The sequence below is a fragment of the Oncorhynchus keta genome, chromosome 20, assembly GCF_023373465.1.
Source record: "Oncorhynchus keta strain PuntledgeMale-10-30-2019 chromosome 20, Oket_V2, whole genome shotgun sequence".
NCBI classification, from domain to species: Eukaryota; Metazoa; Chordata; class Actinopteri; order Salmoniformes; family Salmonidae; genus Oncorhynchus; species Oncorhynchus keta.
The window spans coordinates 28,750,384-28,872,279 of NC_068440.1; the positions used below are offsets into that span (position 1 = coordinate 28,750,384).

At 45.7% G+C, this 121,896-nt stretch overlaps 5 protein-coding genes and 1 long non-coding RNA gene across 15 annotated transcripts in view; 1 reads left to right on the forward strand and 5 right to left on the reverse strand.

Moving 5' to 3' along the window:
- The window catches only part of LOC118372220 (histone acetyltransferase KAT2B), a 19,933-nt gene extending 18,867 nt beyond the window's left edge, over positions 1-1,066 (forward strand). For both annotated transcript variants that reach the window (XM_052472564.1, XM_052472563.1), the window contains exon 18: positions 1-1,066. This exon is cut by the window's left edge and continues 983 nt beyond it. The gene's annotated coding sequence lies outside the window, so the exon portion shown is untranslated.
- A 678-nt stretch (positions 1,067-1,744) lies between these two features.
- On the reverse strand, positions 1,745-10,334 carry sgo1 (shugoshin 1). 4 transcript variants are annotated; one of them, XM_035758015.2, is made up of 11 exons: positions 10,191-10,334; positions 9,781-9,937; positions 9,364-9,569; positions 7,975-8,027; positions 7,756-7,826; positions 6,657-7,562; positions 6,116-6,415; positions 5,893-6,021; positions 4,727-4,912; positions 2,645-2,828; positions 1,745-2,338 (listed from the first exon to the last, which is right to left on the reverse strand). In XM_035758015.2, exons 2-11 carry the CDS (start codon positions 9,923-9,925, stop codon positions 2,203-2,205), a joined length of 2,316 nt encoding a protein of 771 aa, XP_035613908.1. In that variant the 5' UTR covers positions 9,926-9,937; positions 10,191-10,334; the 3' UTR covers positions 1,745-2,202. The 4 variants fall into 4 exon arrangements, with proteins under 4 accessions (XP_035613908.1, XP_035613906.1, XP_035613905.1 ...); XM_035758013.2 differs by having other exon boundaries at positions 2,645-2,762; positions 10,195-10,307; XM_035758012.2 differs by having other exon boundaries at positions 10,195-10,305.
- A 39,584-nt stretch (positions 10,335-49,918) lies between these two features.
- On the reverse strand, positions 49,919-93,494 carry LOC118372214 (zinc finger protein 385D-like). Of its 2 annotated transcripts, XM_035758007.2 has the most exons (8): positions 93,305-93,494; positions 88,821-88,942; positions 67,651-67,761; positions 65,503-65,629; positions 58,877-59,131; positions 58,329-58,510; positions 51,582-51,677; positions 49,919-50,373 (listed from the first exon to the last, which is right to left on the reverse strand). In XM_035758007.2, the coding sequence occupies exons 1-8, from the start codon at positions 93,312-93,314 to the stop codon at positions 50,134-50,136; spliced, it is 1,143 nt and encodes a 380-aa protein (XP_035613900.2). In that variant the 5' UTR covers positions 93,315-93,494; the 3' UTR covers positions 49,919-50,133. The 2 variants fall into 2 exon arrangements, with proteins under 2 accessions (XP_035613900.2, XP_035613901.1); XM_035758008.2 differs by lacking the exon at positions 88,821-88,942.
- An 8,240-nt stretch (positions 93,495-101,734) lies between these two features.
- On the reverse strand, positions 101,735-105,434 carry LOC118372213 (ras-related protein Rab-25-like). Its single transcript, XM_052472565.1, has 5 exons — positions 105,124-105,434; positions 104,136-104,331; positions 103,323-103,516; positions 102,921-103,001; positions 101,735-102,775 (listed from the first exon to the last, which is right to left on the reverse strand). Exons 1-5 carry the CDS (start codon positions 105,155-105,157, stop codon positions 102,648-102,650), a joined length of 633 nt encoding a protein of 210 aa, XP_052328525.1. The 5' UTR covers positions 105,158-105,434; the 3' UTR covers positions 101,735-102,647.
- A 737-nt stretch (positions 105,435-106,171) lies between these two features.
- Positions 106,172-119,797, reverse strand: LOC118372212 (ubiquilin-4-like). The gene is made up of 11 exons (XM_035758006.2): positions 119,617-119,797; positions 118,234-118,385; positions 116,382-116,536; positions 115,987-116,249; positions 115,480-115,638; positions 114,974-115,190; positions 114,586-114,725; positions 112,404-112,487; positions 112,136-112,251; positions 110,016-110,229; positions 106,172-109,513 (listed from the first exon to the last, which is right to left on the reverse strand). Exons 1-11 carry the CDS (start codon positions 119,758-119,760, stop codon positions 109,361-109,363), a joined length of 1,797 nt encoding a protein of 598 aa, XP_035613899.1. The 5' UTR covers positions 119,761-119,797; the 3' UTR covers positions 106,172-109,360.
- On the reverse strand, positions 112,494-114,571 carry LOC127909942 (uncharacterized). 5 transcript variants are annotated; one of them, XR_008073083.1, is made up of 4 exons: positions 113,458-114,571; positions 113,298-113,417; positions 112,738-113,217; positions 112,494-112,698 (listed from the first exon to the last, which is right to left on the reverse strand). It is a non-coding gene; the product is annotated as an uncharacterized LOC127909942 (long non-coding RNA). The 5 variants fall into 5 exon arrangements; XR_008073081.1 differs by having other exon boundaries at positions 113,338-114,571; XR_008073080.1 differs by having other exon boundaries at positions 112,738-113,177; positions 113,298-114,571.
- Positions 119,798-121,896: the final 2,099 nt, after the last annotated feature.

Genomic DNA, 121,896 nt, shown 5'->3' on the forward strand with positions numbered 1-121,896 from the left:
CTAACCCTACATCTGTTCAGAGTCCTACTACATGCAGAAACTCCACCTGTACAGCTAACCTAACCCTACATCTGTTCAGAGTCCTACTACATGTAGACGTCACATCTGTAAACAACTGGACTGTCTGGGAGAAACAGGAAGGGATAATCAGCCAGTCAGTTACTCAGTCTGTCGTTCTCCAGATTGGTGTTACTGGATCGTAATGGTGCAGGGTGAAGTTGCCCCCAGAGTCAGTTTTGCATTTTCCCTACTAATGGTAACCGTTATGATTGTGGGATAGGAAGCTGATCCTTGATCTGTACCTAGAAGAAACCTCTCCTCAGGAGCCATAGTAATAAGTCATTAGTTCTAATGTGTATGTGTGTGTTACCTAAAGCGCGTGTGAGTGTACGCAAGACGTCATGCGAGGTCTGTGTCTCAGAATGTATGAGGTCAAAGTTTCTATGTATGTTAGAGTTCATCCTGCCAAAAAAAGGAAAATTATATTTCAAATCCACATGTATACATTAAGTAATTCAAGAGGTTAAACCTCTTGAATTATTTAATGTATATTTTCAATGTACTGTATATAAGTTACCCGTCTTGCTTGTCCATGTAAAAAGTCCCATAAGGCAAAAGGTGACCATGGAAATGCCCTTATTTATTTTTCAAGCAACTATTCAGCACCACATGGTGAATAACAACATTTTTGTTTTCCATCGAGCTGTTTTGTGTTTTTAGGGAAATGCACGCTATGGCTTATTTAACTATGTATAGTTCATCCTTATTTATGTACTATAATTTAAAGGAATAATGCTTAACAAAAGGTCTTAATTTATTTTGCCTAATTATTTCTGTCTAGCAAATGGAGATTGCTACCTTTGTACTTTGAAGATAAAAGAAAAGAGATTGTGCAGTACTATCTTGTTTTTCTGTTTTGTATAAAGATGTTTGTACTTTTTAAACTATAGGATACATCTGGATTTTGTGATATGTCTGGAAGAGTTATTACATGGCCTTTGTACTATTGCTTTTAATGCCGTAGTTATAACTGATTTTATAGACTGATTAAAATAGAAGTGAAAATAATGAATTTGAGTTATTTCTGCTACTGCAAATTACACTGACTGAGAAGTTCAGATCTTTGCAAATCTATGTAGAGCAAAAGCCCTGTTTCTTCATGGCACTAATGTAACCGATGTGAAATGGCTAGCTGGTTAGCGGTGGTGCGCGCTAATAGCGTTTCAATCGGTTATGTCACTCGCTCTGAGACCTTGAAGTAGTGGTTCCCCTTGCTCTGCAAGGGCTGCGGCTTTTGTGGCGCGATGGCTAACGATGCTTCGTGAGTAACTGTGGTTGATGTGTGCAGAGGGTCCCAGGTTGGGGCGAGGAGAGGGGCGGAAGCTATACTGTTACATTGATGCTGTTGACCCGGATCACTGGTTGCTGCGGAAAAGGAGGTCAAAAGGGGAGTGAGTGTAACTGATGTGGTGCGGCAAGCTAGTTAGCGGTTACAGCTATTACAACGAGCCCATCCTATAGCTCCTTCCACCATTCTCCTACGAGACGACAGGAGCTCTGGAAAGTAGAAATCCACATCCTTACAAGGGACCTGTTCACATTCCACTTGGAGAACACACTTGTCACTATGGTTGTGACTTGTGACAGAATTTGCATGCAGACAAACGCTCTGTCTTATCACGACCATTGAGTCAAATGTGTTGTATAACCCGAGTGTGTACATGACAATAACGACTCAGCTGAATAGGAATTATGGACTGAAAGTTTATTATAAAATCAAAACATGTTACACATGAAAACAGGGTTATGTAGAGAATACATATTCAAAGATCTTGAAAAGGCAAGCTAAATATATATACTGCATTTACAACAGGGAACTGAATACAACCAGATGAAGGTACATGTTGTGGTCTTCCCAGAATATTGATCCAATGTTGCCCTCTTATGGGTGGCTAACAACAATCCATACAGTCATCAAGATAGAGAACACATTTTGGGGTGATTTGATTGAATGTCACCAATGCCCATGATGATTTGGCCAAATTCAGCATATGAACAACAAAGAATAGACACAAAAAAGCTGTCCTCCATTTCATTGGACAAAAACAATTAACATGTAGGACACAGACGTAAGTATTCACAACAAAAAATCCTCTCAAACTAACTTGAATGGGTAAAACGTGTGTTCAATGTGAAGACATGTCAGCGACATCCCACAAATGACTCGTTGTATTTCTCCAACGACAGCCGAGTCTTCACGGACTTCCTGGGTTTCTGTTTGAAGACGGGAGAGAGGAGGAACTTGGTGTCTGTGAACCTGTCTCCACGTCTCAGTTTCCTGGCGGACAGCAAATAGGAGCGAGATAAGAGATGGTGGTAAAGAGAGAGATTCTCTTCAAAAATGACTGGCATGAGCAACACTGGGGCATTACAGAAACAATAGGTTATTTATCGGTTTCCACATTGTGTACTGTTGCTTTTGCCAGCGCAAGTTAGTTGCTGCTGCTTTCACTCGTTCATTTCAATTAATGGGAGAGTGTTACGTGCTGTAAGAGTTACGTGTTGTCATTTTCAAAAACCATTTGAGCAGGAAACCAAGAAAGAATCCCACACATTTAAAAAAAAAATTCACTTTAATACTCACGCTTGCAGCGATGGCTCTTTGTAGTCCACTGTCATCGTGGACCGCCTCTTGCGGCCGGGGACAGGGGTAGAACATCGGTCTGAAGGGCGGGAGCTCTTTAAAGAGAACTTCCGATAGGCTGCAGGGGTAAGATTGGTCACATCACTAAGACTGAAGCCCCGCCCAGTCCTGACACTAAGCCCACCTGTGGTGAGAGGACAAAGTGAGTTGTCAGTGCAGAAACGTTGGGAAGAAAGTATCAAGTTTAGGTAGATATTGACAGTAGTGGAACAGTGGTTCAGACAGAGGTGGAGGAATGAGATAAGAGATTAAGATACCGCCAAATATTGTTCACTGCTCATGTTTAACATATACAGTACCAGTTTTAATAAAAACAACAACTATTTTCTACATTGTAGAATAATAGTAAAGACCTCAAAACTATGAAAAAAACACATGGAATTATGTAGTAACCAAAAACAAAGTGTTAAACCAATCAAAATATATTTTATATTTGAGATTCTTCAAAGTAGCCACACTTTGCCTTTGATGACTGCGTTGCACACTTTTGGTATTCTCTCAACCAGCTTCACGAGGTAGTCACCTGGAATGCATTTCAATTAACAGGTGTGACTTGTTAAAAGTTCATTTGTGGACAACAGTTGTGCTGTGACAAGGTAGGGGTGGTGTACATAAGATTGCCCTATTTGGTAAAAGACAGCTCATTTTATGGCAAGAACAGCTCAAATAAGCAAAGAGAAATGACAGTCCATCATTACTTTAAGACATGAAGGTCTTATGTTTCTTCAAGTGTAGTCGCAAAAACCATCAAGCGCTATGAAGAAACTGGCTGTCATGAGGACCGCCACAGGAAAGGAAGACCCAGAGTTACCTCTGCTGTAGAGGATAAGTTCATTAGAGTTACCTGGCTGTCATGAGGACCATCACAGGAAAGGAAGACCCAGAGTTACCTCTGCTGCAGAGGATAAGTTCATTAGAGTTACCAGCCTCAGAAATTGCAGCCCAAATAAATGCTTCACAGAGTTCAAGTAACAGACACATCCCAACATCAACTGTTCAGAGGAGACTGTGTGAATCAGGCCTTCATGGTCAAATTGCTGCAAAGAAACCTCTACTAAAGGACACCAATAAGAAGAGACTTGCTTGGGACAAGAAAAACGAGCAATGGACATTAGACTGGTGGAAATCTGTCCTTTGGTCAGATGAGTCCAAATGTGAGATTTTTGGTTCCAACCACTGTGTCTTTGTGAGCTGCAGAGTAGGTGAACGGATGATCTCTACCTGTGTAGTTCCCACCATGATGCATGGAGGTGTGTGGTGCTTTGCTGGTGACACTGTCAGTGATTTATTTAGAATTCAAGGCACACTTAACCAGCATGGCTACCACAGCATTCTGCAGCGATACACCATTCCATCTGGTTTGCGCTTAGTGGGACTATCATTTGTTTTTCAACAGGACATTGACCCAATACACACCTCCATTCTGTGACAGGGCTATTTTACCAAGGGGTGTGATGGAGTGCTGCATCAGATGACCTGGCCTCCACAATCACCCGACCTCAACCCAATTGAGATGGTTTGGAGCACAGAGTGAAGGAAAAGTAGCCAACAAGTGCTCAGCATATGTGGGAACTCATTTAAGACTGTTGGAAAAGCATTCCTCATGAAGCTGGTTGAGAGTGTGCAAAGCTGTTATCAAGGCAAATGGTGGCTCCTTTGAAGACTATAAAATAAATCTGGATTTGTTTAACACTTTTTTTGGATACTACACGATTCCATGTTTTAAGTCTTAGTTTTGATATCGTCACTATAATTCTACAATGTGCGGTAAGTAGCCTAGCGGTTAGAGCCTCGTTTAATAAAGATTACATTTTAAAAATTAACAATAAACTAAAAAGAAAATAGATAAAAATAAACAAAAAATAAAATAAATGTTGAAAACAGTATAAATAAATAAAAACCCTTGAATGAGTAGACGTGTCCAAACTTTTAACTGGTACTGTAAGTGTAGTGTGAAAGAATAAGAGAACACTGATTTAGCATCATTCATTAACATTCCCTAAGCAGCTAACCGGGCTGTACCTGTCCTCTTGCATGTTTTGGGGATGTGTGAGATGTGGTTCTGGGGGGTGCTGCTGGTCGGTATCCCAGGAGACTCACAGGGGGAGTCCCTGAAACCAGACAGGACATTGCCGATCCTCATCATCTCCTCCTCCACTCCTGGAGTGACAGGAAGCAGAGCCTCCTCTTTATTTTGTCCGTGTTGCTCTGGAACACAACCACCATCATCATTTACAACTTTTCACTTGTGTCCCAAATGGCACCCTAATCCCTATATACAGTTCAAGTCAGAAGTTCGCATACACCTTAATACATGTAAACTCAGTTTTCACAATTCCTGACATTTAATCCTAGTAGAAATTCCCTGTTTTAGGTCAGTTAGGATCACCACTTTATTTTAAGAATGTGAAAATGTCAGAATAATAGTAGGGAGAATTATTTATTTCAGCTTTTATTTTTCATCACATCCTTTACTGTTGTTCTGGGATTGATTTGCACTTTTCGCACCAAAGTACGTTCATCTCTAGGAGACAGAACGCATCACCCTTCCTGAGCGGTATGACGGCTGCGTGGTCTCATGGTATTTATACTTGCGTACTGTTGTTTGTACAGATGAACGTGGTACCTTCAGGCATTTGGAAATTGCTCCCAAGGATGATCCACACTTGGAGGTATATATTTTTTTTTCTGAGGTCTTGGCTGATTTCTTTTGATTTTCCCATGATGTCAAGCAAAGAGCACTGAGTTTGAAAGTAGGCCTTGAAATACATCCACAGGTATACCTCCAATTGACTCAAATTATGTCAATTAGCCTATCAGAAGCTTCTAAAGCCATGACATAATTTTCTGGAACTTTCCAAGCTGTTTAAAGGCAGTCAACTTAGTGTATTTAAACTTCTGACCCACTGGAATTGTGATACAGTGAATTATAAGTGAAATAATCTGTCTGTAAACAATTGTTGGAAAAACGTTGTGTCAAGCACAAAGTAGATGTCCTAATCGATTTGCCAAAACTTGTTTGTTAACAAGACATTTGTGGAGTGGTTGAAAAATGAGTTTTAATAAAGTGTATGTAAACTTCCGACTTCAACTGCATATAGTGCACTACATAGGGAATAAGGTGCCATTTGTGATGACGCCTCAGTCATGGCAATAGAGTATCTACCATTCCTAGCATGTCCACTTACCTGGGTGGCCCTCAAGACCCTGCTCTGCCATTGGTCGAGGACTGTCAACAAAGACACTCCCAGGTGTTTCTGGGAATTGGACTTCTGTCTCAGGGACCTCAGCTGTGGGACTGGCCTCTACTCTGGTGACTGGATAAACACAGGTGATAAGCAGCAGATAAAACACATGACCTATCCTTTCCTATAACTGCACGTATAAATCTGTACGTTGTTCATTGCTCACCACATGACAACTGTCGTTTAGGAGGGGGGACGTTCTCCTTGTCTCTGGCTGCTTTATAGGGCCGTCCCCTGCGAGTGGGGGTGGGCTTGGCCTGCTCTGGGTTGCCCTGTGTCTTTCGTACGCCACGGCTTTTAGGAACGTAGGGACTACCCTCTGACTCAGACAAGCTGGCCTCTAAGGCAACATCCATGGCAACCAGAGACAACGGCTGTATCCAAATCGAGCTCTGGCTCCTTTCTGGTTCCTCCTTGAATTGTTTGTCAAGGACCACAGGGGTGGAACAGACCTCCATTCTGGTTGCTAGACACAGGAGATGAACAACTATTTAAACAGATACAATAGCTTATCATCTTCTATATTAGAATATGTGGAAACCTATAGAAAAATCCCTCATATCTACATCTGTGCCTACTATAATTTTATGCTACCTGGACACAAGGTGAAGATTTACAGCAATGTTTCAGAGCAACCATCAAGGTACCTGATTAGTAATTGCAAAGACAGTCATCCTAATTGTCTACGTTAACAGTTAAATGCTCACCATGTAACAACTCTGGTTTGGATGGGGGGCCGTTCTCCTTGTCTGTAGCTGCTTTGCAGGGTCGACCTCTGGCTCTAAGAGCGAGGGCAGGCTTGGCCCGGGCCCGGGGGCTCTGTCTCCTCCGTTTCTGAGGAACGTAGGGGCTGTCATCTGACTCAGAAGACGAAGATGAACTAGACTCAGATGACGACAGAGTCCTCTTCGGGTTCTGTTTCTGTCCCCTCTCCACCTCCTGTATGGGTGTGTCTCGGGGGTTATCCTTGGGTCCACTAGCCTTGAAGGGGGTGAGGTGTACCCCGTCCTCGCAGTCGAAGTCAAAAGTGTCATTGAATCCCTGAGATGTGTTGAGGGAGGTGTTGAGAGGTGCAGCAGAGGCCACCCCGGTTCTGGACCGTGTGGCTGAGCGGTCCCGGCTCTTGGACCGGGCTCTGGGTTTAGAGGTCTCCCAGGGTTTCTTCAGAGGGGGGCGGTCCGGTTTGAGGCCCCTCTCTTGCTTGCGTGCAGCCAGTTCGGGCTTAGGCCACGGTGGATGGGCCTGTTTTGGTTTGTTCCGGGGTTGCTGTTGTTGATATGCTGGTTTAGCCGGGGGCTCTGGGGTGAAGTGCTGCTGGAACTCCTCTGAGCCAATCGGATTGCCTCTCTCCATCTTCACTTCCTGTATGTGGTTCTGGCCTCTCCTGGCGTTTAGAACCAGGCTCTCCACTACGACCTCAGTCTTTTTCTGTATGAGAGATTCTGGAGGGGCGCTGTGGTTCTGCTCATAGAACGAGGAACGGCGCCCTTTCCGCACATGCTCAGATCGCCTCCCTCTGCCTTCCACCCGGCGACGTCTCACAGCCACTGTCTTTGGCAACGCCACTTGCCCGTCACTTTCGCTTTGTCCCATGCCTTCAGGCAACTGAGGCTCTGAGAGAGGGGAATGAATGTCTTTGTCAACAACATGGATGGTTCATTAAAAGTGACACATCCTAACAGACATGCACATTGTTGTTGTGATTTTCTGTCTAATTATCCAAAGTAATGTCACAATTCTGGAGTGAAAGCCCTAACAGTTCAAATCTGTAAGAATGCTTTGTCTGGTAAATGTCATTTCATATACCTGAGCTGATGGGTGAGAGTGGAGCTTCGTCCTTCACAGGATCTTCCAGAGCAGCTTGGCTTTGAATTCTCCTGCACAAAAGGAACACATTTCAGGGAGGAATTGATGACATTCACAAGGTGACAGGAGATGGGATGAAGCACACTGGACATTAAACAGTGGCTCTTTGACTGTGAGAAATATGATGCATTCAGTTGATATGATATTTGAATAGCTCACCTGGAGGTGTCCACTGGATTTGGTGGTTCAGCAAGGAGCTGTGCAGGTCCAGTCTACGCCGCACGTGCACGCACACACGAGGGCAGAGGAAAGGAAGTGAACAACTTTGTGATGAAAAGCACCCATAGCAGTTACTCAGTTTGACCCAATTATTTATTCAGGCTAAAGGTCGACCAGTTAAGCCACCCTCGAAGCAGCGTTACCCATACAGAGCAAGGGGAACAATCACTCCAAGTCTCAGAGTGAGTGATGTTTGAAACGCTATTAGTGCGCACCCCGCTAACTAGCTAGCCATTTCACATCGGTTACACCAGCCTAATCTCGGGAGTTGATAGGCTTTAAGTCATAAACAGCATTGCGAAGAGCTGCTGGCAAAACGATGGTAGTGTCTACCATCGCTCAGTCAGACTGCTCTATCAAATCATAGACTTAATTATAACATAATAACACACAGAAATACGAGCCGTAGGTCATTAATATGGTCGAATCAGAAACTATCATCGAGAAAACAAGACATTTATTCTTTCAGTGAAATACGGAACCGTTCCGTATTTTATCTAAGGGGTGGCATCCATAAGTCTAAATATTCCTGTTACATTGCACAACCTTCAATGTTATGTCATAATCACGTAAAATTCTGGCAAATTAGGCGGCCCAACCTGTTGCATATACCCTGACTCTGCATGCAATGAACGCAAGAGAAGTGACACAATTTCACCTGGTTAATATTGTCTGCTAACTCGGATTTCTTTTAGCTAAATATGCAGGTTTAAAAATATATACTTCTGTGTATTGATTTTAAGAAAGGCATTGGTGTTTATGGTTAGGTACAGTCGTCCAACGATTGTGCTTTTTTCGCAAATGCGCTTTTGTTAAATCATCCCCCAGTGTTGCATCGATTATATGCAACGCAGGACACGCTAGATAAACTAGTAATATCATCAACCATTTGTAGTTATAACTAGTGATTATGATTGATTGTTTATAAGATACGTTTAATGCTAGCTAGCAACTTACCTTGGCTTCTACTGCATTCGCGTAACAGGCAGTCTCCTCGTGGAGTGCAATGACAGGCAGGTGGTTAGAGCGTTGGACTAGTTAACTGTAAGGTTGCAAGTTTGCATCCCACGAGCTGACAAAGTGAAAATCTGTCGTTCTGCCCCTGAATGAGGCAGTTAACCCACCGTTACTAGGCCGTCATTGAAAATAAGTGTGTTCTTAACTGACTTGCCTAGTTAAATAAAGGTATAAAAATATATATATATTTAAATCGACAAAATCGGCGCCCAAAAATACCGATTTCCGATTGTTATGAAAACTTGAAATCGGCCCTAATTAAATCGGCCATTCCGATTAATTGGTCAACCTCTAATTCAGGCTGCTTTGTACCTGTACATTACTGGCCTGCGCCTCCTGATCTTTGAGCCTCTTCTTGAGCATGAGGAGGTGGAGGAAGAGGGCCTGCTGCTCCCTCTTCATCTGTAGGATGATACCGTTGGCCTGCCTCACCTTCTCCTTCTCTGCCTGCAGGGCCAGAGCCAGGGCTTTGTTATTGATCTGCACGTTCTTCAGGATAATTGGCTTCACGTTGGCCGCTGTAGAGAGAAGAGGGAGCAAGCTGAGATATACTCCTCTTCAAAGGTTAACCACCATGAGTTGTGAAATTACTATAGTAGCTAGCTAGATAACTAGTAGGTATAGCTACGTCCAATTGACCAGATTTTAGGTTGTTAACTACCATGATGCTTAAGTTTACATTACCATCTTCAACATGATACTGGTTGGCATATTATGTGAATATTTTACCACTGGTTCTGTTGATCCTTTTGGACCGTCCCCTGTTGCCTGCAGAGGCGCTTGCCAGGCGTTTGTTCCTCTTCTCAATCATCTTTTCCTTGATGTCACCCAGGCTTTGCTGGAAAGACTTCTTCTGGCCCCGTTCCCTCACCATGGCTGTACGTAACTGGCAGAACACAAGAGAGTATGACATGTCTACGTTACACCCGTCCTCAGGGTTGAGTGTTGCTGTTGATCTGCTACGCTAGCTACTCCGCTAGCAGCGTCTCCATTGCTAATACGTGGAATAAACTGCGTAAAATCACATATACCGACGTTTTAAATGTTGACTTACCTCCTCAGTTATAAACAGTACGGTGAAATGTAAGTAGAATCAGTATATTTCACAAGGAATTCTCATAACATAGTCAAATAACTACCCACAAATCCGTTCTCTACTGGTTGATTTTCGAATTCTGCGCTGCGAGTGCTGATTGGTGGGAACTGGGACGCGTCATTTCCTATCATCTGAAATTCCACTAGGTGACACCAAAGCCATGTTTCTCTCTCTATACTCTTTCAATGTCTGTATATTTGTGGGTGTGTGTGAATGCATGCGTTTGTATACAGGAAGAAGGGGAAATACAAATAACTGATGGAACATATTTACCAAGGACAGAAAAATATACAATGATCCAATTACAGTGTAATACTACTTTGACAGATAATTTCAGAGCACCACAATGATTATTTAAAAGTCGACATTGGTAATTGCCTGTTGAAATAATAATGATATGTGAATATTGAAAGGTAATGAGTTTACAGGGGCGGGATGAAGTTGATTGTTATGTTTCTCAGTATAAATCTATCAATAGATAATATGTAATTCAGTTATTTACTTATTTGATATTCATCAAGTTTTTGGTTGAATATTTGTTACTTATTCCAGCCCACCTGAATGAGTGGATAAAGAACCACAAGCAGGCCATGTGGGCGGACCATAAACTTACATTTGACCATGTAAATCTTTGACATAGGCAAATTCTCTCTGTGGATCTGTGTAATCTGAGGGAAATGTGTGTCTCTAATATGGTCATACATTTGCCAGGAGGTTAGGAAGTTTCCACCTCATTTTGTGGGCAGTGTGCACATAGCCTGTCTTCTTTTGAGAGCCAGGTCTCCCTACAGCAGCCTCTCTCAATAGCAAGGCTATGCTCACTGAGTCTGTACATAGTCAAATCTTTCCTTAAGTTTGGGTCAGTCACAGTGGTCAGGTATTATGCCACTGTGTACTCTCTGTTTAGGGCCAAATAGCATTGTAGTTTGCTCTGTTTTTTTGTTAGTTTGTCAAGTAATTATCTTTTTGTTTTCTCAGGATTTGGTTAGGTCTAATCTCTCCCTCTCTTTGTCCCCATGTTCCGCCCATTTCTCTCCCCTTTCCCTCTCTCATCGCTCTGTTTCTTTCTCTCCCTCCCACTCTCCATCTCTCTCTGCTCCCCTGTTCCGTTGTTCCATTCTCTCTCTGCTCCCAGTGCCGTAAATAGTAATTCCTTACTGCTCGTGTTCTGCTCAATAAACCTTCCAGAAATAATACTTTCAATGAAATACCAAGTCGTGATCTCATTTACTTTCCCCCGAATGAGTCAAATGGAGCAATTGTATCTTGACACACAGAGAAGCACTCCTTGTTCTGCATGGCAGCAGGGAACCTAAACAGACCCACCTATGGTGAGGCAGGAGGAGCTTGGCATCAATCAGGTCAGAGTAATAATAATAATAATAAATTTGCTTTTATCAAAGACTTACAATCATGTGTGCATACAACGTAGGACCCTGTTACAGCGCCATGCTCTACCAACTGAGCTACAGAAGGGTAAATTCAAAGACATTGAAAGGACTGACAAGAGAGTGGTTCAATGCTAGGGTGGGTTAGGAATAAAGGTGTTGTAAGGGACACACCAACCCTGCCAGTTTCACCATGACCTCAGTCAGCGCTCACAAAGCTGTGTAGCATCCAGAGATGCATGTTCTGGGCTACAAGTCGGATGTCTGCCTCACAGATTTTCAATGATAATGCTGCACTTAGGGTACATTGTGGTGCAAGGGAGAGAAGGCAATGCTGTGAGGACGGATATGGATATGAATGTTCACCACATTGGGCAACAGTGACTCCACGTACTGTAACTACTTTCACAACATTGTGTCTCTTCACAGATCATACATTATCTTCATGACATTGCTTAACCACCATTTACACAAGAAACTCACAATACAACCAACGGTACACATTCCATTAGACATCATCTCATTGCAGAGGAGACATTGCTGTAATTTTCCAGAAAGGCCATGTAAATGTTATGGTTGCCACATTCACTGTCACAGCGGGAGACCACATTCACTGTCACAGCGGGAGACCACATTCACTGTCACAGTGGGAGACCACATTCACTGTCACAGCGGGAGACCACATTCACTGTCACAGCGGGAGACCACATTCACTGTCACAGTGGGAGACCACATTCACTGTCACAGCGGGAGACCACATTCACTGTCACAGCGGGAGACCACATTCACTGTCACAGCGGGAGACCACATTCACTGTCACAGCGGGAGACCACATTCACTGTCACAGCGGGAGACCACATTCACTGTCACAGCGGGAGACCACATTCACTGTCACAGCGGGAGACCACATTCACTGTCACAGCGGGAGACCACATTCACTGTCACAGCAGGAGACCACATTCACTGTCACATTGGGAGACCACATTCACTGTCACAGTGGGAGACCACATTTACTGTCACATTGGGAGACCACATTCACTGTCACAGAGGAAGACCACATTCACTGTCACAGCGGGAGACCACATTCACTGTCACAGCGGGAGACCACATTCACTGTCACAGCGGGAGACCACATTCACTGTCACAGGGGGAGACCACATTCACTGTCACAGCGGGAGACCAAATTCACTGTCACAGCGGGAGACCAAATTCACTGTCACAGCGGGAGACCACATTCACTGTCACATTGGGAGACCACATTCACTGTCACAGCGGGAGACCACATTCACTGTCACAGCGGGAGACCACATTCACTGTCACAGTGGGAGACCACATTCACTGTCACATTGAGAGACCACATTCACTGTCACAGCGGGAGACCACATTCACTGTCACAGCGGGAGACCACATTCACTGTCACAGCGGGAGACCACATTCACTGTCACAGCGGGAGACCACATTCACTGTCACAGCGGGAGACCACATTCACTGTCACAGTGGGAGACCACATTCACTGTCACAGAGGGAGACCACATTCACTGTCACAGTGGGAGACCACATTCACTGTCACATTGGGAGACCACATTCACTGTCACATTGGGAGACCACATTCACTGTCACATTGGGAGACCACATTCACTGTCACATTGGGAGACCACATTCACTGTCACATTGGGAGACCACATTCACTGTCACAGCAGGAGACCACATTCACTGTCACAGCGGGAGACCACATTCACTGTCACAGCAGGAGACCACATTCACTGTCACAGCGGGAGACCACATTCACTGTCACAGCGGGAGACCACATTCACTGTCACAGCGGGAGACCACATTCACTGTCACAGCGGGAGACCACATTCACTGTCACAGCGGGAGACCACATTCACTGTCACATTGGGAGACCACATTCACTGTCACAGCGGGAGACCACATTCACTGTCACAGTGGGAGACCACATTCACTGTCACATTGGGAGACCACATTCACTGTCACAGCGGGAGACCACATTCACTGTCACAGCGGGAGACTACATTCACTGTCACAGTGGGAGACCACATTCACTGTCACATTGAGAGACCACATTCACTGTCACAGCGGGAGACCACATTCACTGTCACAGTGGGAGACCACATTCACTGTCACATGGGTCCAGGTTTGGGTACGCAGCTGTGTTTACTGCTATCAGTCTTCTCCTCAATGCCACTCCTGATTATTATAATGACAGTTGACTGGAGATGTTGATTATCATAAAAACAGAGGAGAGGAGTAAACAAACTGATTGATTGGCCCTGCCTAAATGATTGACTGACTGATGACTGGTTGACTGGCTGACTGAGTGACTGAGTGACTGACTGGTTGACTGACTGACTGACTGACTGACTGGTTGACTGACTGACGTGAGCGAGTTCTGACATGGTGTTTCAGACATCAGAGAGTGGAAACAATCAATCAGTCGATCCATCCATCCCTCCATCCATCCATCACTGTTTAGTGGAAGACAACACCAATGAAGACAAGTCATAACACCAGACAGGTCCATCTCAGAAAATCAGAGCACAGCGTTGCTCTACAGTCTAGCCAGTGATCAGGCCAGTTTGGAGCTCTCCCTCCCACCAGATGAAATTCATTAGCTGTAATCTCTGTTCTCCCTCCCAAGGGCAAAAAACGTAACACAACATTTAATGTGGAAAATGTGGAGAGCCAAGCACAAAATTTCGGATAGTTAAATCATAACACAGGGAGGGCATTCAGCCCCAAAGCAAACACTTAAAGAGAAACAACCCAGAAAATCTGGGATTACGGTTTGTTTAAGGGAGTCCATTTGAGACAGACGCCTTTCTCTGTTGAGCTGTCTGTTGCTCCTTTATACTGAAGAACAATGTTCAATCTGACATCACTACATCACAAAAGCATTGCTTTACTGACATCATAATAGAGCAACACTAACAATCTAAGATTATAAAAAGAGGCTCTGTAACCTAATCTCAGAGCTACAGTATCAACATTTTGAAATAATTGTGACATCATACATGGCTAGACCCTTTTTCTAGCAGCATTGTGACAAAACAACATCATCATTGTTACATTATATATGCATGCCATGGCTACACCAACCTTACAACACCATTGTGACATCATATCAGTGCTACACCAACCTTACAACACCATTGTGACATCATATCAGTGCTACACCAACTTTACAACACCATTGTGACATCATATCAGTGCTACACCAACTTTACAACACCATTGTGACATCATATCAGTGCTACACCAACTTTACAACACCATTGTGACATCATATCAGTGCTACACCAACTTTAGAACACCATTGTGACATCATAGCAGTGCTACACCAAACTTATAACATCATTCATATCAAATCAAATTTAATTTGTCACATGCGCTGAATACAACAGGTGTAGACAGGTGGGGCAATGTAAATAGTCTGGGTAAACATTTGATTAGCTGTTCAGGAGTCTTATGGCTTGGGTGTCACGATCATTATAAGGAGTGGACCAAGATGCAGCGTGGTATGTTTCCATCCTTTATTTTTGAATAGAAAACTTTAAAGAACAAAAATTACAAAACGAACAAACGAAACATGCCGCTAATATAATGCTCACAGGCAACTATACATAGACAAGATCCCACAAAGTGGCAAAATGGCTACCGAAATATGATCCCCAATCAGAGACAATGATAAACAGCTGCCTCTGATTGGGAACCATTCATGGATAGAAATATAATTCACCTAGATAACCCACCCTTAAATCACACCCTGACCTAACCAACATAGAGAATAAAAGCTCTCTAAGGTCCAGGCATGACATTGGGGGAAGAAGCTGTTTAGAAGCCTCTTGGACCTAGACTTGGAGCTCCGGTATTGCTTGCCCTGCGGTAGCAGAGAGAGCAGTCTGTGACTAGGGTGGCTGGAGTCTTTACGGCTTTCCTCTGACACCTCCTGGTATAGAGGTCCTGGATGGCTGGAAGCTTGGCCCCAGTGATGTACTGGGCGGTAAGCACAATCCTCTGTAGTGCCTTGTGGTCAGAGGCCGAGCAGTTGCCATACCAGGCAGTGATGCAACCAGTCAGGATGCTCTCGATGTTGCAGCTGTAGAACCTTTTGAGAATCTCAGGACACCTTGCCAAATCATTTTAGTTCCTTGAGGGGGAATAGGCTTTGTCGTGCCCTCTTCACGACTGTCTTGGTGTGTTTGGACCATTCTAGTTTGGTGGTGATGTGGACACCAAGGAACTTGAAGCTCTCAACCTGCTCCACTACAGCCCCGTCAATGGGAATGGGGGCCTGATCTAGAGGTCGGCATGGACAATTAATTAGGGCCGATTTCAAGTTTTCATAACAATCGATAATCAGCCTTTTTGGACGCTGATTACATTGCAATCCACGAAGAGACTGCGTAGCAGGCTGACCACTTGTTACACGAGTGCAGCATCAAAAGGACCTTGTGGCTGCAAGGAGCCAAGGTAAGTTGCTAGCTAGCATTAAACTTATCGTATAAAAAATTATCTATCTTCACATAATCTCTAGTTAACTACACATGGTTGATATTTTCGTCTTGTCGTGTCCTGTATATATATATATTTACAACTTTTTCTCACATACATTTTATTTTTATTTTCCATCAACTCATCTTCAAAACACTCTCCTGCAACCCGCCTCACCAATTTATATTTATAAATAAGTATTATTTACCTCAAATCTGCAATCCTCCAAGAAGCTAGCCAGAAACTCCAAGAAGCTAGCCAGAAACTAACCAGAAGCTAGCCAGGAGCTAGCCAGAAGCTAATCAGAAGCTAGTTCAGAAGCTAGTTAGCTTCTTTACTGGCAAATCGTTAGTATTCAGCTAACCACGGTTTGTGGTCATCAGCTATCCTTTAGCTCGAAAATCTATCGCCAGTTTTGTACGGCGCAGCGCGGCTCGGAACGGAACATACCAGACCAATTTTTCTCTCCATGTCCTTGGATTTCAACTGCTCTCTGGACATTCATTCCCGGATCTCACAGCTAGCTAGCTGCTGTGTGTCTATCTGCTCTCGTCGATTCCGGAGCAAACATCAATTACTCCGGAGCTAGCCAGCTCCGTCAATCACTCCTGAGCTCCGTCAATCACTCCTGGGCTGCAGTCTCCTATCCGGACCCGTTTTACTGCCTACGCGGAGCCCCACTGGGCCTTCACAACTGGACTGCCGACGTTATCTACCCGAAGGAGATCCGGCTGGCTCCTCCGTCGCGACGTTACCTGAACGCCCATCTGCGGCCTGCTAACCGTTAGCTGTCTTACCGGCTGCTCTCAGAATAGACAATCGGACAATTTATTTATTTTTATTATTATTATGTTTCTTCTTGGGCCTCTATAACTATATCTATTGTTTATTTTTTTATTTTTTTGTTGTTGTGTGATTTGGACTAATCCCCTCTACCACACGGAACCCCACTAATCTACTGACGGAACGCAAGAGGTGGCTAACAACAGACCTCCATCCTATGCTTGCTTGCTACCGATGTCCTGGCTAGCTGTCTAAATCGCCGTGACCCCCAAACCAACCACTCCACTCACTGGACCCTTTTGATCACTCGACTAAGGATGCCTCTCCTTAATGTCAATATGTCTTGTCCATTGCTGTTCTGGTTAGTGTTTCTTGGCTTATTTCACTGTAGAGCCTCTAGTCCTGCTCACTATACCTTATCCAATTTATTAGTTCCACCACCCACACATGCAATGACATCTCCTGGTTTCAATGATGTTTCTAGAGACAATATCTCTCTCTTCATCACTCAATACCTAGGTTTACCTCCACTGTATTCACATCCTACCATACCTTTGTCTGTACATTATACCTTGATGCTATTTTATCGCCCCCAGAAACCTCCTTTTACTCTCTGTTCCAGACGTTCTAGACGACCAATTCTTATTGCTTTTAGCCGTACCCTTATTCTTCTCCTCCTATGTTCCTCTGGCGATGTAGAGGTGAATCCAGGCCCTGCAGTGCCTCGCTCCACTCCTATTCCCCAGGCGCTCTCTTTTAATGACTTCTGTAACCGTAATAGCCTTGGTTTCATGCATGTTAACATTAGAAGCCTCCTCCCTAAGTTTGTTCTATTCACTGCTTTAGCACACTCTGCCAACCCGGATGTTCTAGCTGTGTCTGAATCCTGGCTTAGAAAGACCACCAAAAATTCTGAAATTTTAATTCCAAATTACAACATTTTCAGACAAGATAGAACTGCCAAATGGGGCGGTGTTGCAATCTACTGCAAAGATAGCCTGCAGAGTTCTGTCCTACTATCCATGTCTGTACCCAAACAATTTGAACTTCTACTTTTAAAAATCCACCTCTCTCTAAACAAGTCTCTCACCGTTGCCTCCTGCTATAGACCACCCTCTGCCCCCAGCTGTGCTCTGGACACCATATGTGAACTGATTGCCCCCCATCTATCTTCAGAGCTCGTACTGCTAGGCGACCTAAACTGGAACATGCTTAACACCCCAGCCATCCTACAATCTAAACTTGATGCCCTCAATCTCACACAAATTATCAATGAACCTACCAGGTACCCCCCCAAAGCCTTAAACACGGGCACCCTCATAGATATCATCCTTAACCAACTTCCCCTCTAAATACACCTCTGCTGTCTTCAACCAAGATCTCAGCGATCACTGCCTCATTGCCTGCATCCGTAATGGGTCAGCGGTCAAACGACCTCCACTCATCACTGTAAAACGCTCCCTGAAACACTTCAGCGAGCAGGCCTTTCTAATCGACCTGGCCGGGGTATCCTGGAAGGATATTGATCTCATCCCGTCAGTAGAGGATGCCTGGATATTTTTTTTAAATGCCTTCCTAACCATCTTAAATAAACATGCCCCATTCAAGAAATTTAGAACCAGGAACAGATATAGCCCTTGGTTCTCCCCAGACCTGACTGCCCTTAACCAACACAAAAACATCCTATGGCGTTCTGCATTAGCATCGAACAGCCCCGTGATATGGAGCTGTTCAGGGAAGCTAGAAACCGTTATACACAGGCAGTTAGAAAAGCCAAGGCTAGCTTTTTCAAGCAGAAATTTGCTTCCTGCAACACTAACTCAAAAAAGTTCTGGGACACTGTAAAGTCCATGGAGAATAAGAACACCTCCTCCCAGCTGCCCACTGCACTGAAGATAGGAAACACTGTCACCACTGATAAATCCACCATAATTGAGAATTTCAATAAGCATTTTTCTACGGCTGGCCATGCTTTCCACCTGGCTACTCAACAGCACTGCACCCCCAACAGCAACTCGCCCAAGCCTTCCCCATTTCTCCTTCTCCCAAATCCATTCAGCTGATGTTCTGAAAGAGCTGAAAAATCTGGACCCCTACAAATCAGCCGGGCTAGACAATCTGGACCCTTTCTTTCTAAAATTATCTGCCGAAATTGTTGCCACCCCTATTACTAGCCTGTTCAACCTCTCTTTCGTGTCGTCTGTGATTCCCAAAGATTGGAAAGCAGCTGCGGTCATCCCCCTCTTCAAAGGGGGGGACACTCTTGACCCAAACTGCTACAGACCTATATCTATCCTACCATGCCTTTCTAAGGTCTTCGAAAGCCAAGTCAACAAACAGATTACCGACCATTTCGAATCTCACCATACCTTCTCTGCTATGCAATCTGGTTTCAGAGCTGGTCATGGGTGCACCTCAGCCACGCTCAAGGTCCTAAACGATATCTTAACCGCCATCGATAAGAAACATTACTGTGCAGCCGTATTCATTGATCTGGCCAAGGCTTTCGACTCTGTCAACCACCACATCCTCATCGGCAGACTCGACAGCCTTGGTTTCTCAAATGATTGCCTCGCCTGGTTCACCAACTACTTCTCCGATAGAGTTCAGTGTGTCAAATCGGAGGTTCTGCTGTCCGGACCTCTGGCAGTCTCTATGGGGGTGCCACAGGGTTCAATTCTTGGACCGACTCTCTTCTCTGTATACATCAATGAGGTCGCTCTTGCTGCTGGTGAGTCCCTGATCCACCTCTACACAGACGACACCATTCTGTATACTTCCGGCCCTTCTTTGGACACTGTGTTAACAACCCTCCAGGCAAGCTTCAATGCCATACAACTCTCCTTCCGTGGCCTCCAATTGCTCTTAAATACAAGTAAAACTAAATGCATGCTCTTCAACCGATCGCTACCTGCACCTACCCGCCTGTCCAACATCACTACTCTGGACGGCTCTGACAACTACAAACACTTAGGTGTCTGGTTAGACTGTAAACTCTCCTTCCAGACCCATATCAAACATCTCCAATCCAAAGTTAAATCTAGAATTGGCTTCCTATTTCGCAACAAAGCATCTATCACAGTGCAATCCGTTTTGTCACCAAAGCCCCATATACTACCCACCATTGCGACCTGTACGCTCTCGTTGGCTGGCCCTCGCTTCATACTCGTCGCCAAACCCACTGGCTCCATGTCATCTACAAGACCCTGCTCGGTAAAGTCCCCACCTTATCTCAGCTCGCTGGTCACCATAGCATCTCCCACCTGTAGCACACGCTCCAGCAGGTATATCTCTCTAGTCACCCCCAAAACCAATTCTTTCTTTGGCCGCCTCTCCTTCCAGTTCTCTGCTGCCAATGACTGGAACGAACTACAAAAATCTCTGAAACTGGAAACACTTATCTCCCTCACTAGCTTTAAGCACCAACTGTCAGAGCATCTTACAGATTACTGCACCTGTACATAGCCCACCTATAATTTAGCCCAAACAACTACCTCTTTCCCAACTGTATTTAATTTATTTATTTATTTTGCTCCTTTGCACCCCATTATTTTTATTTCTACTTTGCACATTCTTCCATTGCAAAACTACCATTCCAGTGTTTTACTTGCTATATTGTATTTACTTTGCCACCATGGCCTTTTTTGCCTTTACCTCCCTTCTCACCTAATTTGCTCACATTGTATATAGACTTGTTTATACTGTATTATTGACTGTATGTTTGTTTTACTCCATGTGTAACTCTGTGTCGTTGTATCTATCGAACTGCTTTGCTTTATCTTGGCCAGGTCGCAATTGTAAATGAGAACTTGTTCTCAACTTGCCTACCTGGTTAAATAAAGGTGAAATAAAAATAAATAAAATAAATATTAACTAGCTTGTTCTGCATTGCATATAATCAATGCGGTGGCTGTTAATTTATCATCGAATCACAGCCTACTTCAACTTTGCCAAACGGGTGATCATTTAACAAAAGCGCATTCACGAAAAAAGCACAATTGTTGCACAATCAATACACAAGTATATTTTTTAAAACCTGCATATGTAGTTAAAAGAAATTAATGTTAGCAGGCAATATTAACTAGGGAAATTGTGTCACTTCTCTTGCATTCAGTGCAAGCAGAGTCAGGGTATATGCAGCAGTTTGGGCCACCTGGCTCGTTGCGAACTGTGTGAAGACTATTTCTCCCTAACAAAGACCGTAATTAATTTGCCAGAATTTTACATAATTATGACATAACGTTGAAGGTTGTGCAATGTAACAGCAATATTTAGACTTAGGGTTGCCACCCGTTCGATAAAACGATTCTGTAATTCACTGAAAGAATAAACATTTTGTTTTCGAAATGATAGTTTCCGGATTTGACCATATTAATGACCAAAGGCTCGTATTTCTGTGTGTTTATTATATTAGAATTAAGTATATGATTTGTTATTTCATAGAGCAGTCTGACTGAGCGGTGGTAGGCAGCAGCAGGCTTCTAAGCATTCATTCAAACAGCACTTTACTGTGTTTGCCAGCAGCTCTTAGCAATGCTTTCATGCACAGCTCTGTTTATAACTTCAAGCCTATCAACTCCAAAGATTAGGCCGGCAATACTAAAATGCCTATTAGAACATCCAATAATCAAAGGTATATGAAATACAAATGGTATAGAGAGAAATAGTCCTATATTTCCGAAAACAACTACAACCTAAAACTTCTTAACTGGGAATATTGAAGACTCATGTTAAAAGGAACCACCAGCTTTCATATGTTCTCATGTTCTGAGCAAGGAACTTAAACGTTAGCTTTTTTACATGGCACACATTGCACTTTTACTTTCTTCTCCAACACTGTTTTTGCATTATTTAAACTAAATTGAACATGTTTCATTATTTATTTGAGACTAACTAGATTTTATTGATGTATTATATTAAGTTAAAATTAAATTGTTCATTGTTCATTCAGTATTGTTGTAATTGTCATTATTACAAATATATATATAAAAATCATCCGATTAATCGGTATTGGCTTTTTTTGGTCCTCCAATAATCAGTGTTGGTATCGGCGTTGAAAAATCATAATCGGTCGACCTCTAGTGTGCTCGGTCCTCCTTTTCCTGTAGTCCACAATCATCTCCTTTGTCTTGATCACGTTGAGGGAGAGGTTGTTGTCCTGGCACCACACGATCAGGTTTCTGACCTCCTCCCTATAGGCTGTCTCAGGCTTACCACTGTTGTGTAATGATGGTGTTGGAGTCGTGCCTTGCCGTGCAGTCATGAGTGAACAGGTGCGGTATGCAAATTAGGGTGGGTCTAGGGTTTCTGGGATAATGGTGTTGATGTGAGCCATGACCAGCCTTTCAAAGCATTTCATGGCTACAGACTTGAGTGCTACGGGTCGGTAGTCATTTAGATAGGTTACCTTAGTGTTCTTGGGCACAGCGACTATGGTAGTCTGCTTGAAACATTTTGGTATTACAGACTCAGACAGGGAGGTTGAAAATGTCAGTGAAAACATTGTGACATCATCTCAGTGCTACAACCTTGTAACATCATCATAAAGTCCTTGCAGTGCTTGTGAAGGGAGGCTTTCATGGGGTGCCTGCCATCTCTATCTAGAATGGGGGGCTGAGTATGAGAGAGTGGATGTATGATTGTTTATCCTTGATTCTACTGATCAGTATCATAATCCATATTTCATATTTCTTAAAAACCCCTCCTCCTCTCCCCTGTAACTATTCACCACGTCGCTGCTGTAAATGAAAATGTGTAATCAGTCAACCTGGTCAAATAAGGGTTAAATAAATACAAAATAAAAAGTAGTTGAATGAATGAGAGTTAGGTGATGTCATTATTTTGTGTTATTATTTAGTTCCCTCTTTGTTCCCTCTCTCTATCTCCTCCCTTTCTCTCCTTTCTATATCTCCTCTCTCTATCCTCTCTCTCTCTCCTCCCTCTCTCTCCTTCCTCTATCTCTTCCCTTTCTCTCCTTTCTATATCTCCTCTCTTTATCCCCCCTCTCTCCTCCCTCTCTCTCCTCCCTCTCTCTTCGCTCTGTCTCATCCCTCTCTGTCTCCTCCCTCTCTCCTCCCTCTACCTCTTCCCTCTGTCTCATCCCTCTCTCTCCTCCCTCTATCCCTGATCACAGGTGATGAGCTGCACTTGTGACCAGTGGGAATTGTACACTGAATATACAAAATATCAGGAACACATTCCTAATATTGAGTTGGACCCCACTTCCCTCAGAACAGCCTCAATTTGTCGGGGCATGGACTCAACAAGGTGTTGAAAGCGTTCCACAGGGATGTTGGCCCATGTTGACTCCAATGGTTCCCACAGTTGTGTCAAGTTGGCTGTATGTCCATTGGGTGTTGGACCATTCTTGATACACAGAAAAAACTGTTGAGAGTGAAAAACCCAGCAGCGGTGCAGTTCTTGACATACTCAAACCGTTGTGCCTGGCACCTACTACCATACCCTGTTCAAAGGCACTTAAATATTTTGTCTTGTCCATTCACCCTCTGAATGGCTCACATACAATTCATTTCTCAATTGTCTGAAGGCTTAAAAAAACGTATTTAGCCTGTCTCCTTCCCTTCATCTACACTGATTGAATTGGATTTAACAAGTAACATCAATAAGGGATCATAGCTTTCATTCTGGATTCACCTGGTCAGTCTATGTCATGGAAAAAGTTACTAATGTTCTGTCCACTCATTGTGTATAGTGGAGTACTATGGTGTGAGGGTTCAGGTCTCCTGTGCTCCAGGGAGAACATGTATGAAGGTTTCTCCGTGAGGAGACCTTCTTATTGCCACCCACACCATGTGTGTGTTATTTATAAGAAATATCCCTTAACTTTCATTGACACGGTCTAGGCTATGACCTATGACGGTGCTACGGTAACTGTCTGACCCAGTATGGAATCTGTGTGGAATTGAGTTTGCTGCGGTATTTACAGTAGAAGTAGGGCGTATTTCACAATTCCTGACATTTAATCCTAGTAAAATTCCCTGTCTTGGGTCAGGACAGATCACCAGATTATTTTAAGAATGTGAAATGTCAGAATAATAGTAGAGAGAATGATTTATTTCAGATTTAATTTCTTTCATCACATTCCCAGTGGGTCAGAAGTTTACATACCCTCAATTCGTATTTGTTAGCATCGCAGTTAAATTGTTTAACTTGGATCAAATGTTTTGGGTAGCCTTCCACAAGCTTCCTACAATAAGTTGGGGCAATTTTGGCCCATTCCTCCTGACAGGGCTGGTGTAACTGAGTCAGGTTTGTAGGCCTCCTTGCTCTCACACGCTTATTCAGTTCTGCCCCCAACTTTTATATAGGATTGAGGTCAGGGCTTTGTGATGGCCACTCCAACACCTTGACTTTGCTGTCCTTAATCCATTTTGCCACAACTTTGGAAGCATGCTTGGGGTCATTGTCCATTTGGAAGACCAATTTGCAACCAAGCTTTAACTTCCTGACTGATGTCTTGAGATGTTGCTTCAATATATCTACATAATTTTCCTACCTCATGATGCCATCTATTTTGTGAAGTGCACCAGTTCCTCCTACAGCAAAGCACCACACAACATGATGCTGCCACCCCCGTGCTTCATGGTTGGGATGGTGTTCTTCGGCTTACAAGCCTCCCCCTTTTCCCTCCAAACATAACGATGGTCATTATGGCCAAACAGTTCTATTTTCGTTTCATCAGACCAGAGGACATTTCTCCAAAAAGTACGATCTTTGTCCCCATGTGCAGTTGCAAACTGTATTCTGGCTTTATTTGCCGGTTTTGGCTTCTTCCTTGCTGAGCGGCCTTTCAGGTTATGTAGATATAGGACTCGTTTTACTGTGGATATAAACACGTTTGTACCTGTTTCCTCCAGCACATTCACAAGGTCCTTTACTGTTGTTCTGTGATTGATTTGCACTTTTCACACCAAAGTACGCTCATCTCTAGGAGACAGAACGCGTGTCCTTCCTGAGTGGTATGACGGCAGCGTGGTCCCATGGTGTTTATACTTGAGTATTATTGTTTGTACAGATGAACATGTTACCTTCAGGCGTTTGAAAATTGCTCAAGGATGAACCAGACTTTTAGAGGTCGACAACTTTTTTTCTGAGGTCTTGGCTGATTTCTTTTTATTTTCCCATAATGTCAAGCAAAGAGGCACTGAGTTTGAAGGTAGGCCTTGAAATACATCCACAGGTACACCTCCAATTGACTCAAATTAGGTCAATTAGTCTATCAGAAGCTTCTAAAGCCATGACATCATTTTCTGGAATTTTCCAAGCTGTTTAAAAGCATAGTCAACTTAGAGTGTGTAAACTTCTGACCCACTGGAATTTTGATACTGTGAATTATAAGTGAAATAATCTGTCTGTAAACAATTGTTGGAAAAATTACTTGTTTCATGCACAAAGTAGATGTCCTAACCGATTTGCCAAAACGATAGTTTTTAAAAATACATTTGTGGAGTGGTTGAAAAACGAGTTTTAATGATGCCAACCTAATTGTATGTAAACTTCAAACTTCAACTGTACATAGTTCTGACAGATGATTATCAAAAGTTAGCTGCTCAAACTGACCGTTGTTTTCAGGCATGTGTCTGGAGGAGTGATTAGGACCAGGTGAGGTTAGGTGGGAGAAACAGCAGGTGTTTAGAGGAGTGATTGGGACTAGGTGAGGTTAGGTGGGAGAAACAGCAGGTGTCTAGAGGAGTGATTAGGACTAGGTGAGGTTAGGTGGGAGAAACAGCAGGTGTCTAGAGGAGTGATTAGGACTAGGTGAGGTGGGAGAAACAGCAGGTGTCTGGAGGAGTGATTGGGACTAGGTGAGGTTAGATGGGAGAAACAGCAGATAAATAATATAATATATGCCATTTAGCAGACGCTTTTATCCAAAGCGACTTACAGTCATGTGTGCATACATTCTACGTATGGGTGGTCCCGGGGATCGAACCCACTACCCTGGCGTTACAAGCGCCATGCTCTACCAACTGAGCTACAGAAGGACCTCCAGATGTCTGGAGGAGTGATTGGGACTAGGTGAGGTTAGATGGGAGAAACAGCAGATAAATAATATAATATATGCCATTTAGCAGACGCTTTTATCCAAAGCGACTTACAGTCATGTGTGCATACATTCTACGTATGGGTGGTCCCGGGGATCGAACCCACTACCCTGGCGTTACAAGCGCCATGCTCTACCAACTGAGCTACAGAAGGACCTCCAGATGTCTGGAGGAGTGATTGGGACTAGGTGAGGTTAGATGGGAGAAACAGCAGGTGTCTGGAGGAGTGATTAGGACTAGGTGAGATTAGATGGCAGAAACAGCAGATGTCTGGAGAAGTGATTGGGACTAGGTGAGATTAGATGGGAGAAACAGCAGGTGTCTAGAGGAGTGATTGGGACTAGGTGAGATTAGATGGGAGAAACAGCAGGTGTCTGGAGGAGTGATTAGGACTAGGTGAGATTAGATGGGAGAAACAGCAGATGTCTGGAGGAGTGATTGGGACTAGGTGAGGTTAGGTTAGATGGGAGAAACAGCAGGTGTCTGGAGGAGTGATTAGGACTAGGTGAGATTAGATGGGAGAAACAGCAGGTGTCTAGAGGAGTGATTAGGACTAGGTAAGGTTAGGTGGGAGAAACAGCAGGTGTCTGGAGGAGTGATTAGGACTAGGTGAGGTTAGATGGGAGAAACAGCAGGTGTCTGGAGGAGTGATTGGGACTAGGTGAGATTAGATGGGAGAAACAGCAGATGTCTGGAGGAGTGATTGGGACTAGGTGAGGTTAGATGGGAGAAACAGCAGGTGTCTGGAGGAGTGATTAGGACTAGGTGAGATTAGATGGGAGAAACAGCAGATGTCTGGAGGAGTGATTGGGACTAGGTGAGGCTAGATGGGAGAAACAGCAGGTGTCTGGAGGAGTGATTAGGACTAGGTGAGATTAGATGGGAGAAACAGCAGATGTCTGGAGGAGTGATTGGGACTAGGTGAAATTAGATGGGAGAAACAGCAGGTGTCTGGAGGAGTGATTAGGACTAGGTGAGATTAGATGGGAGAAACAGCAGGTGTCTAGAGGAGTGATTGGGACTAGGTGAGATTAGATGGGAGAAACAGCAGATGTATGGAGGAGTGATTGGGACTAGGTGAGGCTAGATGGGAGAAACAGCAGGTGTCTGGAGGAGTGATTAGGACTAGGTGAGATTAGATGGGAGAAACAGCAGATGTCTGGAGGAGTGATTGGGACTAGGTGAGATTAGATGGGAGAAACAGCAGGTGTCTGGAGGAGTGATTGGGAATAGGTGAGATTAGGTGGGAGAAACAGAAGCTGTCTAGAGGAGTGATTGGGACGAGGTGAGGTTAGGTGGGAGAAACAGCAGGTGTCTGGAGGAGTGATTGGGACTAGGTGAGGTTAGATGGGAGAAACAGCAGGTGTCTGGAGGAGTGATTGGGACTAGGTGAGGCTAGATGGGAGAAACAGCAGGTGTCTGGAGGAGTGATTAGGACTAGGTGAGATTAGATGGGAGAAACAGCAGGTGTCTGGAGGAGTGATTGGGACTAGGTGAGGTTAGATGGGAGAAACAGCAGATGTCTGGAGGAGTGATTGGGACTAGGTGAGGTTAGATGGGAGAAACAGCAGGTGTCTGGAGGAGTGATTGGGACTAGGTGAGATTAGATGGGAGAAACAGCAGATGTCTGGAGGAGTGATTGGGACTAGGTGAGATTAGATGGGAGAAACAGCAGATGTCTGGAGGAGTGATTGGGACTAGGTGAGATTAGATGGGAGAAACAGCAGGTGTCTGGAGGAGTGATTAGGACTAGGTGAGATTAGATGGGAGAAACAGCAGATGTCTGGAGGAGTGATTGGGACTAGGTGAGATTAGATGGGAGAAACAGCAGGTGTCTGGAGGAGTGATTAGGACTAGGTGAGATTAGATGGGAGAAACAGCAGGTGTCTAGAGGAGTGATTGGGACTAGGTGAGGTTAGATGGGAGAAACAGCAGGTGTCTAGAGGAGTGATTGGGACTAGGTGAGGTTAGGTGGGAGAAACAGCAGGTGTCTGGAGGAGTGATTGGGAATAGGTGAGGTTAGGTGGGAGAAACAGAAGCTGTCTAGAGGAGTGATTGGGACGAGGTGAGGTTAGGTGGGAGAAACAGCAGGTGTCTGGAGGAGTGATTGGGACTAGGTGAGGTTGGATGGGAGAAACAGCAGGTGTCTAGAGGAGTGATTGGGACTAGGTGAGGTTAGTTGGGAGAAACAACAGGTGTCTGGAGGAGTGATTGGGACTAGGTGAGGTTAGATGGGAGAAACAGCAGGTGTCTGGAGGAGTGATTGGGACTAGGTGAGGTTAGATGGGAGAAACAGCAGGTGTCTGAAGGAGTGATTGGGACTTGGTGAGGTTAGATGGGAGAAACAGCAGGTGTCTAGAGGAGTGATTGGGACTAGGTGAGGTTAGTTGGGAGAAACAACAGGTGTCTAGAGGAGTGATTGGGACTAGGTGAGGTTAGATGGGAGAAACAGCAGGTGTCTGGAGGAGTGATTGGGACTAGGTGAGGTTAGGTGGGAGAAACAGCAGGTGTCTGGAGGAGTGATTGGGACTAGGTGAGGTTAGGTGGGAGAAACAGCAGGTGTCTGGAGGAGTGATTGGGACTAGGTGAGGTTAGGTGGGAGAAACAGCAGGTGTCTGGAGGAGTGATTGGGACTAGGTGAGGTTAGATGGGAGAAACAGCAGGTGTCTGAAGGAGTGATTGGGACTTGGTGAGGTTAGATGGGAGAAACAGCAGGTGTCTAGAGGAGTGATTGGGACTAGGTGAGGTTAGTTGGGAGAAACAACAGGTGTCTAGAGGAGTGATTGGGACTAGGTGAGGTTAGATGGGAGAAACAGCAGGTGTCTAGAGGAGTGATTGGGACTAGGTGAGGTTAGGTGGGAGAAACAGCAGGTGTCTAGAGGAGTGATTGGGACTAGGTGAGGTTAGATGGGAGAAACAGCAGGTGTCTGGAGGAGTGATTGGGACTAGGTGAGGTTAGGTGGGAGAAACAGAAGGTGTCTGGAGGAGTGATTGGGACTAGGTGAAGTTAGATGGGAGAAACAGCAGGTGTCTGGAGGAGAGATTGGGACTTGGTGAGGTTAGGTGGGAGAAACAGCAGGTGTCTAGAGGAGTGATTGGGACTTGGTGAGGTTAGGTGGGAGAAACAGCAGGTGTCTAGAGGAGTGATTGGGACTTGGTGAGGTTAGGTGGGAGAAACAGCAGGTGTCTAGAGGAGTGATTGGGACTAGGTGAGATTAGGTGGGAGAAACAGCAGGTTTCTGGAGGAGTGATTGGGACTAGGTGAGGTTAGATGGGAGAAACAGCAGGTGTCTGGAGGAGTGATTGGGACTAGGTGAGATTAGGTGGGAGAAACAGCAGGTGTCTGGAGGAGTGATTGGGACTAGGTGAGGTTAGATGGGAGAAACAGAAGGTGTCTGGAGGAGTGATTGGGACGAGGTGAGGTTCAGTGGGAGAAACAGCAGGTGTCTAGAGGAGTGATTGGGACTAGGTGAGGTTAGGTGGGAGAAACAGCAGGTGTCTGGAGGAGTGATTGGGACTAGGTGAGGTTCGATGGGAGAAACAGCAGGTGTCTAGAGGAGTGATTGGGACTAGGTGAGGTTAGGTGGGAGAAACAGCAGGTGTCTGGAGGAGTGATTGGGACTAGGTGAGGTTAGGTGGGAGAAACAGAAGGTGTCTCGAGGAGTGATTGGGACTAGGTGAGGTTAGGTGGGAGAAACAGCAGGTGTCTGGAGGAGTGATTGGGACTAGGTGAGATTAAGGGAGAAACAGCAGGTGTCTGGAGGAGAGATTGGGACTTGGTGAGGTTAGGTGGGAGAAACAGCAGGTGTCTAGAGGAGTGATTGGGACTAGGTGAGGTTAGGTGGGAGAAACAGCAGGTGTCTAGAGGAGTGATTGGGACTAGGTGAGGTTAGATGGGAGAAACAGCAGGTGTCTGGAGGAGTGATTGGGACTAGGTGAGGTTAGATGGGAGAAACAGCAGGTGTCTAGAGGAGTGATTGGGACTAGGTGAGGTTAGGTGGGAGAAACAGCAGGTGTCTAGAGGAGTGATTGGGACTAGGTGAGATTAGGTGGGAGAAACAGCAGGTTTCTGGAGGAGTGATTGGGACTAGGTGAGGTTAGATGGGAGAAACAGCAGGTGTCTGAAGGAGTGATTGGGACTCGGTGAGATTAGGTGGGAGAAACAGCAGGTGTCTGGAGGAGTGATTGGGACTAGGTGAGGTTAGATGGGAGAAACAGAAGGTGTCTGGAGGAGTGATTGGAACGAGGTGAGGTTCAGTGGGAGAAACAGCAGGTGTCTAGAGGAGTGATTGGGACTAGGTGAGGTTAGGTGGGAGAAACAGCAGGTGTCTGGAGGAGTGATTGGGACTAGGTGAGGTTAGATGGGAGAAACAGCAGGTGTCTAGAGGAGTGATTGGGACTAGGTGAGGTTAGGTGGGAGAAACAGCAGGTGTCTGGAGGAGTGATTGGGACTAGGTGAGGTTAGGTGGGAGAAACAGCAGGTGTCTAGAGGAGTGATTGGGACGAGGTGAGGTTAGGTGGGAGGAACAGAAGGTGTCTGGAGGAGTGATTGGGACTAGGTGAGGTTAGATGGGAGAAACTGCAGGTGTCTGGAGGAGTGATTGGGACTAGGTGAGGTTAGGTGGGAGAAACAGAAGGTGTCTCGAGGAGTGATTGGGACTTGGTGACGTTAGGTGGGAGAAACAGCAGGTGTCTCGAGGAGTGATTGGGACTAGGTGAGGTTAGGTGGTAGTAACAGCAGGTGTCTAGAGGAGTGATTGGGACTAGGTGAGATAGGTGGGAGAAACAGCAGGTGTCTAGAGGAGTGATTGGGACTAGGTAAGGTGGGAGAAACAGCAGGCGTCTGGAGGAGTGATTGGGACTAGGTGAGGTTAGATGGGAGAAACAGCAGGTGTCTAGAGGAGTGATTGGGACAAGGTGAGATTAGGAGGGAGAAAGAGCAGGTGTCTGGAGGAGTGATTGGGACTTGGTGAGGTTAGATGGGAGAAACAGCAGGTGTCTAGAGGAGTGATTGGGACAAGGTGAGATTAGGAGGGAGAAAGAGCAGGTGTCTGGAGGAGTGATTGGGACTAGGTGAGGTTAGATGGGAGAAACAGCAGGTGTCTAGAGGAGTGATTGGGACAAGGTGAGGTTAGGTGGGAGAAACAGCAGGTGTCTAGAGGAGTGATTGGGACTAGGTGAGGTTAGATGGGAGAAACAGCAGGTGTCTAGAGGAGTGATTGGGACTAGGTGAGGTAAGGTGGAAGAAACAGCAGGTGTCTGGAGGAGTGATTGGGACTAGGTGAGGTTAGGTGGGAGAAACAGCAGGTGTCTAGAGGAGTGATTGGGACTAGGTGAGGTAAGGTGGGAGAAACAGCAGGTGTCTGGAGGAGTGATTGGGACTAGGTGAGGTTAGATGGGAGAAACAGCAGGTGTCTGGAGGAGTGATTGGGACTTGGTGAGGTTAGATGGGAGAAACAGCAGGTGTCTAGAGGAGTGATTGGGACTAGGTGAGGTTAGTTGGGAGAAACAACAGGTGTCTGGAGGAGTGATTGGGACTAGGTGAGGTTAGATGGGAGAAACAGCAGGTGTCTAGAGGAGTGATTGGGACGAGGTGAGGTTAGGTGGGAGAAACAGCAGGTGTCTAGAGGAGTGATTGGGACGAGGTGAGGTTAGGTGGCAGAAACAGCAGGTGTCTGGAGGAGTGATTGGGACTAGGTGAGGTTAGGTGGGAGAAACAGCAGGTGTCTAGAGGAGTGATTGGGACGAGGTGAGGTTAGGTGGGAGGAACAGAAGGTGTCTAGAGGAGTGATTGGGACTAGAGGTGAGGTTAGGTGGGAGAAACAGCAGGTGTCAGAGGAGTGATTGGGACGAGGTGAGGTTAGGTGGGAGAAACAGCAGGTGTCTAGAGGAGTGATTGGGACTAGGTGAGGTTAGGTGGGAGAAACAGCAGGTGTCTAGAGGAGTGATTGGGACGAGGTGAGGTTAGGTGGGAGGAACAGAAGGTGTCTCGAGGAGTGATTGGGACTTGGTGAGGTTAGATGGGAGAAACAGCAGGTGTCTAGAGGAGTGATTGGGACTAGGTAAGGTGGGAGAAAGAGCAGGTGTCTGGAGGAGTGATTGGGACTAGGTGAGGTTAGGTGGGAGAAACAGAAGGTGTCTCGAGGAGTTATTGGGACTTGGTGAGGTTAGGTGGGAGAAACAGCAGGTGTCTGGAGGAGTGATTGGGACTAGGTGAGGTTAGGTGGGAGAAACAGAAGGTGTCTCGAGGAGTTATTGGGATTTGGTGAGGTTAGGTGGGAGAAACAGCAAGTGTCTAGAGGAGTGATTGGGACTAGGTGAGATTAGATGGCAGAAACAGCAGATGTCTGGAGAAGTGATTGGGACTAGGTGAGATTAGATGGGAGAAACAGCAGGTGTCTAGAGGAGTGATTGGGACTAGGTGAGATTAGATGGGAGAAACAGCAGGTGTCTGGAGGAGTGATTAGGACTAGGTGAGATTAGATGGGAGAAACAGCAGATGTCTGGAGGAGTGATTGGGACTAGGTGAGGAGGTTAGATGGGAGAAACTGCAGGTGTCTGGAGGAGTGATTAGGACTAGGTGAGATTAGATGGGAGAAACAGCAGGTGTCTAGAGGAGTGATTGGGACTATGTGAGATTAGATGGGAGAAACAGCAGGTGTCTGGAGGAGTGATTAGGACTAGGTGAGATTAGATGGGAGAAACAGCAGGTGTCTAGAGGAGTGATTGGGACTAGGTGAGGTTAGGTGGGAGAAACAGCAGGTGTCTGGAGGAGTGATTGGGACTAGGTGAGGTTAGGTGGGAGAAACAGCAGGTGTCTGGAGGAGTGATTGGGACTAGGTGAGGTTAGGTGGGAGAAACAGCAGGTGTCTGGAGGAGTGATTAGGACTAGGTGAGGTTAGGTGGGAGAAACAGCAGGTGTCTGGAGGAGTGATTAGGACTAGGTGAGGTTAGATGGGAGAAACAGCAGGTGTCTGGAGGAGTGATTGGGACTAGGTGAGATTAGATGGGAGAAACAGCAGATGTCTGGAGGAGTGATTGGGACTAGGTGAGGTTAGATGGGAGAAACAGCAGGTGTCTGGAGGAGTGATTGGGACTAGGTGAGATTAGATGGGAGAAACAGCAGGTGTCTGGAGGAGTGATTGGGACTAGGTGAGGTTAGATGGGAGAAACAGCAGGTGTCTGGAGGAGTGATTAGGACTAGGTGAGATTAGATGGGAGAAACAGCAGGTGTCTAGAGGAGTGATTGGGACTAGGTGAGATTAGATGGGAGAAACAGCAGATGTATGGAGGAGTGATTGGGACTAGGTGAGGCTAGATGGGAGAAACAGCAGGTGTCTGGAGGAGTGATTAGGACTAGGTGAGATTAGATGGGAGAAACAGCAGATGTCTGGAGGAGTGATTGGGACTAGGTGAGATTAGATGGGAGAAACAGCAGGTGTCTGGAGGAGTGATTGGGACTAGGTGAGATTAGATGGGAGAAACAGCAGGTGTATGGAGGAGTGATTGGGACTAGGTGAGATTAGATGGGAGAAACAGCAGATGTCTGGAGGAGTGATTGGGACTAGGTGAGATTAGATGGGAGAAACAGCAGGTGTCTAGAGGAGTGATTGGGACTAGGTGAGGTTAGATGGGAGAAACAGCAGGTGTCTAGAGGAGTGATTGGGACTAGGTGAGGTTAGGTGGGAGAAACAGCAGGTGTCTGGAGGAGTGATTGGGAATAGGTGAGGTTAGGTGGGAGAAACAGCAGGTGTCTGGAGGAGTGATTGGGACTAGGTGAGGTTAGATGGGAGAAACAGCAGGTGTCTGGAGGAGTGATTGGGACTAGGTGAGGTTAGATGGGAGAAACAGCAGGTGTCTGGAGGAGTGATTGGGACTAGGTGAGGTTAGATGGGAGAAACAGCAGGTGTCTAGAGGAGTGATTGGGACTAGGTGAGGTTAGATGGGAGAAACAGCAGGTGTCTAGAGGAGTGATTGGGACTAGGTGAGGTTAGATGGGAGAAACAGCAGATGTCTGGAGGAGTGATTAGGACTAGGTGAGGCTAGATGGGAGAAACAGCAGGTGTCTGGAGGAGTGATTAGGACTAGGTGAGATTAGATGGGAGAAACAGCAGATGTCTGGAGGAGTGATTGGGACTAGGTGAGATTAGATGGGAGAAACAGCAGGTGTCTGGAGGAGTGATTGGGACTAGGTGAGGTTAGGTGGGAGAAACAGCAGGTGTCTAGAGGAGTGATTAGGACTAGGTGAGATTAGATGGGAGAAACAGCAGGTGTCTAGAGGAGTGATTGGGACTAGGTGAGGTTAGATGGGAGAAACAGCAGGTGTCTAGAGGAGTGATTGGGACTAGGTGAGGTTAGGTGGGAGAAACAGCAGGTGTCTGGAGGAGTGATTGGGACTAGGTGAGGTTAGGTGGGAGAAACAGAAGGTGTCTAGAGGAGTGATTGGGACTAGGTGAGGTTAGGTGGGAGAAACAGCAGGTGTCTGGAGGAGTGATTGGGACTAGGTGAGGTTAGATGGGAGAAACAGCAGGTGTCTGGAGGAGTGATTGGGACTAGGTGAGGTTAGATGGGAGAAACAGCAGGTGTCTGGAGGAGTGATTGGGACTAGGTGAGGTTAGGTGGGAGAAACAGCAGGTGTCTGGAGGAGTGATTGGGACTAGGTGAGGTTAGGTGGGAGAAACAGAAGGTGTCTAGAGGAGTGATTGGGACTAGGTGAGGTTAGATGGGAGAAACAACAGGTGTCTGGAGGAGTGATTGGGACTAGGTGAGGTTAGGTGGGGGAAACAGAAGGTGTCTAGAGGAGTGATTGGGACGAGGTGAGGTTAAGTGGGAGAAACAGCAGGTGTCTAGAGGAGTGATTGGGACTAGGTGAGGTTAGGTGGGAGAAACAGCAGGTGTCTAGAGGAGTGATTGGGACTAGGTGAGGTTAGATGGGAGAAACAGCAGGTGTCTGGAGGAGTGATTGGGACTAGGTGAAGTTAGGTGGGAGAAACAGCAGGTGTCTAGAGGAGTGATTGGGACTAGGTGAGGTTAGATGGGAGAAACAGCAGGTGTCTGGAGGAGTGATTGGGACTAGGTGAGGTTAGGTGGGAGAAACAGCAGGTGTCTGGAGGAGTGATTGGGACTAGGTGAGGTTAGATGGGAGAAACTGCAGGTGTCTAGAGGAGTGATTGGGACTAGGTGAGGTTAGGTGGGAGAAACAGCAGGTGTCTCGAGGAGTGATTGGGACTAGGTGAGGTTAGATGGGAGAAACAGCAGGTGTCTAGAGGAGTGATTGGGACTAGGTGAGGTAAGGTGGAAGAAACAGCAGGTGTCTGGAGGAGTGATTGGGACTAGGTGAGGTTAGGTGGTAGAAACAGCAGGTGTCTAGAGGAGTGATTGGGACTAGGTGAGGTTAGGTGGGAGAAACAGCAGGTGTCTAGAGGAGTGATTGGGACTAGGTGAGGTTAGGTGGGAGAAACAGCAGGTGTCTGGAGGAGTGATTGGGACTAGGTGAGGTTAGGTGGGAGAAACAGCAGGTGTCTGGAGGAGTGATTGGGACTAGGTGAGGTTAGATGGGAGAAACAGCAGGTGTCTGGAGGAGTGATTGGGACTAGGTGAGGTTAGATGGGAGAAACAGCAGGTGTCTGGAGGAGTGATTGGGACGAGGTGAGGTAGTGGGAGAAACAACAGGTGTCTGGAGGAGTGATTGGGACTAGGTGAGGTTAGATGGGAGAAACAGCAGGTGTCTAGAGGAGTGATTGGGACGAGGTGAGGTTAGGTGGGAGAAACAGAAGGTGTCTGGAGGAGTGATTGGGACTAGGTGAGGTTAGATGGGAGAAACAGCAGGTGTCTGGAGGAGTGATTGGGACTAGGTGAGGTTAGGTGGGAGAAACAGAAGGTGTCTCGAGGAGTGATTGGGACTTGGTGACGTTAGGTGGGAGAAACAGCAGGTGTCTCGAGGAGTGATTGGGACTAGGTGAGGTTAGATGGGAGAAACAGCAGGTGTCTAGAGGAGTGATTGGGACTAGGTGAGGTAAGGTGGAAGAAACAGCAGGTGTCTGGAGGAGTGATTGGGACTAGGTGAGGTTAGGTGGTAGTAACAGCAGGTGTCTAGAGGAGTGATTGGGACGAGGTGAGGTTAGGTGGGAGAAACAGCAGGTGTCTAGAGGAGTGATTGGGACAAGGTGAGATTAGGAGGGAGAAAGAGCAGGTGTCTGGAGGAGTGATTGGGACTAGGTGAGGTTAGGTGGTAGTAACAGCAGGTGTCTAGAGGAGTGATTGGGACTAGGTGAGGTTAGGTGGGAGAAACAGCAGGTGTCTAGAGGAGTGATTGGGACTAGGTGAGGTAAGGTGGGAGAAACAGCAGGCGTCTGGAGGAGTGATTGGGACTAGGTGAGGTTAGATGGGAGAAACAGCAGGTGTCTGGAGGAGTGATTGGGACTTGGTGAGGTTAGATGGGAGAAACAGCAGGTGTCTAGAGGAGTGATTGGGACTAGGTGAGGTTAGTTGGGAGAAACAGCAGGTGTCTGGAGGAGTGATTGGGACTAGGTGAGGTTAGATGGGAGAAACAGCAGGTGTCTAGAGGAGTGATTGGGACGAGGTGAGGTTAGGTGGGAGAAACAGCAGGTGTCTAGAGGAGTGATTGGGACAAGGTGAGGTTAGATGGGAGAAACAGCAGGTGTCTAGAGGAGTGATTGGGACGAGGTGAGGTTAGGTGGGAGAAACAGCAGGTGTCTAGAGGAGTGATTGGGACAAGGTGAGGTTAGATGGGAGAAACAGCAGGTGTCTAGAGGAGTGATTGGGACTAGGTGAGGTTAGATGGGAGAAACAACAGGTGTCTAGAGGAGTGATTGGGACTAGGTGAGGTTAGTTGGGAGAAACAACAGGTGTCTGGAGGAGTGATTGGGACTAGGTGAGGTTAGATGGGAGAAACAGCAGGTGTCTAGAGGAGTGATTGGGACGAGGTGAGGTTAGGTGGGAGAAACAGCAGGTGTCTAGAGGAGTGATTGGGACTAGGTGAGGTTTAGATGGGAGAAACAGCAGGTGTCTAGAGGAGTGATTGGGACTAGGTGAGGTTAGATGGGAGAAACAGCAGGTGTCTAGAGGAGTGATTGGGACTTGGTGAGGTTAGATGGGAGAAACAGCAGGTGTCTAGAGGAGTGATTGGGACTAGGTGAGGTTAGATGGGAGAAACAGCAGGTGTCTAGAGGAGTGATTGGGACTAGGTGAGGTTAGTTGGGAGAAACAACAGGTGTCTGGAGGAGTGATTGGGACTAGGTGAGGTTAGATGGGAGAAACAGCAGGTGTCTAGAGGAGTGATTGGGACTAGGTGAGGTTAGTTGGGAGAAACAACAGGTGTCTGGAGGAGTGATTGGGACTAGGTGAGGTTAGATGGGAGAAACAGCAGGTGTCTAGAGGAGTGATTGGGACGAGGTGAGGTTAGGTGGGAGAAACAGAAGGTGTCTGGAGGAGTGATTGGGACTAGGTGAGGTTAGATGGGAGAAACAGCAGGTGTCTAGAGGAGTGATTGGGACTAGGTGAGGTTAGGTGGGAGGAACAGAAGGTGTCTGGAGGAGTGATTGGGACTAGGTGAGGTTAGGTGGGAGAAACAGCAGGTGTCTAGAGGAGTGATTGGGACTAGGTGAGGTTAGGTGGGAGGAACAGAAGGTGTCTGGAGGAGTGATTGGGACTAGGTGAGGTTAGATGGGAGAAACTGCAGGTGTCTGGAGGAGTGATTGGGACTAGGTGAGGTTAGGTGGGAGAAACAGAAGGTGTCTCGAGGAGTGATTGGGACTTGGTGACGTTAGGTGGGAGAAACAGCAGGTGTCTCGAGGAGTGATTGGGACTAGGTGAGGTTAGATGGGAGAAACAGCAGGTGTCTAGAGGAGTGATTGGGACTAGGTGAGGTAAGGTGGAAGAAACAGCAGGTGTCTGGAGGAGTGATTGGGACTAGGTCAGGTTAGGTGGTAGTAACAGCAGGTGTCTAGAGGAGTGATTGGGACTAGGTAAGGTGGGAGAAACAGCAGGCGTCTGGAGGAGTGATTGGGACTAGGTGAGGTTAGATGGGAGAAACAGCAGGTGTCTGGAGGAGTGATTGGGACTAGGTGAGGTTAGTTGGGAGAAACAACAGGTGTCTGGAGGAGTGATTGGGACTAGGTGAGGTTAGATGGGAGAAACAGCAGGTGTCTGGAGGAGTGATTGGGACTTGGTGAGGTTAGATGGGAGAAACAGCAGGTGTCTAGAGGAGTGATTGGGACTAGGTGAGGTTAGTTGGGAGAAACAACAGGTGTCTGGAGGAGTGATTGGGACTAGGTGAGGTTAGATGGGAGAAACAGCAGGTGTCTAGAGGAGTGATTGGGACGAGGTGAGGTTAGGTGGGAGAAACAGCAGGTGTCTAGAGGAGTGATTGGGACAAGGTGAGATTAGGAGGGAGAAAGAGCAGGTGTCTGGAGGAGTGATTGGGACTAGGTGAGGTTAGATGGGAGAAACAGCAGGTGTCTAGAGGAGTGATTGGGACAAGGTGAGGTTAGGTGGGAGAAACAGCAGGTGTCTAGAGGAGTGATTGGGACTAGGTGAGGTTAGATGGGAGAAACAGCAGGTGTCTAGAGGAGTGATTGGGACTAGGTGAGGTAAGGTGGAAGAAACAGCAGGTGTCTGGAGGAGTGATTGGGACTAGGTGAGGTTAGGTGGGAGAAACAGAAGGTGTCTGGAGGAGTGATTGGGACTAGGTGAGGTTAGATGGGAGAAACAGCAGGTGTCTGGAGGAGTGATTGGGACTAGGTGAGGTTAGGTGGGAGAAACAGAAGGTGTCTCGAGGAGTGATTGGGACTTGGTGAGGTTAGGTGGGAGAAACAGCAGGTGTCTAGAGGAGTGATTGGGACTAGGTGAGGTTAGATGGGAGAAACAGCAGGTGTCTAGAGGAGTGATTGGGACTAGGTGAGGTAAGGTGGAAGAAACAGCAGGTGTCTGGAGGAGTGATTGGGACTAGGTGAGATTAAGTGGGAGAAACAGCAGGTGTCTAGAGGAGTGATTGGGACTAGGTGAGGTTAGGTGGGAGGAACAGAAGGTGTCTGGAGGAGTGATTGGGACTAGGTGAGGTTAGATGGGAGAAACAGAAGGTGTCTCGAGGAGTGATTGGGACTAGGTGAGGTTAGGTGGGAGAAACAGCAGGTGTCTCGAGGAGTGATTGGGACTAGGTGAGGTTAGATGGGAGAAACAGCAGGTGTCTAGAGGAGTGATTGGGACTAGGTGAGGTAAGGTGGAAGAAACAGCAGGTGTCTAGAGGAGTGATTGGGACTAGGTGAGGTTAGGTGGTAGTAACAGCAGGTGTCTAGAGGAGTGATTGGGACTAGGTAAGGTGGGAGAAACAGCAGGTGTCTAGAGGAGTGATTGGGACTAGGTAAGGTGGGAGAAACAGCAGGTGTCTGGAGGAGTGATTGGGACTAGGTGAGGTTAGATGGGAGAAACAGCAGGTGTCTAGAGGAGTGATTGGGACTAGGTGAGGTTAGGTGGTAGAAACAGCAGGTGTCTAGAGGAGTGATTGGGACTAGGTGAGGTTAGGTGGGAGGAACAGAAGGTGTCTGGAGGAGTGATTGGGACTAGGTGAGGTTAGATGGGAGAAACTGCAGGTGTCTGGAGGAGTGATTGGGACTAGGTGAGGTTAGGTGGGAGAAACAGAAGGTGTCTCGAGGAGTGATTGGGACTTGGTGACGTTAGGTGGGAGAAACAGCAGGTGTCTCGAGGAGTGATTGGGACTAGGTGAGGTTAGATGGGAGAAACAGCAGGTGTCTAGAGGAGTGATTGGGACTAGGTGAGGTAAGGTGGAAGAAACAGCAGGTGTCTGGAGGAGTGATTGGGACTAGGTGAGGTTAGGTGGTAGAAACAGCAGGTGTCTAGAGGAGTGATTGGGACTAGGTGAGGTTAGGTGGGAGAAACAGCAGGTGTCTGGAGGAGTGATTGGGACTAGGTGAGGTTAGATGGGAGAAACAGCAGGTGTCTAGAGGAGTGATTGGGACTAGGTGAGGTAGGTGGGAGAAACAGCAGGTGTCTGGAGGAGTGATTGGGACTAGGTGAGGTTAGATGGGAGAAACAGCAGGTGTCTAGAGGAGTGATTGGGACTAGGTGAGGTTAGGTGGAAGAACAGCAGGTGTCTGGAGGAGTGATTGGGACTAGGTGAGGTTAGGTGGCAGAAACAGCAGGTGTCTAGAGGAGTGATTGGGACTAGGTGAGGTAAGGTGGGAGAAACAGCAGGTGTCTGGAGGAGTGATTGGGACTAGGTGAGGTTAGATGGGAGAAACAGCAGGTGTCTGGAGGAGTGATTGGGACTTGGTGAGGTTAGATGGGAGAAACAGCAGGTGTCTAGAGGAGTGATTGGGACTAGGTGAGGTTAGTTGGGAGAAACAACAGGTGTCTGGAGGAGTGATTGGGACTAGGTGAGGTTAGATGGGAGAAACAGCAGGTGTCTGGAGGAGTGATTGGGACTTGGTGAGGTTAGATGGGAGAAACAGCAGGTGTCTAGAGGAGTGATTGGGACTAGGTGAGGTTAGTTGGGAGAAACAGCAGGTGTCTGGAGGAGTGATTGGGACTAGGTGAGGTTAGATGGGAGAAACAGCAGGTGTCTAGAGGAGTGATTGGGACTAGGTGAGGTTAGATGGGAGAAACAGCAGGTGTCTAGAGGAGTGATTGGGACTAGGTGAGGTTAGATGGGAGAAACAGCAGGTGTCTAGAGGAGTGATTGGGACTAGGTGAGGTAAGGTGGAAGAAACAGCAGGTGTCTGGAGGAGTGATTGGGACTAGGTGAGGTTAGGTGGTAGAAACAGCAGGTGTCTAGAGGAGTGATTGGGACTAGGTGAGGTTCGATGGGAGAAACAGCAGGTGTCTAGAGGAGTGATTGGGACTAGGTGAGGTTAGGTGGGAGAAACAGCAGGTGTCTGGAGGAGTGATTGGGACTAGGTGAGGTTAGGTGGGAGAAACAGAAGGTGTCTCGAGGAGTTATTGGGACTTGGTGAGGTTAGGTGGGAGAAACAGCAGGTGTCTGGAGGAGTGATTGGGACTAGGTGAGGTTAGGTGGGAGAAACAGAAGGTGTCTCGAGGAGTTATTGGGACTTGGTGAGGTTAGGTGGGAGAAACAGCAGGTGTCTAGAGGAGTGATTGGGACTAGGTGAGATTAAGTGGGAGAAACAGCAGGTGTCTAGAGGAGTGATTGGGACTAGGTGAGGTTAGGTGGGAGGAACAGAAGGTGTCTGGAGGAGTGATTGGGACTAGGTGAGGTTAGATGGGAGAAACTGCAGGTGTCTGGAGGAGTGATTGGGACTAGGTGAGGTTAGATGGGAGAAACAGCAGGTGTCTAGAGGAGTGATTGGGACTAGGTGAGGTAAGGTGGAAGAAACAGCAGGTGTCTGGAGGAGTGATTGGGACTAGGTGAGGTTAGGTGGTAGTAACAGCAGGTGTCTAGAGGAGTGATTGGGACTAGGTAAGGTGGGAGAAACAGCAGGCGTCTGGAGGAGTGATTGGGACTAGGTGAGGTTAGATGGGAGAAACAGCAGGTGTCTAGAGGAGTGATTGGGACTAGGTAAGGTGGGAGAAACAGCAGGCGTCTGGAGGAGTGATTGGGACTAGGTGAGGTTAGATGGGAGAAACAGCAGGTGTCTAGAGGAGTGATTGGGACTAGGTGAGGTTAGATGGGAGAAACAGCAGGTGTCTAGAGGAGTGATTGGGACTTGGTGAGGTTAGATGGGAGAAACAGCAGGTGTCTAGAGGAGTGATTGGGACTAGGTGAGGTTAGGTGGTAGAAACAGCAGGTGTCTAGAGGAGTGATTGGGACTAGGTGAGGTTAGATGGGAGAAACAGCAGGTGTCTAGAGGAGTGATTGGGACTAGGTGAGGTAAGGTGGAAGAAACAGCAGGTGTCTGGAGGAGTGATTGGGACTAGGTGAGGTTAGGTGGGAGAAACAGCAGGTGTCTAGAGGAGTGATTGGGACTAGGTGAGGTTAGGTGGGAGAAACAGAAGGTGTCTGGAGGAGTGATTGGGACTAGGTGAGGTTAGATGGGAGAAACAGCAGGTGTCTGGAGGAGTGATTGGGACTAGGTGAGGTTAGATGGGAGAAACAGCAGGTGTCTGGAGGAGTGATTGGGACTTGGTGAGGTTAGATGGGAGAAACAGCAGGTGTCTAGAGGAGTGATTGGGACTAGGTGAGGTTAGGTGGGAGAAACAGCAGGTGTCTAGAGGAGTGATTGGGACTAGGTGAGGTTAGGTGGGAGGAACAGAAGGTGTCTGGAGGAGTGATTGGGACTAGGTGAGGTTAGATGGGAGAAACTGCAGGTGTCTGGAGGAGTGATTGGGACTAGGTGAGGTTAGGTGGGAGAAACAGAAGGTGTCTCGAGGAGTGATTGGGACTAGGTGAGGTTAGGTGGGAGAAACAGCAGGTGTCTAGAGGAGTGATTGGGACTAGGTGAGGTTAGATGGGAGAAACAGCAGGTGTCTAGAGGAGTGATTGGGACTAGGTGAGGTTAGGTGGGAGAAACAGCAGGTGTCTGGAGGAGTGATTGGGACTAGGTGAGGTTAGGTGGTAGTAACAGCAGGTGTCTAGAGGAGTGATTGGGACTAGGTGAGGTTAGGTGGCAGAAACAGCAGGTGTCTAGAGGAGTGATTGGGACTAGGTGAGGTTGGGAGAAACAGCAGGCGTCTGGAGGAGTGATTGGGACTAGGTGAGGTTAGATGGGAGAAACAGCAGGTGTCTGGAGGAGTGATTGGGACTTGGTGAGGTTAGATGGGAGAAACAGCAGGTGTCTAGAGGAGTGATTGGGACTAGGTGAGGTTAGGTGGGAGAAACAGCAGGTGTCTAGAGGAGTGATTGGGACTAGGTGAGGTTAGGTGGGAGAAACAGAAGGTGTCTGGAGGAGTGATTGGGACTAGGTGAGGTTAGATGGGAGAAACTGCAGGTGTCTGGAGGAGTGATTGGGACTAGGTGAGGTTAGGTGGGAGAAACAGCAGGTGTCTGGAGGAGTGATTGGGACTAGGTGAGGTTAGGTGGGAGAAACAGCAGGTGTCTGGAGGAGTGATTGGGACTAGGTGAGGTTAGATGGGAGAAACAGCAGGTGTCTAGAGGAGTGATTGGGACTAGGTGAGGTAAGGTGGAAGAAACAGCAGGTGTCTGGAGGAGTGATTGGGACTAGGTGAGGTTAGGTGGTAGTAACAGCAGGTGTCTAGAGGAGTGATTGGGACTAGGTGAGGTTAGGTGGGAGAAACAGCAGGTGTCTAGAGGAGTGATTGGGACTAGGTGAGGTTAGATGGGAGAAACAGCAGGTGTCTGGAGGAGTGATTGGGACTTGGTGAGGTTAGATGGGAGAAACAGCAGGTGTCTAGAGGAGTGATTGGGACTAGGTGAGGTTAGTTGGGAGAAACAACAGGTGTCTGGAGGAGTGATTGGGACTAGGTGAGGTTAGATGGGAGAAACAGCAGGTGTCTAGAGGAGTGATTGGGACTAGGTGAGGTTAGGTGGGAGAAACAGCAGGTGTCTAGAGGAGTGATTGGAACAAGGTGAGATTAGGAGGGAGAAAGAGCAGGTGTCTGGAGGAGTGATTGGGACTAGGTGAGGTTAGATGGGAGAAACAGCAGGTGTCTAGAGGAGTGATTGGGACTAGGTGAGGTTAGATGGGAGAAACAGCAGGTGTCTAGAGGAGTGATTGGGACTAGGTGAGGTTAGATGGGAGAAACAGCAGGTGTCTAGAGGAGTGATTGGGACTAGGTGAGGTTAGATGGGAGAAACAGCAGGTGTCTAGAGGAGTGATTGGGACTAGGTGAGGTTAGGTGGGAGAAACAGCAGGTGTCTGGAGGAGTGATTGGGACTAGGTGAGGTTAGGTGGGAGAAACAGCAGGTGTCTAGAGGAGTGATTGGGACTAGGTGAGGTTAGATGGGAGAAACAGCAGGTGTCTAGAGGAGTGATTGGGACTAGGTGAGGTTAGGTGGGAGAAACAGCAGGTGTCTGGAGGAGTGATTGGGACTAGGTGAGATTAGATGGGAGAAACAGCAGGTGTCTGGAGGAGTGATTGGGACTAGGTGAGGTTAGGTGGGAGAAACAGCAGGTGTCTGGAGGAGTGATTGGGACTAGGTGAGGTTAGGTGGGAGAAACAGAAGGTGTCTCGAGGAGTTATTGGGATTTGGTGAGGTTAGGTGGGAGAAACAGCAAGTGTCTAGAGGAGTGATTGGGACTAGGTGAGATTAAGTGGGAGAAACAGCAGGTGTCTAGAGGAGTGATTGGGACGAGGTGAGGTTAGGTGGGAGGAACAGAAGGTGTCTGGAGGAGTGATTGGGACTAGGTGAGGTTAGATGGGAGAAACTGCAGGTGTCTAGAGGAGTGATTGGGACTAGGTGAGGTTAGGTGGGAGAAACAGCAGGTGTCTGGAGGAGTGATTGGGACTAGGTAAGGTGGGAGAAACAGAAGGTGTCTCGAGGAGTGATTGGGACTAGGTGAGGTTAGGTGGGAGAAACAGAAGGTGTCTCGAGGAGTGATTGGGACTTGGTGACGTTAGGTGGGAGAAACAGCAGGTGTCTCGAGGAGTGATTGGGACTAGGTGAGGTTAGATGGGAGAAACAGCAGGTGTCTAGAGGAGTGATTGGGACTAGGTGAGGTAAGGTGGAAGAAACAGCAGGTGTCTGGAGGAGTGATTGGGACTAGGTGAGGTTAGGTGGTAGAAACAGCAGGTGTCTAGAGGAGTGATTGGGACTAGGTGAGGTTAGGTGGGAGAAACAGCAGGTGTCTAGAGGAGTGATTGGGACTAGGTAAGGTGGGAGAAACAGCAGGCGTCTGGAGGAGTGATTGGGACTAGGTGAGGTTAGATGGGAGAAACAGCAGGTGTCTGGAGGAGTGATTGGGACTTGGTGAGGTTAGATGGGAGAAACAGCAGGTGTCTAGAGGAGTGATTGGGACTAGGTGAGGTTAGTTGGGAGAAACAACAGGTGTCTGGAGGAGTGATTGGGACTAGGTGAGGTTAGATGGGAGAAACAGCAGGTGTCTAGAGGAGTGATTGGGACGAGGTGAGGTTAGGTGGGAGAAACAGCAGGTGTCTAGAGGAGTGATTGGGACAAGGTGAGATTAGGAGGGAGAAACAGCAGGTGTCTAGAGGAGTGATTGGGACTAGGTGAGGTAAGGTGGAAGAAACAGCAGGTGTCTAGAGGAGTGATTGGGACTAGGTAAGGTGGGAGAAACAGCAGGCGTCTGGAGGAGTGATTGGGACTAGGTGAGGTTAGGTGGGAGAAACAGAAGGTGTCTCGAGGAGTGATTGGGACTTGGTGACGTTAGATGGGAGAAACAGCAGGTGTCTAGAGGAGTGATTGGGACTAGGTGAGGTTAGATGGGAGAAACAGCAGGTGTCTAGAGGAGTGATTGGGACTAGGTGAGGTAAGGTGGAAGAAACAGCAGGTGTCTGGAGGAGTGATTGGGACTAGGTGAGGTTAGGTGGGAGAAACAGCAGGTGTCTAGAGGAGTGATTGGGACTAGGTGAGGTTAGATGGGAGAAACAGCAGGTGTCTAGAGGAGTGATTGGGACTAGGTGAGGTAAGGTGGAAGAAACAGCAGGTGTCTGGAGGAGTGATTGGGACTAGGTGAGGTTAGGTGGTAGAAACAGCAGGTGTCTAGAGGAGTGATTGGGACTAGGTGAGGTTCGATGGGAGAAACAGCAGGTGTCTAGAGGAGTGATTGGGACTAGGTGAGGTTAGGTGGGAGAAACAGAAGGTGTCTCGAGGAGTTATTGGGACTTGGTGAGGTTAGGTGGGAGAAACAGCAGGTGTCTGGAGGAGTGATTGGGACTAGGTGAGGTTAGGTGGGAGAAACAGCAGGTGTCTGGAGGAGTGATTGGGACTAGGTGAGGTTAGGTGGGAGAAACAGAAGGTGTCTCGAGGAGTTATTGGGACTTGGTGAGGTTAGGTGGGAGAAACAGCAGGTGTCTGGAGGAGTGATTGGGACTAGGTGAGGTTAGGTGGGAGAAACAGAAGGTGTCTCGAGGAGTGATTGGGACTAGGTGAGGTTAGATGGGAGAAACAGCAGGTGTCTAGAGGAGTGATTGGGACAAGGTGAGGTTAGGTGGGAGAAACAGCAGGTGTCTAGAGGAGTGATTGGGACTAGGTGAGGTTAGATGGGAGAAACAGCAGGTGTCTGGAGGAGTGATTGGGACTAGGTGAGGTTAGTTGGGAGAAACAACAGGTGTCTGGAGGAGTGATTGGGACTAGGTGAGGTTAGATGGGAGAAACAGCAGGTGTCTAGAGGAGTGATTGGGACGAGGTGAGGTTAGGTGGGAGAAACAGCAGGTGTCTAGAGGAGTGATTGGGACAAGGTGAGATTAGGAGGGAGAAACAGCAGGTGTCTAGAGGAGTGATTGGGACTAGGTGAGGTTAGGTGGGAGAAACAGCAGGTGTCTAGAGGAGTGATTGGGACTAGGTGAGGTTAGGTGGGAGAAACAGCAGGTGTCTAGAGGAGTGATTGGGACTAGGTGAGGTTAGGTGGGAGAAACAGCAGGTGTCTGGAGGAGTGATTGGGACTAGGTGAGGTTAGGTGGGAGAAACAGCAGGTGTCTAGAGGAGTGATTGGGACTAGGTGAGGTTAGTTGGGAGAAACAACAGGTGTCTGGAGGAGTGATTGGGACGAGGTGAGGTTAGATGGGAGAAACAGCAGGTGTCTAGAGGAGTGATTGGGACGAGGTGAGGTTAGATGGGAGAAACAGCAGGTGTCTAGAGGAGTGATTGGGACGAGGTGAGGTTAGGTGGGAGAAACAGCAGGTGTCTAGAGGAGTGATTGGGACAAGGTGAGATTAGGTGGGAGAAACAGAAGGTGTCTCAAGGAGTGATTGGGACTTGGTGAGGTTAGGTGGGAGAAACAGCAGGTGTCTAGAGGAGTGATTGGGACTAGGTGAGGTTAGATGGGAGAAACAGCAGGTGTCTGGAGGAGTGATTGGGACTAGGTGAGGTTAGATGGGAGAAACAGCAGGTGTCTGGAGGAGTGATTGGGACTAGGTGAGGTTAGGTGGTAGAAACAGCAGGTGTCTAGAGGAGTGATTGGGACTAGGTGAGGTTAGGTGGGAGAAACAGCAGGTGTCTAGAGGAGTGATTGGGACTAGGTAAGGTGGGAGAAAAAGCAGGCGTCTGGAGGAGTGATTGGGACTAGGTGAGGTTAGATGGGAGAAACAGCAGGTGTCTGGAGGAGTGATTGGGACTAGGTGAGGTTAGGTGGGAGAAACAGCAGGTGTCTAGAGGAGTGATTGGGACTAGGTGAGGTTAGGTGGGGGTCCTACTAACCTACTTATATTACCTCTTTACTCTCTCCAGGCAGGAAGATAGGTGGGGTGGTTGGAGACACATCCCAGGTTGCCAAGTCAGGTACTTCGCTTTGGGTGTGTGTGTGTGTGTGTGTGTGTGTGTGTGTGTGTGTGTGTGTGTGTGTGTGTGTGTGTGTGTGTGTGTGTGTGTGTGTGTGTGCGTGCGTGCGTGCGTGCGTGCGTGCGTGCGTGCGTGCGTGTGTGTGTGTGTGCGTGTGTGACACAGAGACAGAGAGAGCGAGCGAGAGAGAGGGAGGGAGAAAGCCACAGAGAGAGAAAGAGGGAGTAGGAGAGAGGTCGAGAGAGAGACAGACACAGAGAGGGAGAGAGAGGTAGAGAGAGATGTAGAGAGAGACAGACACAGAGAGAGAGAGAGAGGTAGAGAGAGGTAGAGAGACACAGACACAGAGAGACAGAGATGGAGAGAGGTAGAAAGAGAGACAGACACAGAGAGACAGATGGATAGAGAGGTAGAGAGAGAGGTAGAGAGAGACAGACACACAGAGACAGAGAAACAGGCAGAATGAGGTAAGGAACAGACCAGCTCGGCTTGGCCAGAGGGCTTGAAGGGGCTCTGATGGAATATTAAATATTACCCTGACTAACCCACACACAGATGTTCACAATTACGGGTCCAGAGAATTAATGAGAGCAATATGGCAAATCAAATAAAAGTTTATTCGTAACGTACACAAATTACATCAGGTATAAACAGTGCCATGAATTGCTTTCTTGCAAGCTCCCTCAACAAGGCAAAGCAAATATCAATAATAATCAAAAGTCTATTGAAAATAACAAGTAAGAAGGTAGTATGCATTGTAATAAAATGGGTATGTACACAATAGGATATACAGTATCAATAATGAATGTGCTATGTCAAGTATGAGTGTATTTACAATTTAAAGTGAATTGTGTCTCAATAGATCAGTTGGAAAAATAGTATAGAAATAGAACAGAAGTGTTGACTGTGTGTGTGTGTGGTGTGGTGTGTTGTGTTGTGGGTGTGTGGTGTAATGTGTGGTGTGTGTGTGCGCGCGTGTGTGTGTGTGTGTGTGTGTGTGTGGTGTGTGTATGGTGGTGTGGTGTGTGTGTATGGGTGGTGTGGTGTGTGTGGTGCATGTGTGATGTGTGTGTGTGTGTGTTTGTGGTGTCTGTGGTGTGGTGTGTGTGTGTGTGGGGTTGTGTGTGGGGTCTTTTTCATTAATTAGGCTATTTTCTCTTGAACCATATGGTCTATCTACTAGAAAATATGGAAACAGATATCAATACTGCATATCAATTTTTTTAAAGTAAGTTATTGAAGTATAAATGATAAAAGTTCTGATAGATTGAGATAGATTTTCTGTTAGCTTTGCAACCCTAGCCATGTATTAGTCACAATGCACACAACTTCCAGCCCCCCCATTTAAGGTTGTCATCATCGAATAGTTGTATTTGATGGAGGTTGACCCCTTCTTAAAGACTATCTCCCACCAAAAAATTAGATTTAACAGCATATGTCTGATAAAATGTAACTCTACAGAGATGCTTGGGGCATGGAGTCCTCCTATGCACAGCAACATTTCCCAGACAATAAAGTCACGGTCAAGGAGCACATTCCTGTTGTGATTTATCTGAAGGAGTTAAGGCAGGGGGATTATCTGTACTCTAAGTAATAAATCATTGATGAAGGCCCCTCGTTTGAAGCCAAATGAAGGATCTCTTAATTTATTTCAGTTTTTGAGAAATTCTTGAATGGGATCCAAAAAGGGATTAGCGTCAGACTGTAAGCTAGTTTTAGTAGCAGAAGGGTTCAGATGGCTTCTCTACTCACTGAGGTACGGGTTGAGGGATGTGCTTCTGTCTGTGTCTCTGGTTGTCTGCCTCTGGCTCTATTTGTTGCTGACTTTGGCCTAGATTCAATCAGATGAAGTGTTAATTAACTGGCGATAGCCGACACCCGCATAGCTGATGTTTTTGTTATGTCGGAGGTGGAACTGCGTTGGAGCTGTCAAATCCGTTCTTTTGATCATTGTCACAAAGCCACACCCGTCCCACTCGAGTTAGAAGTTCACAATGAGAAAGTGTAGGCTATATAGAAATAATGACGTTCAAATCAAAAATCATTAAACTAAATAAGAAATATTTCTATCAGCCTAATCGAGATGTAGATTACATCTCACTTTCCAGTGTTTGTAAACAAGGACGGATGGGATTCCGTAAACAAGGACGGATGGGATTCCATAAACAAGGACGGATGGGATTCCGTAAACAAGGACGGATGGGATTCCGTAAACAAGGACGGATGGGATTCCGTAAACAAGGACGGATGGGATTCCATAAACAAGGACGGATGGGATTCCATAAACAAGGACGGATGGGATTCCATAAACAAGGACGGATGGGATTCCGTAAACAAGGACGGATGGGATTCCATAAACAAGGACGGATGGGATTCCGTAAACAAGGACGGATGGGATTCCGTAAACAAGGACGGATGGGATTCCATAAACAAGGACGGATGGGATTCCATAAACAAGGACGGATGGGATTCCATAAACAAGGACGGATGGGATTCCGTAAACAAGGACGGATGGGATTCCATAAACAAGGACGGATGGGATTCCATAAACAAGGACGGATGGGATTCCGTAAACAAGGACGGATGGGATTCCGTAAACAAGGACGGATGGGATTCCGTAAACAAGGACGGATGGGATTTTTCTTAAAAAATAGACCTCCACAACATCACAGCCAGCAACATATTCTTTATTGAAAAACAATACTCATATTTCTTGACAAACACACGCACATGACAAATGCACACACACTTACACAAACACACACATACACACTTTCCAGACCACAATTTGTCTGCACTGGTCCCACAGGTTCTGTTGGGTTTTGGTCCATCTGATACGGGTCTGGGTCAGGGTCAGGTATAGGCCAAGTCTGGTGCAGGTCTGGGTCAGTACGGTGAGAACAGAACTGATGTATGTGCCGTACGGAAAGGTCCTGGGGCAGGATGTAACAAGGTCTGGGGGAGGGCCTGAATCTGAAAGATGGCAGGGCCAGGTATAGGGGCAGGGCGTAAATGAAACGGGGACAGGGTTGCCATGGCAGCAGCAGCAAGGGAGAGATGGCGCTGTAAGAGGCACGAGGCGAGAGGCTTCGCCAAGTCCTGCTCCTTCCTCAGAGCGATCCCAACCTGGAAACCAAAAACAACATGATCAAAATCTTTCTACAACTGTTCTACAATGTGATCACCACCATACAGCTATCACACGTTCCACAATCAGTCCACAACAAAACCTCCAGTAAAGTACTGCCACGACTGCATGGCCAGACACGACTCTAACACCATCATTACGTTTTCTGACAACACAACAGTGGTAGGCCTGATCACCGACAACGATGAGACAGCCTATAGGGAGGAGGTCAGAGACCAGGCAGTGTGGTGCCAGGACAACAACCTCTTCCTCAATGTGAGCAAGACAAAGCAGCTGTTTGTGGACTATAGGAAAAGGAGGGCCAAACCGGCCCCCATTAACATCAATGGGGCTGAAGTGGAACGGGACGAGAGTTTAAAGTTCCTTGGTGTCCACATCACCAACAAACTATCATGGTCCAAACACACCAAGACAGTTGTGAAGAGGGCACGACAACACCTTTTCCCCCACAGGAGATTTCGCATGGGTCCACAGATCTTCAAAAAGTTCTACAGCTGCACCATCGAGAGCATCCTGACTGGTTGCATCACCACCTGGTATGGCAACTGCTCGGCATCTGACCATAAGGCAATACAGAGGGTAGTGTGTACAGCCCAGTACATCACTGGGGCCAAGCTTCCTGACATCCAAGACCTGTTTACTCTGTGGTGTCAGAGGAAGGCCCAAAACCAAAAAATTGTCAAAGACTCCAGTCACCCAAGTCATAGACTCTTCTCTCTGCTATCGCACGGCAAGCGGTACCGGAGCGCCAAGTCTAGGACCAAAAGGCTCTTTAACAGCTTCAAGCCATAAGACTGCTGAACAATTAATCAAATGGCCACACAGGCTATTTGCATTAACCCCCCCTCCCTGTTTTTACATTGCTGCTAATCTCTGTTTATTATCTATGCATAGTCACTTTACAAATTACCTCATCTAACCTCTACCCCTGTACATTGACTCGGTACCGGTACCCCCTGTATATAGCCCCGTTATTGTTATGTAATTTTTTTGTGTTACTTTTTGATTTGATTTTTAAAACTTTTCTTTATTTAGTCAATATTTTCTTAACTCTATTTCTTGAACTGCATTGTTGGTTAAGGGCTGGTAAGTAAGGATTTCACAGTAAGGTAGTGTTGTATTCGGTGCATGTGACAAATACAATACAATTTGATTTGATTTCATAATACAATAATGTGGTACTCACTGACTGGTTGCGTTGGGGCGGTAGACCATACGGGCTGAACTTGGGCTTGGCTGGCTTCCCTGCTACTCGGTCTTTATGTCTTCTACTTTTGATGTGCTGAGGAGATGGGGGAGACAGAGACAGACACAGAGAGAGACCCAAACTTAAGGAAAGCTTTGACTATGTACAGACTCGGTGAGCATAGCCTTGCTATTGAGAAAGGCCGCCGTAGGCAGACCCGGCTCTCAAGAGAAGACAGGCTATGTGCTCACTGCCCACAAAATGATGTGGAAACTGAGCTGCACTTCCTAACCTCCTGGCAAATGTATGACCATATTAGAGACACATATTTCCATCAGATTACACAGATCCACAAAGAATTTGAAAACAAAACCAATTTTGTAAAACTCCCATTTGTACACTACAGTGTGCCATCACAACGTAAACATTTGTGACCTGTTGCCACAATAAAAGTACATTTATTTTCCCTTACGTACTTACGTACTTTAACACTGTATATAGCCATAGTATGACATTTGAAATGTCTCTATTTCTTAGAAATTTTGTGAGTGTAATGTTTACTTTTAATGGGCTCCCAAGATGCGCGGTGCTGCTCCCAAGTGGGCTCCCAAGTGGTGCAGTGCTGCTCCCAAGTGGGCTCCCAATTGGGCTCCCAAGTGGCGCGGTGCTGCTCCCAAGTGGGCTCCCAAGTGGTGAGGTGCTGCTCCCAAGTGGGCTCCCAAGTGGTGCGGTGCTGCTCCCAAGTGGGCTCCCAATTGGGCTCCCAAGTGGCGCGGTGCTGCTCCCAAGTGGGCTCCCAAGTGGTGAGGTGCTGCTCCCAAGTGGGCTCCCAAGTGGTGAGGTGCTGCTCCCAAGTGGGCTCCCAAGTGGCGCGGTGCTGCCCCAAGTGGGCTCCCAAGTGGTGTGGTGCTGCTCCCAAGTGGGCTCCCAATTGGGCTCCCAAGTGGTGCAGCGGTCTAAGACACTGCATCTCAGTACTGGAGGCGTCACTACAGACAACCTGGTTCAAAACCAGACTGTATCACAACCGACCGTGATTGGGAGTCCCATAGGGCGGCGCACAATTGGCCCAGCATCGTCCGAGTTTGGTCGGTGTAGGCCATCTTTGTAAATAAGAATTTGTTCTTAACTGACTTGCCTAGTTAAATAAAGGATAAATAAATAACTTTTGACTGTTTATTTCACTTTTGTTTATCTATTTCACTTGCTTTGGCAATGTAAAAATATGTTTCCCATGTCAATGAGAGAGAGAGAGAGAGAGAGAGAGAGAGAGAGAGAGAGAGAGAGAGAGAGAGAGAGAGAGAAGAGTATATTGTATACATTGTTGCTTTGGCACTATTGACGCAATGTTTTTCAGGCCAATGAAGCAGCTTGAACTTGAGAGAGAGAGAAAGAGAGATGATTTGTTTTGTGTTTCTTTGTATGCTGTTAAACTCAACCTGTATTTCACTCTCCTGTTTCAGTTGTGTCTCGGAGTTGACATAAAGTATATAACTAACCTGTCTGAGTTGTGTCTCGGAGTTGGCATAAAGTATATAACTAACCTGTTTGAGTTGTGTCTCGGAGTTGACATACACTATATAACTAACCTGTTCGAGTTGTGTCTCGGAGTTGACATAAAGTATATAACTAACCTGTTTGAGTTGTGTCTCGGAGTTGACATAAAGTATATAACTAACCTGTTTGAGTTGTGTCTCGGAGTTGACATACACTATATAACTAACCTGTTTGAGTTGTGTCTCGGAGTTGGCATAAAGCATATAACTAACCTGTTTGAGTTGTGTCTCGGAGTTGACATAAAGTATATAACTAACCTGTTTGAGTTGTGTCTCGGAGTTGACATAAAGTATATAACTAACCTGTTTGAGTTGTGTCTCGGAGTTGACATACACTATATAACTAACCTGTTTGAGTTGTGTCTCGGAGTTGGCATAAAGTATATAACTAACCTGTTTGAGTTGTGTCTCGGAGTTGACATACACTATATAACTAACCTGTTCGAGTTGTGTCTCGGAGTTGACATACACTATATAACTAACCTGTTTGAGTTGTGTCTCGGAGTTGGCATAAAGTATATAACTAACCTGTTTGAGTTGTGTCTCGGAGTTGACATACACTATATAACTAACCTGTTCGAGTTGTGTCTCGGAGTTGGCATAAAGTATATAACTAACCTGTTTGAGTTGTGTCTCGGAGTTGACATACACTATATAACTAACCTGTTTGAGTTGTGTCTCGGAGTTGGCATAAAGTATATAACTAACCTGTCTGAGTTGTGTCTCGGAGTTGGCATAAAGCATATAACTAACCTGTTCGAGTTGTGTCTCGGAGTTGGCATAAAGTATATAACTAACCTGTTTGAGTTGTGTCTCGGAGTTGACATACACTATATAACTAACCTGTGTCTCGGAGTTGGCATAAAGTATATAACTAACCTGTTTGAGTTGTGTCTCGGAGTTGACATACACTATATAACTAACCTGTTTGAGTTGTGTCTCGGAGTTGACATAAAGTATATAACTAACCTGTTTGAGTTGTGTCTCGGAGTTGACATAAAGTATATAACTAACCTGTCTGAGTTGTGTCTCGGAGTTGACATACACTATATAACTAACCTGTCTCGGAGTTGACATACACTATATAACTAACCTGTCTGAGTTGTCGGAGTTGACATAAAGTATATAACTAACCTGTCTGAGTTGTGTCTCGGAGTTGGCATAAAGCATATAACTAACCTGTTCGAGTTGTGTCTCGGAGTTGGCATAAAGTATATAACTAACCTGTTCGAGTTGTGTCTCGGAGTTGACATACACTATATAACTAACCTGTTCGAGTTGTGTCTCGGAGTTGGCATAAAGTATATAACTAACCTGTTTGAGTTGTGTCTCGGAGTTGACATAAAGTATATAAACCTGTATATAACTAACCTGTTTGAGTTGTGTCTCGGAGTTGGCATAAAGTATATAACTAACCTGTTTGAGTTGTGTCTCGGAGTTGACATAAAGTATATAACTAACCTGTTTGAGTTGTGTCTCGGAGTTGGCATAAAGTATATAACTAAACGGAGTTGGCATAAAGCATATAACTAACCTGTTCGAGTTGTGTCTCGGAGTTGGCATAAAGTATATAACTAACCTGTCTGAGTTGTGTCTCGGAGTTGGCATAAAGTATATAACTAACCTGTTCGAGTTGTGTCTCGGAGTTGGCATAAAGTATATAACTAACCTGTTTGAGTTGTGTCTCGGAGTTGACATACACTATATAACTAACCTGTTCGAGTTGTGTCTCGGAGTTGACATACACTATATAACTAACCTGTTTGAGTTGTGTCTCGGAGTTGACATAAAGTATATAACTAACCTGTTTGAGTTGTGTCTCGGAGTTGACATACACTATATAACTAACCTGTTCGAGTTGTATCTGGCAGTTGACATAAAGTATATAACTAACCTGTTTGAGTTGTATCTGGCAGTTGACATAAAGTAGTTGACATAAAGTATATAACTAACTGTCAAGCAGTCTCCAATTACCCTCCCCAGTTTATGTGTTGAGTTTGTGTATTTGCATGTGTTTATTTCAGGAAATGGCTTCCTGAAGTTGCTGATCGACTCCATGGCTAAGTGGAGAGCTGACCCCGTATCAAGACACAGCTGTCTCCAATTACCCATTCCTTCTGAAGCTATATAAAAGCCAGTGTTCTGTTCAGGAGTGAGGGAGATTTTGCTAGGAGTTCATTGCAGAGATTTTGCTAGGAGTTCATTGCAGAGATTTTGCTGGGAGTTCATTGCAGAGATTTTGCTGGGAGTTCATTGCAGAGATTTTGCTGGGAGTTCATTGCAGAGATTTTGCTGGGAGTTCATTGCAGAGATTTTGCTGGGAGTTCATTGCAGAGATTTTGCTAGAGAGATTTTGCTAGGGAGGTCATTGTTAGGGAGGTCATTGCTGGGGAGGTCATTGCTGGGGAGGTCATAAAGGTCATGATGGGGACCTGTTGATGGGGTTGTGTGGGGAGGTCATTGATGGGGAGGTCATTGATGGGGAGGTCATTGATGGGGAGGTCATTGATGGGGAGGTCATTGCTGGGAGGTCATTGCTGGGACTAGGTCATTGCAAGAGAGGTCCTGCAAGAGGTCATTGTGTCTGCAAGAGAGGTCATTGCAAAAGTATATAACTAACCTGATTTTTGGGATGTCATTGCTGAGAGTTGGGAGTGCTTAGGCAAGAGGCCCGCGGGCATACATATACCCAACCGTAGCATATTCGCTGTCTAGGCACACTAGGTAAGACCTGGGCAGAAAGTATTTATAGGGCACCAGGTGGTGCTAAATTAGGTAAGTAGTGGGTAGGCAGGTAAGATAGGAGAGGGGGCTTTGAACTAACCTTTGGTTCCGTCCAGCCCCTTTTCCCCATATTACCGTGTAAAGGAATAAAGTCCTTGTAAACGGTACCACATTCTGCCTGTTGTCATTCTTACTTGCACCTACAGTCCATACCTTTTTCACTTCACGGAGAGTTTAGGCGTGCGTAACACTAACCTGTTCGAGTTGTATCTGGCAGTTGACATACACTATATAACTAACCTGTTCGAGTTGTGTCTCGGAGTTGGCATAAAGCATATAACTAACCTGTTTGAGTTGTGTCTCGGAGTTGGCATAAAGCATATAACTAACCTGTTTGAGTTGTGTCTCGGAGTTGACAAAGTATATAACTAACCTGTTTGAGTTGTGTCTCGGAGTTGGCATAAACTATATAACTAACCTGTTTGAGTTGTGTCTCGGAGTTGGCATAAAGTATATAACTAACCTGTTTGAGTTGTGTCTGTGACATACACTATATAACTAACCTGTTCGAGTTGTGTCTCGGAGTTGGCATAAACTATATAACTAACCTGTTTGAGTTGTGTCTGTTGTCTAACCTGTTTGAGTTGTGCAGTTGACATACACTATATAACTAACCTGTCTCGGAGTTGGCATGTATATAACTAACCTGTTTGAGTTGTGTCTCGGAGTTGACATACACTATATAACTAACCTGTTTGAGTTGTGTCTCGGAGTTGGCATAAAGTATATAACTAACCTGTTTGAGTTGTGTCTCGGAGTTGACATACACTATATAACTAACCTGTTTGAGTTGTGTCTCGGAGTTGGCATAAAGTATATAACTAACCTGTCCGAGTTGTGTCTCGGAGTTGACATAAAGTATATAACTAACCTGTTTGAGTTGTGTCTCGGAGTTGACATACACTATATAACTAACCTGTTGAGTTGTGTCTCGGAGTTGACATAAAGTATATAACTAACCTGTCTGAGTTGTGTCTCGGAGTTGGCATAAAGCATATAACTAACCTGTTCGAGTTGTGTCTCGGAGTTGGCATAAAGTATATAACTAACCTGTTTGAGTTGTGTCTCGGAGTTGACATACACTATATAACTAACCTGTTCGAGTTGTATCTGGCAGTTGACATAAAGTATATAACTAACTGTTACGTTCCCCAGTTTATGTGTTGTAGTTTGTGTATTTGCATGTGTTTATTTCAGGAAATGGCTTCCTGAAATCCCTCAAGCAGCTGATTGGTCGACTCCATGGCTAAGTGGAGAGCTGACCCCGCCCCCTCGTCAAGACACAGCTGTCTCCAATTACCCATTCCTTCTGAAGCTATATAAAAGCCAGTGTTCTGTTCAGGAGTGAGGGAGATTTTGCTGGGAGTTCATTGCAGAGATTTTGCTGGGAGTTCATTGCAGAGATTTTGCTGGGAGTTCATTGCAGAGATTTTGCTGGGAGTTCATTGCAGAGATTTTGCTGGGAGTTCATTGCAGAGATTTTGCTGGGAGTTCATTGCAGAGATTTTGCTGGGAGTTCATTGCAGAGATTTTGCTGGGAGTTCATTGCAGAGATTTTGCTGGGAGTTCATTGCAGAGATTTTTGTTCATTGCAGAGATTTTGCTGGGAGTTCATTGCAGAGATTTTGCTGGGAGGTCATTGAGATTTTTAGGGAGGTCATTGCTGGGGAGGTCATTGCTGGGAGGTCATTGCTGGGGAGGTCATTGATGGGGAGGTCATTGATGGGGAGGTCATTGATGGGGAGGTCATTGATGGGGAGGTCATTGATGGGGAGGTCATTGATGGGGAGGTCATTGATGGGAGGTCATTGCTGGGAGGTCATTGCTGGGGAGGTCATTGCTGGGGAGGTCATTGCTGGGGAGGTCATTGCTGGGGAGGTCATTGCTGGGGAGGTCATTGCTGGGGAGGTCATTGCAGAGAGGTCATTGCAGAGAGGTCATTGCTAGAGAGATTTGCTGGGATGTCATTGCTGAGAGTTGGGAGTGCTTAGGCAAGAGGCCCGTGGGCATACATATACCCACCCGTAGCATATTCGCTGTCTAGGCACACTAGGTAAGACCTGGGCAGACCACCCCCTTGTATTTTGGTTAGGGCACCAGGTGGTGCTAAATTAGGTAAGTAGTGGGTAGGCAGGTAAGATAGGGGAGGGGGGGCTTTGAGATTTACTTTCTTTGCTTTGGTTCCGTCCAGCCCCTTTTCCCCATATTACCGTGTAAAGGAATAAAGTCCTTGTAAACGGTACCACATTCTGCCTGTTGTCATTCTTTCTTGCACCTACAGTCCATACCTTTTTCACTTCACGGAGAGTTTAGTTGTAGCAGGGTGTTGCGTTCCCTCTTCATAGAGGCGTGCGTAACACTAACCTGTTCGAGTTGTATCTGGCAGTTGACACACTATATAACTAACCTGTTTGAGTTGTGTCTCTGAGTTGACGTGAACATCGCAGATCTCACAGTGGAAAGTTTTGTTCTGGAGCCCCGTTGACACCTCGGTGGGAGGGGCCAGTTTGGCTTTGACCCCTGACCTGGGGAATGACTTTATGGCTCCGTCGCCGCTCCTGGCCTCCAGCATTGTTTTGTGTTTCGTGCCTGACAGGGTGAAAGGTCAGATAGGTCAAAGGTGAGAAGCAGAGACGCCAACTAAGTATTAACAAAGTGGGACATCTGGCTACTACATAAAGGTGCATCTCAGTGTAAATGGAGATGATGACAAGAGAGAGGCCCTGTCCTAACATACACTTTACCTGTCAGATCAAGATGGCAGTAATGGCCTTGGGGTAAGGAAGGGAGTGATTGATTGGTGTGGTATTGATCAGATAAGAGCCCTGAGCTCTGTAGACGTCTTAGATTGATTAATAAGACTGACTTGTTGCAGCATGATGATGACACAAGTACGCACGCAAACACGCACACATACACATACACATACACATGTTAGTGATGCTTCATTCTCACCGCTGTTGTGAGCCTGTAGCTGGGATGCAGAGTTGACGGCCACCTTGCAGAGAGAACAGTAGAGCAGTCTCTTAGCCTTCTCTTCCTCCGACTCTCCGACCTCTTCCACCTCTCCTTCCTTCTCCTTCTCCTTCTCCATGGGACAGGGCGACAGAGAGGGGTCAGTGGGCGTCTCCATTGAAACTGCTGGGCTGCAGGTTGATGGCGCCACCCCAGAGGCAGAGGGTGGTGATAACACGGGTCTGAATGAGACATCTACACAGAATAATATAATATAATAGAGCATTGTAATAAGGCTGCCATCATTTTTGGGGGATTTAATTTTTTTTTTTCAATTTTACCTTTATTTAACTAGGCAAGTCAGTTAAGAACAAATTCTTATTTTCAATGACGGCCTGGGAACAGTGGGTCAACTGCCTGTTCAGGGGCAGAACGACAGATTTGTAACTTGTCAGCTCGGGGATTCGAACTTGCAACCTTTCGGTTACTAGTCCAACACTCTAACCACTAGGCTACCCTGCCGGATGAGTGAGGGATGAGTGAGTGATGAGTGAAATCTATACAAGTTTATCCCTCCCATCTTAGAATGAAACTGAATTTGAGTGTGTTGAGTGGTGAATTAGTGAGGAGAGTGTTTGTGTGTGTGATAGTGGTGGTGAGAGAGAAAGGAGAGGTAAGTTAACCCTGATGCTTTCTTCTCTCCATCATCAACCTTTAAAATGTGCTGGTTACTACTGCAGGCCTGCATCTAATGCTGGTTACTACTGCAGGCCTGCATCTAATGCTGGTTACTACTGCCGGCCTGCATCTAATGCTGGTTACTACTGCAGGCCTGCATCTAATGCTGGTTACTACTGCAGGCCTGCATCTAATGCTGGTTACTACTGCAGGCCTGCATCTAATGCTGGTTACTACTGCAGGCCTGCATCTAATGCTGGTTACTACTGCAGGCCTGCATCTAATGCTGGTTACTACTGCAGGCCTGCATCTAATGCTGGTTACTACTGCAGGCCTGCATCTAATGCTGGTTACTACTGCAGGCCTGCATCTAATGCTGGTTACTACTGCAGGCATGCATCCCAAATAGCACCCTATCCCTAACAAGTGTACCACTTTTGACCAGAGCCCATGGTGCACTATGTTGGGAAAGGGTGCCATTTGGGAAGCAGACCAAGTCTCTCAAATTTGACCATAACTCATTGAGATAGAAAACCACACCAGCAACAGTGTTTATGAGATTCATTAGCCTCTGTAATCTCAGTAATAACCAAAGATTTCCCATGGGAATCTGCTTCCATTATTCAGAGTGGGAAAATGAAAGGCTTCAGATTGAAATGATTACGGTCCATTATCTGCAGTGAGACGGACCAGGAACATAAGGGCTTCCCCAGAGGGAAACCCCATAGTGGTCATGTGTTAATGGGGATTAGGCCTGTAAGCGTTTATTTATTGTCATTGACTGTCTCTCTAAAATGGCAATAAGGCTGTTTGGCAAAGTAATCATCACAAAGTTCCCTGTTTCTTCCACGCTAAATAGAAAAACTTGCTCACTCTATCACTATGGCATGAAGTCAAATGAATAGACTCTTCCTCTATAACAACACGCACAACACAACACATATGAACACGCCTCTGAGGCATGCATACATTTATTATTATTGAGAACATTTTTTTTAAATAGGCTAGTTGAGAACACCTTTATTTAACCAGGTAGGCTAGTTGAGAACAGGTAGGCTAGTTCTAACCAGGTAGGCAGGTTCTCATTTACAACTGCGACCTGGCCAAGATAAAGCAAAGCAGTGCGACAGAAACAACAACACAGAGTTACATGGAATAAACAAGCGTACAGTCAATACAATAGAAAAAAAGAAAGTCTATATACAGTGTGTGTAAATGGCATGAGGAGGCAAGGCAATAAATAGGCCATGGTAGCAAAGTAATTACAATTTAACAGATTAACACTGGAGTGATAGATGAGCAGATGATGATGAGCAGATGATGGTGTGTAAGTAGTGATACTAGTGTGCAAAATAGCAGCAAAGTAAATAAAAACAATATGGGGATGAAGTAGGTAGATTGGGTGGGCTATTTACAGATGGGCTATGTACAGCTGCAGCGATCGGTTAGCTTCTCAGATAACTGCTGTTTAAAGTTAGTGAGCTGGAAATGTAAGTTCCAGTCACTGGAACGAAAGGCGGCCAAAGGAGGTGTTGGCTTTGGGGATGACCAGTGAGATATACCGGCTGGAGCGCGTGCTACGGGTGGGTGTTGTTATCGTGACCAGTGAGCTGAGATAAGGCGGAGCTTACCTAGCATAGACTTGTAGATCACCTGGAGCCAGTGGGTCTGGCGACGAATATGCAGCGAGGGCCAGCCGACTAGAGCATACAGGTCGCAGTGGTATAAAACGGATGGCACTGTGATAGACTGCATCCAATTTGCTGATTAGAGTGTTGGAAGCTATTTTGTAGATGACATCGCCGAAGTCGAGGATCGGTAAGATAGTCAGTTTTACTAAGGTAAGTTTGGCGGCGTGAGTGAAGGAGGCTTTGTTGCGAAATAGAAAGCCGATTCTAGATTTGATTTTGGATTGGAGATGTTTAATATGAGTCTGGAAGGAGAGTTTACAGTGTAGCCAGACACCTAGGTATTTGTAGTTGTCCACGTATTCTAGGTCAGAACCGTCCAGAGTAGTGATGCTAGTCGGGCTGGCGGGTGCGTGCGGGTGCGGGCAGTGAACCGTTGAAAGCATGCATTTGGTTTGGTAGAGTTTAAGAGCAGTTGGAGGCCACGGAAGGAGTGTTGTATGGCATTGAAGCTCCTTTGGAGGTTAGTTAACACAGTGTCCAAAGAAGGGCCAGATGTATACAGAATGGTGTCGTCTGCGTAGAGGTGGATCAGGGAATCACCCGCAGCAAGAGCGACATTGTTGATATATACAGAGAAAAGAGTCGGCCCGAGAATTGAACCCAGTGGTACCCCCATAGAGACTGCCAGAGGTCCGGACAACAGGCCTCCGATTTTACACACTGAACTCTATCTGCGAAGTAGTTGGTGAACCAGGTGAGGCAGTCATTTGAGAAACCAAGGCTATTGAGTCTGCCAATAAGAATGTGGTGATTGACAGAGTCAAAAGACTTGGCCAGGTCGATGAAGACGGCTGCACAGTACTGTCTTTTATCGATGGCGGTAATGATATCGTTTAGTACCTTGAGCGTGGCTGAGATGCACCCATGACCAGCTCAGAAACCAGATTGCACAGCGGAGAAGGTACGGTGGGATTCGAAATGGTTAGTGGTCTGTTTATTAACTTGGCTTTCAAAGACTTTAGAAAGGCAAGGCAGGATGGATATAGGTCTGTAACAGTTTGGGTCTAGAGTGCCACCCCCTTTGAAGAGGGGGATGACCGCAGCAACTTTCCAATCTTTAGGATCTTGGACGAAATGAAAGAGAGGTTGAACAGACTGGTAATAGTGGTTGCAACAATGGCGGCAGATCATTTTAGAAAGAGATGGTCCAGATTGTCTAGCCCAGCTGATTTGTACGGGTCCAAGTTTTGCAGCTCTTGCAGAACATTTGTGATCTGGATTTGGGTGAAGGAGAAGCTGGGGAGGCTCAGGCAAGTAGCTGCGAGGGTTGGAGAGCTGTTGGCCAGGAGGAAAGCATGGCCAGCCGAAATGCTTATTGAAATTTTCGATTATCATGGATTTATCGGTGGTGACCGTGTCACCAAGCCTCAGTGCAGTGGGCAGCTAGGAGGAGGTGCTCTTGTTCACCATGGACTTTACAGTTCCCAAATCATTTTGGAGTTAGAGGTACAGAATGCAAATTTCTGACTGACTGTGTATATTGGTTCCTGACTTCCCTGAACATTTGCATATCCCTGGGACTATTCGATGCTATTGCAGTCCGCCACAGGGTGTTTTTGTGCTGGTCAAGGGCAGTCGGGTCTGGAGTGAACCAAGGGCTATATCTGTTCTTAGCTCTACATTTTTTGAAAGGGGCATGCTTATTTAAGATGGCGAAGAAATTTCTTATAAAGAACGACCAGGCATCCTCGACTGACGGGATGAGGTCAATATCCTTCCAGGTTACCTGTGCCAGGTTGATTAGAAAGGCCTGCTCGCAGGAGTGTTTTAGGGAGCGTTTGACAGTGATGAGGGGTGGTCCGCGTTTGACCGCGGACCCATAGTGGATGCAGGCAATGAGGCAGTGATCGCAGAGATCCTGATTGAAAACAGCAGAGGTGTATTTGGAGGGCAAGTTGGTCAGGATAATATCTATGAGGGTGCCCATGTTTACGGATTTAGGGTTGTACCTGGTGGATTCCTTGATAATTTGTGTGAGATTGAGGGCATCTAGTTTAGATTGTAGAACTGCTGGGGTGTTATGCATATCCCAGTTTAGGTCACCTAACAGAACGAACTCTGAAGATAGATGAGGGGCAATCAATTCACATATGGTGTCCAGGGCACAGCTGGGAGCTGAGGGGGGTCTATAACAGGCGGCAACAGTGAGAGACTTATTTCTGGAGAGATTCATTTTTAAAATTAGAAGCTCGAACTGTTTGGGCATAGACCTGGAAAGTATGACAGAACTTTTCAAGCTATCTCTACAGTAGATTGCAACTCCTCCCCCTTTGGCAGTTCTATCTTGACGGAAAATGTTGTAGTTGGGTATGGAAATCTCAGAATTTTTGGTGGCCTTCCTAAGCCAGGATTCAGACACGGCAAGGACATCAGGGTTGGCGGAGTATGCTAAAGCAGTGAGTAAAACAAACTTAGGGAGGAGGCTTCTGATGTTGCCATGCATGAAACCAAGGCCTTTTCGATTACAGTAGTCAACAAATGAGAGTGCCTGGGGACACGCAGGGCCTGGGTTAACCTCCACATCACCCGAGGAACAGAGGAGGAGTAGGATGAGGGTACGGCTAAAGGCTAGCAAAACTGGTCGCCAAGAGCGTTGGGGACAGAGAATAAAAGGAGCAGATTTCTGGGCGTGGTAGAATAGATTCAGGGCATAATGTGCAGACAGGGGTATGGTGGGGTGCGGGTACAGTGGAGGTAAGCCCAGGCACTGAGTGCATCTCTGGACATGCTGGTTATACTGGGTGAGGTCACCGCATGTGTGGGAGGTGGGACAAAGGAGGTATCTAAGGCATGTACAGTGGGACGAGGGGCTCCACAGTAAACTAAAACAATGATAATTATCAAAAACAACAGTATACAAGGCATATTGACATTTGAGAGAGACATAAAGCAAGGCATAAAGCAATCACGTGTTGATTGGGAGAGCTAGCTAAGTCAACAACGGGTAAGACAACAACAGCTAATCAGCTAAGTGAACAACAGCAGGTAAAATTGCGATGAATGGGCAGAGAGGGTAGGTTAGCTACACACAGGGCCTGAGTTCGGGGCTAGGGCCGACAGATAAACAAAGGTAAACAAAGTGGAGTATAATGATAAATGAACAGTCCAGCAGGCATCAGCTATGTAGCCAAGTGATCATAGGGTCCAGTGTACAGCAATAGATGAAACAGGGAAGCAGCTAGGTAGTCATTACTACGGTTGAAGGCACAGCTGATGGAATTACGTCTGCGGACCAGTCGTGGTGGTACGGCGGGGCGCCGTGTCGACGAAGGGACCGGGCCAGATGGCGAAAGAGGTATTGTAGTTGTGGGAATTTTGTTTGCTAGCCGGGAGATGCGCCTGGCTCAGGCCTAGCTTCGGGGCTGGGTCACTCAGTTGAAGATAGCTAGCTGTGATGATCAATGGTCGGCAGGAATCTGGCGTTGTAGTGGAGAAAAACAGTCTGAGGCTGGCAGGTATTATCCAGGCTAAAAAAAACAGCTGGGGCCTAAGCAGAGGGTAAAGGCCGCTAGCAGTGGCTAACAATGACTAAATGGCGAGTAACTTAGCTAATTAGCTGGCTACCTTCTGATGAAGGTTTTGGCGATAGGGTCTAAAACAAATTGTGTCACAATGAGTGAGGCGGATTACCGGAAGGTATATTCAATTTAAAAATTGAAAATGAGATTGAAAAATACAGTGGAATATATACAAAAAAAGATGAAAAATACAAAAAGTAAACGAGAGGACAACAAACCACGTCTGCACTGCTACGCCATCTTGGATTAACAAACAACGCAAACTCCTGCACACATACTCCCAGATCTGCATATGTTACAGACACACAAGCAAAGTGTTGCGTTTGAACCTCTAAAGACTCATTAGTGAGAATGTGTGTCTACATGTCTACAGGGTCATTTAGAGAGAGGAGAGTTGAATGCCTTTCAACGTTTTAGTCCATCTGCTCTATATGACAGCGAGGATAGACAGACGAGAGGCTTCCTCACACATCAAAGAGATAGAGAGTTGACAGGAAACGCAGGGTCTGTTAGAAGGGATGGTCTGGATGATCAAAGCTACAAGGAGCCTTTATGTGTTTGATGTCAGCACATATTTACAAATACACCCTTGAACGCACACACACGTGCACTTACATACACACGCACACACCCTAACGCATGCACTCATTCACGCATGCACGCGCACACACACGTGCTCACACCCATCATCCCCCTCTCTCTGTCTACCCTTTCTCCCCCCTGGCACACACACACCAACCTGTTGAACTGTAGTCTGAGCTGGGTGGCACAGGGCAGGGAGAGACAGGGCTCTTGCAGTCCAGTGGGTCGAGGGCTTTGAGCCTCTTGAAGTGTTTGGTACCGCTGTAATGGGATGAGGCCTGGCTCTACAAAGAGAGAGACAATACAACCAGAACCACTGTAATGAGATGAGGCCTGGCTCTACACAGAGAGAGACAATAGAACCAGAACCACTGTAATGGGATGAGGCCTGACTCTACACAGAGAGAGACAATACAACCAGAACCACTGTAATGGGATGAGGCCTGACTCTACACAGAGAGACAATACAACCAGAACCACTGTAATGGGATGAAGCCTGGCTCTACACAGAGAGACAATACAACCAGAACCACTGTAATGGGATGAGGCCTGGTTCTACACAGAGAGAAACAATAGAACCAGAACCACTGTAATGGGATGAGGCCTGGCTCTACACAGAGAGACAATACAACCAGAATCAGAGAGTCACACAAGATACAACAACAAGCCCAATGACTATGCAGTAGTATGTTCTCAAGTCATCAAGTCATATAGCCACAGCATCAAGCCAGAGATCTAACATTACAGTTTCGTCAGTTAGCAGACACTCTTATCCAGAGCAATTTATATATAAACTCTCAGAGAATTTCATCTCATACACTTCATCCAATATTTCAAGCTTGCGCTCACACGGTTTACATCTACACAACACTTGCATATTCCCCAGGAAGAGTAGCTGCTGCTTTTAGAACACATAATAAAATAACTAAATAACACATTTGACCATCCCTGCATGTTGAGAAAGACCAGGCACGAGGTGCCATCTACAACCTAAAAGGATTCATTGGCTGTCCCCATAGGATAACGCTTTGAAGAACCCTCTGAAGAACACTTTTCGGTTCCATGTACACTGAACTAAAATATAAACGCAACATGCAACAATTTCTAAGGTTTTACTGAGTTACAATTCATATAAGGAAATCAGTCAATTTAAATAAATTAATTAGGCCCTAATCTATTGATTTCACATGACTGGGAAAACAGATACGCATCTGTTGGTCACAGATACCCTTAAAAATAGGGAGGGGCGTGGATCAGAAAACCTGTCAGTATCTGGTGTGACCACCATTTGCCTCATACAGCGAGACACATAGAGTTGATCAGGCTGTTGATTGTGGCCTGTGGAATGTTCCACTCCTCTTCAATGGATGTGTGAAGTTTCTTTATATTGTTGGAACTGGAACACGCTGTCGTACACGTCGATCCAGAGCATCCCAAACATGCTCAATGGGTGACATGACTGGTGAGTATGCAGGCCATGGAAGAAATGGGACATTTTCAGCTTCCAGAAATTGTACATACACGCTGACTGCCATCTGCCCGGTACAGTTGAAACCGGGATTCATCCATGAAGAGCAGACTTCTCCAGCTTTCCAGTGGCCATCGAAGGTGAGCATTTGCCCACTGAAGTCAGTTACGAACCAAACTGCTGTCAGGTCAAGACCCTGGTGAGGATGACTAGCACACAGATGAGCTTCCATGAGGCGGTTTCTGACAGTTTGTGCAGAAATTCTTTGGTTGTGCAAACCCACAGTTTCATCAGCTGTCCAGGTGGCTGGTCTCAGACGATCCCGCAGGTGAAGAAGCCGGATGTTGAGGCTCTGGGCTGACGTAGTTATGGTGCCAAATTCTCTAAAACAACATTGGAGGCAGCTTATGGGAGAGAAATGAACATGTAATGATCATGTTGTTTAATCACCTTCTTGATATGTCACACCTGTCAGGTGGATGGATTACCTAGGCAAGGGAGAAATGCTCAACACATTTGTGCTCACAATTTGAGAGAAATAAGCATTGTGTGCATATGGAAAATTTATGGGATCTTTCATTTCAGCTCAGGAAACATGAGACAAACATTTTAGAAGTTGCGTTTATGTTTTTGTTCAATGTAGAACCCTTTTGGTTCCAGGTAGAACTCTTTTGGGTTCCATGTAGGAACCCAAAAGAGTTCTACCTGGAACCAAAAAAGGTTTTCCTATGGGAACAGCCAAATAACCCTTTTGGAACCCTTTTTCTCTGAGTGTTGAGACAGTAGAGTTCTCAAGCATCCCTGGTACTGCCCTCTATGAGGTCAAACTCTGCCTACCTCCGAGTTGAACCTCAGTCGGCACACAACACACGATGAGCTGGGTTTCTTCATAGGGGGCGTGGCTAGCCCATCCCCTGGACCAATCAGCATTTTGTGAACGCGGTCCATCTGCAAGAACAAGAGTGAAAAGGGGGATGAATTACTGAGCTATGGCTAGGGCAGAGACTAAGGCAGGAGCAAAGGTTTAGCAAGAGTTCAATGTTAGAGTACCTCAAATGCTCCCAGACTTAAACAAGCTTAGAGTAATGGTCCTTCCTTTACTTATAACAGATGGTGACTAATGCCTACCTTCCCAAACTAAACAAGAGAGAAAATGTGGTATGGATAGGGAAAAGACTAGGGTTAAGACTAGGGTTAAGACTATGGTTAAGAGTAGGGTTAAGACTAGGCTTAAGAGTAGGGTTAAGAGTAGGGTTAAGACTAGGATGAAGACTAGGGTTAAAAGTAGGGTTAAGACTAGGATGAAGACTCGGGTTAAGACTAGGATTAAGAGTAAGGTTAAGAGTAAGGTTAAGACTAGGCTAAAGTGTAGGGTTAAGACTAGGGTTAAGCAAGAGGTCAATGTTGAGGAAGGAGACCTGAAATGGTCCTCTGTAGCTCAGTTAGTGGAGGATAGTGTCACATGAGTTGACTTTGGAGAGGCGAAGCAGGTATGGGGAGTCACACATTTAATAAGGAACGGACATGGAACAAGACAGGAACAGCGTCAGCATACAAGAAAACAAAGACAAAAACAATCAATGCATCAGCCATCATACGAAGCATCGGGGAGTACTGGCATTCCAGTTGGTATGGTGACATTGGCTCTGGGTCGCCACCGATGGAACCGGGGGTGCCTCGCCAGCTCGTTGGGCTTCCACACCCTAGCTGGCTAGAGAGGTTTCCTTTCCCCGGTTGGCTCGGATGGCGCTCATCCCACGGCGGGCCTCAGCTGGATCGTCAGCTCTTGTTCGCCCAGCCGGTCCAGGAGTTCATTTTGTTTTGTTGGTGACGTCGGGGTGGATCCCGCCGCCGATGGAACCGGGGGTGCCTAAGCCAGCCCGTCGGGCTTCCACACCTTGGCTGGCTCGACAGGTTTCGTTGCCTCGGTTGGCTCGGCAGGTTTCCATCCCGTTCGCTGGATTGTCGGGCTCCCTCTCTGCAGCGGGATCGACAGGCGTCTTGTCTCAGCTGGATGTTAGGCTCCCATGCCTCAGCCGGCTCGCCATGCTCCCACACCCGTCGGTTCGTCGGGCTTCCACGTCCCAAACGGCTTGCCCAGCGCCCATGTCTCGGCCGGTCCGCCCAGGTGAGACGCCTAGTGGTGCCCCAAGAGGGGGTCACGTCTGCTCCCGCTCTTCCCCTCCTGGTGCTAGAGGGCGCCAGGTTGCCCTGCATCACGTCTCCCTCGCTGCAGCGGGATCTAGCCTGCATCACACCTCATAGTCTGGTTTCTCTCTAGGTTTCTTCCTAGGTTTTGGCCTTTCTAGGGAGTTTTTCAAAGCCACCGTGCTTCTACACCTGCATTGCTTGCTGTTTGGGGTTTTACGCTGAGTTTCTGTACAGCACTTTGATATATCAGCTGATGTAAGAAGGGCTATATAAATACATTTGATTTGATCTACAGGCGTCTTTCCTCAGCTGGCTCCCATACTCCTGACGGTTCGTCAGGTTTCCACACCCCAACCGGCTTGCCCAGCGCCCATGTCTCAGCCGGTTCGCCCAGGTGGGACGCCGGTGGTGCCCCGTCTGTTCCTGCTCTCCCCCCCGCCCCCCCAGCGCTTGAGGGCACCAGACTGCCATGCATCACTCACTCCTTTTATCCATTACGCACACCTGCTTTACCTCGTCACGCGCATCAGCGATATTGGACTCACCTGACATTGCTTGCCCAAATATTTATATATTCTTAATTCCATTCCATTCCTTTACTTTGGATTTGTGTGTTTTGTTGTGAAATTGTTAGATATTACTTGTTCGATATTACTGCACTGTTATTCCCTATGTAATGTACTGCCTTTGACCAGAGACTGCCGGAGGCTGCCAGAGACTGCCAGAGGCTGCCAGAGGCTGCCAGAGACTGCCAGAGGCTGCCAGAGACTGCCAGAAGCTGCCATAGGCTGCCAGAGACTGCCAGAGGTTGCCAGAGACTGCCAGAGGCTGCCAGAGACTGCCAGAGGCTGCCAGAGACTCAAAATAATGGTTATGTTCCTGATAACAGAGTGCATGGTTGCTAACCTTTCAACAGCAATCAAGTGGTAAAATGTGGGTTGGGTTTGGTTGATCAAGTGGTCACGGTAGAGAAAAAGAAAGAGAAAGTTATCTCTCCATAACAGATAACAGGGTACTTAGTACCTTTTAACAGTAAATACCCCTTAAGACCTCAAATTGCCCTTAAAAGGTGGGCAGGTCCAACATCACTCACTGGACACCCCTCTAGAGGGTGACGGTCATTGTTGTCCACAGAGACGGGCTTGGAAAACTCTGGGTTGAGAGGAGCCTCGACAAGTTCAAAGATGAACTTTTGAGCTTGCTTGGCCAAAAAGCAAGGTGGTCCATAGACATGGATCAGTGGTGGCTGGTGGCACTTTAAATGGGGCGGTTGAGCTCACAGTAATGCCTTTTTTGGTTTCGGTTCCAGGTAGAACCCTTTTGCTTTACAGGATCTAGATGCGAACCAAAGGAGTTCTACCTGGAATCAAAAAGGGTCCTTCAATGGGCTATCTTGTGGGGACAGCCGAAGAACCCATTTAGGTTCTAGATAGAACTTAGAGTAGGGAAGTGGTGGTCAGACATCCTCATGCAGAGTTACTGGGTGTCCTAAGAGGACAGTCAAAGAACACATTTGGAAATCTTTTTTTCTATGAGTGTAGAGGAATACAATTCACCACTTGGCCAGATCACAATATATACTTTAAATCTGAATTCTTATCGTTAAATAAAATATTGTTTGATTTTGTTTATTAGCTGACTTTGTCTCCCTCCTCCTGTCTCTCTCCTCTCCCTCCTCCTGTATAAAATGTAACAACAACTGGGTAGAGATACAACCACGGAACTCTCTCCTCCAGTGGAGTGCCAGAGTGTGTCTCTTTACGACCGTATAGAAACAAGTGATAAAACGGAGAGCAAAACTGCCTGGGCCTGGTGTGCTGTATCATTATCTCACTGTGTGTTTCTGGACTTGACCTGCTATCACACTGTGTTTGTGTATGTGTTTGTGTGTGCGCATGTGTGTGTGCGTGTGTGTGCGTGTGTGTGCGCTTATGCGTGTGCTTGTGCGTGTGCGTGTGCTTGTGCGTGTGCGTGTGCGTGTGCTTGTGCGTGTGTGTGTGTGTGTGTGTGTGTGTGTGTGTGTGTGTGTGTGTGTGTGTGTGTGTGTGTGTGTGTGTGTGTGTGTGTGTGTGTGTGTGTGTGTGTGTGTGTGTGTGTGTGTGTGTGTGTGTGTGTGTGTGTGTGTGTGTGTGTTATCTTAATTTACCGAGGTTAGCTAGCCAGCTATTTGTCGTCCTTAACGTAGGAGACTCTGCTAGCTAGCCAACAGCTAACAGCTAACAGCTAGCCAACGTCTACTGAATAGAACTCAACAACCCGGTCGCATTCACAGGTAGTATCACATTTTCATTTCATTTCATTACAGTACAACGGTTTGATTTGTTTGATCGTAGCTAGCTACATAGCTAGCTACATAGCCGTCTTTGTATCAAAGATAATTGTGTAGTCTAGAGCGATTTTCTAGGTTAGCTAGCCAGCTATTGTCGTTCTTTAACGCAACGTAACGTAAACAACACTGCTAGCTAGCCAGCTAGCCCCCGAATAGCAGCACTGCAGAAACTATTACACTCAACGGAACGACTTGATTAGTGTAGTGTCAACAACGCAGCTACTGCCAGCTAGCCTACTTCAGCAGTACTGTATCATTTTAATCATTTTAGTCAATAAGATTCTTGCTACGTAAGCTTAACTTTCTGAACATTCGAGACGTGTAGTCCACTTGTCATTCCAATCTCCTTTGCATTAGCGTAGCCTCTTCTGTAGCCTGTCAACTATGTGTCTGTCTATCCCTGTTCTCTCCTCTCTGCACAGACCATACAAACGCTCCACACCGCGTGGCCGCGGCCACCCTAATCTGGTGGTCCCAGCGCGCACGACCCACGTGGAGTTCCAGGTCTCCGGTAGCCTCTGGAACTGCCGATCTGCGGCCAACAAGGCAGAGTTCATCTCAGCCTATGCCTCCCTCCAGTCCCTCGACTTCTTGGCACTGACGGAAACATGGATCACCACAGACAACACTGCTACTCCTACTGCTCTCTCTTCGTCCGCCCACGTGTTCTCGCACACCCCGAGAGCTTCTGGTCAGCGGGGTGGTGGCACCGGGATCCTCATCTCTCCCAAGTGGTCATTCTCTCTTTCTCCCCTTACCCATCTGTCTATCGCCTCCTTTGAATTCCATGCTGTCACAGTTACCAGCCCTTTCGAGCTTAACATCCTTATCATTTATCGCCCTCCAGGTTCCCTCGGAGAGTTCATCAATGAGCTTGATACCTTGATAAGCTCCTTTCCTGAGGACGGCTCACCTCTCACAGTGCTGGGCGACTTTAACCTCCCCACGTCTACCTTTGACTCATTCCTCTCTGCCTCCTTCTTTCCACTCCTCTCCTCTTTTGACCTCACCCTCTCACCTTCCCCCTACTCACAAGGCAGGCAATACGCTCGACCTCATCTTTACTAGATGCTGTTCTTCCACTAACCTCATTGCAACTCCCTCCAAGTCTCCGACCACTACCTTGTATCCTTTTCCCTCTCGCTCTCATCTAACACCTCCCACACTGCCCCTACTCGGATGGTATCGCGCCGTCCCAACCTTCGCTCTCTCTCCCCCGCTACTCTCTCCTCTTCCATCCTATCATCTCTTCCCTCTGCTCATACCTTCTCCAACCTATCTCCTGATTCTGCCTCCTCAACCCTCCTCTCCTCCCTTTCTGCATCCTTTGACTCTCTATGTCCCCTATCCTCCAGGCCGGCGCGGTCCTCCCCTCCCGCCCGTGGCTCGACGACTCATTGCGAGCTCACAGAACAGGGCTCCGGGCAGCTGAGCGGAAATGGAGGAAAACTCGCCTCCCTGCGGACCTGGCATCCATTCACTCCCTCCTCTCTACATTTTCCTCCTCTGTCTCTGCTGCTAAAGCCATTTTCTACCACTCTAAATTCCAAGCATCTGCCTCTAACCCTAGGAAGCTCTTTGCCACCTTCTCCTCACTCCTGAATCCTCCTCCCCCTCCCCCCCTCCTCCCTCTCTGCAGAGTACGACCCTGCCTCATGCTCTACAACATCCGCAGAGTACGACCCTGCCTCACACAGGAAGCGGCGCAGGTCCTAATCCAGGCACTTGTCATCTCCCGTCTGGACTACTGCAACTCGCTGTTGGCTGGGCTCCCTGCCTGTGCCATTAAACCCCTACAACTCATCCAGAACGCCGCAGCCCGTCTGGTGTTCAAACCTTCCCAAGTTCTCTCACGTCACCCCGCTCCTCCGCTCTCTCCACTGGCTTCCAGTTGAAGCTCGCATCTGCTACAAGACCATGGTGCTTGCCTACGGAGCTGTGAGGGGAACGGCACCTCAGTACCTCCAGGCTCTGATCAGGCCCTACACCCAAACAAGGGCACTGCGTTCATCCACCTCTGGCCTGCTCGCCTCCCTACCACTGAGGAAGTACAGTTCCCGCTCAGCCCAGTCAAAACTGTTCGCTGCTCTGGCCCCCCAATGGTGGAACAAACTCCCTCACGACGCCAGGACAGCGGAGTCAATCACCACCTTCGGGAGACACCTGAAACCCCACCTCTTTAAGGAATACCTAGGATAGGATAAGTAATCCTTCTCACCCCCCTTTAAGATTTAGATGCACTATTGTAAAGTGACTATTCTACGTCATATTCTTCTATGTCATAAGGTGAATGCACCAATTTGTAAGTCGCTCTGGATAAGAGCGTCTGCTAAATGATGTAAATGTAATGTGTGTGTGTGTGATTCTGGTATTTACCTATAGTGGGGTTTTAATAAGCAGACACTCCAGTAAAAGGGGAATGGGCTTTCTGAAGCAAAACAAAACAATGACCTGCAGTGTAAAACGGAACGAGCAGTAAAACAACACTGATATTCAGAGAGGCTGTAAGTCACGTCTTCAAAGGCCATCTGGTGGGAGTATGGAGATGTGGAGTGTGTGTGTGTGTGTGTGTGTGTGTGTGTGTGTGTGTGTGTGTGTGTGTGTGTGTGTGTGTGTGTGTGTGTGTGTGTGTGTGTGTGTGTGTGTGTGTGTGTGTGTGTGTGTGTGTGTGTGTGTGTGTGTGTGTGTGTGTGTGTGTGTGTGCGTGATTCTGGTATTTACCTATAGTGGGGTTTTAATAAGCAGACACTCCAATAAAAGGGGAATGGGCTTTCTGAAGCAAACAAAACAATGACCTGCAGTGTAAAACGGAACGAGCAGTAAAACAACACTGATATTCAGAGAGGCTGTAAGTCACGTCTTCAAAGGCCATCTGGTGGGAGTATGGAGATGTGTGTGTGTGTGTGTGTGTGTGCGTGTGTGTGCGTGTGTGTGTGTGTGTGTGTGTGCGTGCGTGCGTGCGTGCGTGTGTGAGTGTGCTGTGTGCGTGTGCGTGCGTGTGCGTGTGTGTGTGTGTGTGTGTGTGTGTGTGTGTGTGTGTGTGTGTGTGTGTGTGTGTGTGTGTGTGTGTGTGTGTGTGTGTGTGTGTGTGATGGAGAGCGCTGCAGAACTAAACATGCACAACACTTTCCTGGATTCAGCATCCTTCTAATAATGAACCATAACGACCCATAGAACAGGACTTCTATCATGAGGCTGTCAAACTAGACTGTACATAGAACATGAGGTTTTCTTCCGCACTTTTTACCTAGGGATAAATTCCTTCCAACTGGAGGGACAGTGTGGATGTGGGAAGAAAGGGGCTTGAGTTCCTACTGTGATGATATGTTAAGCCTGTTATGTGCTCCTGATTCCTACTGTGATGATATGTTAAGCCTGTTATGTGCTCCTGATTCCTACTGTGATGATATGTTAAGCCTGTTATGTGCTCCTGATTCCTACTGTGATGATATGTTAAGCCTGTTATGTGCGTCTGATTCCTACTGTGATGATATGTTAAGCCTGTTATGTGCTCCTGATTCCTACTGTGATGATATGTTAAGCCTGTTATGTGCTCCTGATTCCTACTGTCTCAGCCTCCAGTATTTATGCTGCAGTAGTTTATGTGTCGGGGGCTGGGGTCAGTTTGTTATATCTGATACTTCTCCTGTCCTATTCGGTGTCCTGTGTGAATCTAAGTGTGATGATTCTCTAATTCTCTCCTTCTCTCTTTCTTTCTCTCTCTCGGAGGACCTGAGCCCTAGGACCATGTCCCAGGACTACCTGACATGAGGACTCCTTGCTGTCCCCAGTCCACCTGGCCATGCTCCTGCTCCAGTTTCAACTGACCTGAGCCCTAGGACCGTGCCCCAGGACTACCTGACATGAAGGCTCCTTGCTGTCCCCAGTCCACCTGACTGTGCTGCTGCTCCAGTTTCAACTGTTCTGCCTTATTATTATTCGACCATGCTGGTCATTTATGAACATTTGAACATCTTGGTCATGTTCTGTTATAATCTCTACCCGGCACAGCCAGAAGAGGACTGGCCACCCCACATAGCCCGGTTCCTCTCTAGGTTTCTTCCTAGGTTTTGGCCTTTCTAGGGAGTTTTTCCTAGCCACCGTGCTTTTACACCTGCATTGTTTGCTGTTTGGGGTTTTAGGCTGGGTTTCTGTACAGCACTTTGAGATATCAGCTGATGTACGAAGGGCTATATAAATACATTTGATTTGATTTGATTTGATACTGTGATGATATGTTAAGCCTGTTATGTGTTTCTGATTCCTACTGTGATGATATGTTAAGCCTGTTATGTGCTTCTGATTCCTACTGTGATGATATGTTAAGCCTGTTATGTGCTCCTGATTCCTACTGTGATGATAAGTTAAGCCTGTTATGTGCTCCTGATTCCTACTGTGATGATATGTTAAGCCTGTTATGTGTTTCTGATTCCTACTGTGATGATATGTTAAGCCTGTTATGTGCTTCTGATTCCTACTGTGATGATATGTTAAGCCTGTTATGTGTTTCTGATTCCTACTGTGATGATATGTTAAGCCTGTTATGTGCTCCTGATTCCTACTGTGATGATATGTTAAGCCTGTTATGTGCTTCTGATTCCTACTGTGATGATATGTTAAGCCTGTTATGTGCTCCTGATTCCTACTGTGATGATAAGTTAAGCCTGTTATGTGCTCCTGATTCCTACTGTGATGATATGTTAAGCCTGTTATGTGCTCCTGATTCCTACTGTGATGATATGTTAAGCCTGTTATGTGTTTCTGATTCCTACTGTGATGATATGTTAAGCCTGTTATGTGCTTCTGATTCCTACTGTGATGATATGTTAAGCATGTTATGTGTTTCTGATTCCTACTGTGATGATATGTTAAGCCTGTTATGTGCTTCTGATTCCTACTGTGATGATATGTTAAGCCTGTTATGTGCTCCTGATTCCTACTGTGATGATAAGTTAAGCCTGTTATGTGCTCCTGATTCCTACTGTGATGATATGTTAAGCCTGTTATGTGTTTCTGATTCCTACTGTGATGATATGTTAAGCATGTTATGTGTTTCTGATTCCTACTGTGATGATATGTTAAGCCTGTTATGTGTTTCTGATTCCTACTGTGATGATATGTTAAGCCTGTTATGTGCTCCTGATTCCTACTGTGATGATATGTTAAGCCTGTTATGTGCTTCTGAGGTCCAACTGTGATGATATGTTAAGCATGTTATGTGTTTCTGATTCCTACTGTGATGATAAGTTAAGACTGTTATGTGTTTCTGATTCCTACTGTGATGATATGTTAAGCCTGTTATGTGCTCCTGATTCCTACTGTGATGATATGTTAAGCCTGTTATGTGTTTCTGATTCCTACTGTGATGATATGTTAAGCCTGTTATGTGTTTCTGATTCCTACTGTGATGATATGTTAAGCCTGTTATGTGCTCCTGATTCCTACTGTGATGATATGTTAAGCCTGTTATGTGTTTCTGATTCCTACTGTGATGATATGTTAAGCCTGTTATGTGTTTCTGATTCCTACTGTGATGATATGTTAAGCCTGTTATGTGCTCCTGATTCCTACTGTGATGATATGTTAAGCCTGTTATGTGCTCCTGATTCCTACTGTGATGATATGTTAAGCCTGTTATGTGCTTCTGATTCCTACTGTGATGATATGTTAAGCCTGTTATGTGTTTCTGATTCCTACTGTGATGATATGTTAAGCCTGTTATGTGCTCCTGATTCCTACTGTGATGATATGTTAAGCCTGTTATGTGCTCCTGATTCCTACTGTGATGATATGTTAAGCCTGTTATGTGCTCCTGATTCCTACTGTGATGATATGTTAAGCCTGTTATGTGCTCCTGATTCCTACTGTGATGATATGTTAAGCCTGTTATGTGCTCCTGATTCCTACTGTGATGATATGTTAAGCCTGTTATGTGCTTCTGAGGTCCAACTGTGATGACACGCTAAGCCTGTTATGTGCTCCTGTATGCACAAGCAAGAGTGTGTGTGTGTGTGTGTGTGTCTGCTCTAAGCCTTTCTCCTCTGCTGTCTTCTATCATGTACTCTGTGACCTTAAGGCCCCCACTCCCCACCTACTAACTCTTCGGCACCCCCCCTTCCAACCCTTCACCACCCTCCTAACTCTTTAGTACCGTCAACCCTTCAACCCCGTCTGTTCCACGATGAACCCTCTTCACTCCTTAACTTAACTTTTACATGATCATCTTTAAACCCATAGCTCTCTGACCACTACTTTACTGGTTTTGTTTAAGTAATATTCATTAATAAAGTTTTTTTCTTCACATTTTACAAACATATATGAATTCATATAAATCAACTCCTTTACCCCCTCCCTCCATTACTTCCTCCCCTCTTTCTTACCTCCTATGTTTCTGTCTCATCAATGTCACATTCAGCTCTCCCCATCATACTCTTCCTCTTAAACCTAACCCTAACTCATCACTCTACACTCTCCCTCAACCCTAACCCATCACTCTACACTCTCCCCTCAACCATCACTCTACACTCTCCCCTCAACCCTAACCCATCACTCTACACTCTCCCCTCAACCATCACTCTACACTCTCCCCTCAACCATCACTCTACACTCCCCCCTCAAACCTTACCCTAACCCATCACTCTACACTTTCCCCTCAACCATCACTCTACACTCTCCCCTCAACCCTAACCCATCACTCTACACTTTCCCCTCAACCATCACTCTACACTCCCCCCTCAACCCTTACCCTAACCTTTTAATCTACACTCTCCTCTCCTCTCAATCCGAATCCATCACTCTACTCTCCTCTCAACCCTAACCCATCACTCTACACTCTCCCCTCAACCCTAACCCATCACTCTACACTCTCCCCTCAACCATCACTGTACCCTCTCCTCTCAACCCTAACCCATCACTCTACACTCTCCTCACACCATCACTCTACACTCTCCCCTCAACCATCACTCTACACTCTCCTCTCAACCCTAACCCATCACTCTACACTCTCCTCTAAATCCTAACCCATTACTCTACACTCTCCTCTCAATCCTAACCCATCACTCTACACTCTCCCCTCAACCATCACTCTACACTCTCCTCTCAACCCTAACCCATCACTCTACACTCTCCTCTCAACCATCACTCTACACTCTCCCCTCAACCATCACTCAACCCTAACCCATCACTCTACACTCTCCTCTAAATCCTAACCCATTACCCTACACTCTCCTCTCAATCCTAACCCATCACTCTACACTCTCCCCTCAACCATCACTCTACACTCTCCTCTTAACCATCACTCTACACTTTCCTCTTAACCATCACTCAACACTCTCCCCTCAACCATCACTCTACACTTTCAACCCTAACCCATCACTACACTCTCCTCTCAACCCTAACCCATCACTCTACACTCTCCCCTCAACCCTAACCCATCACTACACTCTCCTCTCAACCCTAACCCATCACTACACTCTCCTCTCAACCCTAACCCATCACTACACTCTCCTCTCAACCCTAACCCATCACTACACTCTCCTCTCAACCCTAACCCATCACTACACTCTCCTCTCAACCCTAACCCATCACTCTACACTCTCCCCTCAACCCTAACCCATCACTACACTCTCCTCTCAACCCTAACCCATCACTACACTCTCCCCTCAACCATCACTCTACACTCAACCCTAACCCATCACTACACTCTCCTCTCAACCCTAACCCATCACTCTACACTCTCCCCTCAACCATCACTCTACACTCTCCTCTTAACCATCACTCTACACTTTCCTCTTAACCATCACTCAACACTCTCCCCTCAACCATCACTCTACACTTTCAACCCTAACCCATCACTACACTCTCCTCTCAACCCTAACCCATCACTACACTCTCCTCTCAACCCTAACCCATCACTACACTCTCCTCTCAACCCTAACCCATCACTACACTCTCCTCTCAACCCTAACCCATCACTACACTCTCCTCTCAACCCTAACCCATCACTACACTCTCCTCTCAACCCTAACCCATCACTACACTCTCCCCTCAACCTCTCAACTCAACTCTAACCCATCACTACACTCTCCTCTCAACCCTAACCCATCACTACACTCTCCTCTCAACCCTAACCCATCACTACACTCTCCTCTCAACCCTAACCCATCACTCTACACTCTCCCAACCCTAACCCATCACTACACTCTCCTCTCAACCCTAACCCATCACTCTCCTCTCAACCCTAACCCATCACTACACTCTCCTCTCAACCCTAACCCATCACTACACTCTCCTCTCAACCCTAACCCATCACTACACTCTCCTCTCAAACCTAACCCATCACTACACTCTCCTCTCAACCCTAACCCATCACTACACTCTCCCAACTCTAACCCATCACTACACTCTCCTCTCAACCCTAACCCATCACTACACTCTCCCAACTCTAACCCATCACTACACTCTCCCAACTCTAACCCATCACTACACTCTCCCAACTCTAACCCATCACTACACTCTCCTCTCAACACTAACCCATCACTACACTCTCCCAACCCTAACCCATCACTACACTCTCCCAACTCTAACCCATCACTACACTCTCCCAACTCTAACCCATCACTACACTCTCCCAACTCTAACCCATCACTACACTCTCCTCTCAACACTAACCCATCACTACACTCTCCCAACCCTAACCCATCACTACACTCTCCCAACCCTAACCCATCACTACACTCTCCTCTCAACCCTAACCCATCACTACACTCTCCTCTCAACCCTAACCCATCACTACACTCTCCCAACTCTAACCCATCACTACACTCTCCCAACTCTAACCCATCACTACACTCTCCTCTCAACCCTAACCCATCACTACACTCTCCTCTCAACCCTAACCCATCACTACACTCTCCCAACTCTAACCCATCACTACACTCTCCTCTCAACCCTAACCCATCACTACACTCTCCCAACTCTAACCCATCACTACACTCTCCCAACTCTAACCCATCACTACACTCTCCTCTCAACCCTAACCCATCACTACACTCTCCCAACTCTAACCAATCACTCTCTTTCTCCTTTACACTGACATTTACTCCTGAGGTGCTGACCTGTTGCACCCTCTACAACCACTGTGATTATTATTATCTGACCCTGCTGGTCATCTATGAACGTTTGAACATCTTGGCCATGTTCTGTTATAATCTCCACCCGGGACAGCCAGAAGAGGACTGACCACCCCTCATAGCCTGGTTCCTCTCTAGGTTTCTTCCTAGGTTTTGGCCTTTCTAGGGAGTTTTTCCTAGCCACGGTGTTTCTACACCTGCATTGCTTGCTATTTGGGGTTTTAGGCTGGGTTTCTGTACAGCACTTTGAGATATCAGCTGATGTAAGCAGGGCTTTATAAATACATTTGATTAGATTTTTTATTTGAATTTCTCTCCTTTTCTCTCTCTATCTGTCTGTATGTATCTTCCTCTTTTCACACTTACAAATTTCACCTGTCATTCTCTCCATCCCTCCTTTAACCTGTCTTTTGTCTACTTTATGTGCTGTAGGAAAGAGAGTTAAGGGCTACGTGTCAGTAGACAGAAACAGATCATGCATAGTATGAACACCACTGTACTGGAGCTCCCACTTCCTGGTCCCTCTGAGGGAGGTGATAGACAGAGTTCTGAGTTTGAGATGATCATGGTCAGTACAGTCAGTAGTATGAGTTATGGCTGTGGACAGAGAGACTAGTCAGTATGGCTCTGGTTGAATCGGAGTACATGCAGAAGGATGGCGGTTCTTTTGTACGGTAATCATTCTTGACTGTTATTACATCTCTTGACCGTTATTGCATTGCAATATCTTGACTGTTATTAGACAACGCCAGTATTTAATGTGGAACTGAAATGAATGAGTGAGTGTTTGTTTAACTCTCTCAACTCACGAAGAGGCCACTTAGGACACTATGGCCCCCCTCTCTGCCTTTCCCAAAAGAAACACCACACAACAAGCCAAACAACCCATCAATCGCTCCCCTTTAGCCGTGCTGCTTCGCACACGACACACACATTCCTGTAACCATGACAACCCCATGTGGGCGCCAAACAAAAATACATGCTGGAGGGTACGTGCGCTTACAGACTCCTGGGGAAAATGCTAACAGTAACACACACACACACACACGCACACGCGCACACACACTAGCAAATACAAACACTGACAGCGCAGCCAGGGTTCAGCTCAACTGTACACACGAACGCAACTGAAACACCCACAGGTTAAAATCATCAGTGCTGTTTTTGAGAGAGGGGGCGGATTCCCATTACCCTTGCCAGATTTCATTAACATTCTGGCAAAACCTACTGACCAATCACCACCACCATATACAGCCAGCCAGCCAGCCAGCCAGCCAGCCAGCCAGCCAGACAGACAGACAGACAGACAGACAGACAGACAGACAGACAGACAGACAGACAGACAGACAGACAGAGGGGGACATGGAGGGGAGAGAGGGGGACATGGAGGGGGTGAGAGGGGGACATGGAGGGGGTGAGAGGGGGACATGGAGGGAGTGAGAGGGGGACATGGAGGGGGTGAGAGGGGGACATGGAGGGGGTGAGAGGGGGCATGGAGGGGTGAGAGGGGGACATGGAGGGGTGAGAGGGGGACATGGAGGGTGAGAGGGGGGACATGGAGGGGGTGAGAGGGGGGACATGGAGGGGTTGAGAGGGGGACATGGAGGGGGTGAGAGGGGGGACATGGAGGGAGTGAGAGGGGGGACATGGAGGGGGTGAGAGGGGGGACATGGAGGGGGTGAGAGGGGGGACATGGAGGGGGTGAGAGGGGGGACATGGAGGGGGTGAGAGGGGGGACATGGAGGGGGTGAGAGGGGGGACATGGAGGGGGTGAGAGGGGGGACATGGAGGGGGTGAGAGGGGGACATGGAGGGGTGAGAGGGGGACATGGAGGGGTGAGAGGGGGACATGGAGGGGTGAGAGGGGGGACATGGAGTGGGTGAGAGGGGGGACATGGAGTGGGTGAGAGGGGGGACATGGAGGGGGTGAGAGGGGGGACATGGAGGGGGTGAGAGGGGGACATGGAGGGGGTGAGAGGGGGACATGGAGGGGGTGAGAGGGGGACATGGAGGGGGTGAGAGGGGGACATGGAGGGGGTGAGAGGGGGACATGGAGGGGTGAGAGGGGGACATGGAGGGGTGAGAGGGGGGACATGGAGGGGGTGAGAGGGGGACATGGAGGGGGTGAGAGGGGGACATGGAGGGAGTGAGAGGGGGACATGGAGGGAGTGAGAGGGGGACATGGAGGGGTGAGAGGGGGGACATGGAGGGGGTGAGAGGGGGACATGGAGGGGTGAGAGGGGGACATGGAGGGAGTGAGAGGGGGACATGGAGGGGGTGAGAGGGGGACATGGAGGGGGTGAGAAGGGGGACATGGAGGGGTGAGAGGGGGACATGAAGGGGATGAGAGGGGGACATGAAGGGGATGAGAGGGGGACATGGAGGGGGTGAGAGGGGGGACATGGAGGGGGTGAGAGGGGGGACATGGAGGGAGTGAGAGGGGGGACATGGAGCGAGTGAGAGGGGGGACATGGAGGGAATGAGAGGGGGACATGTCTTTCTCATTGAAAGCTAATCTAAGAAGAAGTGTATCTGTTACATGTGTGCTATTTATATGCTTCCTGTTATTTAGTTACTATTTATATGCTTCCTGTTCTTTAGTTACTATTTATATGCTTCCAGTTCTTTAGTTACTATTTATATGCTTCCTGTTCTTTAGTTACTATTTATATGCATCCAGTTCTTTAGTTACTATTTATATGCTTCCTGTTCTTTAGTAACATTTTAAATGCTTCCTGTCCTTTAGTTACTATTTGTATGCTTCCTGTTCTTTAGTTACTATTTATATGCTTCCTGTTCTTTAGTTACTATTTATATGCTTCCTGTTCTTTAGTTACTATTTATATGCTTCCTGTTCTTTAGTAAACTTTTATATGCTTCCTGTCCTTTAGTTACTATTTATATGCTTCCTGTTCTTTAGTTACTATTTATATGCTTCCTGTTCTTTAGTTACTATTTATATGCTTCCTGTTCTTTAGTTACTATGTATATGCTTCCTGTTCTTTAGTTACTATTTATATGCTTCCTGTTCTTTAGTTACTATTTATATGCTTCCTGTTCTTTAGTTACTATTAATATGCTTCCTGTTCTTTAGTTACTATTAATATGCTTCCTGTTCTTAAGTTACTATTTATATGCTTCCTGTTCTTTAGTTACTATTTATATGCTTCCTGTTCTTTATTTACTATTTATATGCTTCCTGTTCTTTATTTACTATTTATATGCTTCCTGTTCTTTAGTTACTATTTATATGCTTCCTGTTCTTTAGTTACATTTTTGTGTGTTTTACTTTCAGTTTTGTGCACTAGCTTCAAACAGCTGAAAATTCAATATTTTTGGTTCTGGAAAATATATTTCACAGGAGTTTAGATGGTACTATGATTCTCTACACTATACTTGCTTGTTTCATCACAAACTATTAGGATTTTACCAACCAGGAAACGGTGGAGTGATTTCTGAATACGGCATCATTAATTGTTACTCAGGTTTATATTTTGTAAAACTGCAGGGGGGTTTTGTTCATTTGAATTTCATGCTTGTTTTATTATTTAACAGTGGAACATGAATTGCATCATTCATGTCACGAGTCCTGAAGTTGATGGTGTCAGTAACACGTGACAACAGATGGCCCTCCGAGTGACTTGGTACACACTTAGAAAACGGTTTCCATAATGGTTTCTTTGACTGTCCCTATAGGAGAACCATTTTTTGTTCCAGGTAGAACTCTCTTGGGTTCCATGTAGAACCCTCTGTATAATAGGGGTTCTACATGGAACCCAAAAGGGTTCTACCCGGAACCAAAAAGGCTTTTTCAAAGGATTCTCCTATGGGGAGGCGGTGATTTGAGATTCACAGAGGAGAGAAACGTGGAAGGGTTTGGTAAAGAGAAGTGAAATGGAGTGAGACCCTGACCAACGTGTGTTTAGTTTCCCATCAGGGGCAGAGTGGCCTTACAGAGAGAGAGTTATTAGAGGGAGAGCTGTCGTAACACACGAACACACAAAGCACACACACTTTGAAGTGTAGGTGTTAACCTAAAACACTGAAAATGATGTGAAAGTGGCAACATTCTCCTCTGAGTAAGTGTTTTGCTGTTTATCTCCGAAACCTTGTCATAGGCATAGAATTATTTTACACATTCATTACCAAGCGCAGGAAGGAGAGCCCTCAGGGGCCAGGACTAGTCAGCTTGTCTCAGGGGCCAGGACTAGTCAGCATGTCTCGGGGGCAAGGAGTAGTCAGCGTGTCTCAGGGGCCAGGACTAGTCAGCATGTCTCAGGGGCCAGAACTAGTCCGTATGTCTCAGGGGCTAGTACTAGTCAGCATGTCTCAGGGGCCAGGACTAGTCAGCTTGCCTCAGGGGCCAGAACTAGTCAGCGTGTCTCAGGGGCCAGGACTAGTTAGCATGTCTCACGGGCCAGGACTAGTCAGTGTTTCTCAGGGGCCAGGAGTAGCCAGCGTGTCTCAGGGGCCAGGACTAGTCAGTGTGTCTCAGGGGCAAGGAGTAGCCAGTGTGTCTCAGGGGCAAGGACTAGTCAGCATGTCTCAGGGGCCAGGAGTAGCCAGTGTGTCTCAGGGGCAAGGAGTAGTCAGCGTGTCTCAGGGGCCAGGAGTAGCCGATGTGTCTCAGGGGCCAGGACTAGTCCGCATGTCTCAGTGGCCAGGACTAGTTAGCTTGTCTCAGGGGCCAGGAGTAGCCAGTGTGTTTCAGGGGCCAGGAGTAGTCAGTGTGTCTCAGGGGCAAGGACTAGTCAGCATGTCTCAGGGGCCAGGAGTAGCCAATGTGTCTCAGGGGCCAGGAGTAGTCAGTGTGTCTCAGGGGCCAGGACTAGTCAGCATGTCTCAGGGGCCAGGAGTAGCCAGTGTGTCTCAGGGGCCAGGAGTAGTCAGTGTGTCTCAGGGGCCAGGACTAGCCAGTGTGTCTCAGGGGCCAGGACTAGCCAGTGTGTCTCAGGGGCCAGGACTAGTCAGCATGTCTCAGGGACCAGGAGTAGCCAGTGCGTTTTCAACACAGGGGCAACTCACCCACCTGCCCAAAGGCCTGGGCAGAGAGTTATAATAGAAAGTCCAGGACAGAGAGTTCTAATTGAAAGTCCTGGACAGAGAGTTTTAATAGAAAGACCTAGAAAGAGAGTTCTAATAACAAGACAGAGACATAGAGTTCTAATTGAAAGTCCTGGACAGAGAGTTCTAATAGAAAGCCCTGGACAGAGAGTTCTAATTGAAAGTCATGGACAGGGAGTTCTAATAGAAAGACCTAGACAGAGAGTTCTAATAAAAAGACCTGGACAGAGAGTTCTAATTGAAAGTCATGGACAGGGAGTTCTAATAGAAAGACCTAGACAGAGAGTTCTAATAAAAAGACCTGGACAGAGAGTTCTAATTGAAAGTCCTGGACAGAGAGTTCTAATTGAAAGTCCTGGACAGAGAGTTCTAATTGAAAGTCCTGGACAGGGAGTTCTAATAGAAAGTCCTGGACAGAGAGTTCTAATTGAAAGTCCTGGACAGAGAGTTCTAATTGAAAGACCTAGACAGAGAGTTATAATAAAAAGACCTGGACAGAGAGTTCTAATTGAAAGTCCTGGACAGAGAGTTCTAATTGAAAGACCTAGACAGAGAGTTATAATAAAAAGACCTGGACAGAGAGTTCTAATTGAAAGTCCTGGACAGAGAGTTCTAATTGAAAGTCCTGGACAGAGAGTTCTAATTGAAAGTCCTGGACAGGGAGTTCTAATAGAAAGTCCTGGACAGAGAGTTCTAATTGAAAGTCCTGGACAGAGAGTTCTAATAGAAAGTCCTGGACAGAGAGTTATAATAACAAGACCGAGACAGAGAGTTCTAATTGAAAGTCCTGGACAGAGAGTTCTAATAGAAAGACCTAGACAGAGAGTTCTAATAAAAAGACCTAGACAGAGAGTTCTAATTGAAAGCCCTGGACAGAGAGTTCTAATAGAAAGACCTAGACAGAGAGTTCTAATAGAAAGACCTAGACAGAGAGTTCTAATAAAAAGACCTGGACAGAGAGTTATAATTGAAAGCCCTGGACAGAGAGTTCTAATTGAAAGCCCTGGACAGAGAGTTCTAATAAAAAGACCTGGACAGAGAGTTATAATTGAAAGCCCTGGACAGAGAGTTCTAATTGAAAGCCCTGGACAGAGAGTTCTAATTGAAAGTCATGGACAGAGAGTTCTAATAGAAAGACCTAGACAGAGAGTTCTAATAAAAAGACCTGGACAGAGAGTTCTAATTGAAAGTCATGGACAGAGAGTTCTAATAAAAAAGACCTAGACAGAGAGTTATAATTGAAAGCCCTGGACAGAGAGTTCTAATTGAAAGCCCTGGACAGAGAGTTCTAATTGAAAGTCATGGACAGAGAGTTCTAATAGAAAGACCTAGACAGAGAGTTCTAATAAAAAGACCTGGACAGAGAGTTCTAATTGAAAGTCATGGACAGAGAGTTCTAATAAAAAAGACCTAGACAGAGAGTTATAATTGAAAGCCCTGGACAGAGAGTTCTAATTGAAAGCCCTGGACAGAGAGTTCTAATTGAAAGTCATGGACAGGGAGTTCTAATAGAAAGACCTAGACAGAGAGTTCTAATAAAAAGACCTGGACAGAGAGTTCTAATTGAAAGTCATGGACAGGGAGTTCTAATAGAAAGACCTAGACAGAGAGTTCTAATAAAAAGACCTGGACAGAGAGTTCTAATTGAAAGTCCTGGACAGAGAGTTCTAATAAAAAGACCTTAGACAGAGAGTTCTAATTGAAAGCCCTGGACAGAGAGTTATAATTGAAAGTCCTGGACAGAGAGTTCTAATAAAAAGACCTTAGACAGAGAGTTCTAATTGAAAGACCTGGACAGAGAGTTCTAATTGAAAGTCCTGGACAGAGAGTTCTAATAAAAAGACCTTAGACAGAGAGTTCTAATTGAAAGCCCTGGACAAAGAGTTATAATTGAAAGTCCTGGACTGAGAGTTCTAATAGAACTCCCACCCCATGGGACTCCTGGTCACGGCTGTATTGAAGGCACAACACTGCGATGCAGTGCATTAGACCGCTGCGCCACTCGGGAGGCCAAATGTAGTCCATATTTAGCAATGAATGTAACAAATGAAAGGCCTATTATAATTATTATTATTGTTAACAATTTACATTGTGAAAAGTAATGTAACATTGCTTATAATACCATTAAGACTCCCAACTGTTATTATTTTTGGAATAGAAAAAACTGTAATAAACAAAAATCTGCAAAAAATAAATAAATAATAATAATAATCGCAGACCACCTGCAGTACCCTGGTGGTCCACGGAACCACTGGAGTAAAGCTCACCTCAGGATGTGTGGAGAAATGTCAAATAATTGTGTACTACTAACTAAAAGGCAACAACAAAACAAAAATAACAATGTACGGTATGTCAGGTCTGAATTTATACATATATATTAAGAGTGATATGTTGTTTCTCTGCATTTCAGAGTTTTTAAGCGGACAGAAAAGTGCACGCATGGTGGGCCCATGGAGGACAGACTGCATTATTTCTCCTCAATTTTGTGATATCCAATTGGTAGTTACAGTCTTGTCCCATTGCTGCAACTCCTGTACGGACTCGGGAAAGGCGAAGGTCGAGAGCCATGCGTCCTCCGAAACCTTGCCAAGCCGCACAATCAGCTTGCAGGCACCCAGCCCGCCACAAGGAGTCGCTAGAGCACCATGGGACAAGGACAACCCAGCCGGCCAAACCCTCCCCTAACGACGCCGGAACAATTGTGCGCCGCCTCATGGGTCTCCAGGTCACGGCCGGCTGTGACACAGCCTGGGATCAAACCCATGTCTGTAGTGATGCCTCAAGCACTGCAATGCAGTGCCTTAGACCGCGGTGCCACTCAGGAGGCCCCTAGTGTATTACTTATCCATGTTGATTTGAACCTAATCTCTATGGGATATGGTTAACTGACATGTACTGTAATAAATTTGTTTCTCAACTGCTGTGTTTTACCAGATTTCAGTCTCTGCAGTGTGACATGATGATTAAACCATTAGACGAATATCATCCTGCAGAGTCCCACCTTTCTTTGTCAATGGTTGTGGCCCTTAGCTGGGTCACTCTAGGTCACCTCAGTGTCAATATGGATTATTGTGACAGGCACCCAATCCCAAATCAAGCCTTAGGGGGTGTTTCCACCTGGCCTATCAGAAGGGTAAAGCAGAGATACCAGTAATAACATCGGTTGCTTATCTAATCTCTTCAGATCTACACAAGTGTGTAGGTGGAAACAGAGCCATATATTTACATATAAATATATGGCTCTGGGTGGTATGGGCATCAATCTTCTGTGATGACAACAAAGTGATTGACAGCATTGTAACTATGGTGATGGTGGTGATTGCCACTACTCACTTCACTGAAGCCAGGGAACAGGCTGAACGGGAGGAGGGGCTTCAGCGCCATGGAGGTTTGGGCACCACTCGCAGAGGGCCCACGGGCCAATGAGTGCATGGTGGTGTTCTGACAGACGTTACCTAGGAGACGCAGTGATCAAGTCAATTCTAAACAGATTTTTCTCGTTACAAAAAGAGGGTGAGGGAGAGGGGGTCAATCACAGCTTTACTGACATTCACACACAAGGACATAAACTCATTAATGTGTCCTCCTCTGTGATTAGCTTTGTTTGTGTGGCTGAGTTCCTGATTATCGAGTGATGTTTTTGTTTTTGCATTTCTACAGAGCCTGATTACAGTTTGATTCAGAACCAGAATATATAATCATATCAATCAGAGGCCCACGCACACCCTGCTGCACAACCATTAGACCTGATTACCCTACAAGTGTATGTGTGTATGTGTGAGTCTGTGTTTGTGCATGTGTTTTCTCTGTTCCTGCCCCCCCCCCCTCTCTCTGTCTCTCTCTCCTCCTTTCTCTCTCTCTCTCTCTCTCTTTTCTTGTGATAACAGGTCACAAATCTTGCTGCTGTGGTGGCAGACTGTGGTATTTCACCCAATAGATATGGGAGTTTATCAAGATTGGATTTGTTTTCAAATTCTTTGTGAGTCTGTGTAATCTGAGGGAAATATGTTTCTCTAATATGGTCATACATTTGGCAGGAGGTTAGGAAGTGCAGCTCAGTTTCCACCTCATTTTGGAGGGCAATGTGCACATAGCCTGTCTTCTCTTGAGAGAGAGCACGGTCTGCCTACGGCTGCCTTTCTCAATAGCAAGGCTATGCTCACTGAGTCTGTATATAATCAAAGCTTTCCTTAATTTTGGTTCAGTCACAGTGGTCAGATATTCTGCCACTGTGTACTCTCTGTTTAGGGCCAAATAATGTTTGTCCCATTTTATGAAATCTTGGTAGGTGAGTGGACCCCAGACCTCACAACCATAAAGAGCAATAGGTTCTATATTTTATTTTTAGCCAGATCCTACTTGTGACTCGTTTCAGGAAACTAGGCGTATGTCGTGGTCACTACTTCACATGAGAGTCATTTGAACATAAAGTTTTTTGTTTTATCAAAATGTGTGTTTTTTTTTGGCCGAAATGCCTTCTGGAACATGTGAACCTTCATGTGCCTTAATAACAAACTTGTATGCCATCCCTAAATACGAATACAATTGTTAAATTATGAGCCAGTTGGTTTAACCACAGAAAAAGCGAGCAACCTTCCCACTAGCCATGATTGGCTGAGATAATAAGTGGGCTGGACATGCCGAGAGATGAGTTCAGATTGGTCTGCAATATAGCATGCTTCTGTCTATTTGAGCTGGTCAGTATGTGTAATCCTGTCTAACACAGTTTAAATTTGAGTATGATAGCTTAAGAGATGGAGAAAACAGCTATCTCCGGATTACATCTTCAAACTAAGCACAACCATGGCATCCATGACACGAAGAAGCGTCCATCCATGATGTATACAGGTAAGATAGTCTAGCTAGCTACATTTTCAGATATTTCTAATTTTGACAGAACATTGTTTTCATTTCAAGTTAAAGTGTTAAAGTGTAAGTTAGCTAGCTAACAGTACACTTTAACTAGCTAGCTAACAAACGTTACGCGTATCATCTTATTATTCGTATCTCAGAGCCATTTGCTTGGCTAGTTAAAGCCTAATGTTAGCTAGCTAACATTGAACCTGGTGGTTTAGCTACTTGCAGATTCATGCAGGGTAGTAACGTAATGAGTTGGGATTATGGTTCATTGCTTACCTAGCTAACTAGCTACATATCATAACAAAAGACTCCACTACGTAAGTAATAATTTCAATAGAATGTCACTGCGACAACTGTTGATAGAAGTAGCTGGTAAATTCCCTCTGGCTATCTACTCCGATTTCAGAGCATTCTCATCTGAATGTGCCAGAGCGCAGAATAACTGACAAATTTCCGAACGCTCAACACCCGTTGAATATGGCCAGTGTCAGTAAACGTTGGCAAAAAAGTGTACACTCTGGATAACATAAAAACAGCCTAACCAGCTCTGCTAGGGCTAGTAAAATGGTCAGTGAGCTGTTCTCTCATTTGTGTCTGGAAGTAGCTAGCAAGCTACAAGACCATGGTGCTTGCCTACGGAGCTGTGAGTGGAACGGCACCTCAGTACCTCCAGGCTCTGATCAGGCCCTACACCCAAACAAGGGCACTGCGTTCATCCACCTCTGGCCTGCTCGCCTCCCTACCACTGAGGAAGTACAGTTCCCGCTCAGCCCAGTCAAAACTGTTCGCTGCTCTGGCCCCCCAATGGTGGAACAAACTCCCCCACGACGCCAGGACAGCGGAGTCAATCACCACCTTCCGGAGACACCTGAAACCCCACCTCTTTAAGGAATACCTAGGATAGGATAAGTAATCCTTCTCACCCCCCCCCCCCTAAAAGATTTAGATGCACTATTGTAAAGTGGCTGTTCCACTGGATGTCATAAGGTGTATGCACCAATTTGTAAGTCGCTCTGGATAAGAGCGTCTGCTAAATGACTTAAATGTAAATGTAAATGTAAGCTAGCCAATGTTAGCCAGTTAGCTTGGGTGCTTGACTGCTGTTGTAGGGACAGAATGCTCGGATCAACCCTTAAAGAGATGGGTTGGGGTAAAGCTTAAGAGGGTGTGGATGATGCTGAATGGGTGTAGACAAAGAAGAGCTCTACAGTAGGTACCAAAACATTCAAAGGCCATTTTCTCAAAAGTGAGGTTACAAGTTTATCGAATTTCAAAGCAGAATTACTTTTTCATTGTTCCTCAAATGCAGTGTATGATGTACCATTTTGTAACTCTGTCTCGGCTTTAATCCAATGTAAAAAACACAATTTCATATTTTGCTACATAAGGCCGAATCAAGGTGGTTGGTCACAATTAGTATGTCGAATTTTGTATTCCTTTTGATGGCATAGAAGGCCCTTCTTGCCTTTTCTCTCAGATAGTTCACAGCTCTCTCTCAATTAAATTAAATTACATTTCAATTTAAGGACTTTATTGGAATGGGAAACATATGTTAACATTGCAAAGCAAGTGAAGTAGATAATAAACAAAAGTGAAATAAACAATCCAAATTAACAGTAAACATTAGACTCACAAAACCTCCAAAAATAATAAAGACAAATAGTGTGTGCAAATAGTTAAAGTACAAAAGGGAAAATAAATAAACATAAATATTCTCTCTCTCTCTCTGTTTCTCTCTCTCTCGCAGTGTCTCTGTTTCTCTCTGTCTCGCTCTCTCTCTCTTTGTGTCTCTGTTTCTCTCTGTCTCGCTCTCTCTCTCTGTGTCTCTCTCTCAGTCTCTCTCTTTGTCTCTCTCTCTGTCTCTCTCTGTCTCAGTCTCTCTCGCGCTGTGTCTCTCTGTCTGTCTCTCTCTCAGTCGCTCTGTCTCTCTCTGTCTCAGTCTCTCTCTCTCTCTCACTGTCTGTCTCTCTCTCAGTCCCTCTCTTAGTCCCATGCTCTCTCTCTCTCTCTCTCTGTCACTCTCTCTCTGTATAGAGCATAGCCCTGTAATGGAAACTGTATAGATAGTAATAACATTCCCTGTGGCTGAGAGACATGCAGTGAGGCAAATGCATTCTATTATTTGTAATTAATCCCATTGGTCACTCTCATAGGGCTCTGGTCAAAAGTAGTGCACTATGTACATAATAAGGTACCATTTGGGAAGCAGATAGACTGTGGAGGAGTATTATGTAGCAGATCAGGCATGAAGTAGGGAGTATTGTCATGCTTTATCACCACATAGAGTTCTGAGGTGAGGAAACTGGAGCATCATTATTACAGTAAAGACCATGAATGAAAACATAGTGAAATGCCAGCAGATTGCCTTGAGGCCATGGAGACATTCTGACAGAAAGTGGTAAGAGTTGTGCCCGATCTCTGGGACAATGTGTAGGCCAAGTCAACTTAAACATAAACAAAGCGCCCTGGACACAGATGTCAGTTCAATGTCTAGTTTTGATTTACATTCGGTTGGATTTGTCAACTAACGTTTTGCCCACTGGGACTTGATTAGGCTATACTATACTGCATTACACAATAATACATTTTGTAAAACATTTCATGCAACATTAGGCTACACCAAGTGCTTGGAATATATAAAGAAAACAAAACAAAAAGGCAGACTTAACAACTTTGCCGGATGGGCAACATACAGGATGGGCAACATACCGGATGGGCAACAGGCTATTTCTGTTTCTGCCCGCAAAGAGCGCATCTTTTTAAATGACACATTTTAAATGAAGCAACTATCTGCGCATTTAAGCTACTGAGCCATGAAAACAATATCGATAAGACTTGGGACATACATTTTAATTTGTATAACCCGTTTCCGTAAAAACAAATATATATACATATATATCTATTTAGGCTACCTAAATGCATTCTGCTAAGTTCCTACTGTAGAAGTACCTACTTACCAAAATACATCCTGGTTTTCGTCAATTTATCAACAGGCAATAGTCCGTCTTCATGCAAATTCAGCTCCTGCCGCTCAAGTCTTTCACCCGCAGCCAAATCGACTCTAGCGCAACGTAGCTGTGCGATGGGTCCGGAATGAGTCTTGTCTCCTCCACAATAGTCTACCTCTCACTGCTGTAGTAGGCTACTCTCCTTCCTCTCAACTCCCTCTCTGTCTCTCTAGCCTTGTTTACACCTTGCTCCAACATGTGGGTTTTGTCATCTGATCATGATGTTCCAATCACTATCTAATCAAGGTTTGTCCGTTTACACATCCTGCTAAAATGTTTCTCTTATCTGTCCACTGTGTCTGCATTTTGACCATATTTCCTGATACCTCCATGTAGGCTATCCAAATTATTTTAGATATTTATTCAAAATAATATGTATGTATTTATTTAAAACTATTATTGATGCTTTTCATCAAGCTACCTGTCAATGATTTTAGAGGCTGGTATAATAATAATAATAATAATAATAATAATAATAATAAGAAGAAGAAGAAGAAGAAGAAGAAGAAGAAGAAGAAGAAGAAGAAGAATTTGGTGGATTATATTTGCAATTGGGTCTGGCTTCAGCAGATACCTTCTCAGGACACAGACGCTGTGAGATGTGAGCTGAGACAGGATGTGGAATGGTGACAAAGAGCTAGCTAGATAGCTAGTGTAGACAATTTATTCAGGTGACAGCTAAAGTTTGGTTTAGCTTGGTTGTATAGATTTTTCACACATTTTTTTTACAAGCATGGCATTAACAAGTATGAAAATTTGTAACATATAATAGTAATTACATTTGTAATTTGAAATTTGTAATTTATCATACATTGGAGGGAAAGTTACAAATTCAGACATATCGCAGAAACATAACATATCATACAAAACAGAAGGACACAAGAAAACGTCTACTGTGTTACGGCTTGAGTAAGGGTTGCGCGAGCACATACCATCTATGTTTTGAGATTCGCCGAGCAGGCGTTTGAGATTCATAGACCAAGCGGTGTCAACCCACATAATCTACAGCTGCATGCTTCACTATATTGGTCCTATTTTACACATGTACAAGTGTGTATTAATACACATGTATAATGATGATTTAAATGGTTTGACCATCCAGATCTGTTTACACTTGATTGATATCTAGATACAATGAGTCTCTGACTACCTCCGAAGGTGGTCAGGAAGATGCATCTTTTAATCGTCTACACCTGTCTAAAAATGTGGGCACAATCAGAATGTGGACAAGATCAGGACAAGGGACGGATGCTAGCACCAGGTGTAAACGGGGATTCTGTATCCCTCCCCCTACACCTACCTCCTTTCTAGCGTTCTCTCTCTCTGAGAGTGAAAATTTACTCCACTGCTCATGCATTGTGTTATAAATATTTTGAAAGCACCTGTTGGAAGCACCTGTTGCAAGGTTGTTTATTGTCCTTTCCCACAACTTTATTGGGGTGTAGGCGCCATATGCAGGGTGTGCCTGTGTTATCTGTAGTAGGCTATTTGACGTTATTGGTCAAGTCGTGACTGAGCCAGGTGCTCTTGTTAATGTAAAAACACGTACACACACAGAAAGAGAGAGAAGGAGAAGGAGAAAGAGCAGAGAAGTGGTGTGATCTAGTGGGGCATATAGGACATTGTGACCACATCCAGCCTTAAAAAGGGGGAAATCCCTGCCTCCTCACTGTGATTCATTCCATCCACTGTGAGTCTATGGAGGCTGCCCAGGCTGTTGTCTTTGGATGAGCCTGTGTTTAAATATGTGTATAAATTCTTTCACATCCTCACTCCATTCCTCCAGAGGCAGGTATTTGTTAGATGCATCCCTGGCTTCACTGTGTCAGAAGGAAACCCCATCATATGTCAGGCAGACATGTTGTGGGACCATAACATCCCACTAGGGAAGGGCAAGTGTGTGGTGTGCTGGAATCATCACCATCATCATCACATGTGCATGTATTAACGCATGTACTCAAGTACACAACTGTCTCTGTACTCAAGTACACACACACACACACACACACACACACACACACACACACACACACACACACACACACACACACACACACACACACACACACACGCACGCACGCACGCACGCACGCACACACACACACACACACACACACACACACACACACACACACACACACACAGTCAGAATATAAATGAGTTTTGGTGTGTGAACCAAGTTTCCTGTCCACTCTCTGTTCCAGCCTCCCCTCTTTTTGGGAGGAGGACAATAACATGTGTTTTCTCACATTCCGTGGCACCTGGGACAGATTCATCAGGAAGAGATTGGCATTTAAATGGAATGGTGTATTGGATCTGCCACACTCCAAATAATACAAGGGTCTGTGGGTGCGCCAGGGAGGGACTAGGCCCACCCACTGGGGAGCCAGGCCCAGCTAATCAGAATAAGTTTTTCACCACAAAAGAGCTTTTATTACAGACAGAAATACTCCTCAGTTTCATCAGCTGTCCGGGTGGCTGATTTCAGATGATCCCGCAGGTGAAGAAGCAGATATGGAGGTCCTGGGCTGGCGTGGTTACACGTGTCCTGCGGTTGTGTGGCCTATTGGTCATACTGATAAATTCTCTAAAACAACATTAGAGGCGGCTTATGGTAGAGACATTAACATTACATTCTCTGGCAACAGCTCTGGAAGACATTCCTGCAGTCAGCATACCAATTGCATGGTATTGTCTTGTCTGACAGAACCGCACATTTTATTGGCCTTTTATTGTCCCCAGCACAGGGTGCACCTGTGTAATGATCACTCTGTTTAATCTTGATATACCACACTTGTCAGGTGGATGGATTATCTTGGCAAAAGGAGAAATGCTCACCTACAGGGAGGAAAAGAAAATTGTGCACAAAATTTGAGAGAAATAAACTTTTTATGAGTATGGAACATTTCTGGGATATTTTACTTCAGCTCATGAGACATGGGACCAACAATTTACATGTTAAGTTTATATTTTCGTTCAGTATATATAGTCCAGACTCTGACATTGCTCGTTTTGATAGTTCTTCATTTCTTTCTTTTCATTCTTGGGGATTTCTGTTCTGCACAAAGAGGTCACTTCTAGGTTCCATCCATATACTGTATGTACTTCCTATAGTAATCCAGATCCACTCTACATCTCCTGGTCGAGAGGATTGAAATGCTACGTCAACAATCATTCAGGCCACCTGATTGGTGACCACAAAAACATCACCATGGGGATCTGCAGGCCATTGGATCATGTGTTTATGTGATGACGTTAGTCAATGAAATGTGGGATATGTATTTGAACAAATACAGACATTGGAGACATTCCAATGATAAATCTTCAGCGGGGGAGCTTGGAATGAGATTCCACATCACAGATACATTACATGTGGGTAAACACGATACACAAGCATTTCGCTACACCCGCAATAAGATCTGCTAAATATATGTTTATGACAATATTATTTGATTTGACACACACACACACCCACAAATCAAATCAAATGAAATAAAAGTTTATTTGTCACGTGCGCCGAATACAACAGTTGTAAACCTTACAGTGAAATGCTTATTTACAGGCTCTAACCAATAGTGCAAAAAAGGTATTAGGTGAACAATAGGTAAGTAAAGAAATAAAACAACAGTAAAAAGACAGGCTAAAAACAGTAGAGGCTATAAAAGTAGCAAGGCTACATACAGACACTGGTTAGTCAGGCTGATTGAGGTAGTGTGTACATGTAGATATGGTATAAGTGACTATGCATATATGATGAACAGAGAGTAGCAGTAGTGTAAAAGAGGGGTAGTCAGGTGGTGGGTGGCGGGACACAATGCAGATAGTCCAGGTAGCCAATGTGCGGTAGCACTGATTGGTCGGGCTAATTGAGGTAGTATGTATATGAATGTATAGTTAAAGTGACTATACATATATGATAAACAGAGAGTAGCATCAGCGTAAAAGAGGGGTTTGGGGGGGGGGGCACACAATGCAAATAGTCCTGGTAGCCATTTGATTACCTGTTCAGGAGTCTTATGGCTTGGGGGTAAAAACTGTTCAGAAGCTTTTTTGTCCTAGACTTGGCACTCTGGTACCACTTGCCATGCGGTAGTAGAGAGAACAGTCTATGACTGGGGTCTTTGACAATTTTTAGGGCCTTCCTCTCACACCGCCTGGTGTAGAGGTCCTGAATGGCAGGCAGCTCAGCCCCAGTGATGTACTGGGCCGTACGCAATACCCTCTGTAGTGCCTTGCTGTCAGAGGCCGAGCAATTGCCGTACCAGGAAGTGATGCAACCAGTCAGGATGCTCTCGATGTTGCAGCTGTAGAACCTTTTGAGGATCTCAGGACCCATGCCAAATCTTTTTCGTTCCTTGAGGGGGAATAATCTTTGTCGTGCCCTCTTCAGGACTGTCTTGGTGTGTTTGGACCATTCTAGTTTGTTGTTGATGTGGACACCAAGGAACTTGAAATTCTCAACTTGCTCCACTACAGCCCCGTCGATGAGAATGTGGGCGTGCTCGATCCTCCTTTTCCTGTATTCCACAATCATCTCCTTAGCCTTGGTTACGTTGAGGGATAGGTTGTTATTCTGGCACCACCTGGCCAGGTCTCTGACCTCCTCCCTATAGGCTGTCTCGTCATTGTCGGTGATCAGGCCTACCACTGTTGTGTCGTCTGCAAACTTAATGATGGTGTTGGAATCGTGCCTGGCCATGCAGTTGTGGGTGAACAGGGAGTACAGGAGGGGACTGAGCACACAACACTGGGGAGCTCACACACACATAGTAGGCTACATAATGTATACTGTAAATGACATAGTCCAACACAGTGATAGCCTTTGATGTTCCTTACACATGTAGAGGTCAGTAGAATGTAGCCATGCAGTATTTTGTGGAAGATCTATAGTAATCTCTACAGATATTGTTTCTTAATATGAAAACCCTGTTTTAGGAGAACTTTTAGAACTTGTATTTGAGGTTTAAAAATGCTTCTGAAATGTGTAATTTCCACTTGCTTTTCCTTTACGAAAAATGTATAAAATGTATCCACAAATGGACACTCAGACAACACCAGCCAAAATTACGCAGAACAAGAACCAACATTTTAGGAAAAGTCACACACACTCCACAGCCCTGGAGAACATTTAGACCTCCGTGACTGTAAACCTAATGCTTCGCCCTCATCCCAGCCAGTCTGATCAATACTTGTCTGATTAGAGCCACCAGTCAGCTCTCCATACATATGTAGGAGGGTATGGATGGGAGGTGGACAGAATAGAACGAAGCTTCCATTTCACAGGCAGTAACCTTGCCTGTGAAATGGGGATTGAGTTAGAGTTCAGCAGGGTAACAGTCTTATGCCAGTGCCAATGACCCAGTTTGAAACCTGATTGGTCACAGAGTGCCTCTTTGAACATTTCAGACAGGTGGACAAATTTACAAAACTCCCTGTCCAACCTCAGGAGCCAGGCTGATCTGTCCCTAGGCTGATCTGTAACACCAGATGAACCATAAACACAGCTAATATGCTAATCACTTCATGGTTAACCTTACAGTAAACACTGCTAGATAGGCTGGAGAGATATCTGATGGCTGCATTCTGTCCGTGGATACTGTAGTTACCAGAAGGGTCTCCACCAGATTACATCTTGTACCTAGATCTAGGTGCAACATAGTGCAGTATAGTGCAGAGAGAGAGAGCGAGAGTGATTGAGAGAAAGAGATTGAGCGAGAGATTGACATCCATCATTTGAAACATCCATCATTTTAATCATCCATCACTTTACAGGGTACCGGTGGATTCTGTTAGATAGGTTCTCCGCTGGGGTTGGGGAGAGGTCCATGCTCTCTGCGTTCAAGGATCAGGGTGAATGCAGAGGTCGTAGGGGTTGCGATAAAACACAGGTGGGGTGCGACAATCGTAAATCCTCACGTTAATCAGATGCCAATCGAGCATAGAGCGGAGTGGACGGATAGCAACCTACTCACATGAAAACTGAAACGGGGAGACATAGGACCAGTGTTGGTGTTTTAAAGGCTTCGTGGTACTCAACCATTCGCCATAAATGAATCCCAAGGTTTACACATGGTTTTACAGGCTAGGCACAATGGCCATATACCCACGCTCACTAAGACCACTCTCCAACTTACCTTCCATAGCTAAGGGTCAAACCGCAGTCAGACAAGAAAATCTGGGAAGCATTTGGGGATTTCGGTCAAATGCACAGAGTACAGTAGAGTAACACATCTCATGCTGCCTGTAAGCTTTCCTATCCCACTCCACAGTGCAATAGGTCTTGATATTTTTTTTCATGATCTCCCTCACCTTATTTGAAGCAAACTGAGATTTACGGACTTCAAGATCAATCTCCTCAACCTGTAGATCCAGCTCCGCCTGCCCCGATTATCAAACCATATGTTTTCCCCCCGTCTATAACAATCTCACAATTCACAGGAAATTATTAAACATTTACTGCCCTGTGCAGAAATCGCAGTATTTTGCGTTTATAAAATAATTGTAAGGAAACCTATGTGATCATTTCCAGTTGACACACACACACACACACACACACACACACACACACACACACACACACACACACACACACACACACACACGGTAAAGGTTCTCTGTAGACATCTGTGAAACAGAGACAGAGCAGTATCTGTCATGAATGTCACTAACCACCAATAGTGGAGATTTATACTCCCTTGGCTGAGCTACAAAAAAAATGAATTTAAACCATGGTCCACAGATGAGCTACACACCATAGATTGATAGTGGACTCCTCTTTGTATCGGTGCCATTACAGCGACTGTGCAGCATGGGCAGCGCCATTGAGGTCATCTCCATTTTCAATTAGTCCATTTTCTTCTTCACGATCCTTCCTCATGACCTGGTTGGACATGACTTCAACAGGGTCACCAGGAGGAATCAGCCAATGAAGTTGGAAGTCTCATCCAGTTGACTACATTAAAATGATGGAAGCCCTCAATGATGCAGCCCATGCTATTATGGCCTTTTGGCCACGAGAGGACTCTATCATTCTCTATGGCCACAGACACTTTTATACAGACATGTTCACATGCCCACACTCAAAATGCTTGATCAAAAACTAGGTTTGTTTAGGCTCGAATGGTGTCGTAGTAATGTCATCTGTAGACGTGCCCCAGGAGCAGACAGGTAGCCACCTCAGGGGTTCTCATCTGTCATGTGACAGCACTAACCTGTCAATCATCTCTCTAGAAGTGCATAGGCTGCACTGCTGTCCACTCTAACTGTGTGTGTCTATGTGTGAATGGGAAAAGACAGGTATAGGCGTGTGGGAGTGTTTTGTTGTTGAGAGGATGATACAGGCCATGACCCACATAAACACTCACATAAGCACCACACCCAGACTGACTCAATTATAGATGACGCCATCCATTTCGGGCCGTTTTATTATAAGATTGAAACTCCTGTGTGTGTGCTCTTCATAAACTACTGCTTATGTATGTCAACACCATAGTACCCTCCAAGCTCGTCATCAACCTCGAGACCCTGGGTCTCAACCCTGCCCTGTGCAACTGGGTACTGGACTTCCTGACAGGCCGCCCCCAGGTGGTGAGGGTAGGCAACAACATCTCCACCCCGCTGATCCTCAACACTGGGGCCCCACAAAGGTGCGTTCTGAGCCCTCTCCTGTACTCCCTGTTCACCCACGACTGCGTGGCCACGCACGCCTCCAACTCAATCATCAAGTTTGCTGACGACACAACAGTGGTAGGCTTGATTCCCAACAACGACGAGATGGCCTACAGGGAGGAGGTGAGGGCCCTCGGAGTGTGGTGTCAGGAAAATAACCTCACACTCAACGCCAACAAAACTAAACAAAACATCTCAAGGCCATCAGACTGTTAAATAGCCACCACTAACATTGAGTGGCTGCTGCCAACACACTGACACTGACTCAACTTCAGCCACTTTAATAATGGGAATTGATGGGAAATTATGTAAAATATATCACTAGCCACTTTAAACAATGCTACCTTATATAATGTTACTTACCCTACATTATTCATCTCATATGCATACGTATATACTGTACTCCATATCATCTACTGCATCCTTATGTAATACATGTATCACTAGCCACTTTAACTATGCCACTTTGTTTACATACTCATCTCATATGTATATACTGTACTCGATACCATCTACTGTATCTTGCCTATGCTGCTCTGTACCATCACTCATTCATATATCTTTATGTACATATTCTTTATCCCCTTACACTGTGTATAAGACAGTAGTTTTGGAATTGTTAGTTCGATTACTTGTTGGTTATTACTGCATTGTCGGAACTAGAAGCACAAGTATTTCGCTACACTCGCATTAACATCTGCTAACCATGTGTATGTGACAAATAAAATTTTATTTTATTTGAGGTAAAGTAAGATATCAATAGCAGATCTGATTTGGAGACATGAGATGTATTGAAAACAGCACTGCCCTCTACAGGAGAATAGCAAATGAATAGTGAATGAAACCAGAAATCTCTAAGCATTTTTTCCATCACAAAGATTAATGATACAAGTTTGTCATAAAAGACATGTCTACAAAAGATTAGATACGGTGCATAGTTGTTGCAATATCGAACGTCAATATTTCAAAATCATGAAGCAAGTCACTTTTCTACTTGGTCTCCGAGCCACACATACTATTCATTAAGTTAAAACCTTCACAAGTGTTCCCATGTAGTTAACACAAAACCTCCTACAGTTTTTTCATCTTGGTTACAAACAATACATGCACATGATGAATATCCAAAAATAATGCAGTTCCTCCTTTCAAATAAACCCTAAAAAGACTTATTTGGTAACAAGCATAAAAACAAAAATAAACTTTCCACACAAATATTTTCAAGTGGTCTGCAACCTTTCGCCAAACAGGGAGAATATAGGTGACACCAATAGTGTATTTATTGACAAAGTGTAAATGTGGCCTGTGTCTTGTGGACTGCCTGGTCTTTGGTTCAGACAGCCCGCCTGTCATAGATGTGGGAAGATGTCCGGTGGTTGGGGTGCTGCGATATTTTTGCAGATGGGTGGGGGGGACGGGCAGAATTTATATGGGTCTTCTAATACAATACTAGTAAAGGCCCAGTGCACTTTCATTTTCAGGTGTGTGCTGCAGCACCCTGAGCACCCCTACTTCCCACAGCTATGCCTCCTGTAGTCATCAACATAGACTCCCTTAATCCTGAATGAGGGCAGAGGAAGATTCTGTTTAATACCGGAAAGAACCGGTCAGAGCTAGTCAGAACCTGTCAGAGGTTCTTGCAGCAGGTCCTACGTTCCTCCTGGACTTCGCTAGCCGTTCCAGTAGCACTGGACAGGGTCACGGCACTGATTGACCCGCGGGTCACCTCTCGACTGGCCACCTTCTTGTGGATGGCTGGGGGTAACAGAAATGTTCACGTCATGAACACACACATCACATAAAAGGTGCACACAGAAGAATAATAGAGATTCACATGACATGCTGTTGTCCAACGTTTTGTATACAAAAGTATGAAGCACAAGAGCAACATAATAAGAACCTGTGAGAACTTCCTGGAAAGCAGCTTCAACGTTGGTAGAATCCAGAGCTGACGTCTCCATAAACAAGAGGCCCTTCGATTCTGCATGAGACCGATTACCTTATTGAGTATATTCTCACATACATCATACTCAATCGTGCCATGAAGAACCAACCATAGAATTACTTGTCATTGGTGCAAAGCTGGTAATTTTTTCACATTACTGTCAGAAATGTATATGCTATACTATGAAAAAACAATATGAAAAATGTTGCAATATTCTGTCACTTTAGAACTGTCATTGACTGCATATTCCGCACTTGTCTAACTGGTAACTAAGTAACCAAATTACCCAAGATTTCTGTTCTGGGTTAACAAAGATGAACTGAAACTACTGTAACTGCTAACGAAGTAAATTATCACCTGCAAATTCCTTGGCCTCCACGGTGGGCACGGTCCTCAGGGTCTCCAGGTCACTCTTGTTGCCAACCAGCATGACCAGGATGTGAGGGTCAGCGTGATCGTACAGCTCCTTCAGCCAACGTTCCACACTCTCATAGGTTAGGTGCTTGGTGATGTCATACACCAGCATAGCACCCACCGCCCCTCTGTAGTACCTGGAAACACACACACACACACACACACACACACACACACACACACACACACACACACACACACACACACACACACACACACACACACACACACACACACACACACACACACAGAGAGAGAGAGAGAGGATCAGACGAGTCGAGTCAGAGAAATATGTTCACTAGGTGGGTGGGTGTGTTTGCATACATGTGTCTGCAAATATCTCTGTGTATCTATTCATACTGAGGTGATTGGCTCTGTAGATCTCTGTATTCCTGTGTGTGTATTGTGTACAAGGAGTGGTGGTGGTGAGTGAGTGAGTGGTGAGTGGTGAGTGAGTGAGTGGTGAGTGAGTGGTGGTGGTGGTGGTGAGTGGTGAGTGAGTGAGTGAGTGGTGAGTGAGTGAGTGGTGAGTGAGTGAGTGAGTGAGTGGTGAGTGAGTGAGTGAGTGAGTGAGTGGTGAGTGAGTGAGTGAGTGAGTGAGTGAGTGAGTGAGTGTGTGTGTGTGTGTGTGTGTGTGTGTGTGTGTGTGTGTGTGTGTGTGTGTGTGTGTGTGTGTGTGTGTGTGTGTGTGTGTGTGTGTGTGTGTGTGTGTGTGTGTGTTGTGTGTTGTGTGTGTGTGTGTGTGTGTGTACCCACGCTGAGGTGATGGCTCTGTATCTCTCCAGCCCTGCCGTGTCCCAGATCTGAGCCTTGATGGTGAAGGTATCCAGCTGAACAGTGCGAGTGCTGAACTCCACTCCGATGGTCGTGCGGCTGTCATGGTTAAACTCATTCTTGGTGAAGCGTGACAGCAGGTTGCTCTTCCCAACACCAGACTCACCAATCAGAACCACTGAAGGATGACAGACATATTATCAAGTGTAATATATCAATACTGCATTTCTCAATGGTGAAAAGAATCATGACTTAGGTGCAATGTTAGATGTTTCAGGTATAACTGTAGCACAGGAGGCTGCTGAGGGGAGGGTGGCTCATAACAATGGCTGGAATGGAGCAAATGGAATGGCATCAGACACATAGAAACTACGTGTTGGATATATTTGATACCATTCCACCTATGCCGCTTTAGCCTTTACCAGTTAAGGTTCCAACCTCCTGTACCATATGGAGGTAGCATGACTCTCTGCTACATAAAACAGAATAAGGAACTGTTACTTCTCTCAACCCCACTTCACCCTGCTCAAGCATCATTCTGACACATCACGTGTACCCACTACCCTACCTAACATCACCAGACTTGGTGTCAAAGAGGTGCATGTCTAGCCCCAAGTGGAAACTTCTATGAAAATACAGTAATTACTCTTGACACTGTTAAACCTTATTCTCCACAAGTGCATATTGGTGGTAAGGTGACAAAAATCTATTACAAATAAGCCACAGTAGTCAATATAACCCTCTTTTAGGTCAAAGGTCACATTGGTTCTCTGCCATGCCCAGGAAGCTACTTCCTGCTTTCCTTGTCACCTCTCTTCCCTAAAAATATTAAACAACACCAAAGATCAAACTGCTCTCACACTCTAACCTTTGCACCCCTAAGCTAAGCCCAAGGGCTTTGTGCACAAACCAGAGAATGGGGGATTTTTTTCCTTATAGAATCAGATTCTTTGACTATCAAAACACTCACCTTTGAAGACAAAGTTGTAGCTTTCGTCACCCATACTGTGCCTGTGTTGAGCCCTGGCAGGATCCTCCACCTGTTTCAGTCAATATCCTAGGGCTGTTACTGCATTAGATCCCAGGACAGGGAGGACAGAACAAGAGAAAAAGAGAGAACAGCAGACAAGATACTCTCTTCTCTCCCAAGGAGCCAGGGTGGAAAAACAGCAAAAATTAATGAGAGAAAATGTTAGGGCTAACACTCCTCTTCCTTTATCTGTAGATAGGGGCAGTTCGTTTGTGGTTAGACGATCCCTGCTACTGCCGATCCCTCTGTGGCTCAGCTGACACATGGGAGAGGCAGAGGGGGAGGGAGGAAAGGAGAAAGCAGGTGTAACAGGTAGAACTACTAGCATTAACAGCCAGTCATCACAAGAGAATAGACTCTACCCTCTTCATCTAGTCTGCCTACCTCGTCTGACAAGTGCGTCTTCAGTGTATGGCAGTGAGCCAGTGCTACGGCAAATAGGATTACATTTCCCTAAGACAACACTGATCTAAGATCACTTGTGGGTTCCCCCTCAGGTTAGCATTTGTGGAAGATAAATGACAGTATTATATCAAGGAGCCTCCAGGCTACCAGGTAAATGTATTATTAAACTGTGAACGTGACATAAATGTTTCACTAATTCCAGAATAAGTCATCTAAAAGGTGGCCATTCATTCCAATGGAACCACTTTTGAATTAAATTTAAAAAAGTTCCCTTTCCCATAATTTGAGGCGATAAAAAAATTACAGTAAATATTGTAGACATTTCAATTTAGCAACGCCATTAAGATACCAAACTTTAAAGTAAACGCAGACAAAATATTGAGCGGACTACTGAATGGAACTTGAATAATTCAGGGTTTGGTTCGATTCAGAAAGTAAGCAAATTCCATTTCCACATTTTCCTAACGGAAAAGCATTGGAATTTCAGTGTACTTCATGAATTGCCTGGAATTCAAATGGAATAGACCCCATCCCTGGTATAATTGTATTTTTCCTACAAGTCAGGATGGACACACTTAGAGGGTTCTTATTGACCAACTTTGTTTTATTTTGTAGTACAGTACTGTTAAAGGTTAGTTCCAACATGTTTAATTGGGTGATAGATTTAAGCTGAGGCCAACAGACAAAGCACAGCTATAGAAGCTATTGCCAAGGTTACCATAACGCTGAGATTCTCAGAAAAGCAAAAAGCTAGAACTTCACTGCCACACCATACCAAAAATGGAAAGCATTTTTTTCATTATATTTTATTCATACATTTTCCAGGAAGATTTTTTTTTAATGAGACAAAACAGATTCTATATGTACTACTTACACATCAAATTAAAATACATAATGAATCAGAATAAAATGAAAAGGAAATCTGTCTGTCTTGTCTTTGTGTCTTCTTCCCCAGAACTCCATTCTGTCTTTTTAATAACCATTATGACAGTTCTCAATCTTGTGACACACCAGTGTGTGAAGTCAATGTAGACCACCAATGGCAGACTCATTTGATTTGACTTAGCCAGGGTTTGATCAAATCGATCCATTTGATAAGCGTGGTTGGTGTTAAATGTTTTGTTGAAGACAAAAAAAGCACAGCAATCCTACCTTCAGGGAAGAACTCACAGCTGAGTGGAGATAGAGATATCCTATCTGGAATGACTATTTGTTTTATTTTAGGGAAGTGTGGGGGTTCTTTTAGCAATAAATAGAAAGGGTTTCAGGCAGGCTTAACTGATATCCGTGTGAGATTGACGAAGTTCTGTTTTGTGATTCTCTTCCTCCGGTCTTCATATACAGTGCCTTGCGAAAGTATTCGGCCCCCTTGAACTTTGCGACCTTTTGCCACATTTCAGGCTTCAAACATAAAGATATAAAACTGTATTTTTTTGTGAAGAATCAACAACAAGTGGGACACAATCATGAAGTGGAACGACATTTATTGGATATTTCGAACTTTAACAAATCAAAAACTGAAAAATTGGGTGTGCAAAATTATTCAGCCCTCTTACTTTCAGTGCAGCAAACTCTCTCCAGAAGTTCAGTGAGGATCTCTGAATGATCCAATGTTGACCTAAATGACTAATGATGATAAATACAATCCACCTGTGTGTAATCAAGTCTCCGAATAAATGCACCTGCACTGTGATAGTCTCAGAGGTCCGTTAAAAGCGCAGAGAGCATCATGAAGAACAAGGAACACACCAGGCAGGTCCGAGATACTGTTGTGAAGAAGTTTAAAGCCGGATTTGGATACAAAAAGATTTCCCACACTTTAAACATCCCAAGGAGCACTGTGCAAGCGATAATATTGAAATAGAAGGAGTATCAGACCACTGCAAATCTACCAAGACCTGGCCGTCCCTCTAAACTTTCAGCTCATACAAGGAGAAGACTGATCAGAGATGCAGCCAAGAGGCCCATGATCACTCTGGATGAACTGCAGAGATCTACAGCTAAGGTGGGAGACTCTGTCCATAGGACAACAATCAGTTGTATATTGCACAATTCTGGCCTTTATGGAAGAGTGGCAAGATGAAAGCCATTTCTTAAATATATCCATAAAAAGTGTTGTTTAAAGTTTGCCACAAGCCACCTGGGAGACACACCAAACATGTGGAAGAAGGTGCTCTGGTCAGATGAAACCAAAATTGAACTTTTTGGCAACAATGCAAAACATTATGTTTGGGGTAAAAGCAACACAGCTCATCACCCTGAACACACCATCCCCACTGTCAAACATGGTGGTGGCAGCATCATGGTTTGGGCCTGATTTTCTTCAGCAGGGACAGGGAAGATGGTTAAAATGGATGGGAAGATGGATGGGGCCAAATACAGGACCATTCTGGAAGAAAACCTGATGGAGTCTGCAAAAGACCTGAGACTGGGATGGAGATTTGTCTTCCAACAAGACAATGATCCAAAACATAAAGCAAAATCTACAATGGAATGGTTCAAAAATAAACATATCCAGGTGTTAGAATGGCCAAGTCAAAGTCCAGACCTGAATCCAATCGAGAATCTGTGGAAAGAACTGAAAACTGCTGTTCACAAATGCTCTCCATCCAACCTCACTGAGCTCGAGCTGTTTTGCAAGGAGGAATGGGAAACAATTTCAGTCTCTCGATGTGCAAAACTGATAGAGACATACCCCAAGCGACTTACAGCTGTAATCGCAGCAAAAGGTGGCTCTACAAAGTATTAATTTAAGGGGCCTGAATAATTTTGCACGCCCAATTTTTCAGTTTTTGATTTGTTAAAAAAGTTTGAAATATCCAATAAATGTCGTTCCACTTCATGATTGTGTCCCACTTGTTGTTGATTCTTCACAAAAAAATACAGTTTTATATCTTTATGTTTGAAGCCTGAAATGTGGCAAAAGGTCGCAAAGTTCAAGGGAGCCGAATACTTTCGCAAGGCACTGTACCTTACCCTGCAATCAGGGGCTTAGTCAAAAGGGTGGAAGGTTAAACACATTGCAGCTAGAAATGCAACATATAGACAGGAAACAAATCCCTGGAATGCTTTATGAAGTTTCATAAACGGCTCTATGCCAATGCATTTCTATCTGCCGCACTACGAACCCTCCACCCCATTGAATAAACCAGGGGTAGGCAACCCTGTTCCTGGAGTGCCGCAGGTACTGCAGGATTTTATCCCAACTCGGCACCACACCTGACCAACTGAGCTAATTGATCAGTTCAGTGATTTCCTAACCTCAACACACCTGGTCATCCATGTCAGTTAAATCAAAAACATGAAGTGCCTGCAGCCCTCCAGGACGGTCTACCCCTGGAATAAACACAGCTTTATTAAAGAGGAAGAGGGATTAGTAATTCTGGTAGAGTAAAGAAATTCTGTTTTGGAGAGGGTTTTGAGGGAGGCAAATCTGTGCCGTTCTCGCTCACCCCCCTCCCTTCACCAGGCACCCCTCTGTTGAGGAAATGGTCTGGTCTGGTCAGTCTGGTCCTGCTGAGCAGAGCTTTATGGATGAGGCTAAAACCAGGGGATAGGGGAGCCATGGTTAGGGAATGATCTGACAGGAGACTGCGGTGGATATTTAGAATGGTACATGTCCTGACCGGGTTTCGTCTGTCTTTTTTGGATGGTTTATTTCTTCTCTCTTGGTTCTCTGTAGACAATGTATATGCGTGTGCATTCCTCTTGCTGCAGAGGTGGATAGTATGTATGCATGTGTCTGTATCGATGTGACTGAGTGAGTGTGTCTTTATGAGGGCTGTGAGCCCAGCAGTCTCTCAATGGCAGCGTTGACATCTCCTCCGGTAGCGATCAGGGCTTGCAGGTTGGCCTCTCGGTTGATGAAGCCCATAGCGCCCAGCTGCTCCAGCTGCTGCTGGAACTGCACCTCTGGGGTCTGGCTCTGTAGGGGGACCAGTCAAAAATCTCTCAATCAAATGTATTTATAAAGCAATTTTTACATAAGCCGATGTCACCAAGTGCTGTACAGAAACCCAGCCTAAACCCCCAAACAGCAAGCAATGCAGATGTAGAAGCACAGTGGCTAGTAAAAACTCCCTATTACAGCCGGAACCTAGGAGGAAACCTAGAGAGGAACCAGGCTCTGAGGGGTGGCCAGTCCTCTTCTGGCTGTCCCGGGTGGAGATTATAACAGAACATGGCCAAGATGTTCAAATGTTCATAGATGACCAGCAGGGTCAGATAATAATAATCACAGTGGTTGTAGAGGGTGCAACAGGTCAGCACCTCAGGAGTAAATGTCAATGTCAGTTGGCTTGTCATAGCCGATCATTCAGAGTTAGAGACAGCAGGTGCGGTAGAGAGAGGGTCCAAAACAGCAGTCAACCAGTACGATCACAGTAAAACAGAACGAGGGAAGACAGGTAGGTGTGTGTGGTACGTACCGAGGAATTCCCTCCTGCAAACATTTGGAGCATCTGCTGCATCATCAGTTGCTGGGCTGGGTTTTCCCCAGCACTTGGCGAAGAGGCAGGGTTCTCTGGAGCCACACCCCCTCCCGTGGACAGGGGAGTTGTGGGTATTCCACCTGGTAATCCACCCACTAGTCCCCCTGGTAGACCTCCAGGGAGACCTCCTGGCAGTCCACCTGGTGCCAAACTGGGAAAGACCAAGGGGTTAGGGGGAGATTGCGTAACAGAGTATCTACTACTCTTTTTTTACCATTTTAACACTTTCTCCAGGTTGTGTGGCTGGAGTGTGTGTGTGTGTCATTGTTTTCCATAAGCGCTGGCTGTCGGCCAAACAACCAGTTGGACTCATTTTCAACTGGCTACATTTTCCACTTCATATTTTAATTTAAAAGTTTCAATTTGCTAGTTCGTCGAGCCATCTCCCACTGGAATGAACAATGTGCATCTTCTAGCGATTTGTTGAAAGGATAGGTGCCTGTCAGTTCAGTCACAAAGAAAGTGATGACAGGGTAACGCAGCATAGAGGAAGAGGCAAAGCGAGGTTTCACTCCCACCAGAATTAATCCAAAATAAGCCCAATGCTTTTCTATGGGGTTATTTTGGACCCAAGCTTGTCGTCTGTCAACGGAACGACTAATTGTTAGGGCCAGAGACATGAGCATCTCGTCATTATATGCAGATCTCTGGTTGCTGTCTAATTTATATACATGGAGGGAGAGAGAGTGCATCGTGCTTGTGAACTTGCACGTCGCATGTAATGTACGTGGTAATGAGGAGTCGAAAGCCCTGACTTAGCCTAACTATTGTTTTCTGACACATTCATTCATTTCATGTAGCCAGCCAAGTGGAGTCGTGGTGCATAGTTGATTGACAACTGAACAGCAAGTGTTGACTCGTTTATGAAAGGTGTCGAACTGACTGAATAAAGTCGATCTCCTATATCTCTTTGCCATTCATAAATGCGGCAGATGGTTATATGTCCATGGTGTCACATCGGAACAAGTAAACCAAAGGATTTCCTAGGTTTTGGGCCCTAAGGGAATCCTGGTATTAAAACGGAATTCAACAAAATATTTTTTTGTTTGGTGTTGACCTTCAGTAGGGAATCAAACAAATGTATTGAAAATGTATTAATTTGGCAAAGTTTACCACAAGACACGAACACAATGGATCAGTGTTTCATATTTCCTGCAACTTTCCTGGAGAGGCAACGAGAACTCCCCGTTTGTGTATGTGCGGCGCATGGTTCACCACTGCGTAGCCGTTAGCGATGATGCTAATAAACACAGTCTTCTGGTAGATGGAAAGGCTTTCCCCAAAACCTTTTCAAGTACATCTTAACTACAATGTAGCCTGTGCATACCTGGCAGAATGCGATCATGATTACTTTCATCAATGTAATGGGTATTTGTTACGCAAACTCTACGATCAAGTGTGCTACAAAGACATAGCTAAACATCCTCACGCTAGGTGCAAACTGGAATTATAGGGTAATTACAGCCAAAAATCTAAATTTCTTAAGATTTTTCCCCAGACCTCAAATGTAGTCTCCTGATGTGGTTTAAGCATTGTTGTGCACTTACAACATCCAATTTGGCTTGTTTCTCTATTTAAAAAAAAGTTTGATTTTGAGAGTGAAAACATGGGGAAAAAAATAAACCGTGAAATCATTTCCCCAGAAAACGTGGGCTACTTACTTCAGTTCTGCTTTAATACATCATTTGAAGAACAATCATTGTGGTAATTCATATCTTGCAGTAAAACTGTAAATAAGACTTTAATCTCAAGAGTTAAAAGGCTTGATGTTCTCTCTTTGACAATATCCAAAACAACTACCAATACACTGAATTTGTTCATTTTCAGTCATTTAAATTTTAAGGTCATGTCTTTCTACACAGTACCACAACTTATGTTTCCAATCTGGGCAGTATTTAAGTATTGAATCATTTAGCTGTGTATTTCAGAAGCAGTCAAGACACCAAATAGACCTCTTTGGACAAAAAGGAGCTGGGGGTGACTGGCTGGACTGGGGGGCGACTGGCTGGCTACTCTATGTACTTGCGGAGAACACTGGTGTGTGTGTCAGTGTGTACCTTGGCATGAGTCCCGGTGCCTCTGTCTGCAGTGTCTGTAGGCCCTGTTGTATCTGGAGGAGAGCCTGCATGGCCCGGGGGTTGGTCATCACAGAAAGAGCCTCTGGGTTCTGCATCTAAACAACAACAGTCAATCAAACTAACATTCTAAAACAATCCCCAGATCTTCTGTTTAGGGTCCATCCAGTCTCAAGCAATCCAATCAGGTCCTTGGGACAGGTTCAACCCTCTCTCAGTTTGAGGCAAATACGGCTGTGTGTGTGTGTACCTGCTGCAGGAAGACGGGCAGCTGGCTCCTGAACTGTTCCTGCAGCTGGGGGTTTCCAGCCAACAGAGGGTTATTCATCAACACCTGGGGGAGACAGAGAATGTGAGAAAGACAGAGAGAGCAGTGGGGGGGGCAAGATAGAGAAAAATAGGAGAGAGAGAAACAGAAGGTCAGGGTCCTGTCGTTCACCAGCTGCTTTCCCAGTGTTCACCCTCTTCCTCACATCTGTCTGTCTGTCTATCAAAATGGAGATAACTAGCGGTTAAGCACTGCCAGCTGGATCGGTTCTAGACACCTAGCGGTAAAGCACTGCCAGCTGGATCGTTCTAGACACCTAGCGGTAAAGCACTGCCAGCTGGATCGGTTCTAGACACCTAGCGGTAAAGCACTGCCAGCTGGATCGGTTCTAGACACCTAGCGGTAAAGCACTGCCAGCTGGATCGGTTCTAGACACCTAGCGGTAAAGCACTGCCAGCTGGATCGGTTCTAGACACCTAGCGGTAAAGCACTGCCAGCTGGATCTGTTCTAGACACCTAGCGTTAAAGCACTGCCAGCTGGATCTGTTCTAGACACCTAGCGGTAAAGCACTGCCAGCTGGATCTGTTCTAGACACCTAGCGGTAAAGCACTGCCAGCTGGATCTGTTCTAGACACCTAGCGGTAAAGCACTGCCAGCTGGATCTGTTCTAGACACCTAGCGGTAAAGCACTGCCAGCTGGATCTGTTCTAGACACCTAGCGGTAAAGCACTGCCAGCTGGATCTGTTCTAGACACCTAGCGGTAAAGCACTGCCAGCTGGATCTGTTCTAGACACCTAGCGGTAAAGTACTGCCAGCTGGATCTGTTCTCGACACCTGGCGGTAAAGCACTGCCAGCTGGATCTGTTCTAGACACCTAGCGGTAAAGCACTGCCAGCTGGATCTGTTCTCGACACCTAGCGGTAAAGCACTGCCAGCTGGATCTGTTCTAGACACCTAGCGGTAAAGCACTGCCAGCTGGATCTGTTCTAGACACCTAGCGGTAAAGCACTGCCAGCTGGATCTGTTCTCGACACCTAGCGGTAAAGCACTGCCAGCTGGATCTGTTCTAGACACCTAGCGGTAAAGCACTGCCAGCTGGATCTGTTCTAGACAACTAGCGGCAAAGCACTGCCAGCTGGATCTGTTCCGTACAGCTTCCCAAGGACTACTACTCTGAGCAGGGCTGCTGATTTAGGATCATCCCCCGTTATCTTATTCATTATGGTCTAGAACAGGGATTGGAAACTTTGATGTGAATGGGGGCCACAAAATCTGAACTCAACATGAAGGGCCTCAGTGGCCCGAATTCATACCCACACATACAGCCCTAGCCTTTTGAGTGCCCAAGTTACATTTCGTTGCCCCCCCCCTAACAGGAGAAAAAAAAAAAGTTTTAGATTTCATATCCTGCAATTCTACACATTTTGCCACGGGGGGCGGAGAGAAGATTTAGCAATTTTATGACACATTCTCTGTAATTCCACTAATTTTGCCATGGGGCAAAGAAAAATAGAGTTTTACAGCTAATTTACTGCAATTCTGCTAATTTAGCAATAGGGTGGAGAGAAATGTTTGTAGTTTTGAATATGATATCAGCATGAGACTGACTAACAAATTCAATGGGGGCCCCCCCGGCCGGTAATTTGACTATGATTACAAGTGTAGATAGCTGGCTAGACTAATTTACAAATCTAAAATGATTTAGCTGACATTGGTATTTGAGTGACTGTCGGTGACTGAGATAACAAGAGAACAACTGCTGATGCACAACCAAATTTCAATATTGCACCTTGTGTATTCTACCATTCTAATGCTCAACAATAAGTTGAGACCCCGACAGAGTTCGGGGGGGGAGCCCGTTGCTCATCCCTGGTCTAAAAGGCTAAACTGATCCTAGATCATCACTCCCACGCTTTGTGAATAAAGGCCCAGATCTGCTTTATTGTTCTCATTACAAACAACCCATTCCCACTGATTCCTATATATCCCCCTGCGTTCAGATTGGCCCTCGTCCCAAATGGCACCCTATTCACTTTATAATGCACTACTTTTGACAAGCGCCCTGTAGAGCACCATAAAGCAAATAGAGTGCCATTTGAGACACATCAATGACTTCCAGATCCATGCTAATCCCCAGGGCCCACTACTCTGCTGCTACAGACCTGGGAGGCCATGTCTGGGTTCTGGGCCAGAGACTGCATGATACTGCGCATGTAGGGAGCAGACAGCATGTTCTGCATCAGCTGGGGGTTCTCCGAGATCTGCTGCATCAGACTCTGCATGCCCGGACTGCTGAACATGCCTGGGACACACACACACACACACACACACACACACACACACACACACACACACACACACAGAGGGAGGGAGGTTGATGGTGCGTGGGTGTAGGTGTGTGCGTAGGCATACTTTTACAATCCCCCGCTTGATATATGTATGGGTATCACTAATTTATATGTATGTATTTAGGAATTCACATCCACGTAATATTGCAGAAGCTCTCCTGAATGGTATTCTCTTAAGCAGGAAGTCTATGTATTCTCGTACCGTTACCCAGACTGGCAGAGTTGACGCCTAGAGGGTTGGACACATTGGGGGTGGTGCTGCCAGTGGCAGAGGAGCCTGTGGTGCCCGTGCCCGCTCCACCCTCAGAGGGGTTAGTTGAACCCCAGGGGTTGGGCAGGGGCTCCCGGTTCTCTGTCCTCGATGGCTGCACCCCCCCGTCAGAGTTGCCCCCCAGGGCTGAGAAAGGGTTGTTTCCAAACTGGGAGAGAGGAGAGAGATAAGTCATTAACAACCTGTTTAATACCGGTTTCTGTTCAGCACTCTCCATGGGGTAGCTGAGAGTTAGTTTATGAGACTAAAATAGCTCCATGAGTGAATCCTTACTTCCACTTAAGCCGAATTTGTACTTCGTCAGCAATGATGTCAATTGATGAACATTTCCCTTAAGTGGAAGTTAGATGGAGAGTATAAGGGGAATCCTAACTAAAGAAGTGATTGGAACTTGCGAGACCAAGAGGAATAACTTCAGTTCGTGCCATAATGGGTACCTGGTCTCGTGCGGCGCTAAACATGGGCTCCTGGATGTCTGTGTACATCCTGCGCAGGGCATTGTAGCCTCCGGGGATGCTCTCCAGGTTGCTAAGCGCCCGGTCCTGGTTACGCATCATTTCCTGCATCATGGCAGGGTTCCTGGCCAGCTCCATGGTCTGAGGAGAAGGGAACAGGAAGGGGTTTTAAGGATTTGTGATGTTATGAAAGAGGACAATATTGATAGCTAGACTAGGTTCTGGGGTATAGGGACTGAAGAAGGCCAAGGTGTTTTATCTGTGTTCAAGAAACCACCCCTAAGACTATTTCTTTATACAACTTAGAATGCAGCTAAACAAAGATCAGCCACTCAAAGCAGTCGACTTCCCACAGTTCAAAAATAATGATAGCAAAAACAGCACCTGCCACATGCCCCTACACCTTACTACCCAAGGCCAACTTCTGTGTACACCCCAGCCAACCCCAAGCTGTCTATGACACAGTAAACTCTGGCCAAACCCCCTTACCTGTCTCATAAGCTCTGGGTTGTTGAGCATGTGGGAGATCTCGGGGTTGCGCTCCATCAGCTGCTGCATCTGGGGGTTGGCCACGATCATCTGCCTCATCAGGTCTGGGTTGGACATCATGTTCTGCACCAGGGGGTTCTCCATGATCTGGGACAGCATCTCCGGGTTGGACATCAGCTGGCTCTGCATCTGCTGCTGCAGCTCCATGAAGTTAGCGGAGCCCATGCCCATGTTGCTCAGGCTGGACAAGCCACCGAACCCGGCTAGGAGGGAGGGAGAGGGGTATGATCAGGAAGCGGTGATGATAATGATGATGGTTGTCTTTCTGCATAAACTGTTGGGTGTGTGTGAGGGGGTGGATAGATAAGTGTGTGTATTTAGCCTAATAAACTCACTCAGTATGTTGGGGGTCTGTGGGGGTGCCGAGGCAGGGCCTCCAGTGGACCCTACAGTAGAAGGGTGGGCTGCAGAACTGGGGCCAGAGGAGTTGCCACTACTGCTGCCCACCTGGGTGGTGACAGAGGAAGAGGAACTAGCGCCATCTCCTGCCCTGGAGGGACAATGCATTGATCAGTTATGTTTAAATATTCACATCAACTTGGTATCTGCCTACAAATCTTCCATTGAAATACATGCAGGCCAGTTGTTGTGCAAACGCATCAGATCACACACACATGGATTCAGCCCATATATTGTATATGTAAATGGCTTCACTGTGCTTATAACCATATAGCTTCCCTCGCTATCCCTGTTTGTACCACGGCTCCAACAAGTGATACTCTTGTTTGGAAACCCATATGACCGCCCGCTTCAATACGTACTAACCAATTGCGCAAGTGCAGACACTTCATGCTGTGGAGTAAGTAAGCATATGGCCTGAGTCAATCTAAACTCCACTACATACAGTTTGGACATGACTCCAAGGGTTTTTCTGAAGTTTTAAAAACTATTTTCTACATTGTACAATAATAGTGAAGCCATCAACACTATGAACTAACATATATGGAATCATGTAGTAACCAAAAAAGCAGCCACCCTTTGCCTTGACAGCGTTGCACACTCTTGGTATTCTCTCAACCAGCTTCATGAGGTGGTCACCTGGAATGCATTTCAAATAACAGCTGTGCGACAGTCCATATTTACTTTTAAGACATGAAGGTCAGTCAATACAGAACTGTGGAAGTTTCAAGTGCAGTCGCAAAAACCATCAAGCACTATGATGAATCTGACTTCCATGAGGACCAGCACAGGAAAGGAAGACCCAGAGTTACCTGTTCAGAGGAGACTGTGTGAATGAGGACTTCATGGTCAAATTGCTGCAATGAAACCACTACTAAAGGACACCAATAAGAAGAAGAGACTTGCATGGGCCAAGAAACACGAGCAATAGACGTTAGACTGGCGGAAATCTGTCCTTTGGTCTGATGAGTCCAAATTTGAGATCTTTGGTTCCAACCGCCGTGTCTTTGTGAGACGCAGAGTCGGCGTGGTTCCCACCGTGAAGCATAGTGGAGGAGGTATGATTGTGTGGGGGTGCTTTGCTGGTGACACTGTTGGATTTATTTAGAATTTAGAATTCAAGGCACACTTAACAAGCATGGCTACCACAGCATTCTGCAGTGTTACACCATTCCATCCGATTTGCGCTTAGCGGGACTATCATTTGTTTTCAACAGAACAATGACACACATCCAGGCTGTGTATGGGCTATTTGACCAAGAAGGAGAGTGATGGAGTGCTGCATCAGATTACCTGGACTCCACAATCACACGACCTCAAACCCATTTGCAATGTTTTGGGATGAGCTGGACTGCAGAGTGAAGGAAAAGCAGCCAACAAGTGCTCAGCATATGTGGGAATTCCTTCAAGACGGTTGGAAAAGCATTCCAGGTGAAGCTGGTTGAGTGAATGCCAAGAGCGTACAAAGCGGTCATCAAGGCAAAGGGTGGCTAATTGAAGAAACTCCAATATAAAATATATTTTGATTTGTTTAACACTTATTTGGTTACTACATGATTCCATGTGTGTTATTTCATATCTTTGATGTCTTAACTAGTATTATACAATGTAGAAAATATTAAAAATAAATAAAAACCCTTGAATGAGTAGGTGTCCAAAATTTTGACGGATACTGTATAGCTTATTCACTTCTTCAAAATGTTATCAAGCAATTCCTATTCCTGCCACTGACATATCCTACTGAAACACACAATGTTCATGCTGCTTTGAGAAGTTGCACCATCTTACTTGTGTGCTGTCTTTATGACCAGATGGACTGTCAGGCCATCCTTGATGCCATGCTGGTTGAGAGAGTCCCCGTCTTTCAGTATCTTCCCTGCAAAGATCAGAACCAACTGATCCTGCTTGGCTTTGAACCTCCGTGAGATCTCCTCTTTAAACTGGAGAGAGAGAGGTCATTGTTTGTTTATTTCACTTTTATTTATTATCTATTTCACTTGCTTTGGTAATGTAAACATATGTTTCCCCATGTCAAAAGTCCCTTAAAATGAGAGAGACAGAAAGATATGGATGGACAGCAAGAGAGAGGCAGAAGAAAAGGGAGAAATCGAGTAAAGAAACAATTAGCTCTACTAAGCAGATTTTAATTCTAAAGCCTTGTTTCTGAGTAAATCCTCATTGCTTAACCTATTATAGGAATCCTACTACCTGATTACAAATACCACCTCATTCTTGGTGTTGTGCTTTTCACAATGGGAGAAGATTAATATTAAAATAACTGAATCCAACTGTGAAACAGCAAGCATACACATTCCTCTGAATACAAGACTACACTGTGATTCAACACCTGGCCCCAGTCTACAACTAACTACAAAAATACTACACATATGAGAAGCACATTAAACAGGATAAGATGTAGGCTATTTAGCTTTTCAATGTACCAACCAGGACTGGAGGGACAGGAAGAAGTGGCATTTGCTGACAGATTCATAACAAAACAACTTAAAGTGAAACATGAGACCAGTGTATCATTCATTGGGAGAGGAGATTCACATGAACAACAATCTACAGTCCAGTAACTGACATTCAGAACAATGAGGTGCGGTTACATTCTGAAGAAGAATACTGTTTCTAGACGACCTACTTAGGAAGCGCAAATGTCCTGGAGAAACAGCTAAGATTAAGAAACTAGCTAGCTAGCATACTGGTTAGCACGTAGTCAACAAAATTAGTCCAACGTTAGCTAGTTAGCAATTTACCTAGAAGCTGATTAGATGTTTTTGTTGCCATGACTAACATACAGAAGTCACGCGACACATTTTACTGACTGTGTAATCAGGGAATTCCTTACTAGCAAGCCGGTTAGCTAAATTCGCTAATTAGGGAACATACACTGTTCAACTGTTTTCAATACGGAGCGAGGAATAGTTGTGAGCCGTATTAACAAGCTAGCTATAGAACAACGCGTGCGAATAGCGTGTCAAGTCAATAGCTAGCTTTAAATATCGCTAAACTTGCCGATTCTGAAATGTTAGTTCGCTAGCTAGCTCGCAACATGCTTACACACACAAGCTAATCAAGCAAGGCAAGTGGGCAGGGGCATGATGATGTAGCATAGCAGCAAGTTGCCGCTCGCAAGCCAGCTATTACTGGTTCACAAAATCAACGAACCTGAGTGACAGAGGCATCTTCCGAGATGGCGATTTCCTCCTTGTCTTTTGGGGTTTTGACTGTGACCTTGATAATAGTTCCCTCCAAACCAACAGTTGTATCATTGTTGTTATTAACAGGATCTGCGCCGCCGTTGTCCGCCATCTTTACTCCTCCGATGGAATCGTTCAGATTTGGCGTTCACTTCCGGATCAATATGGGTAATTACTTCCTATCCAGGAAAGTTTACTCATATCAATGATCTACCGCGTCACGTCTATTTCTTTGTGCACAAGCACTGTTCATTACACACTGTTCACACCCTGAGATAACAATTAGCAGGTTTAAAGCTTATTTCCTACAATTCTACACATTTGTAAAGCTCATTTTCTATAAATGTTGCAATGTCTAATGTGTAGTGCTATTTGAGTGACTCGAACATTACAAAACCTATGGGCTAAAATACGTTAGCTGACGTGCTACTTGATTTGGACATTTTTGACCAGTTATAAATAGCGCTCTAGTGCCGCGTTCACGTGCTAGTCGGCACTAGGAAACTGACATTTCTGACTTGCTAACTGGTTGTAGTTATACAAAAGCCGGGTTCAAAGAATAATCAATTCGGAAATTTCAAAGTTCCTAGTTCTGACGAGTACAGGCTTGGGAAATTGTTTTCCATGGAGGGCCACATTAGAGTATATTCTTGCGATCGCGGGCCAGAATCATATTGCAGGATTACACATCTGTGTTGACAGATATATCTACTGTAAATAACGTCCAGATATGCTACTTATTTTACTTTTTTTTTACATGCACAGAAATGAACCACATCAATGTTCTCCTTTTGGTAGGTATTTTCATTATTAAATATGCAATGAACTACATGGAGGGAAAAGTACACAGACAGAATTCTTGTTAACGGGTTTGCACAAAAACCCAAGAAAGACTAATGAAATATATACACAGCCTCAGTTTCACAGGTCATGAAATTGTCAACCATCACTTTTATCTCTATAAGGTTATCACTACCCACCCACCGCCTTGCATAATGAAGCAGACAGAAACACGTCCTTATCTGCATCTGTGGTGTCTGCATCCTCTGGCCATCTGTCCCGTGAATATATGCTAACACTGATTGTAAGATTGTGTGAAATGAAATGGCAGTTCTAATTGCTATGTTTTGATCAATTGATTCTGTTAAATGCCACGGTGGTGGTGGCTTTTGATGAACGGTATGACATTTCTGTCATTCGAAGATGACCTATTCATTGCTCAGGCCTCACAGAACCGTTTGTAGCTGTCTTAAGAATGGCAGAGTGTGTGTGTGTGTGTGTGTGTGTGTGTGTGTGTGTGTGTGTGTGTGTGTGTGTGTGTGTGTGTGTGTGTGTGTGTGTGTGTGTGTGTGTGTGTGTGTGTTCCTGTGTGTGGTTTAAGTGAGTGTATTGAAGTGTGTGTATACACTATATAAATACTGTGTCATGGAAAACTACGATCACATTGCTCAACTAACGGTGTATTTTAAAGACAGTATTATGAGGATGCAGGTGATCTACAGATTACATATGTATTCTGTATATTAGAGAGAGGACAACCAGTGAGACAGAGGGGCCATCTCTCCCTATATGTGTGCCTAAATGTCTATCCATGCCACCACAGCCCCAGATCCATTGAAAGAAAAATGTTGGCTTCAGCATGTTACATTGATTCCAGCAGTACTTCATACCCATGTACACCCACAATTCTAGAACATACCAAATACAAACATAAAGGATATGTAGCCCTCCAACCAAAGCCCCTACCTTAACCCCCTGACCCCATCCCAGCTGCCCACACTGAAAGGACTGAGGGGGTCACGTGATCCCGTGCCCCACGCGATAGTACATCCGTTACATTGGGACCGATTGTTTAAGGATTCTGCTTCCATCAACAGAAAAAACAGAGGGGATAACTTTTTGGAATTCAGCCCAATGGAGTTCTTTTTCATTCTCCTATCTCCCCTCCTCGGCTTGCAACGTCTCTCCTTCTCTCTCTCTCTCTTTCCCTCTACCCTCTCTCCCTTTCTCCCCAGAAAGGTAGACGGTTAAGAGCATACTTTTACTGAAGAAACAAGGTAAGGGACATCCTAAATATATCTATATAATGTTACCTTGATAGAAATGTATAGTTGTGCCAAAGAATAAGTTACTCAACTTAATGGTGAACTGAAGTCTTAAAGGTAAAGACAATGTTGTGGTTGACTAAGCCTTGATCAAAGGCAATTTATTAAGTGCTTGGCAAAAGAGCTGATGTTTACCGCTGCTA

Coding starts and splice junctions, on each gene's coding strand:
- LOC118372212 (XM_035758006.2), bottom strand. CDS start 119,760: ATGGCGGACAACGGCGGCGCAGATCCTGTTAATAACAACAATGATACA. Junction 115,639..115,986: donor ACCCAGAGCTTATGAGACAG/GTAAGGGGGTTT, acceptor CCTTCTCCTCAG/ACCATGGAGCTGGCCAGGAA. Junction 109,514..110,015: donor TTGCAGGAGGGAATTCCTCG/GTACGTACCACA, acceptor GTCCCCCTACAG/AGCCAGACCCCAGAGGTGCA.
- LOC118372213 (XM_052472565.1), bottom strand. CDS start 105,157: ATGGGTGACGAAAGCTACAACTTTGTCTTCAAAG. Junction 103,517..104,135: donor TACAGAGCCATCACCTCAGC/GTGGGTACACAC, acceptor GTGTGTTTCCAG/GTACTACAGAGGGGCGGTGG. Junction 103,002..103,322: donor GGAGGCCAAGGAATTTGCAG/GTGATAATTTAC, acceptor GGTCTCATGCAG/AATCGAAGGGCCTCTTGTTT.
- LOC118372214 (XM_035758007.2), bottom strand. Junction 59,132..65,502: donor CTCAGACTACAGTTCAACAG/GTTGGTGTGTGT, acceptor TATTCTGTGTAG/ATGTCTCATTCAGACCCGTG. Junction 50,374..51,581: donor CGCCCCAACGCAACCAGTCA/GTGAGTACCACA, acceptor TTTGGTTTCCAG/GTTGGGATCGCTCTGAGGAA.
- sgo1 (XM_035758012.2), bottom strand. CDS start 10,278: ATGATAGGAAATGACGCGTCCCAGTTCCCACCAATCAGCACTCGCAGC. Junction 7,827..7,974: donor AATCCAGTGGACACCTCCAG/GTGAGCTATTCA, acceptor CCTTTTGTGCAG/GAGAATTCAAAGCCAAGCTG. Junction 6,022..6,115: donor TAAACGACAGTTGTCATGTG/GTGAGCAATGAA, acceptor GTGTTTATCCAG/TCACCAGAGTAGAGGCCAGT.